Source organism: Hippoglossus stenolepis, chromosome 18 (genome assembly GCF_022539355.2).
Source record: "Hippoglossus stenolepis isolate QCI-W04-F060 chromosome 18, HSTE1.2, whole genome shotgun sequence".
NCBI lineage: Eukaryota > Metazoa > Chordata > Actinopteri > Pleuronectiformes > Pleuronectidae > Hippoglossus > Hippoglossus stenolepis.
Genome location: NC_061500.1, coordinates 20,464,008 through 20,585,903, shown reverse-complemented (window position 1 = coordinate 20,585,903; position 121,896 = coordinate 20,464,008). Strand labels below are relative to the sequence as shown.

General features: G+C 41.2%; 2 protein-coding genes across 6 annotated transcripts; both read right to left on the bottom strand.

Moving 5' to 3' along the window:
* Window positions 1-344: 344 nt before the first annotated feature.
* Window positions 345-75,310, bottom strand: dennd1a (DENN/MADD domain containing 1A). Of its 4 annotated transcripts, XM_035141721.2 has the most exons (24): window positions 75,174-75,310; window positions 67,915-67,979; window positions 57,602-57,645; window positions 56,255-56,304; window positions 42,831-42,950; window positions 41,210-41,279; window positions 40,679-40,759; window positions 39,383-39,436; window positions 34,620-34,730; window positions 33,310-33,410; window positions 25,605-25,650; window positions 25,414-25,515; window positions 25,167-25,292; window positions 23,698-23,799; window positions 22,113-22,200; window positions 17,542-17,582; window positions 13,648-13,719; window positions 13,493-13,549; window positions 13,078-13,230; window positions 11,743-11,807; window positions 6,891-7,028; window positions 5,103-5,349; window positions 3,512-4,566; window positions 345-2,927 (listed from the first exon to the last, which is right to left on the bottom strand). In XM_035141721.2, exons 1-24 carry the CDS (start codon window positions 75,188-75,190, stop codon window positions 2,918-2,920), a joined length of 3,015 nt encoding a protein of 1,004 aa, XP_034997612.1. In that variant the 5' UTR covers window positions 75,191-75,310; the 3' UTR covers window positions 345-2,917. The 4 variants fall into 4 exon arrangements, with proteins under 4 accessions (XP_034997612.1, XP_034997611.1, XP_034997614.1 ...); XM_035141720.2 differs by having other exon boundaries at window positions 345-4,566; XM_035141723.2 differs by lacking the exon at window positions 6,891-7,028 and having other exon boundaries at window positions 345-4,566.
* Window positions 75,311-99,290: 23,980 nt separating this feature from the next.
* On the bottom strand, window positions 99,291-114,398 carry LOC118098208 (nuclear receptor subfamily 5 group A member 2). 2 transcript variants are annotated; one of them, XM_035141826.2, is made up of 7 exons: window positions 114,254-114,398; window positions 114,037-114,149; window positions 112,931-113,072; window positions 107,514-108,142; window positions 103,823-103,942; window positions 100,769-100,907; window positions 99,291-100,051 (listed from the first exon to the last, which is right to left on the bottom strand). In XM_035141826.2, exons 2-7 carry the CDS (start codon window positions 114,136-114,138, stop codon window positions 99,798-99,800), a joined length of 1,386 nt encoding a protein of 461 aa, XP_034997717.2. In that variant the 5' UTR covers window positions 114,139-114,149; window positions 114,254-114,398; the 3' UTR covers window positions 99,291-99,797. The 2 variants fall into 2 exon arrangements, with proteins under 2 accessions (XP_034997717.2, XP_034997716.2); XM_035141825.2 differs by having other exon boundaries at window positions 114,249-114,393.
* Window positions 114,399-121,896: the final 7,498 nt, after the last annotated feature.

Below are 121,896 nucleotides of genomic sequence, written 5' to 3'. Positions count from 1 at the left end.
CTCTTCCATTTGAGAATGAAGGGCGGCTACCGTGCTCTTGGGCACTTTCAATGCTGCCGAAATTTCCCTGTAATTTTCCAAAGATGTGTCTTGACACAATTCTGTCTTGCAGGTCTACAGACAATTCTCTTGACCTCATGGCTTGGCTTTCACTCTGACATATACCATCAACTGTGAGACTTTATATAGACAGTTGTGTTCCTTTCCTAATTATGTCCAATGAATTCAATTAGGGACAGGAGGACTCCAATCAAGATGTAGAAGCATCTCAAGAACCATTGATAGAAGTAGGATGCACCGGAGCTCAGTTGCAAGTGCAATAACAAAGGGTCTGAATACTTATGTAAATAGAATATTTCACTCTTTTATTTTTAATAAATTTACAAAACACTCCAAAAAACAGTTTTTGCGTTGTCATTGTGGAATCACAGTTGTAGATTGATGAGACAAAAAATTAAGTGAATCCATTTGAAGACGAGTCTGAACAACAAAATGAGGGGAAATTTGTAAAGGGTTTGAAAACTTTCCGGATGCACTTCCATCTCAGGACTCAAACTTATGGGCATTGTCATTACAAGAATTAAGTATAGCAGGGAAATGATAGGCACTGTGTCAAGTCGGTTGTAAAATTTAAGCTGATATATTATGATAAAGATTTCTATTTTAAGCAACTTAGGTCTAATAGGATAGTAGTCATCACTCTTTAATCAGTCTTAGAATAGATGTCATCTGTACACTGATACAACAGCAAGTATACCTGTACAGAACCTTATAAGTGATTAAGACTTTTTGGCATTCACCACACATAGACGTCCCAAGATCATCTGGAAACCAGTAAAGGTTGACAAGGTGTGACAGCTACATGATTTCTCTTGTTAAAGTCAAAATGAGCTGAACTAGAAACTGGTGGCAAAATTGTGAGAACCGCTAATTCTACTCTATGTACAATGGACATCACAATGTGTAAGAAGTCTGTAACTCATTAACCATCATTATCAGCAAACAGAGTAAGAATTGACTAAGGCAGATATGTGCATATATTAGCAGCAACATAGGTGAAAGCATCCTTAAAGATAACACAATATACATACAAGTGTTTTGAAGTCCCCATGTATTTAATTAGAAGTAAATATTTTTTTTTTATAATTTGGCAGACATTACAGTCAATTGTAGGTTTGAAGATCTTCTTAAAATGTTTCTTTGTAAAAATGTAGGGAGGCCAAAAAACAACAGAATTGTGCATAAACTTACCAAAACATCAAAAGGTGATTAAATGCATAAGATGAGATGTACCACATTTTGAACCGGTATCCTAATGCCATTAAGAAGTAAAATGACTACAGCAGATTACTAAGACATGGTAATTGTACAACATCAATAAGACAAATGTTGTTGTGAGTGTATCTCAGTAGGTAATGTGTGCTATTTTGATTCACAAATCTATACTGATACTATATTAAGCACTATGCGAAAGTGGTTGCATTAAAGACAGAAGACATGGGAGGGTGCTGTGCAATGAATTGTGTTGGCATCTGAACATCTTAAAGCAAGGTTATCTTTGTGTGCAAGTTCCTTGGTAGGATGCCTGGAAAGTGAAACTACACAAAATGTCCAAATTCAGCAGTGTTCAGCAGACACACATTTCTTTTTTTTCTGTTAATGTTAGTGGAGCGGAAAGCTGTGTGTGTGTGTGTGTGTGTTGTGTTTTATCTAAGATTTTATCTATTTTAAGATTTTGGAAGAGTTTGTCAAGAATCTGATTCTGTGAATTTTCTAGATGTAAAGGTTGATTTAATGGCAAGATGTTTTAATAGTGGGGCGTATTAATCAGGGGGCAGCTGTGGCTCAGGGGGTAGAGCAAGTTATCCACTAACCAGAAGGTCAGCAGTTTGATCCCTGTCTCCCCCATTCCAAATGTCCTTGGGTAAAATATTCTACCCCAAAATGCCACTGACAGCTGTGCCAGCAGTGTACAAGTGATGGGTGATAAAGAGAGCTGCACATAGATGCATTGTGTAAATTTGTGTGTGAAAAGGTGGGAAAACTGTACTGTAAATTGCTTTGAGTTCAGCAAAACTAGAAAAGAACTAAATAAATACAGACCACTTACCATAATATAGGACAAAGAGGTCTGTATGAGATTATGCCTTTATTATTCATTGGGGGCAAATTAATGTACATTATGCAACGACGGTGCTAAGACATTTCATTTTGGTATGCTATATTTAGTCATTTAACAAAGTCATTTTACATGGTAAAACTGCACTAATGAGCAACTGTTGTCATTTGCATCATGTCCAGTGGATCTATAGTTTCCCTTGAATCCCTTTTTTGTTGGTACAATATTAATTTCACATAGGTAAAGGCAGACTTCCCAATAATAAGTAAAACTTCTACATTAAGAGATAATTAAAGAATCCAAATTCAAAGGCTGTTGCTTAAATATTGCTGATATACTTCAGATGGATTGCACCAAGGTGTTGCTCTGACACAGCATCTACTGACTGACTGCAAACAGAGATCGCATTTAGACCTGGAATTAACATCTGTCCTGAGTGATCTGATCACAATGGAGAGCTCTAAGTACAGGCAAACATACCCAAGATGTACTGAGGACAAGTATATGCTCACATACACAACGGAAACAAGATCCTATCATTCAGACCATTTTGAGGTGGACTGGGACATAAGTGTCCACATTTCTTTAGCAGTGTCAACGTGAACGTGTCTTGGACGACATTGAATGACCATGTATTGACCGTGTTTGACCCGCTACAGTTTCATTATGAACCCTGAGAATTTTTACACTTCTTCAGTAACTCAGATATTAAAATTAACATAGTTTTCCTGTGTTGCTTCTCTGGTTGCCATGGCCAAATGGACAGCATCAGAAGAAAGATGTTCAGGCACCATCAACTCAGATTGCACTGGAAAAAAAACATACATGTTCATAAGAGCCATATACACCCTGTCTCCCCTTGCCACAGCAGTCTAATAAAGTTGGCAACAGCAACTACTTACTACCTGAATTTCCCTTCAATGTTACAGTTACCTTAATTAATCCTGACTAGTTTCATATAGCTTTTGATGCCTATAAGTATTGTATTTACCATCTCTGGTAGACACTACTTTACAATTCATAAACAATGTTTTCTGACTTGCTGAAGTACATAAATTGTGAATTAACCTGAAGTTAAACTGGCATAACGCACATATGATGTCATCTACTCTTTTTTTCTTTACCCAGCATGAGTTCACATTGAATACAAAACAAACATTTAAGAATTGAGGATTAGGACAATTCTTACAGAACTTTAAAGTTGCATTCCACAGCAAGTGTTACATGCCAGGTAAAGCTATAACTCTTCTATGATAGTGAGTTGCGTAAGCAGAACAGAGTGTATTATGGCTAATGTGTCAGTAAATGCAATAGAAGGTCTGGATCCAATAGTGAGGGAAGTTTGTGTAGTGACAGAGAGGGCACCTTAAACATTAGTCAAACGTTTCCCACCTCCTCCGAAGGTCCTCCACCTTCTTTTTTGGGGGTGTAGCTGGCTTGACCATAGTCATCAGGTCTCCAAAAGGATCCTGAGTCTTCTGGCTGTCTGCCTCTGCAGAAAGAGGCTTTACCACCAAGTTCCTAGCTGTACTGGGGACAGACATTGAGTCTGCCAGGCTGGAAAGGGCATGATTGCTGGCAGAGGAGTGAAGCAGTGAGGTTTCTGAGGAGGAGAAGGTTGACTGGAGCGGTCCATAGCTGTGTGGCAGAGTTGAACTGCCTGGTGAATGCTGTCTGTAAAGCCCTGATAGTGAGGAAATGGACTGTGGCTGGGTTGGAGAGTGTAAGTAAGAGCCTACTGGAGGCCCACACACTGTACTGAAGGGATTCCTTCTTGCAGTCAGTGAATAATGCATTTGAGGGGAGGTAGGTTGCAGAGACTGGACAAAAGGGTTAAGTGACATGTGAGGATGCATTGGGAAAATAGGTAAGCCCTGTGGGTAAGTGTACCTTGGTGGAAGTGTTGGTTTGCAGGAAGATGGCGAAATGCCAATGCATCCCCCATCATTTAGTGAAGTGGAGTCAATATTTGCTGAGCTATTAAGGGGGTCGAGCAGGCTTATCAGATCTATACTGCCCTCAGCTATGTTGGTGGATTTCAGCAGTTCTCCATCTGTGGTCATGCTCAGAGCTTGCCTAAACTCTTTCCCCCCAAATGCAGTCCTTCCTTCACCAGTTTCTGCTGCTTTAGAGCGTGACTGGGCCATGGGGGGTGCAAGGACAGTACCAAGCTCCGGTGTCTTTCTTCCATGGGGACGTGGGATGGTAATGTTGCCAGGGGTGGAAGGCGTGAAAGGGTCAGAACCCAGGGCAGAGCTTTCATGGCTTGGGGAGTGGGCTTCTGTCTGCACAGGAAGTTGTATAAATGCACCTGCATCACAGGTAGGAGGTGCACAAATGGGCAAGGCCGATTCATACGGCCCTATACTCCATAGCTTATTATAAGGCTTAGAGAGCTTGAGGCCTGGAAATGTTTGAGAGTTTTCATCGACACACAGGTCCATCCGCTGCAAACAGACAATGTGATTCAGACAATAATTGCTAATGAAGGAAAAGTAAAACTTGCAGAAATAAAGTGGCAAAGCACACTACTAATGCTGATTGATGAAAACCGAATTTCAGAATTCATTCAGATTTCAAGATCATACTTGGTTATAAATTTACATTGCAGTGATGTTGGATGAACGCTTTTTGGTCAACAACAAACATAAGGAATCATCCTCTCTGGACCATGAAACATCCAACACAAATTGTATAGACATCCAGGAGGAGGTGGAATAGATGACAAGGTTCATGGTTTGATTCTAGCCATGGACCTTTGTTATCATACCCCTTCTCTATACTCCTATCTCGCCACGTTTCCTGTCTGCCTTATCACTGTTGAGAAAAATGCCCCAAGAATTGACATGTGGACATTAGTTGGTATTTTGCTCTTGGCAATAAGAAATATGTTTTATCTGAAAGCTCTCATTATTCTTTTAGGAAATAACATAACAAAATTATGTTAAGCCATTCTTCGCTGCAGAACACACTGGCCACTGACCTGGTAAGTAAATGTAGCTTGTAGCTCCCCAGGGTCTTTGGGAGTCCTCAGGTCCTCAAGACTTTTAGCCAAGGTAATTGGTTGGATGTCAGGCTCATCTTGGCAGCTGAAAATATCCCCAAGCAAGTTGACATTGGAGAACTTCTCATTGACTGGGCTGGGAGGAGCAGTGTGACTCTCTGCCCCAATACTAGGATCACCACCTTCTCTCAACTCTACGTCCTTCAGGGAGTGGTATGGCTGTGGCCTGCAGGGACAGTGTTTGAATTATGGTTACACACACTAGAGGCTTCATGGGTCGAAAAACTCAAGCCAAAAAAGATCAGAGAACCATTGATCGTTTTCTAGGAATAACCAGGCCCTAATTTTGGCAAAATATGATATCCTCCGCACACACTACACACACTGCACAAAAGCTCTTGCCCAAGGGTATGTGCATGGTGCGAGGTAGCATCGTTAATTTAGCTAGCATTGCTACTTCGGGTAGCAGACATTTGGGCTAAAAACATGGTGTAAATGATGTTGCTTCTAGTCAAATTTGAATGTAAGGGCTTACGGACACTTGGATGACACCAAAGGAGCAGTATGAAGGCATTACATTTTTTTTTTCTGTTTGTTTTTTTCTATCTATATACCTTTAAAGGCATAGCTAGACAAAACAATTTATGTCTTTATCAATCTCTAGTGTTTAACAGAGCTAAATAATCTCATGGTATATGTGTTTCCTCATTCACACAACTCTACTGTCAGTTCCATACAAAAGACACTGGCTTTCATGCACAATTGAGAGATCGACTGTCAGGTTGAGATATCAACTACACAAGGCGAAAAATGTGCTTTGTGAGGTCACCTTGACCTTGACCTTTGATCACCACAATTCGAATCAGTTCATCCTAGAGTACAAGTGAATATTTGTGTGAGACCCTAAGCGTCCGGAGGTTAGTCTGGTTTCCGTGGTCGACCGAGGTCGAGCGGCTGTACCGGTAATGATCCTTCCGCAGGTTCACCTACGGAAACCTTGTCACGATTTTTACTTCCTATAGAATAAGTTTGATCGTCTTCTCGGCGCTCCGCAGGGCCGTTACCGACTCCAGTGGAGCCGATCCGAGGACCTCACTAAACCATCCAATCGGTAGTAGCTAGCGGCGGTGTATAAAAAGGGCAGGGACTTAATCAAAGCGAGGACATTCCCCATCCATTTATTCCCTTCAAAAATTATCCAGGTGCTCATGCAGGACCTCGGTACAGTTCCGCCTATATTATTCTGTCTGAAATTTGACTTGCAGCCAAACTAGACTTTTTCTCTGTACCATCACTGTGCAGGTTGTTAAAATGTTTTTGTTTTGCCAAGTTATCAAATGAGGCATCGTGTATCATTGAAGTTGAAAATATTTTTTTACTTTTGAGTTGAATCAGTATTTCTACTTTTACCAGTCTTTTTTTTAGACAAGGATCTGTGCTTCTACTTAAGTAAATAATGTGAGTACTTCTGCCACCTCTGGCCTTCATACACAATTGAGAGATTGACTGTCAGGTTGGGTTTTTGACCTTATTAAGACCTTTATCATAATCACACAAATTAACAAAAAATAACAGATATGAATGAGTTCTACTCTTAACCCTATAATCAAAACCTGATGCAAGGTTTTCCCAAAACCATGATCATAATACCTCCTTGTGAAGCTTTTAAACACATACATACATGCACATATCAATAGAAAAGAGAGATTATTTGAGAAAAGCTTATTCATCAGATAACAGTGCAAAGCCAAACAGAAAGATGCGTACAGAGGTGACCACTCAAAAGGGACAGAGAAGAGAAAGCTGTCAGGAAACCCAGAGATGGAGTCATTGTCGTACTGGAGCTCATCTCCAGATGAATCTTCAGAGAGAAACACTGTGTAGTGACGAGTAGGACGGATAGAGCTATGGTGAGAAGAGGAAAGAAAACAGGAAAGTCATATTTCATTAAATGTATATTAATTAAATACATAAAAAAAGAACACTTAAGAAGAGGAAAATTAGGACTAGAAATACCACACTGTGGTAGGATGCCTCCACCAACCAGTTCAGTTTTTTTTTTCCAGATTCATATAAGGTCACTGTAATCTTTGACCACAGAAATCTAATCAATTTCTCTTTGAGTCTAAGCGACACCTGATCAAAAGTTGAAGAAACTCCCTCGAGGCGGTCTTGAGATATCACATTTAAGCGGCTAAAAACGTATTTTGTGACGCCAAATTTCAAGACGTTCCTTCAACCTGAGCTTAAGATATCATGTTAAAGAAAAACATAAACAAACTTTGTAAGGCCACTGTGACCTTGATGTGTGAAATGTGAAAAGATTCCGTCGAGGTATTTTCAAGCTATCGTGTTCATGATAATGGGACGAACGGACAATCCCAAAACATAACGTTTCTGACCACTGGCTGTAGCCAAGCTAGAATTGTGGTTGTACGCCTCAGTAAATCTTTGAGTCTAAGTTTGTGCCACATTTAAAATGATTCTCTTGAGGCATTCTTAAAATAACAATGTTCATAAGGCAAAAAGGGGTTTTGACCTTTGGCCACCCAAATTCTAATCAAGTTATCCTTGAGTTGCACTGAATGTTTGTGCCAAATGTAATGAAATTCCCTATGGATGTTTCTAATATATTGCGCTCACAAAAACAGTGTGAGTGTAACTGATGTGTTAGACCAGGGGTCGGCAACCCCCGGCTCTGGAGCCGCATGCAGCTCTTCAGCCCCTCTGCAGTGGCTCTGTACAGTGTTGTGCATGTTGCGCATATTTTTCGCGAACGGTGAACTTAACAAATCAGTTTTCATATGATGAACGTGAATGTGAGTGAACGTCACGATAAACGTGAGTGAACGTCATGTTCACGTTTATTTTTTAAATCATCATCCTATCAGGCCATCATGAAATACCAGGAGCGGGCGAATGTGTGTGTGCGCTCCCAGACAGCGGGGACACACACACACACAGGCCCCGGAGCTCCGCCCTCCACCCCCGCTCACTCACTCACTCAGAGAGACACACAGTGAGATTAGAGCTCGTTCACGTGAAGCATCCGGTCAGCGACTTACCGGCTGCTTCTTAACAGTGGAAACCGTGAAAACACAGAGTTTCTCTGGTCACAGCTGCTCAGAGATCAGTGCCGCAGTTTCTTGATCAGAGCAGAAGCTGCAGTTGGTTTGTACCGAGCTTCAGTTTCTGTGTCCGCTTCCAGTCTGACCTGCTCTCACTTTTTGTTTTAATATTTCATCAACTAAAATATGCGTCACATCCTATTAGCCGACGGTTGATTGCTGTACGTGGGAAAAAACAGAAGAGGATGACAGCACACTGAAACGGACTTTAGTCATAATTGAATACAAACTGGCCTATTTTTTATGTTTACTCTTTTTAAGCTATTAGGCTGCAGCTATATATTGCGGCTCCAAAAATATTATTTGGGGGAAAGAGGGGACAAAATGGCTCTTTTGATAGTAAAGTTTGCCTACCCCTGTGTTAGACTAATGGTTTTATATTTCACCAAAAGTCAGTTTTTGTTCACATTTAGTTATTTTTCTGTTATGTGAATGTTTGTTTGGGGAGCTATGATTTTTTTAATGGATTCTTGTTTGACATTTTGGTGATGTCACTACCTTTGACTTCAAGGAGTTTTCCTCAGGTGGCTTGGCTATAATGAGGAGAGGTACGAATATACAGATGCTCTTGGTAAAGTGTTGTCTACTGGTAAAAAAAGTGGTCAAACCGTTAGATGGCACCACAAATGTTACACTGTACAGGTGACAAATACTGTTTCTTGTTGCTATGATGATAATTTCAGTCGGTATATATGATTTTTTTTTCTGTACAGCATTGTATTATAGTGACGCAAAAGTGATCAAAAAGAGATGTATCATATTGAATGTGATACATGTAAATGGTCTGTATTTAAATAGCACTTTTCTAGTCTTGATGACCACTCAGAGGCTTTACAGTACAGTTGGGATTCGTTTGCCGGTCGTTGAAGTTTGTATTGTACAGTTGACTTTCATCCCCAGGAAGTTTCACTACAAATGGGTCCAGACTCGCAGGTAACTTCAAAGACTTCTAACAACCCTACAGGTTAAATACCTTGGACTCCCAGCAGTCAGTTAGAACTGAAGAAACCTCTTGGATGAGAGGTGAAACGTCTTCAAGAAACTCAACCATGTCCAGTTGACCTGTTTTTTAGCACTTGGATATACCATGACCTGGATGACTGAGAATCTCCACAGACACAATCGGCAGCATGTTTCCTATGAGGCAATTTGGGGTTTAGTATCTTGCCCACTTGAAATGAAGATTAAGTCAGCCCGGCTATATGAGCTACAAAAGTATTTTTTGAGCATTTCAAGGTTACATTTATCAATGGCATGTTTTACACTGAATATTTTAAACAGTAAAAAATAGTTTAATCCAAGCATAAAAAAAGAAACAGGCAAAGGCAGCACTCCAGCATTTTAAAATTGTGGGCCACATTCAACAAGGAGGAGGGGGCTAGGCGTAGGTCAGAGCCGAACTTTGTGGAACAAGGCAACCCTATCATAACAGTAGAAATTTGGTAGTCCTGGAAATCTGGTGTCAGGAGGAGGCAGCAAGATGTTCTAAAGCTGTCACTTGGGCAAAACAGGGGCAGTAGATGAAATGAGAGAGCATAGAGAGAAGGAAGTTTAACAGGAAGGTCCTGTGGAAAATGGAAGCAAGCAGAATTAGCTACCTGATTAGAGCAACCTACTACATCCTTCCTTCACCCAAAACCTCCAGCTGTGGCTGAATGACGATCCATACTGTCCACTATGCTCAACTCCAGCTACCCTCAGACACATCCTTACTGGTTGTAAAGTAAGTCTCTCCCAAGGTAGGTCATGTAGAGACACAACCAAGTACTAAAATGCTTGGCAGCAACAATTGAAACAAAGAGAACCACTATCAATGCCTTGCCATCCAAAACAGGGGAGCAGGGACAGAGAGGGCCTTCTTCACTGACCAGGAGTGGTCACTCGGTGCAAGCCCAAGACTTGGAAATGCTGTCAGGGGCTTATAGTCCTATCACACATTGTCACCACCACCCTAAGACCAGCCCTGGTACTCTGTTTTAACACCCTGCGCAAGTTTACTGCATAGAATCAACAGTGCCCTAGGAGGATGCTGTTTATGAAGTAAATGAGAGGAAGAGGAGAGTATGCAGAGATGGCACCTGAAGCAGAACAATGTTGCTGGAAAATAATAGTTTGCCCTGTGGAAGTTGGCTGCAAGGGTTTGATTGCAACATCCACCATCAGGTTGCTCAGAGTTCAAGGAATCCACGGGCAAGCCCTGCACCAGACCTAAAAAAACATCATGGACTGCAGAATGGAGGAAAGATCCCAACTGGGCCCCAAGATTTTAGGGACATACACCCAATCTAATCAGCCTCTGCTGGGCCTGCCTCAGAGGAGAGTGTCCAGTAGGTACACACGGAAGACATGTCGCTAACATCCGCTGCTGGTCGCTTATATCTGCTAACATCTACTAGCAGTTGGGAACTTAAATAGTGCGGAAGACCTTCAACATACAAGGGATATCCATCATCTTGTCCTATGTACAAAAGATCTTATAAGGAACAAGTATAAAAAAAACTTAAATTGAAAATAAAAAGACCACAAAAGTGTGAATATTGAATCAGCATTCAAAAAAGTTATTGATCCTCAGTAAACCAAGCTTAAATTAAGCAACTACAGATATTCCATAAAAATGTGAACATCCGTGGTGAATTTTCATACGAGGCTTACTTACCTCTGGTTACCAGAACGTGATGCAATGACTATGACTTTCTTGGGGCTGATATGCCATGCCACGCCACTGACATTCAACGAAAACTCTGTTTTCACAAGACTTCATCATCAATGTCTTGAGGACCTTCTCACAAAAATCTGACTTGGTTATGGTCAACCGAATAGGAGGACTAAATCAAAGTGTAAGACATGTAAAAAACAAGACTTTTCCTGTTGCCGCTAGGGGGGACTGTGATTGTAAGTCAAGATTTATGTGTAGTCAGGCGGGGAATCTTGTCACGTGAATTTTGGAGTAGATTGGACCTTGTATGTATGAGATACAAAAACTTCCTGTTTTCATGGAAAGTCATTAAACTTTGATGCATACAGGTTTTTAAAGTTCAAGAGCTAGCGAACCCCAAAAATTTGCCAGGTTGCGAAATTAACAATGTAAACCAAACACTGGATAGAGATCATTTTCATAAAATCAAAGAATCTTAAAATCAACGTCTAGGTGCAATGAAGCTGTTCTGGTGGCACATGGCTGCTCAACACCTTCTACTTTGTCACATTTCTGTATTTCTTCACGGTCTTTGGGACTATAGATTTACTGGCATTTAGGTAAACATATTTGCTTGATAACACATTTCTCTCTCATTAAACTGAAGACAACCTTTTACATTTTTTTTCTTGGTATGTGTTTGTATAAAAGCTCAATATAATATACCATCATATATTTATATTTTGCATAATAAAAGTAGTTTTTTTTTCAAAATCTATGCACTGGCTTTCCAAATATGTAAATGTGATTTCTTAGCTACATCATGATCAGGGGGACAATATGGATGTAGGCTTACTGTTCAAGGCTGGTTTCCAGACTCAGATTGCTTTTTGGTCTTTTCAACAACACAGGTGGTCGAGCCTGTGGAGGCAAATAAATGATGTAAAAAACAGGGAGCAAAGAACAGTACACATACTAACTCATCAGAGAGACCCATTTATATATTAATACTGTAACAATGTGAAAGTGTTTATGCATTATTTCAACATCTGACAAATCAGGAAAGATCCTCATTCATACAAAAACCTCTTTTCAATATTGAAATTTTGGTGGGAGAGACATGAGGTCAAAGATTCAGGTGCATGCTGGTTTTACAGAACAACAAGTTTTTAGTTTATTTTTTCTAATTTTAGTTTGGCTGTTTATTCTGCCAACATATCTACATAGTCAGCATTTAGAGCAGTGGCTCTAAGATCATGGAGGTATAGATTATTTATTTGTGTAATGTAGTTATATTTTAGGAAAAAAGAGAAACTCAAACTAAAATCAAACTTTAAGATGCCTTTTTCAAAAGCTCTTTAATTTGTTTTTAAATGCAAACCTTATTTTACTTGAAACGAGAAAAGAACATTTATTTAATTATTATTTTATTATTAGAGCACCCTCCAGTTCAGTTTGAAAATTAATAATAAACATTGTTGAAATACTATAGAATTTGACTTACTTCATTTTATTTGACAGTCAGTTTTTGACTTCATACAGACATTGATACAACTGCTAGGCTACTTCAAGAATTTTTTTTTGATAGACTGCTAAACATAAATTTACACAGTGTTTTGATATTCCACCAGAAAGTTACAGCTTAATGTAGATTTATATATTCATTTTACTTTAATGTAACAAGCTCTTGCACTAGTTGTATTTTGGAGAGATTGTGTATGGGACTTTAAAAGGCTGATTAGCAGTTCAGACTGGGCTATTTTTTGTTGTGGAATAATGCCTTACAGTGCATACTTTGTTTGTTGTCAGATTTGTTTGTTTTTAAGAGAAGATGATTAAATCAATTTAAATGCAAATTCATTATTAGATTTAACAAGTACTAAAAAATAATCGTTAGATTAATCAATAAAAAATTAATCAATAAATGCAGCCCTATTGTAATACATTGACAGGTCAATCCCTGTCAGATTTTGAATACTCCTGGTCTATAATACCACTATAGTTGTTAAAGGGTGTTTTAATGGTACAGATAAACTGGAGAAAACTTGGTATTAGGTATTATAGGTATCATGGTATTATACTGATTATATTCCCAAACTTTGTTCAAACAACTGATTCATATATTGCAGCTCTTTGAAATTCTTTCTCTCCAGATTTTCACTTTACCACATTCCTCCTAAATTCTGCCAACCTGTCCAAAGTGCACAGTGATTTCTCTCTGGTCATCCCAGGTTCGCTGTGCACCCTCCGTCCTGACTCCACTGGGGGAGGAGACAATGCTTGTTGAGCTTTCATCATTGATGACTGATGGCACTCCTGTAGAGAACCCATTTTCTGCCTGCTCCTAAAGAGGGGGAACACAGGGAGGTGGAAGTTGAAATGGGTGAAAGTAGTGATGGCAATGCAAGAGATGGAGGAGGGAGGCGGCACGCTGTGGCTTGGGTGATGAGATTCAGTTAAGGTAGTTAAGGTGAGTTAGGGTGGTGATAAAAGTTATTTTTTGTGAGGCAAAGATCAAGCACTGTCACCACCTTTGCTGCTGTCAAACCAATGTTACAGTGTATACAAAAACAAAACGTGATCTAGAGTAGTGCAAAGCTACTTACTTTCTGCTTTAGCCGGCTCTTGACTTCTTTAATACGCATTTTTGCATGGTCTTTGGCCTGTCAAACAAACATAAATAAAGCCAGATCACTGCCATTTGTATTTCTACCAAACAACACATTTTTAGGCTTTAAACAGAATCCAGGGATATGCTTACAAACTTGTAAACAGTCCTCATGGCTGGGTTTGCCTTTGTCTTCACTGTATTGAAGATAGCACCACCCCCTCTCTGTAAGAAAAACATTCACCAAAAATGTAATGACTAAGACATAATAAATGATATGCCTGATATTACATTGTGACTGAGTATGATGAAAAGTCTGTTTTCAAATGGCAAATAGACATACTGTATGAGAGCAATAGTAAAGGTCTTAAGATCAACAAGCAGCAGCTAGAGTCTGTGGTATTCCTTATAGACAAAACAACACTTGAATGGAATGAACTACATCTACAATAGGTTGCCAGAGTATTTAGGTACATCTAGCTAAAACTAAAGAAGTCTAATACAACAGTTATCTGAACTTCATGAGGTTTTAATGTTAAATTTTATGTTAACTGTTGTTGGAGAGAAGTTTAAAATGTATAATCATTCTGAACGATGTAGTTTGTTTTGCTGTTGAATTCTATTCCATTTTACAGCTTTTACTATTATTTGAACTACCTTCATTGAGATCTGGTGGACAAAATAATAGAAACATCTGCCTGAATACATTCAATTAACTTCTTTGTTTAAAGACTGGAGTGCTGTTCAGCAGTGGTACACTCTTAAAAAAGGAGAATATTACATGTATTAGTAGTATTACAACAAGAATACTCTAATGACCTATTTCATAGGTACAACTGTAAAATGTGATTGAAAATCCCAGAGAGGTATTCATTTATTATTATGGTTCATAATGGCGGATCCTGTATCGTGCTGGCATCTGATAGTGGTGGTGGACCACGATCGAGGTGGCTGCTGACCATGGACTATGATTACAAAAAGACTGCTTGATATATAATATTTCTACTCAGATACTCGACCATTACTGACAATAATCCATCAATTATTTTACCTTCCAGTATGCTACAAAGTGTTATTCTAATCAATGCTGCTAATACCCTTATCTTTCTAATGTTCTCCTTTACACTTGACATCTATTGCACTCCATCCTGGGAGAGGGATCCCTCACATGTGTCTCTCTCTGAGGTTTCTACCTTCTTTTTACCCAATTGTGAGGGTTAAGGGCAGAGGATGTCACACCTTGTTAAAGCCCTATGAGACAAATTGTGATTTGTGAATACATATCAAATTTGATTGATTGATTGATTCGAGGCCCAAAGGGCCACAACCCTATTGTTTTTACTACGGTTTGTTGTTTTTTTCCTATTACTCTGTGTTAAGGCCTGAAGGGCCAGAACCATAGTATTTTTACTCCAGTTTGTTATTATTATAGTTTGAGGCCTGAAGGGCCAGAACCCTATTGTTTTTATTCCGATTTGTTAAGGTTTGGAATTGATGTGCATCAACTTTCTGTAAAACATGAGCTCAATCAACCCCATGGTGGCACTGTAATTCGGCCTCAAAAAGACAAATTTTGACAAGCCACGCCCTCACACCCTTAGTCTGATTAAGTTAAAATATACACAAGTCCAGCTTGATGTGATCTACAAAAAAGCCTCTTGGACCATAAAAGGTCGCAGTGATACATTTTTTGCCAATTTGCATAAATTGAAAAACAGTAATGTTTTGTAAATAATTATTTTTGGTATTTAATCCTTTCAACACCAAATTAAGTACACAGCATTGTAAGACTGAGATACACATTTCTATTATAAATGAGCAGGATCGGTAAAATAATATTATCGCATTTACGAAAAAGTGCGGAGCTTAACAAGACATTGGTCATAACCTATCAACATCTGGTCCAATCATCATCAAACTTGGTATATAAGTTTGATGAAAGCATGTAGAGTTTTGCTCATAGGGGCTCTAAAATCTCCCTTAATCTATAGCGAAGTAACCACTGAACCAAATTTCACAGAATTGTGTGAGAATGCTATAGGGGCAACTAAGAACTAAATCCTAAAGTGCCAAATTGATTGGTGGAAGTGGGCGTGGCCTATCAAACTTTTGCATATTTTGCGGGATTTCTGAAAAATATTTTAAGCTAGAAACATAAAAAATGGTACATCCATTGGGAATGCTGTAAAAGTAATGCCCAAGAAATTTGAGCCCAATTCTCCGCATGGTGGCGCTATTACATTTGACAGGTCACGCCCCTCACACAATTTGTCCGATTGACTTAAAATTTAAAAAAAATAAAAAGTCCAGCTCAATGTGTTTTAGAAAAAAAGCCTCTTGGAACATAACTGTCCGCTATGATGGATTTTTGCTAATCTATTAGCATACATTTTAAACAGTAATGTCTCATCTACTTTTTGATTTCTTTTATCCAATCAACACCAAATTCCGTATAAAGCATTGTGAGACTGAGATACACATTTCTATTGTAAATCATCAGGATTGGTCAGAAACACGGCCGTTATTAACCATAAACTTTTGTCAAGGGCGGAGGCTTAGAGGGAAATTGGCCATAACTCTTAAAATATTTGTCAAATCATCATGAAACTTCTCAAATATGTTTATATCGTATTGTAAAATAGGGCTGCTAAAGCATTTTGCATTTCACATAAAGGGTGCACCAAAAATACCCAAAACATTCCTTTTGAACTGCTTCCTCTTATTGATCTGCTACCTCTTTTTGAGCAGCTTCCTTCCTATTGAACCGCTTCCTCCTATTGAGCGAATTAAGGCTGGAACCCGCTCATTGCCACTTGCGGCTATATTTGAATTTGTCATTTGCAGAGTGCGTTAAACTGCACTGCATTATAGCGTGAGGTGTATCTAATGTTTTGCCCAATCCAATTACAAACATGAAAGGGGGATTATTTGAAACACAGATCAATCAATCAAACAATCAAATTTTATTTGTATAGCCCATATTCACAAATCAAAATTTGCCTCATAGGGCTTTAACAAGGTGTGACATCCTCTGCCCTTAACCCTCAACAAGAGTAAGGAAAAAATACTTTAAAAATAATAGAGTAAGAGGCAGAGTTATTATATTGGAATTCATTAGATTAAATGGGTGTACGCAATTAAGTAGACAGAGAGTGACGGTTCCAGGCCACTGTTCTTACTGTATATGTTGATTTTTTTTTTTATACTTAACACTCCCATGACTTTGTGTTTGCCTGTAAAGTCACAAAGACCATCTACTTTCAAACAATTTGTATTTCTAACATTAAACCTGCAACAAAATTATGAAACGCCAGAGTGAAGGTTGCATCGTAGTACAGTTTTGACCCAATAATTATATTTAGTGTGCCTTTCTGAAACCTATGATCATGATATAATCAATTAAGGTAATCCTTTTAATTTTTTTTATAAATGGTAAATAAGATTAAAAAAAAGGTTTACATTTCAATGACAAATCCTGCAAATTGGGTTGACAGGTTTGGAATTAGAAATCGAAAAAAGAGAATCAGTTTGGTAACAACACAGTTATTCTAGGAGAGGAAAGTAAGTTTTTCTTTCTTTTGACTATTTTTGGGTTCAATACATTGTAAGTGATTAAACTGAGAAAGGATCTCGTGATTATTTCTTTTAAATATATGAGTCCCCAACGACCTTTATAATATGCAACTAAAGAGATGGAAAAAAAGTCAAGATGCCACTATAACAGACTCATAGTAGTAATAATATCATGTGGATGAAAACGGAGTTAAAAGTCCACTTAGTGATAGTGGTCAAGGTCAGTAAGTCAACAAAATCATGAGGAATAATTTCCTGAGGAGCAAACAAATATGTCCATTGTGAAATTTGTGGGAATCTGACCAGTAGATGTTGGCATTGTTTTTCTGGAAATAAGTGTTGGGTAGATAGATGACTGACATACAGTATGCCCTCACATCCTTATTCCTTGCTTTCACAAAGGGCAAACTAAATGGCAGAAATGGGTGTAATGATGTGCTGTCTGTGTGGGTAAAAGCTATCAGACTAGCTCACCTTTACAGTGAACAGCCACTGGTGGTAGGTCTTGTCACTTCCTGTGGGAGAAAGAAGAAACAACTTAACATTAACTAGTGAGCATGCTGGGCACAAACTGAGAAGGTCTAGCAATCAAAACAGGAATCTGTTGGAAAGCCACTGCCATACTAGCAGTCAGCCACTGAGTTGGTTGCAGTTTTGTTCTTTTGATCTTACTAGTGCAGTGCCTGTTCTAAACCTGTCTATTTGGAATGTGTTGTTTTCTTGGCCATTCCTGCTTTCTGGGAAATTCTCATAGCCCTTGTTTGAAGTGTGGGTCTGAAAAATCTCTGTTTCGAGGGCTGCACAGCCCTAACACATGGCCTTCCCCCTCCATCCCAACAAGGATCAGGACAGCCTTTCCCTACACACGAGTTGTTGTTGCTGCTGTTGTGAACGCACCTGAGATTTCTGAGATGATTTCTAATCTCCATTTTATCTCCTTTTTCCATATTGTGAATAATATATGTGTATTATAATTTTAAGAATGACTGTTTCCTTGATATGCTACATAACCTTCTTCAGAATTATTTCGTCATTAGTGAGCGAAACAGGCCAACAATATACTGTCACTTTTTTATTGTTTGTGTGGTGGAAGTTGACATATCTGGTGTTTTTTTTTTCCTCCATTGCAAATTTTATTAATATTAAACATATTGCATGTTCAAACTGCCCCAAATTCCACACTGCATTTCCTTGGGTCCTTTACAATGTGTATTCTATAAATATGCGTTCCACAGACAGAAAGACAAACAGAGATTCCTGAGGCCCTTAGTTAATAGGTGTGTTTCAGCAACAGAGAAGTGCTGTAACACTTGTGAATGTGTGAAAGAAAATAAGACTTTTTCAGCAGTCTTCATTGCACATTCATATTTTGTCATATTTTCCGTCAACATACTGCCCTTTCTCTCTAATGGCTCCTACTCACTTGCAGATTCACTCTGTCAAAGTTCCCCAACCAATAGAATGCCAAATATGAAGTTGACAAAATCCATTTTTGTACTGTAAACTAGGTATAGCAGATCACTGCTACTGATCAGTAGATATATTGTATTCTATTTTAATGCTGTTATTACTGTTTTCAGACTTAAGTGGTTAAAGTTGCAGTGTGTAGAATTTAGTGACAAAGTGGTGAAGTTGTATGTTGCAGCTGAATACCCCTCACCTCATCTTCCCCTTCCAAACATGAAAGAGAATCTGTGGTAACCTTCAGTTTTCATAAAAACTCAAAGGGTGTTTAGTTTGTCCAGTCTGGGCTACTACAAGAAACATGGCGGTCTATAAAAGGGCCCATTCTGGGGTAAAGAAAACAACAATTTGTATAATTTAGATGAAACACACTAGTGAAAACATCACTAGGATTATTTTATATAAAATTTCTGTCAATAGATCCCTTTCACCTAAATCTTACACACTGAACCTTTAAGTCATATTTTCAACATGGGAATGCATCAATGATAATATACTTTGAAGTGTTAATTACACAAGATTGCATACACAGGCTAGGCAACATAAAACAAACTGAATGCAGACGTATTTCTATTTTCCCAAATTTCAGGGTTCTTGAATAGAAAACGTACCAACAACACTAACTACCTAATACACTAAGACAGAAGAAGTCAAAAGTAACTTGTATGAGCTACTACATTTTAAACGAATGCAGCTGGTGAGGGGGCGGACTTCTCTGCATATGTACAGAATGAGCAGTAAATGCTACTGTGAGTTTACTGCAGATTACAATTCATAATCGGCTTTTCACATTTGTACTGGAATTGTTTAAATTTAAGGAATAAAATGTGATATATTTTAACACACAGCTTCAAGTTATTTATGAGCTACAATTTTTACATAACTTATTTAACATGAAAAGTAGCTATATTCATAACCTATTTTACCTACAGAACCTGCTCAGATGTTACCTTTCAGACTCAGATTTCGAATACCTTAACTTCATGTTCACTCATGAATGAATCCTGACTGGCACTGGCAGAGCAGATAGAGTTGACAGTGAATGTACACTGCTCAAAAATGAAGGGAACACTTAATCGTCACAGTATAACACCAAATCAGTTAAACTATCAATCTGTTCATTTAGGAAGCACAAGTGATTGTGAATCAATTTCACCTGCTTTGGTGCAAATGAAAGTGACAACAGGTGCAATAGAGAGGCAAATGCAAGACCACCCCCAAAAAGGGAATGTTATTTCAAGAGGTGGCAACAGACAATTGCTCTCTCCTTATCCTTCCTGACTGATTCTTCTCTAATTTTGTGTTCTGATAGTGTCCTGGTAGCATGAGGCGGTACCTGCAGCCTTATCAAGTTGCACAGGTAGTCCAGGTCCTCCAGGAAGGCACATCCATACATACGGTCGCAAAAAGGTTTGCTGTGTGTCCTAGCACAGTTTTAAGAGCATGGAGGAGACACCAGGAGACCGGCTGTTACACAAGGAGAGCTGGACAGGGCCGTAGAAGGGCATCAACCCAGCAGCAGGACATCTGCTCCTTTGTGTGAGGAGGAACAGGAGGAGCACTGCCAGAGCACTACATAATGACCTCCAGCATGCTACTGGTGTGCATGTTTCAGACCAAACCGTCAGAAACAGATTCCAGCACCGTTCAGCTCGATTGGCATTTGCCAGAGAACACCAGAATTGGCAGGGCCGCCACCAGCACCCCATTCTCTTCACAGATGAGAGCAGGTCCACACTGAGCACATATGACATGTGTGAAAGAGTCTGGAGATGACGTGGTAAACGTTATGCTGCCTGTAACATTATCCAGCATGACCGGTTTGGAGGTGGGTCATTGATGGTCTGGGGAGGCATATCCTTGGAGGATCGCATAGACCTTAATGTCATAGCTAAGGGTACCCTGACTGCTGATTTTACTTAGATTTTTGGTGTGGTCATTGGATGTAATTTTGTTCTCAACAAATTATACAATGTACATCAGTAAAGACTTTCAACTTGAATAATTTGTTCATCAAGACCTGATTGTCATTTAAGTTTCCCTTAATTATTTTTGAGCAGTCCAATTCCTCTCCCTTGGCCATACCCCTACATATGAAGTGCCCTTCAATGGGAGTGTCCCCCTCCAAAAGGGGCTAGAATGTTTACTTAGGTGGAAAGGTGGTATCCCCTCTTTCATTTGTTAAAATGGTAAATTGTTTGTATTTATATAGCGCTTTTCTAGTCATGATGACCCCTCAACGCACTTTGCAGTACAGTTTGCCATTCACCCATTCACACACACATTCATACAGTGCATCTATTAACGCCACCTTTTTTCTATGAGGGGCAATTTGGGGTTCAGCATCTTGCCCAAGGACACTTCGGCATGCAGATGGGGGAGACTGGGATCGAACTGCTGACCTTCTGATTGAAGGACGACCGATCCATCCCTCAGCCACAGACATTTTTCTCTCCCACCTATCGACCACTGTGAATTCTATTATTCTAGCCAACAATCTGAAAATGTCCATGTGGATGCAGTTTCTTCTTTTGTCACATGTGAGCAGTGTTTTCAGATGTCTCTCATTATTTAACCCCTTTCCACCTAAGTGAACTGAGTGCTAGTGTAGGGCTGCTGCTAGTGCTTTTTTCGGTGCTGGTTCAAATTGCAAATCTTTTAGGAACCAGTTTGCTTTTCCATGGGCTAGAGCTGTCTTAGAGCCACGTCATTATGTCACCATATACGTCACTGTATATGTCTCTATGCCTCAGATCTAAGCGATATCCTTGAAAAGATAAAGGGCACAGTTGAGATGAAGATTGAGAGGATGGGTAACATGTACAACTACGGAGCGTAACATTTTGGAGTGACGCAGAAAGAAGGGATAACACCCACAATGGAAACCAAGTCCAGAAGGCAGCTGGAAATAGAATGCTTGGGAAAAGAGAAAAAGCAGGGGAATCTTTGATTACAAAGCCAAACCAGTTGTTGACGCTAGGACGCATAACCGAGGTTATGTCCCTAAGATCCACTGGTGGCCGCTAACACCTGCTAACATCTATGGTAGTTGGTAACATAAATTGTGCAGAAGACCCTCAAACGTAGAAGGGACATTCACCAACTTGTCCTATATTCTCAAATATATTGGTCAATTATTATCCATTTTTCATAACAGAAACATCGACTTAAACATATATTAAGCTGGCTGAGCTAGTTAACGATGTACATAATTTTGCTTCAAACAAGGTATTTTTAATCTGATAGTAGATAGTGGTTGTGGTGGTATCAGGTCACATTAGCTCATAAACTTTGAGTGTACAGACTTTGTGAATTGATCAGGATAGATATTTTACTTATATTTACTCTTGCCAATAAGAATTACCAGTGGTTAAAAGATGACCCGAAAATGGATGGATTTGCATGGTCTGTTAGTTTTAATGCCAAAAATCTCATTAACAAATAACAAGTATTAATCATGTCTCTGTCATTTAAGTGCTCCTTCCTTAAATTAATAAACACAAATTATGGGTGCACTCAGTGCTCTATTGTCAGTAGGCCTGTTTGAGACGTTTCACACAAACACTTCATAACTGGCTCACCTGCATATTCGCCCAAGTTGATCTCCTCCTCAAAGATGTCACTGAAACCCTCTCCTGAGTTCAACAAGTCTAGACGCCCATCAATGAACTGCAGAGGAACAATAACATTGAAGGGTGTAAAACAAATGGTGAAATAAAAGTGTTTGTGTGTGTGTCTTTATGATGATTGATTTTAGGTTTAACTCAGTTTTATATAGTGAGAATATTTCTGTACTTTAAGGAGATTTTGCCTGGACCTGAATTCATCTAAAACAAAGTCTTAGCCTTCTAACTGTCCTGATAAGGACAGTTAGAAGGCTAAGACTTTGTTTTAGGGTTTAGGTTAGGGTAAGATTTGGATTGGGCAAGTTGTGCACATCTTCAAAGATAAAAAATGCAAGATAATAACTGCAAGATCCAATTGAGCACATGTTCAAGTTATCAGCAGTTTTAGATTACTGGAACAATAGAGATAAGTTTTGGGTAACACTTTATATTAGGGAACACATTAACCATTAACTAGTTGCTTATTATGATGCATATTAGTAGCATATTGGTTCTTTATTAGTCATTATAAAGCACTTATTAATGCCTTATTCTGCATGATCTTATTCTACAACTACTAGGCCATTAACTAACAGTTTCCCCTCAATAACCTCATAATTACTGCTTAATGATGGTAAGTAAAGAGGTTGTTGTACATGATATTGTTCATAACACTTAATAAATATGTTCTATTCACATGTAACAAAACACAAAACTGCAAGTGTTAATAGTGGGAATATAACTCTAAGTTAAGTCTTTCTTACTCAGAACATGTTCCCCCATTCTAAAGTGAGGTTTTGTAACAAATATATAGAGAAATGGTTGAAAAACTGTGTGCTCATTTACACACCAAAAAGCTCTGTCAGCTGAAATGTATACAGGAAGTTTAGGCAGTACATTTGTTCTTAGCCTTGAAAAAACGTTAAAAAAGGGAGAATGACAATTCTTGTGGTACTACCACCCTATAAGGCTCATACTGAGCAAAGAATATTAAGATTGTAATTCATGTAATTCAACAACTTCCTTACTTACTATAAATAAGCAGTAATTAGGAGGTTAGAGGGAAAACTGTTAGTTAATGGCCTAGTAGTTGTAGAATAAGGTCATGCAGAAAAATGCATTAATAAGCGCTTTATAGTTACTAAAAAAGAGCCAATTTGCTAATAATATGCATGATAATAAGCGACTAGTTAATGGTTAATATGTGTTCCCTAATATAAAGTGTTACCAAGTTTTGAATAGGAACTAGTGGATACCAAGGTGCAATCACTGATGTTTCCTTTGCCAAGATAGGCAATATTGTAATGTCTTCATAGGTCACCATGGCTTCTGTTTACATAGTACATAAGCTTCACAAGGAACATTTGAAACCAGAGAACCTGGTACAGAATACATGCTAAGTAAACCAACAAGTATGTGAACAATGATGCTGGTATTGCACCCATTGTATATGCATAGATATTGGTATCAATTCAATTTCACTAGTGACCTTAGAGAATGGGGAATGTATTACATCAATGAAGGCCCTCATGAGTATAAAAGATGACAGGTGTGTGTATACCTGTTTGAAGAGCTGCAGCTGAATAGCGTTCTGAAGGAACTGTCTCATGGCACTGGTACGATGATTCACAAATGTTTCTTCATTGAAAGTTATTGGCTCTCCCTAAAAATAAACAAAGTCACATCTCTGGAGAGGAGGACAATGAACAAACATATCATGGATGAACCCAACCACCCTCTTTACCAAATACTGGACAGACAGTGGAGCACCTTCTCCAAGAGACTCCTCAGCTTTACTGTCACAAAGACAGTTACAGGAAATCTTTCTTGCCATAAGCCATTGGATTGTACAACACTTCTCCTCTGTCTGTCACAGAACATTCTGAAATCTACGTTCAACTTTAATTCTTTCTCCCAATACCAGCACTTTGACATCATCACTCAAAATATTTCATCACAGATAATGAAACAGCACTAGGACGGTTTAAGTCATACTTATCAGACAATTGTTAATGTTAACAGAGACTCTTCCATGCACATAAGCCAGTCATGGAGGTTGTCAAGGTTCTGTACTTGGACAGATACTTTTCATTATAATGTATATATGCTTATAAGCAATGTTATCAGAATACACCACATGCATGTCCATTGGCATGCAGATGACAGACTGCTATATTCAACTCTGGAGCCAGATAAAACTCTTTAGGACTTCAGGAATGTTTTTAAGTAACACTAAGTCGCTTTATACCTTCACATTACATCTTCAAAATCACTTTGATGGTAAATAAACTTATAATAGGTAAAAAGGCATGTCTGTCATTGCTGCATTGCTCCCTGGATGCCTGGAACTGCACTTTGTGAATTTAAGAAGCATACATCACATACCAAAAATCAGAGCAGGAATTGCATTACCTTGGCCTCTAGTTCCACTGTAACAAACATTGGGGTTTTTCATTTTTGACCAGGACACATTGCTCCTGTGTTAGCTTCTTCACAACGCTCAATCCAGAATATAATTGAAAACAATTATCCTTATATAAAAAGCTCAATGGTATATTCAAGAACTCAGAGAATAGAATATTAGGAATAGCCATCAGCTACCAGGCCCCTCTCCTGTGGAATCAAATCCCAGTTTGGATTGAGAAAGCCTCTCTTCATTTAGGTTTTGATCTAAATGTTTCCTCTTTGATAAAACTTATAGTTAGTGGTGGCTCTGGTGAGCCTTAAACCATCCCTTTGTTATGCTGCTACAAATCTAGACTGCTCTCTGATGATCTGCTGAATGATCTAGATCAGAATAATCAACTATTATTATTATTATCATTTGCCTATAATCAGCAGTTATTGCGCCTGTAATACATTAGATAATGTATATTATGATTTTATATTATACAAATAAAGCTGAATTGAATTAGGCATGTCAATTTGGCATAAAGTTTCCCGTTATACCCAAACCCACATGAAAGAACCAATGTCATCATGACTATGAACATGCATCACTCATGTTACTTGTTTACACCATGTACCGACCAACTCAATGTGCAGAGCGTTTCTGTAGCTGCCAAACAGAGCTGCCTGACTCTTGAGGAAGGCTAGAGCCACTCCATCCCCTGTTGTTGTTGAAACCTTCTTCAAACGACTTTTTAAAGACACAACCTGTGGGGCAATAACTCACAGACATTAGAATACAGTATTATATGAGAAAGTTTATATCCCCATTGAAAAACCTTGTTTCTTATTTTTGAAATAAGTTGTGTACTTTGCAGCAGTTCCTCACCACATCATTGGGCAGGCTTTCCAGGTCATTATAGGGAGTTTCCAATGTGTTTGTGTCTACATTTAGGATCACCACATCATCCAGAGCCAACCCTCGAACTCTCTATAAGAAGGCAGGACATATTTCGTATTGACAGATTCAACTGAAGATTTGTCATTTTCCTTGTAATACAGATGGATAGATGCAGTTACCTCCATCATGCTGGAATGCACTCCAATGAGGTATGGCATTGGGGCACTAAAAAAAGAGCCAGAGACATTGTTACAACATGAATGACAAATATAACAAATGGAAGTCCTACAAAGTGTGTCATGATTTGCCTGGTTGATATTAAATCAAGCATTGATGTTCGTTCCCTTTAAATGCTCCCTGAAATCTCCCAGATCTGTCTGATCACCTCCCATGCCTAAACTGAAAGCCCGAAATCCATAATGTAAAATAGTTTTTTTCATTATTGTTTATTGGCAATGGACCAACTAATTATTCTTGAGTCATAGCCAAACATGTGTTTTTGAGTTCATAGTGACTGTGACTAGCAAATGCTAATCTTCATCAGTTCATCCTTGAGTCCAAGTGAACATTGGTGCCAAATTTGAATAAATACCTCAAGGATGAACTAATTTAACAGTCAGAGTTTTAAAGACCTTTTGTCAGGTCACAGAAAAATATAGAAAAAGGAATATAAATGAATAAACAGAATAGGAACTTCTCTGTCATACCATTCTCAGAGCACTCAAATTCACCACCCACCGGGGGCCAGGCGGCCCCGGAAGTAAATGGTCTACAGGTGCATCTCAATAAATTAGAATATCATGGAAAAGTTTGTTTATTTCGATAATTAAATTCAAAAAGTGAAACTCATATATTAAATAGATTCATTACACACAGAGTGAAATATTTCAAGCATTTACTTCTTTTAATTTTGATGATTATGGCTTACAGCTTATGAAAACCCAAAATTCAGTATCTCAGAAAATTGGAATATTGTGAAAAAGTTCAATATTGTAGACTCACGATGTCCCACTCCAATCAGATAATTAACTCAAAACACCTGCAAAGGTTTCCTGAGCCTTTAAATGGCCTCTAAGGCTGGTTCAGTAGGATACACAATCATGGGGAAGACTGATGACTTGACAGTTGTCCAGAACACAGTCATTGACACCCTCCACAAGGAGGGTAAGCCACAAAAGGTCATTGCTAAAGACGCTGGCTGTTCACGGAGTGCTGTATCCAGGCATATTCATAGAAAGTTGAGTGGAAGGAAAAAGTGTGGTAGAAAAAGGTGCACAAGCAACAGGGATAACCGCAGCCTTGAGAGGATTGTGAAGCAACGGCCATTCAAGAATTTGGGGGAGATTCACAAGGAGTGGACTGAGGCTGCAGTCAGTGCATCAAGAGCCACCACGCACAGACGTATCCAGAACATGGGGTACAACTGTCGCATTCCTCGTGTCAAGCCACTCCTGAACCAGAGACAACGTCAGAAGCGTGTTACCTGGGCTAAGGAGAAAAAGGACTGGACTGTTGCTCAGTAGTCCAAAGTCCTCTTTTCAGATGAAAGTCAATTTTGCATTTCATTTGGAAATCAAGGTCCCAGAGTCTGGAGGAAGAGTGGAGAGGCACAGAATCCAAGTTGCTTGAAGTCCAGTGTGAAGTTTCCACAGTCAGTGATGATTTGGGGAGCCATGTCATCTGCTGGTGTTGGTCCACTGTGTGTTATCAAGTCCAAAGTCAACGCAGCCGTCTACCAGGAAATTTTAGAGCACTTCATGCTTCCCTCCGCTGACAAAGTTTATGGAGATGCTGATTTCATTTTCCAGCAGGACTTGGCACCTGCCCACACTGCCAAAAGTACCAATACCTGGTTTAATGACCATGGTATCACTGTGCTTGATTGGCCAGCAAACTCGCCTGACCAATGACAATATCTATGGGGTATTGTCAAGAGGAAGATGAGAGACACCAGACCCAACAATGCAGACGAGCTGAAGGCCGCTATCAAAGCAACCTGGGCTTCCATAACACCTCAGCAGTGCCACAGGCTGATCGCCTCCATGCCACACTGCATTGATGCAGTAATTCATGCAAAAGGAGCCCCGACCAAGTATTGAGTGCATATATATATGAACATACTTTTCATTAGGCTGACATTTCTGTATTAAAAATCCTTTGTTTTATTGGTCTTATGTAATATTCTAATTTTCGAAGATACTGAATTTGGGGTTTTCATTAGCTGTAAGTCATAATCATCAAAATTAAAAGAAATAAACACTTGAAATATTTCACTCCGTGTGTAATGAATCTATATAATATATGAGTTTCACTTTTTGAATTGAATTATCGAAATAAATGGACTTTTCCATGATATTCTAATTCATTGAGATGCACCTGTATATACAGTATATAAAGCGCTTACCACTCAAAGTGCTTTACAGTACAGGTTATTACCATTCACCCACTCACACATTCATACAGTGCATCTATAGGCAGCACTTTTTTCTATAAGGGGCAATTCAGGGTTCAGTATCTTGCCCAAGGACACTTTGACATGCAGATGGGGAAGACTGGAATTGAACCGCTGACCTTCTCGAGGACAACCGCTGTACCCCCTCAGCCACAGCCAGAAGTTAACAAACTTGCTGACAGGCAAACAACACTAGTCAGAGAAGTCATGTAAAGTTGACAAAACGATCATCTTTGGAGAGGCAGCCGTGAAGATCATGACATGAAATGACCCCGGACATTTTCCTCTGTTTGCAGCTCACTAAAGACAGTGTTAATGCTGGAGGATCAACTGGGTTATGCCACAAGGTCTGGATGCCTGTTTACATTTAGCTAGTCGACAGTTTTTGTTTGTTTTTTAGGTCTCAAATATGACCATGCCTATCTAAAAGCGTATGAATGGTGTTGAACTGTTAGTTGATTAGTTATTGTTGCATGTGGTTCAGTGTAATATATAGCGCAGTAACCACTGAACCAAATTTCACCAAATTTGGTAAGAATGCTCTGGGGCAACTAAAAACTAACATTTAGAGTGCCGAATTAATTGGCGGAAGTGGGCGTGGCCTATAAAACTTTTGCATATTTTGCGGGATTTCTTCCACATATTTTAAGCTACAAACATAAAAATTTGTACATTCATTGGGAATGATGTAAAGTAATGCCCAAGAAACTTGAACCCAATCTGCCACATGGTGGCGCATTTGACAAGCCATGCCCCTCACATAGTGAAATTTCACACACAAGTCCAGCTCAATGTAAAGCCTCTTGGACCATAACTGTCCGCCATGATGGATTTTTGCTAATTTTCATAAATTAAAAAAACAGTAATATCACATCTACTTTTTGATTTTGATTACTAACACTAACCCAAATAGTGCCCCCTAAAGTGCAGCCCCGGCACCCCGATTGACCGAAATGTACAAAAATCGGTAGGGACATGTGTCTTTTTATAACAAATAAAGCACCCTCAAGGATCAATATGCTAGACCTAACAGGAAGTTGGCCATTTTGAATTAAGTGGCCATTTTTGACCATTTGCCCATGTTGTATTCGAACAAACTCCTCCTAGAGCTTTCATCTGATCAACTTTAAATACAGTGAGTGTCATCTCAACAACATGGAGATTAAAACTACTTCTATTTTTTAGTGTAAGTCACACGGTGTGACCGTGGCGTGGCGTAGAATTTTGATGAATCACCAAAAAAGAGGGATTTATTATAACTCATTGTCAGTCAGCCTCAAAACTGTATCACACGATCACAGTCCCGGGCCGCTCAAGCTAGACGCAAGGCTAGTCAAAGGTTTTAGGTGGCACCCCAACCCAGGCCACTGACAACTGGGCCACCAGATCTGTTGGGGGACCATAGACAATACCTACCACTGAGAGGCATGCAAAAAACAATTTCTCATAGGGAGAGGGTGCAACCACATTCGGTTGGTAGAACCAGCTGAATGTAGATGAAGTTGACCAAGTCACACCTGTGCAGATCTCTGCAAGAGGGGCCTCAGTATGATCGCACTACCAGTGACACTGATACCTCTTTGCTGTCGTATATCTGCAGGATCACCTCTGTCTACCTAGACACTCCAGTTTGTAGCATATGTGAAGTTGGTTGTTTATCTTGTGGGCTTGTGTTGCTCTGATGTACAACTGCAGAGCCTGACGGTGCAAAGTGGGGACCGACTGTCTCTCCTCTGCTTGTCTGGAAAAGAGGGTATAAAGCTTGATCACCTGACCAAGTTGTGACTCTAAGAGAACTTTGGGGAGGAAAGCCGGGTTGGGATGCAGCACAACTCTCCCATCATGCGGCCTAAAGTTGCCGAGCTTGCATGTCTCCAACTCTCCTAGCAGATGTCACTGCCAACAGAAATGGCTGTCTTGAGGGACAGCCATTTCAGGCTTGAGGGGAGGTCAAGAAGGTTCTGCTGCAGAGTCTGCAGGATCAATGCCAGATTGCAGTGTGGACCTGCTGGGGTTCTAACCCAAGCTCTTGAGTTACTGGGCGCACCTCAGAAATTCTGCACCACTCCACACAGGCTGGTTCGATGAGAGCCACAATGCCTTTAAGGGTCAGTAAAGCCTTCCCCATGTTCAGCTACACCTGCAGGAACATAAGGATCTACTGAGACCCACATGTGAGCAGATCTGCCTGGTTTTTAAACCACACCACCACTCAAAACATTCTCCAATAGTAGGAGTATGCTGCCCTAGTGGATGGAGCCTGTTCTTCCTGGAAGGTCTGCACCACAGCCTGTGGCAGATCCATTCCGATGAGACTGGTTGTTTCAGTGGCCAAGCACAAAACCGAAGCCCCTGAGGAAACGAGTGCAACAGAGCCCCCTGGGACTGTGAAAGTAGATCTCTCCATAATCAGAGCTCCCATGGCACCATGCATCAATGGGGGGATATCTGAGAACCAGACCATCTAAGCCCAGTTTGGGGCTATCAGGACTAGCGGCTGTCCCTCTACCCAAACCCTCTTCAGGAGGAGAGGGAGGAGACCGAAGGGGGTAAACACATACTGATGGGCCATGGCGTCTGCAGGATCGTCTTTCCTCAGGATGAAGAATAGAGCACAGTGAGTCAACTCCCTGGAGGCGAAAAGATCTACAACTGCTGTGGTTGCAGATGCCGGACCTCTGCCACCACTTCTGGGTGGGGCCATTCTCCGAGCTTGGGCCTCATCTGGAGAAGCGATCCGATGCCTGATTTTAGATGCCAGGCACTTGTAGTGCTTGGGGGATAGGAAGCATGGTGATGCCCATACCCCCAGCTTGTGCGCCAGTCTGCAAAGGCGAGGGAATCCTAACCATAAGAAAGAAAAGGGGGGTTCCAACAAACTGTAGTCGGCAGCCCCTGGTCATGGTTGAAATCACCCATGGGTTCGCGCCCAGCTCTGTCCAGGCCAAGCAATGGGCTTCATGTCAGCAAATGCCCCGCCTAGATGTCTCCCAGGACGACCTCGGCCAAAGCTACCGGACACTACCAAAGTGCAACGATGGGCCTCCTGCGCACACTGTAGTAAGGCCCCAGCCTCCTGGCCAAACATTGCGGATGGCTCTATAGGTAGCTTCATTAGACAGGCTTGGTCCTCCTGCTGCAGACTGGACTGGCACAACCACAAATAGCGTCTCACCAGCCACAGTACAGCCATAGCCTTGCCAGCTTCTGTATCAGCCTAGGGAGCAGGTAAGCAATTTGCCTCAGCTCCTCGCTACGCTGGGGGCTGTAGCCTTCACCCATGTCCTGCATCAGCTAACACTGATACAGTGAGAGGATCTTGCCTGTGTTTTCTAGCAGCACCTGGACAGCCAAGACCCTGTGCATTTTGGCTGGCAGGGAAGTCATCATCCTGCATTCATCTTTCTTTTATTTATTTGGTTTTAAATTACAGGGACACGGTTCATTAATAAACAATTGTGTGAGCCAGTTTAGCAATCTTGGCATATTTTCAACTGTAGTCCCTGGGCAGGTGTGAAAAAATTAACAGAGGACAAAGTCAGTGCTGCTTTTGCCTGATCCACCTGAGGCAGCTGACCACAGCAGATGGTCTACCGATTTCTAGTGTCGGAAAGCATCCTGCCATCTTGCGTGAGGCGAGTGGCCTGGGAGGGATTTTGTAGCCGTCCCTGGACCACCTTCTCAAAATCAGGGAGGAGGGGCACGGAAAGGGGGGCTGGTCCAAGCTCCCCAGCCTCATAAAAAATGGGCGAATGTGCAGACACAGCACGCCCCGCTGCATCACACCGACCACGCTGGTTTCCACAACGGAGATACAGTGCGTAAGCGGGCAGAGCCACGCGATACAACTGTATGGTGCGCTTGCTGTACTTTTCTACTTTTTCCCGCCAATGACCCACACCCGAGAGGTGACAGCAGCCCTGAGAGGAGCCGAAGTCCAGCTCTCATCCGCACCAGGCAGCGGATTTAGATGCTTCTCTGTCTTGTGATTGGTCTCTAAATTGTATCTTCAATCTCTGCTGAAACCCAAGTCTGAACTGCTCAGTGGAGATTGGGAAATTAGATTGATCACACACACACCTGGGGCTTATATACTGGTGCTTTCCAGTACTACTGGTGTGTCTTGAATAATTAACCAGGTCATCTGGGGTCATTAACCATACATATGGAATATGTATCTGGGTGGAGAGATATGATAGAGAACTGATGGGGCTCACTGACAATGAAACCAAAGACCTGAACAGCCTCCTACAGAGCTATCCGCTACCACAACAATTAAAATTGTATTTTATAGGTGTATAATGTCACCTTACAGGCTACCATAAAATGTTATATTTTTCATAAAGCCATTGATGGAGGAAGTGTCTGATTGGTAGTAGATGGTGGATATAGAATGAGGTACACAAAAATCACGGTTCGCTACTTACCTCGGTTTTGAGGGTTCGTTTTGGGTACGGTACAGAAAATGAACTGTACTTAAACTGCACCCATTATTGTATTGTATGATTATCATTATTAAATATATGTATTTCCATTTTTATGGATTTAAAGATCCACACTGTTTGGAGAGAGGGTTCTATGCCCTGCTGGCACTAACAGTGTCTCCCGCTGAGAACACTCTCACTCTTGGGACAGAGAAGCTGGGTTTGCACTAAACTCGTTGTTTCCTTGTCCCACTAATGCAGGTGTTATTCCCAATGTTAGTGGGACATCACTCTGGTGATGCCGTTTCAAACAAGTCGGCATGTGTCTTGTTACATTACATGTTACATTACAGTACATGTCATTTGGCTTTTATCCAAAGCGACTTACAATTAGTGCACTCAACATCTATGAGGGGCCATTTAGGGGTTCAGTATCTTGCCCAAGGACACTTCGGCATGCAGTTGGGGATTGAACCGCCAACCTTCTTGTTGGAGGACGACCACTCTACCCCTAAGCCACAGCTGCCCATTTTTGCCCATCTTGTCTTTGTCTGTCGTCATTAAAGTGACTGTGAGGGTGAAGTGTTTCCACACAGCGGAATAAGATGATGAGGGAGGGTCTTCACTCTCCTGTATGTCTGAGCCTACAGCCTACAGCACATCCGGTCCTTTGCTTAAGTTGTCCCTGGGAATTTGAGACCCGCACACACACACACACATAAGTTCCCAGGTGCGTACCAAACCGAGAGGCCTGTACCTTTTCAGTTTTGATACATGTACCGTTACACCCCTAATTTACACAGAAGAAGAGTTGACTTCACATTAACAGCAAAAAAATAAACAAATCATAAAACAAGAAGATGTCTTACCATCTGTGTAAGAAAGAGGCTTTATTGGTGTGTGTGCTGATGAGTCTTGTTTTTGTTGACAATGTGAGTTCATCTTTGAAAGTACACTACGGTAAACACACTCCAACAGTTTTGGAGAGATGATAAGCAGTATACTCACCAGCAGTAGTCTAAGAGATGTTGAGGCAGGACAGGAATGTAAACATGTTGCCAGTGCATGGGATATAGCATGGCTGCAGACCCATGGACACAAGCTGTTAACTGTAGCCAAGAACAGATTAAATTTATGATAGGTTACGTTAAATTGCTGCTCTATATATACAGTTATTTTACAGTGAACTGTTTAAATAAAATGGTCAAAATAATAAAAACTAAATTAAAATTGATTATATCAGCCTTAATGTAATGTAGTGTCAACACTACTTGCCAGCTTTTTCTGCTATTAAGTGCACATGGACCAACATGCAGACATAGCGTGAAAATCCAACATTCACTTATGTTTCTATGTCTGAGTAGGATCTGAATAAATTATTATGAGAGCAGGGACATTGAACCACAACAGTAGGGTTGCGGTAGGGATAGATGCCCAATGAGCTCAGCATCAGTACGATCATACTGTTGTTTTAATCACTGCGATATATAAAAATATAAAGTATAGCTACTGTACTTGTCTTAAATCAATAGCACTGGGATAAATCCCACCACATCACTGGGCCAGTGGATTGTAAAGACATCAGCCCATCTCCTATTTCTTTACTCATTATTTCCTATGAACTGTCAGAATGGTAAAATACTATCCTATTTTGTACTGAGCATGACCATTGGTTGTGGTGATAGAGAAATTGTAATGTCATATCACATAATCACAATTTGTCTTTGTTGTTTGTTGCAGAATTACGCAAAAACTATGTTAGATTTCCACAGAGCTTGTTGGAAGGATGGGACATTGGCCAAGAAAACTAAGGGGCAGTTTGAGGATGTCTTTGTTAAAATTTCTTTTACACTGCAAGCATTCTTTTTTACATTTTCGCCAATTTCCCAGGAAATAATGCATGGATCCTGATAGAAAAAGCACATTTAGTGGACTGATATCTAAGACAAGAGGCAGAAACATGAATTTTACATCACTTTCCCTAACATTGTGAGGTAGGTTACTAGTTAGTAATGAAACATTAAAATCTGCACTAATTTTGGGGAATATTTGTCTTAGGTATCAACTGATGTACTGTATGGAAAGGCTTGATTTCAACAGCTAACCAAAGTGGTTGCTGCCAACTTGCTTTGAATAAGGATCACATTTCCAACCCCATACCCTGACCTAACAGTCTCAAAATCCCAGTTCAAGTAAATCTTGAAGCCCTTTCAGAAAGGTAACAATGTAAATGCAATCTATAGATTCTAATAGACCTTAGAAATAGAAATAGTCAAAGTTGTAAAAGAGAGAGGAAACAGGAAGTTGACTCTACTTACAGTGCTTAGTTTGCTACAGCAGATGAGGATTCGACGTTCATAAAGCATACTAGCGTACAGATGAAGCATGTTATTGACATCTACTGCTACAAAGTACTCAGTTAGGTTTCTCTGCAAGGAGAGAAAAACAAACATATTGATAGTTAGTTATGAAGGTAAAGACCAACAAATTGATGATTCAGTATGTACAGTATGAACTGTGTTCAAGTCCTAAAACTCAACATTGCACAAAAAGTATCCAGTAACTATTTTAATTGACGCAGTGATGACTAATTTGTTATAACTAATTATGGCTTAAAGTTAAGAAAAGTGAAATTATAGTTGTTTTTCCAAATAACTATAGCAAAAGTGTCAAATGTTATAAGTCTTATCATCTCATTATTAACATTAAACAGTTCCACAATGAAAACTTTATGGATCAGATGTATCATTGTAAAAAGTCACTGTTGTTTGAATTAATTTAAAGGGATAGTTCATCCAAAAACAAAAATTCACTCATCTACTCAACACTATGCTGACAAAACACTTTTGGAGTTTCAGGGGTAAACAGCGTTCTAGCCAAATACAATACAATTGAAGTAAATGGTGGCATTTAAATTCGACTTGAAACGGTGTCATTTATACCATGTTTTTAGCCTGAATGTCCACTGTGATCCACGCACGAACGCAGCTCCAGACGATATCAGAAGACATTTAGGCTAAAAACATGGTGTAAATGACACAGTTTCGATTGAATTTGAATGTCGGGGCTTACGGACACTTGGATGACACCAAAGGAGCAGTATGGAAGCATTTTAAGTATTTTTTACGTTTGGTCACGTTTATTGTTTTACTGTTCTTTATCTGACTCTCCACTGACTTTTGCAAGGTTGTAAGCTGTCGTGGTCATACTAACCATCGATCAGATTATCCGGTGTGTGCGTTTGGGCTGCCATTACCTGTTGCGTGTCGGCTCCCACTCCAAACCTGGCTGCTTCCGCCGCCCAGGGCCCCCCTCCGGTCTATCTCCGGCAATAATGAGGATTAATAAAATGTTTGTATGGTTTTTGCTCGCCTGGACTGCCCTGTCTCATACTCATCCATCGACAGTAGTACTCCAATTAGGGCTGGGCGATAAAACGATAGCAATAATTATCGCGATATAACTTTTCCTCGATAAATATAAGACATGTTCGATATAACATCGATAGAACTCATTCCATCCATGTTTGACAGACAACAGGAACAGCGCCGCGAATAGCTTACCTTTTTTAATTTATTTGCTGCTTCTAACCCATTTATGCTGACTCTCCCCCAACATAATATTGCTGGGAGATTTTAATATACATATGGACAATATCAACAAAGCTCTAACTAGGGACTTTACATTTTGCCTTGACAGCTTTTGTTGTCACTCAGCTTTTGTTTTCCCCACTCAGTCCAAAGGACATATTCTGGACTTGATTTGCTGTTCAGATCTCCCCATCTCTGATCATATGTTGATATATTTTAATGTCAACCAATTAATATCCAAAACAAATCTCTTGTGTGATTCACAATTATTAAGGAAATAAATTCAAATTCTTTCTCCAGTGGAATTGATAGCCTCCCCAGCACAAACTGTTGATCCACCACTGATGAATTTGTCTCTCACTACAATGGTGGTCTTCATGGTCTTTTAAATACCCTGGCTCCTTTAAAAACCCTGTCTGTCTCCTTCTCCCATTCTGCCCCATGGTTTACACCTGTACTACGCCAACTCAACACGAAAGGCTGTCGCTTGGAATGCCTCTACAAGAAAACTGGAGTTGTTCTGCACAAAGAAATGTACAATGATCATATTCTTCACAACAAGGATGCTCTATCTACAGCAAAATCCACTTATTACTCAGGTTAAATCAGCTCAAGTGGAGGGTACACAAGGGCCCTGTTATCCTTGGTTATATACTTCGACCACCACTCTCTTGCTCCTCAAATGTACTGGGTTCTCCTGCAACTTCCTCAACAGTGATAAAATCGAGGTTCTCCTCATCGGCACCAAATCCACCTTATCAAAACCAGACAATTTTTCCTTCACCATTGATAATTCCTTAGTTTCTCCCTCCCCTCAGGTTAAGAGTCTGGGTGTCATCCTTGACAGCACACTATCTTTCCAAGCTCACATCAATAATGTTACTTGATCCACATACTTCCATCTACGTAAGAATAAATGCCTCCGCCCGTCCCTTACACCCAACAGCGCCGCCATTCTTGTTCACACCCTGGTTACATCCCACATTAATTACTGTAACTCCCTTCTTTTTGGTCTCCCTCACAAATTCGTTCATGACCTTCAACTAGTTCAGAACTCTGCCGCATTGTTTTTAAGATTCTGCTCCATACCTTTCAGGCCATCCATAATCTCACTCCCCTTTACCTTTCCTAACTCCTGCAAATCGACACACACTCCCGCACTCTCAGCTCTTCTTCTTCCATCCACCTCACTGTACCACCTGTCCGCTTGAGCACCATTGGATGTAGAGCCTTTAGCCACTCTTCTCCCTGCGTCTGGAGCTCCCTCCCACGAGACATCGGTAACATTGACTCTCTCTCCATTTTCAAATCCCGTATCAAAAAACATCTTTTAAAACTGGCATATTCAGTCTGATTGTTTTCCATTTGGCCAACCTACATAATGTTTCATTCACTGTTTATTTCATTGATCTTTTTAATACATTGTTTTTTTTTTGTTCTGTTTTTATCTCTGACCTTTAAAGAGACCCTGAGTGCTATGAAAGGCGTCTATAAATAAAATAAATTATTGTTATTATTACTTCAATTGTATTGGATTCGGCTGCAACACTGTTTACCCCTTAAACTCAAAAAGGGTTTTGTGGACTCAAACACTTCACCCACCACTCCATTGGCATAGTGGTGAGTAGATAATGGGTAAATTAAAAATTTTGGGTGAACTATCCCTTTAATGTAATATTGTCATGGATTTTCACAGTGGGAATGGGCTTCCAAAAATGTATGTGTCAGTTTTATTAATATTCATTTTAATAATTAATATTGTATTTGTTCATCATACAGGTTTATTGACAATCTACACTATATCATGGTATACTACCATTCCAACAGGATGAAGACCAACACTGTGCCATTTGACATTTGTCACATCCATTCCTCTTCCTCCAACATGTCCTAGAATGTGGGTTTTATGTAGAAAATATTTAGTTGTATTTGATCTTAAAAGGGCAGTGGTATTTGATGTAGCACAGCACTAATTACTCTTTAAAATATCTAAAATATAAAAAATGAATTAAAAAAAATTTGTTTTATCTTGTCTGTGTGTAACCACCACATAGGCATGTGAAAGCATCACAACCATGGATGGTAAAGCCATGAAACTTTACAGGTGTGTAATTTATATAGAAATGATGGGTGTGTGCCAACCTGCAAATAAGATTCATCCCATGGTCAGATAGTGTAAGGCTATATTATCCGGCACAATAACATTTTCTAGGAATGATTCAACAAGCAGAGATCTGGACATCGTAAATGGCTACCAATTATCTTCAGAAGTTGTACAAGTGTACATAGGCAACTGGACTCTAACTGACTAATGGAAGGTTTCAGGCATTTAGGTCTGTGCCTGTGTTGAGTCGTTATGTTAAACAGGCAGGTCATCTGTGCAATCCTAGTTGTATTGGACTGCATGAACCACATTGTTCTGTTAGTGCCTGGGTGTTTTGTCCTTAGGGTGAACATGCGTTTGTTGCTGGGCTTGAAATGTACACATTAGTGGTGATGTTCTACTAATGTACTCCTCTTCCAATTGTTTTGTTGTTGTAATTATAAAAATACTTATTTTGAAATGGTAATTTATGTTGACATGAGATTTTAATTTTGAGCTATTATTAATTTGCAATAAATAAGTGTGTGAGTAATTCATGAGCCTTTGTTTGACTAGTTTTAAGTGAACTCGCACATCACACACTGCACTACACGATCCCCCACCACAAGTAAAATCTCAACCTGTTGGATACACTGCACAGAAACAAATCAATGAGTTTATCTTTCATCAAATGTAAGGTAGCTTAGAGGTTTGATTGTGATGTCCCTAAGGATCTAATGAATGACCTGAAATTAGTTAGGCTAAATCCATACTACTATGTATTATTTTGAAAACTAAAATATTATCTGTCCACCAAAGCGTTTGGCTCCATATTAGTTTTAATGCCCGTCCATACACGCCTGAAAATACATATTATGTGACGATTCACGTACACTGGGCATGCACATGCCGGTGTTAAGAGAGAAGCATTTAGTTGTTGGTTGTGGATTGCTAAATGATAGCTCATCTCCAAGTTTTGTAAGCAGTCGTGTCATTATAAAATGCAGAATTTAACTGCACAACAATTCTGGCAATTGATTATCCAAAACTGGTAGCCAAGGCTTTAGCCGGTTGTTTTCTTCCAGAAATGGATCATGTGATAGGAACCTGAATCAGCAAAGGATACGCAGTGACTGAAAAGACCCAATCTGTTGGAAGTTGTAAGTGTATACGTTATCGTTTCCAAACATCTCTGTTTCTGTCCGTCTAGACAAACTTAGCCCAGGAGTTTTCGGGGTCAGCAGCACTTCCAAACTTGTCAGTTTTAGCAGCTCTAAAACTCCACAGGAGTGTGGATGCCAGGGTTATCCACAGCAGCATTGATGTTTTTTTAAATGAAAATGTAATCGTATGGATTTAGCCTCACAAAGAAACAAAAAGAAAACAAAAAGAAAACAACAACACTTACATTCTCAGGTATGCTGGGGAGTTCCCTCGTGTCAGGCACAGTAAAGAAGGAATGCTGGAGAAAAATTAATACAAGTGTAAACAGTATTAATACCTTCCAGTAGAAACTGTCTGGAAATATGCAGGTATACACTCCACCTTAAAATCTGGCCATCTATCTACTTATTGTCTGTCTGTGGAAGTCATATCTCAAGAATCGCTCATCTTTTCTGCTTCACACTTGACATGTGTATTGCTAAGGGTCCAAGGAAGTGCAGTGTTGAATTTGGTGATTTGGAGACATGATACGTTCATGATTCATAATCTTTGAATAAACAGGCAAATAGGACACTGGCTTAGGTTGAGCCGTGGAATGTGTTTGTCGTGGTTGTCTGTTGTTCACACTGGCAGCTGCTGTGGTTCTGCTTCTGTCAGCGCTATGTTTTTCATAGGGTTTGCATTGAAAATGGCTATTAAGTACCAAAGGCTGTAGTTATTTTAAAAGTTAAGTTAAAAACTTTATGTGATGGGCAGTATGCAGGCAGGCAGGCAGTCTCTCTCTGCTAGATTTGAAGTCAAGTCCAACATCTTCTTTAGTGTTGTTCTCTTTACTGCTCCAAATGTTGGTGATTTAATAAAACCCCAGAATTTGATGTTTTTAGAGATGTAAACAGGAAGCATAATATAGAAATATTATGTGCAGACCCACCTATGCACAGCTGGCGAGGAGTAAATGGTCTGTATTTATAAAGCACTTTTCTAGTCTCAACGCGCTTTATAGTACAGTTTTTATAGCCCTTTCTCTATCATACATCAGGCACATGCTGCTAGCATAGCTGCGGAGACGGGGATCGAACAGCCAACCTTCAGGTTACCGCTGAGTTTTACCTAACAGTTAATTAAAACTCTTCTATGTAAAGTGTCAACTAGGGGGTGCGCAATATCCAATATACTCGATGTATCGCGGCTTTTACCACTTGCTATGTATAAAATGACTATATCGTGACCATCGAGTATAAATTGTCACGTGAATGTTTTAAGTAGCAAAAAATTCTCTTTGAGTTTGAGCTTAATGTCCGCTGATATCTTCCGACGAGGTGCATTCAGGGACCATCGAAAATTCTAATGTCCGCTAGCTTAGCCACTTCCTGTGGACTTTTAATGAATTTCAAAATATCGAGATATATCGTGTACCGCGATATTTGTTTTAGGCCATCCCTGAAGGTTCTTAAGCCGAAGTATTAGTAGAATTGTTTTTCTTTGGGAAAATTAAGAGAAATACCTGCAGTGTTTGTAGTTTTAAATGAGCCAGACTCACCACACCGAGATGAACAGGGACCCCTGGCTCAGGAATGGGTAGCACATGAAGTGATACCAGGAGCTCTTGCCATTGGCTTTCCTGAAACATATTGTAGATCCACAATCCATGCATGGTCACATTCTCATTCAAGACACAATAACCCAACTTCAACATCAAGTAAATAACTAAGAACACAAGTTACAAAGTATGCACAGAAAAAGTTGTGCAAATTCTTTTAAGAAATCCACATTATAATTCATACCAAATCTCTTGGTCATGCTATCATCAGACAAAAGTGTGATTGATTATAATGCTGGGTCACTTTATTATGTTGACTTCCATAGATACATTCAAAGACTGATAGGAGTTAGTGTTGTTTGTTCAAAGTTATAGAAAATCTATTATCAGGCTTTCCATATCTTAAGCCAACATGACAAATCAGGGCAAATACTGGAGCTAATCAGAATAACGAAACAGACTAGAAAAACTGTTCAGAACTGACCTGTTCACAATCACATGTTCTGCAATGAGTCACCTGTCACAATTTACCTGGCCTTTGATTGTGTAATCTGCAAGGATATTCAGTAGTTTGTAGAACACTTCAAACCAGGGCAGGTAGCTGAGAGAACAAAAAATGTTTTGTACATGTTACAAAGCTGATTATTACACTTCTACACTTGACTAATCACAAATCTTACAGTTTTTTAATTAGTAAATCTTAAAACTTTAAGACTCACAATCTATTTTCAAGATTAACTCAGTGAGGCAACTTCAGAATTCACCTGTTTAATCTGGTTTTAATAGAGAAGGGTTTCACTGGGTTATATTTAACAACTTAAATGTAGTTACTATTTTACTTTTTAAGATCCCTGAGCTGTAATGGCTACATTTGCTAAATATAATCAACACTATGCTTGAGATGAGTTATAGCAAATCATTAACTCCGACACAATATAATGTTGATACAGTCAGTTTTCTGCATCATTCTTTTTTTTTTTACTTAATTTTATGTATTATAAGCAAACCAGTGCAGTTCCCATTTAAAACAACTTTGTGATCTCATGAATGTTATGTCCCAAAACTTGTTCTTTGCCATGTTTTCCAGCCAACCTGGAGCTCCTCCTTCCCTTGTCTGCCCTTGTTACCTGCTGACTGGCCTTTAAAAAGCCTGACAAGCTTCCAGCTCTCTCTCGCTCTCTCTCTGTGTAGCCAGGATCAGCAGCATTGCTATCAGCCACCACTCTATGCTTGTTGTTAACTTTAAATTACAATAAATTAGTTTTTGCATAACTTGGTTGTTGTTTGACTCCTGTATGTTGCTTCCCTTGAGCCGGGTCATAACAATGAATAAATCAGTGTTTTCAAAATTTCCATCATCTCCATGTCACTGCTTATGATATACATTATAATATTAACAATAATAGACCATATTTGTAAGATACCTGATCAGAAAATCCTGGACCGCAAATTCAAAAGGATTGCAGTGACACATATACTAACATGCCTTCTTTCTTAGGCACACCTACATAAAACTAATGCAGTCTTGCCATAATTACTCCTTCATTTGGATTAAAATGTTAGTTTTTATTGTGGCTTTTTAATGGTAATTTGTTGTTGAACTGTTGAACTTCACATACTGAGTGACGTTTTAAATATTTTGTCAACCAAAAATACTACAATCCAGTTCAGTTCAACAGCTCCACAATTTATATCCTCCAAAATAACCACCGAATTGAAATAACATCCTCTTAAAGAGTTTTATTGCGTGTCTGTTGTATTACACTGCTGTTCAAGAATCTTAAGCCCAAATGTCTATTCTATGAGACTTGGAATGGGCGGCGAAAATTACCTGTCAGAGGGGAGGAGACTAGAGAAGGGGAGGCTATATAAGGGCTGGGTTTGTCCTCTTCAAATCCCTTTGTTTGAGACCATGCTGCCACACCAGTATTTTTGTCTGTTTGTCTTATATGATTTGAGAATGTTTAAACACATAGAACAATAAAGTACTGCTAATAGATGCACTGTATGCATGTGTGTGTGAATGGGTGAATGAATGGCAAACTGTACTGTAAAGCACTTTGAGTGGTCGTCAAGACTAGAAACATGCTATATAAACACACAATACACAAACCATTTACACTGACAAATGGACACACAGACACGCACTCACCTGAGAATGCAGTAGCAGGTGTGTGCACCTGAGGACAGTCGACAGAAGCCAAATCTCTGTTTGCTCTCAATGTCAGTCAACACAAATGTGAAGTTCTGGCCAACCTGGGTGACTGTTGGGCTGCAGAGTGAGAGAGATTCAGTCGGCGGACAGAGGGAGAAAGAGAGTAAAAAAACATTTAATTAAATCAATGTAGTTGGGAGATAGTTGTGCTGTAAAACTGAATTCTTCACTCATAGATTTCATGTTTTTATAAAGGAGAACTTGCTGTTCAGTTCGATCATTGTGGTGGTCCTGGCCTCTCCCTCCAAGATATATAGGTGAAGTCTAACTATTAGAAATAAAATCAACCATCTCCTGCCCTCAATTGGCACTAATACCCTATCAAGAACAGAAATCTCAGTAACTGCTGAGAATCTTACCAATTATTTAGACAGCTTCTCTCTGATCACCCTTGATCAGCTGACCAAAATAATCTTATGTTCTAAACCAACAACTTCTATCTTAGATCCCATCCCTAAAAAATTACTTAAAGAAATTCTGCCCCTAATTAATAGTACGTTACTGTACACAATCAATCTCTCATTATCATCTGGATATGTACCACAGTCCTTTAAACTAGCTGTAATCAAACCCCTTCTGAAAAAATCCACCCTGGACCCGGAGGTTTTAGCCAATTACAGACCAATATCCAACCTCCCCTTCCTGTCTAAAATCCTTGAAAAAGTTGTAGCCAATCAGCTGTGTGAGTTTCTCCAGGAAAGTAATGTATATGAAGACTTTCAGTCGGGGTTTAGAGCCAATCACAGCACAGAGACAGCCTTGGCAAAAGTCACTAATGACCTTCTAATAGCTTCAGATCAGGGGTTTGTGTCTGTCCTCGTTCTGTTAGATCTTAGTGCAGCATTCGACACAATTGACCATCAAATTTGATTACAGAGACTAGAACAGTTAATTAGCATTAAAGGAACCGCCCTAAACTGTTTTAAATCATATTTTTCAGATCGATTCCAATTCGTGCAAATTAATGATGAGTCATCTGTGCGCACCAATGTTAACCACGGTGTTCCACAGGGCTCTGTGCTCGGCCCAATTTTATTCTCATTATATATGCTTCCACTAGGAAACATTATCAGGACACACTCCACTGCTATGCGGATGACACCCAGTTATACTTGTCAATAAAACCTGAACAATGTAATCAATTAACTAAACTCCAAGCATGTCTCAAGGACATAAAAACCTGGATGACCTGCAATTTTCTCTTATTAAACTCAGATAAAACAGAGGTTCTAATACTTGGCCCTAAACACCTTAGAGATACATTATCTAATGATATAGCTGCGCTAGACGACATTGCCCTTGCTTCCAATGAAACAGTCAGGAACTTGGGAGTGATCTTCGATTCTGATTTGTCCTTTAATTCTCACTTAAAACTAATTTCTAGGACCGCCTTCTTCCACTCAGACAAAATCAGACATGTCCTTTCTCAAAAAAGATGCAGAAAAACTAGTCCACGCCTTTGTTACATCCAGACTTGATTATTGTAATTCCTTATTATCAGGCTCCAGCAGTAAGTCGTTAAAGACTCTGCAGCTTGTCCAAAATGCTGCAGCACGTGTCCTGACAAGAACCAAGAAAAGAGGCCACATTTCTCCTGTATTAGCTTCGCTACACTGGCTTCCGGTTAAATCTAGAATAGAATTTAAAATTCTCCTCCTCACCTACAAGGCCCTTAATAATATGGCACCATTATACCTCAAAGAGCTGATAGTACCTTATCAACCCACTAGAGGACTGCGCTCCCAGAATTCAGGCTTACTTGTCGTCCCTAAAGTCTCTAAAAGTAGAGTAGGAGCCAGAGCTTTCAGCTATCAAGCTCCTCTCCTATGGAATCATCTCCCACTTTCAGTTCGGGAGGCAGACACCATCTGTACGTTTAAGAGTAGGCTTAAAACCTTCCTTTACGATAAAGCTTATAGTTAGAGCCGGTCCAAGCTTGTCATAGATGCTGCTATAGGTCTAGAACAGGGCTATTCAACTTCAGTAGCAAGTGGGCCAAATAAGAAAATCACGGGGGGTGTGAGGGCCGCACAGAATATTGATCAATTAATGGCTAAAAATGAAAAACAGTAATGTATATTTCCACAGGTAAACAGTCACACACGCATCTCTTTTCTTTCACTTTATATAATCAGTTACAGACTGTCATTCCATTCCAAAACACAGGAAGGCTATCAAGCTTTGATACAGAAGTGCAAAAGTTACATAAAAAACATAAACAAAAAATGACAGTGTTTTTCTGACATGTCCATATCCACAAATGTAGAAAACTATTTGAAAATAGTATAATAGTATTCAGATATCAGATTGACAATAAATGAGCCTATTCAGGAAACTATCAAAATCAATTCCAAGCAGAAATTAGGTAGTTACAGCAGGTCCATATCCCAAAATGCATAATGTAAACTGAACATCTTGAAACAGTATCCATCACAATAATAGTAAATAAGCCTTCAACAACATTTCCAAGCAGAAATAAGGTGCTTTGCAGGTTCATATCCATAAACACAAACAGCCAGATGAATCTGGTAAAACAGCATCCACCAGATTAACAAAAAATGGGCCGACTCATGATATTGTCATAAACAAGTCCAGACAAACCAAAAGGGAGCCTGCTGAACCTTAAAACAGATTTGTAGTCTGTGCATTTTCAGTTTGATAGCATCACATGCCTCAGTCAGGGTATTTTACTACTACACAACTACCTTACTTATCAGACCTCTGTTGTTTTGAGCATGTTTAACTCAGTGAGAGAAATTACATTGCCTTGATTTGGCAATTTCAACATAGTTTGGCTCATAAGTAGTAAGGGCAACCTTGAGACACTCGTGTAGCTTTTCATTGGTCATGGAGCAACGTGCCCTTGTTTTAATTGCATTCATGTGAGAAACGCTAGACTCACACGTGTAGGTGGATCCAAACATTGTTAGTATTAGCAGTGCCACTTTCCTGATTGTGGGGTACTGGTATTGGCTAACATGGTTACACCAAAAGTTCACTGCACCCTCAGACAGCAAGTGCTGCTTTAAAGCAAATGAGGACTGGACATCAACCATTTCCATCTGAAGGATGCTCTCATCAATGCAAGACATTACCTCTTTTGCTTTTACACAGAAGTCTGCCTCAGGCTTTTCCCGCCCCTGAACTTCCAGATTCAAAGTGTTCAAGTGTCCAAAAATGTCACACAGAAAGGGGACTTCTGCCATAAACTGTTCATCCAACATGCGCTCCAAGAAGTGGTGCTGCCCATTTGTGTTTACACGTGCGAAGGAAAGACAAAATCTCCTGGCGGAGTTCACAGAAACAGTCCAAAACCTTTCCTTTGCTGAGCCACCTGACATCACTATGAACCAGCAAGTCAGTGGGCTCTGCAGATGCGTCAGCAAGCAACATACGGAAGAGGCGATGTTGAAGGCTGGAGGTTGAGCAGATGAAATTCACAATGTTAATAACAGTGTCCATGGTGTTTTTCAGATCGTCGCTGAGCTTTGCGCACAGTACAGCCTGATGAATGATGCAGTGTAAAAACTGCATATGCGGGGCTACGGCTGCCAACCTGGCCACCAGCCCTTTCACTCTACCGGTCATAGCCGGAGCTCCATCCGTAACCAACAAGCAGACTTTTTGTAAATCCAGTTCATGCTCATTAAAAAACGTGACAATCTTTTGAAAAATCACTTCACCTGTAGTGTGTCCCTCCAGCGGAACGAGCCCCAGTAGTTCCTCCCGAAAGCGCACTCCATCATAAAACCTCACATATATGCACAGCTGGGCCATGTCGGTGCAGTCAGTCGATTCATCCACAGCGATAGACATAAACTCTGATTTTTGAAGGTTTTCCAAAAGCTTCCCTGCGACATCCGTTGCCAGTAGCTCCACTCTGCGGAGAGTTGATGTGTCCGAGAGAGGCACTTTTTTAATGGATGAAGTGACGCTTTCCTTAACTTCCTTAACAATCATTTCATCAATAACTTCAAGCATGCAGTCTTTAACAGTCTCCGACTCAGTAAAGGGCCTCTTCTGTCTGGTTAGTGTCCAGGCTACGCGTAGAGACGCTATCATGCCTCTTTCTTGTTCCGTGCAAAAGCGACTAAGGGCACACTGACCTCGTTGAAAAGATGCTAACAGTCCGTTTACTTTCCTCCGTTCATCCGAGCCCTCGGAAAAACTGTTCGAAAATGAGCCATGATTCGACTTGTAGTGCCTCTTCACATTGTATTCTTTCATCACAGCAATGGATTCGCTGCACAATAAACACATTGGTTTATTGCTTATTACTAGGGATGCACCGATATGGAAATTCTTGGCCGATACCGATATTTAAAACAACAATCTAGCCGATAGCCGATACCGATATTTGTTTATTACTTGCATGTGGCCTTCTTGGTATGTAACGCCGGGTTTACACCGGGCGCTGAAGCGCCGCCCCACGCCGCGCAGCGTTATTCTCAAGCGCGCAGCCGCCTGGCTGTTCACACCGGACCCGCATTTCTCCGCGTTGGTCAGCCCGTGATTCTCCGCTTGTTGTTGTATGTAACCCGTGGGCAGACCAGAGCGCAAGTGAGGAGTGGGTTGCGGCAACCACACAGGTGTGTAACATAAAGACTAACCATACAGGTTTGGTTGAGGCAACAGTGAAACTCAATGGCTCTGGGTTAGATGTCTCGAAGTATATAAGAGGCATGTCCGTTAGTTTTATTTTTTCTTACCAAGCTATACTGATTTGCAGGCAGTCTTGCGGGCCATAGTTAAATTTAAACGGGGCGCTAGTTGAATAGGCCTGGTCTAGAATGTCTGGGGACACATGACACACGGAGCTTCTCTTTCCAGCTTCTCCTTCCTCTTCTCCATCCTTATCACATCAAAGAAATTAATATCTCATCAATACATGTTACTGACTTCACTTCTTCCCCGGAGTGCCTTTGCCTTATCGTCCGCAGATCCAGGGCCGCGGCTGCAGCCACATCGTGGATTATGATGGTGGATCGCGTATCAGAGATCGTGATCGTAATGGTGGATCCTGTATGGCGGATTCTGTATCGTGCTGGCTGATCGTGATAATAATGGCGGATCCTGTATCGTGTTGGCATCTGATAATGGTGGTGGACCACGATCGAGGTGGCAGCTGATGGTGGATCCTGATGGCGGCAGTGGATCATGACTGTGGACTATAGTGGCATCCGATCTTGATGGTGGATCATGATCGTGGTGGCTGCTGACCATGGACTATGATTACAACAAGACTGCTTGATATATAATATTTCTCCTCAGATACTCGACCATTACTGACAATAATCCATCAATTCATTGACATTCAGTTATGCTTCAAAATGTTTATTCTAATCAATGCTGCAAATACTCTTATCTTGCTGATGTTCTCCTTTACACTTGACATCTATTGCACTTCTGTCCGTCCTGGGAGAGGGATCCCTCACATGTGGCTCTCTCTGAGGTTTCTACCTTCTTTTTACCCTGTTAAAAGGGTTTTTTAATAGTTTTTCCTTACTCTTGTTGAGGGTTAAGGGCAGAGGATGTCACACCTTGTTAAAGCCCTATGAAACAAATTGTGATTTGTGAATATGGGCTATACAAATAAAATTTGATTGATTGATTGAAATCTCTGTTATATTTTCATGATCTTGTTCTACTTTTTCCTTCCTTCTGAACTAGGAAGTAGGTGACAGCTGAACGTAGAAACATACTGAGTGGCACCTCATTTTCAAAACAGTGCTAAGGATTAATATTTAAAGTGTCATTGCACAGAAAAGCCAAAAATGGAGTAGGCCAAAAAAACAATCAGATTTCTAAAACTGTGCGCACGCATACCTGAAGGTGAAGTTCACTTTATAAATAACAGTCAAACTGGGAATGTGGGTACATGGATTTATGTACCACCCTCACCAGTCTGGTTTCAAGGCAGGCCACTCAACTGAGACTGCCCTCCTTGCTGTCTCTGAGCAACTTCAAAGTGCTAGAGCAGCCTCTCTCTCCTCTGTCCTTCTAGACCTTTCTGCTGCATTGGACACAGTGAACCACCAGATCCTTATTTCCTCCCTTTAGGACCTGGGTGTCTCCGGCTCTGCTCTCTCCCTGCTCTCATCCTGCCTCAACGACCGCACTTATCGGATAACTTGGAGATGATCTTTGTCTGAACCTTGTCCTCTCACTACTGGGGTCCCTCAAGGTGCCTTCCTGGGTCCCCTCCTCTTCTCTCTGTACACCAACTCTCTTGACTCTGTCATTCACTCACATGGCTTTTCCTACCATAGCTATGCTGATGACATCCAACTAATCCTCTCTTTTCCCCAATCTGAAACACAGGTAACAGCACGAATCTCTGCCTGTCTGACATCTCTCAGTGGATGTCTGCACACCACCTGAAAATCAACCTTGACAAGTCTGAACTACTTTTCCTTCCAGGGAAAGGCTGTCCCACCCACGACCTGACTATTACCTTTGACAACTCCGTGTTAGCCCCCACCCAGACTGCTAGGAACCTGGGTGTGACACTCGACAGTCAACTCGACATTATTGCAACAACACGTTCCTGTAGATACATGCTGCATAACATCAGGAGAGTACTTCCCCTTCTCACTCAGAAGGCGGCGCAGGTTCTGGTCCAGGCCCTGGTCATCTCACGCCTAGACTATTGTAACTCCCTCCTGGCAGGTCTACCTGCTAGTGCCATCCGACCTCTGCAGCTCATCCAGAATGCAGCAGCTCGACTGGTCTTTAACCTACCTAAATTCACTCACACTACTCCGCTCCTCCGCTCCCTTCACTGGTTACCAGTGGCTGCCCGCATCCGTTTCAAAACATTAGTACTTGCGTACCGTGCTGCGAACGGATCGGGTCCAGTCTACATCCAGGACATGGTCAAACCTTACACCCCAGCGCGTTCACTCTGTTCTGCATCTGCCAATCGGCTTGTTGCTCCCTCACTGCGAGCTAAACACTCAACAAAGTCACGATTATTTGCTGTCCTGGCTCCTAAATGGTGGAACGAGCTCCCCAAGGACATCAGGACAGCCGAAAGTCTACATATCTTCCGCCGCAAACTAAAAACATCTCTCTTCCAACTAAACCTTGAATTGAACCTTGAAAAATACAAAATAAAATGTAGCTTTTTAGTAGCACTTATATGGCACTTCCCTATAGAACTTTGTAGTTTGGCTTTCTTGAAGAAAATTGTACTTTCTTGATTCTTGTTGATCTGGGTTTGTACCCTCATGGTTGAATGCACTTATTCTAAGTCGCTTTGGATCACAATGTATGTGCTAAATTAAAGTATTTGCATCTACTCCTCCCAATATTTTGCGCACTCGGGTAGAAACGCCCATTATTGTATATTCATTAAGGCAAACGTACTAAATGAACAGCGCGTCTTATTCTGCACGCAATCCTCAGTGCACACCATTAGTAGATCAGGCCCTTAGAGTTTTCTCCCTTTGAGAGCCAACATTGTGTGAAATGTTTCCTTGGTAATTCACTTTCTGTACTGCACCTTGATCTGTTCAATTTGCATTGATTTTGAGTTCCACCTCGAGGTCGAGGCAGATGGCCCCCCACATTGAGTCTGGTTCTGCTAGACGTTTCTTCCAGTTAATGAGGGAGTTTTTTTTCTCTCCAGTCGCCAAAGTGCTTACTCATTGTGGGAACTGTTGGGTTTCTCTATAAAACATTTTAAGGTCTTGACTTTCAATGTAAAGTGCCTTGAGATAATGTATATTATGATTGGGCGCTATACAAATAAAATTGAATTGAACAGGGGGGTTCCAATTTTGACACAGTAGCGTGGGTTTTTAACTGTTCAACTGTGTTGGCTCCCTCTGTTGGCTATGATAATCACGCATGTTAAATAAGAACAAAATAAATTCAGCTTTCTCATAGCCTTGCTAAATAAGCGAAGAAAAACATATTTAACCACACAGGTCTCATACAGTTGTCCACAGAACAACTTAAGAGTCAGACAGAAATAATAAAATACTTGTTTGCTATTTTCTTCTGGCAAAAGACAAGACAGTGAGATGAAAAACTCTCAGTATAAATCTAACAAAAACGGAGGTAAGTATAAAACATCTGGCTTTACCCCAAAATTCCTCGAACCTATAAGGTGCCTCATTAAAGAGATGACTGAACCCGATAACAACAAAGCAGATTTTCTGCCAATGACCTCAAGAGCACCTGAAGTCTTCAATAAGGGAAGCTGAAAAGTCATGCATATCCAAGGTCATTCCATATAAGAGCCTGACTTTAGCTGGCCCCAATGACACAATAAGGGGGTAAGAAATCAGTTCCTCCGAATGAAGTCTTAATGGTGAAACTAAACTAAAATGACAGGTCACCCAGCAAGGACGCTACCATCACTCAGATTACACCACCCAACCAACAATTCCTATGTCACCTTAAGGAAAAGGGTGCTTCACATAAATTCTATATTCCCCTGATGATTGAGGGTGCACTTACATATGATGCACTCCTTGACACGGCCTTTGACATCACCTTGATGTCATCAGCACTTTTCAATAAGTTGCAAGCGACATTACATCAGAAAAACAAAGACTTGAATCTCAAATCCTCTTCTCTTTAGATCCAAACATATGCTCCTTCAGGTCACACTTTGAGTACAATGTTCCTGATGCAGTTGATGATTAGACCCATGACAGTGATCCACCTAGTGAATGTGTCCTTTCGATGTTATTCTCATTGGCAAAGACTTCCTTAATTGATTTGAACCCCTGAAAAATATTTTGTCAACAGTAGCAAGCCTGACATCCTGATTCCCAGTTCTCCAACCAGACATAACGAGGGTTGGCGACAGCCCTGAGTTGACATCTCTATAAGACAGCTGTTGTCGCCAAAAGAACTCACTGAGATGACTAATGCATTGGCAAAACTCCAGCCGGACTTTGAGTCTTTTCCCACAAAGCTCACCCACGCTTTCCATGCTATCACTCCATGTCAAGCTGCGACTATGACCCCAGAGTACCAGGCAGAATCGCCTGGCCCATCAGTCGTGCCTGCTTTCTCAGATTTTGTAACTTTTGTCCCTTCGACCACCTGATACAGCCAGTCAAAATATGATAATTTCTCTGGCAGACCCTTCAGTGAATACCGTATCTGACTCTGGTTTGGTCTCTGGCTTCAACCACTGTTGTGTCAGTCAAATTTAATGCTTTTTAAGACCTTTTATAGGCCTCAATAAATGTAATTTAAGAACCCCAAAATTTCGAAGATAATTCATTTAAACCTATAAATTAGCTTAATAAGGTATCAGAATAATAACATTGAGTGAGGGTTACAGTTATTTGTTTTCTTAAGTGTCTAATAGTTAACATTTGTTCTTTTAGTTTTTAGTTTTGTTTAACATAACTTGTTAGATTATGTATTTAGAAAAATAATAATACACCAAAAACAATATTGTGTCATATTGTTTTAGTTGTTTTTAGTTAGGCACCGGGGAGAGTTCACGATTTTTTACCACGGCAAGAGAGACAGCAGAGATTCAAGATTCAAGAGTTTATTGTCATGTGCACACCAATTACATTTAGCAGTCGCTGCCAATGAAATGCTTGGGTCACAGGCTCTCTTCTAGCAATGCTCAAAATATTACACAAGCAAAAAAACGAGAATAAAAATAAATATATATATATATATATATTAAAAAAATATACACCTAAAAAAAGTAGTGCAATATGGTAAGGCAAATATGGTAAGGTGCAGAGTTTAGAGAACTTTATGGCAAATTGGAGGAGTTTAAAAGTCTTATGTCCTTGGGGATGAAACTGTCTCTGAGCCTGGTGGTGCGGGCCCGGATGCCGCGGTAGCGTCAGCCAGATGGCAGCAGGCTGAACAGTGTATGGCTGATGGACATGATATGGGTCTTTAATGATCAGGTTGTTCTTTTTACACCGCTGGTTGTAGAGGTCCTCCATGGATGGCAACTCCGTCCTCATGATGTGCTGGGCAGACTTCACCACCCTCTGTAAAGCCTTACGGTTCAGGGCGGTGCAGCTGCCATACCAGGCTGTGATGCAGCCAGTCAGGATACTCTCTATGGTGCACCTGTAGAAGTTGCAGAGAATCCTGGCATCCATATTGAGCCTTCTCAGCCTGCGGAGGAAGAAGAGCCGCTGTCTTGCCGTCTTCGTGATGGAGTCTGTGTGGTGATCAGGTCATCACTGATGTGAACCCAGAGGAACCTGAAGCTGCTGACTCTCTCCACCGTAGTCCCATTGATGGAGAGGGGGGCGTGTTCTACTCCTTGTCTCTTCCTGTAGTCCACGATCAGCTCCTTCGTTTTGCTGATGTTGAGATGGACGTTGTTGTCCTGACACCAAGATGTCAGGGCTCTGACCTCCTCTCTTTAGGCCATCTCATCGTCGCCAGTGATCAGGCCTATGACGATGGTGTTGGAGCTGGGGGTGGCCACGCAGTCATGCTTGAACAGGGAGTACAGGAGAGGACTGAGCACGCAGCCCTGGGGGGCACCGGTGTTTAGAGTCAGGGTGGAGGATGTGGTGTTGCCTAACGGCACAGCCTGGGGTCTGCCTGTCAGGAAGTTCAGGATCCAATCACAGAGGGCGATGTTGAGCCCAAAGTCTCTGAGCTTGGTAACGAGCTTCAGGGGCACGATGGTATTGAACGCTGAACTGTAGTCAATGAACAGCATTCTCACATATGTGTCCATCTGGTCCAGGTGGGAGAGGGCAGTGTGTAGGGTGAGGGAGATGGCATCTGCAGTCAACCTATTTGGCCTGTAGGCAAACTGAAGTGGGTCCAGTGAGTCAGGGAGGGAGGAGGTGATGAAGGATTTGACTAACCGCTCAAAACACTTCATGATGGTGGAGGTGAGTGTTACTGGGCGGTAGTCGTTCAGGCAGAGGGTTTTCGTTTTCTTAGGAACAGGGACAATGATGGTCTCCTTGAAGCATGCAGGGACTACAGACTGGAGCAGTGACAGGTTGAAAATGTCTGTGAACAAATCTGTCAGCTGTTCTGCACACACCTTGAGAGCTTGGCTAGGGATGCCATCAGGTCCAGGTGCCTTGCGTGTGTTAATCCACTTAAGTGATCTCCACACATCTGCCCTGGATATTACAGGGGGGCAGCGGTCCTCCTGGGCCTCTTGTATCTCCACAGCCGGGGAGTTGCTCTCAAAGCGAGCATAAAAGGTGTTCAGTTCATCTGGGAAAAATGCAGACACCACCTCAGCACTGCTGGTCTTTCTTTTGCAGTCTGTGATGGTTTTTAGTCCAGCCCACATGTTCCTCATGTTGGAGCCCTGGTAGTGAGACTCCACTTTGTCCCTGCACTGCTAATAGCACTCGGGAGCGCGTACCTGGACTTCCTGTACGCTTCCAGATCACCTGAGTTGTAGGCATTGGTCCGTGCTTGAAGTTTGGCATGGACGTTACCATTATTCCAGGGCTTCTGGTTTGGGAATGTTCGTACAGTATCCTCGGTACGACGTCATCGATGCATTTGCTGATGTAGCAGATGACCATGTCTGTGTATATGTTGATGTTGTTGTCCTGGAACACACACCACTCTGTAGTGCTGAAGCAGTCCCGTAGAGCCAGGTCTGATTGGTCAGACCCACGCTGAATGGTCCGAGTCACCGGTCTGTCACGTTTGAGTTTCTGCCTATAGGAAGGCAACAGCAGAACTGAGACATGATCTGATTTGCCGAATGGGGGGCGAGGGAGGGCCTTATATGCATCCCGGAAGGGAGTGTAAACATGTTCGAGTGTGTTGTCACCACGCGTAGGACAGCTGATGTGTTGAAGGTATCTCGGCAGGACTTTCCTAATCTTGGCGTTGTTAAAATCCCCGGCCACAATGAACGCAGCCTCCGGCCATGAGGTCTCTGTCCTGTCGATAACCGCATGCAGCTCATCCAGGGCCTGATTTTTGTCGGCATGTGACGGAATTTACACCGCTGTTAAAACGACCGATGTAAACTCCCTCGGGATGTAATAAGGTCGGCATCTGATCATGAGGTGCTCCAGGCTCGGAGAACAGCCCGAAGAAATAATCTCAACATCTGAGCACCACAGATTGTTCACCATGCAGCAGACACCTCCTCCCTTGCTCTTCCCTAAGTTTATTGTCCGGTCCTGGCGGTGAATAGAGACCCCTCGAGAACAATGGTGGAGTCCAGGATCGAGGGGTCGAGCCAAGTCTCCATGAAAACCATAACTTTACAAAACTCATTGTCCCGTTGAAAAACCATCCTGCTCCGAAGTTCGTCCAGCTTATTACCCAGAGACTGAACATTAGCCAGAAGAATAGTCGGTAGTGGAGGCCGGTTCTCACGTTTCCTCAGCCGGACTAGGACGCCGGCCAGTGACCCTCATTTCCTTCGCCGCCTCCGTGCTCCAGGTGCAACAGGTAAACAGCGCCATGGGTATTCCCCTTTGTTTGCTGGTGGCGGTGAAAAAGTGTTTTCCACCGTCGACCTGATGTGAAGAAGTTGTCATTGTGCACAATGCAGAATAAATAACAAAAAAACTGAAAAAAGAGCAGAGCTGTGGGGGAGCTTGAGACACGGCAGCTGTCGTCGGCGCCATCATATGCCATTGCCTTCTGTTTGTTTACAAACATTTTAAAAAGAACGTGACGCCTGCCTGGACAATGGATTTATTCCCTGCGTAAGATTTAATTCTCTTTCATTGTGTTAAGATAAGATAAGAGTGTGGGCATGGAGGTGGCTCAGAGAGAACTTCCACCTATCAGAAGATTAATCAGCGCAGCTGAGGGTTGTTAGCTAATCCAGGTGGCATCATCGATTGCCACAATAAGATAATCCTTTAATAGTCCCACAATGGGGAAATTTGCAACTACGCTGTTTAATGGTACACACTTTCCGACATTACAGGCCTCATTACAGTTCCAAAGCTGACCACTGATTTGCAAGACTGGGAATTGTGTGGCGCTGTCTCGTCCTCTTCCCACAGGAATACTTAACATTCAGCTTAGAAGAAATCAACACCTATCGATGCTATGCTATTAAAAACATAAAACTGGCAGTGTCTCAGTACTATAGTTTTAAAGACATGTATCAGCATGTCAGCTGCTCAGAAACCGAAAGTAAACAAGGATTTCTCCTATCGCGGTGATGTTCTCCAGTGGAGTTTTTTGGCCAGCATTGGTGGAAATAGAGGCAGGACACCATAGTAAGATATTGTAGTTTTAACAATTCTTACAGTTATGAAATCGTGATGTTATGAAATTGCAGTTATGGTAAAATTGGTTAACACCCAACTGTCTTACAAAATTTGGCTTACAATATTGGACAGTATAATCCTGACTGTTTTGCTGTATGGTCATGGGGTGTGTGTTTGTATGTGTGTGCATACCTGTCCATGCTGAAGGGGAAGCAGAACTTGGGCAAGGTCTGAAGAGTTTCCTGTGACATACAGATGAAAGAAGTTAAATGTATTTATTACTAATGTAAGATTTTTTTCAAAATTCATATAAGGTCACTGTGACCTTTTCTTTTTACCACTGACATGTAATCATTTCATCTTTGAGTCCAAGTGACAACTGATGTAAAGTTGAAGAAATTCCCACAAGTCGGTGTTTCAAGAACGTGTTTTTGAGGCCACCATGACATTGACCTTTGACCACCGAAATCTAATCTGCATGAGTCCAAGTGAATTGTGTCAGATTTAATGAAATCCCTTATGGGCAGTCTTGATATATCAATTTCACAGAAACAAACGTGAGGTCAGTGTGAGCTTGATCCTTGACCCCCAGGCACCTAAATCCAATCCAGGTTCAAGTGAATGTTTGTGACAAATGTGAAAGGTATATATATCAGGTGAGATATCAGCTTCAGTAGGCAAAAATGTGCTATGTGAGCCTAATTTGTGAGGCTACCATGACCTTGAGTTCATCCTTGAGTCCAAGTGAATATTTGTACAAAATTTGAAGAAATTCCCTGGTGGCATTCTTGAGATATCGCATTCACGACAATGGGACAGAAACAATCCAAAAACATAATGGCTCTGGCCACTGGCTGTCCCCGGTGTGGAGGCATACACTTACAGGGTGAAAGGTAAATGGTGTGTGTGAGGCTTTACAGTAAAGCTTTTGCCATTCACCTATTCACACACACATTCATTCGGTCATCCTCCAACCAGAAGGTCACCGTTTGATCCCAGTCTTCCCCATCTGCATGAGGAAGGGTCCTTGGGCAAGATGCTTAACCCCTCATAGAAAAAGAAAAGTGCTGCCCATAGATGCACTGTATGAGTGTGTGTGATGAGATAATGGCAAACTGTATTGTAAAGTGCTTTGAGTGGTCATCAAGACTAGAAAAGCGATATATATTTACAGACCATTTACCATTTACTTATGAGAAGGGGCAATTTTGGAGTTCAGTATCCTGCAAAGGACATTCGGCATGCGGAATGGGGTAGACTGGGACCCTCTGGTTAGAGGACAACCACTCTTCCCCCTCAGCCACAGCTGCCCCAGGTATCAGCTATTGTAATAACTGTTGTGATGTAGATTGAAGTTATGGATAAGACAAACAAAGAAAAAATTATATATATAATTTAATGGAATCACATCCAGGTTGCTTAGGTTTTCCATATGTGTAAATCAAACACTGCAAACAACAGTGCTTTGGTGTACATAGAAATAACTACAGTAGGGAAAGATAGTTGTGAAGAGGGCAAGAAAAATAACTTCTTTCAAACCTGGTCTGTGTAGACCTCAGGGAACTGCCTTCGCACTTTTGGCCCTGTTGTAAAAACATGAAAAGGTTATGTAGCAGTGATCAGCACAGAATGGAGCACATTTATTTAAACTTTGACAAATAGATACAAAATTCATATCTAGACAAGCAGGTTGGAAGTTCTAACCATTAATAAACGAGCCTGATATAGCCTCAATTCACTATCAGGCTGTAATGCTCTGGGAAACATCTGTGGACAAATCAGGACTACCTGGCAATTTAAATGAAATATATTATGCCCCTTTTCCACATTTTGACATTGTTTCTTGAGGTCCTAATAAAACATCTGTGACATACAAGATACCAAAAAGATGAAGTACTACAACATCTTACTACAACTTCACTTCTCGCGTGTTTTTCATGATAAAATGTTGTTTGTAGACCAGACATACTAGTCAGGGGTTTATCCTGCTGAAAAGGTGTGTAGTGTGGGACCCTGTGACGACGGGATCGCCGTTACTAAATACTTGTTTACCTATATTAAAACATTTCTCTTGATATGCATACTTAGATAAATTGGTGAACAGTAAATTAACACACACACAGTAATTAGGAAAGGAATATATATTTATTGTTTGTTTAATCATTTACTGCAGGTCGCGGACTTTTGAAGAGTTCCTTTTGTATGATATGTAATAGTATTTAATCGGGATGGTTTGGTGGATAGATATTTATTAATTGTATATGTATATTTTGGTAATGGTTTTATGTAAATATTTATTATACATTTAAACTGGGGGTTATGTGCGGGGTTCTTGGAGATGGTATGTGCTGGCTGAATTAATTGACAGCCATCTGTATATAAGGCAGTCAGTCTGAGGATGTGTGTCGATGCTGTATCACCTGTGCACCAGGGTGAATAAAATAGCTTCAAGCCTGAAATGAACCTGTATCGTGTGTTTTTCCTCTCTGGACCCCCCGGCCGCTTGGGCATTCTAACAGACCCCATTTGCCTGTCAGTCATGTTGTATGAACTCTACCTATGGCACAAAATAAGGCATTCACGCATGTTGGGGTTTTTCACTTATGATTAGTAAAACCATGTGACAGATAATCCTGAAAAATAAGACAAAGTGAATACATACATACAGTGCAACGAATAAAAAAGCATAATAGATAATGTTGATGTTTTTTGTTTTTCCTTTTCCCTCCTTCCCTTTTTTGTGGAGTAGTTATAAGTTTTGTGAAGGTCTTGCTATGTTGGAGGGTTCTGTCTGCTGAGGTCATTCTTTCCTTATATATTAGGGCTGGGTATTGCCACTGATTTCCCAAATCGATTCGATTCCGATTCGAAAGGTTTTGATTCTATTGTAGATTCTTAAAGGGGACATAGCATGCCCATTTTACCACAAGTTGATATGGTTCCTTGGGGTCTTAATGAAATGTCTGTAACATACTTTGGTCAAAATACCACAAGGATCATTTCAAACAGCACCCTTTTTACCCTGTATAAAACAGCCCTCCACAGAGTGACCTGTTTTGAGTGCCTGTTCCTTTAAATGCTAATGAGCCAGCTCCCCCCTCCCCCCTCATGATTTTAAATGATATAAATTACATATTTTATATGATATAAATTATCAAATATGCATCCCATACTTTGTATTCCCCTTCTGTTGTCCTGGAGTTTTAATTTTCCCAATCACATAATGAAATGTCCCCCTCTGCCCATCCACTACCAGCACACAAGCAGACAGACAGAGAGAGAAAGAGAGGGGTGGGGGCTATGAAGACCATCATTTACCCCCGAACCCCGACATTCAACGGGTACAACAACAAGCGGAGAAAGCAGAATCGCGGGCTGACCTTATATATACAGTCTATGGGGCTGACCAGCGGAGAAATGCTCGTCCCGTGTGAACAGCCAGGCGGCTGTGTGCTTGGGAACGGCGCTGCGCTGCCTCGCAGCCTCCGGTGTAAACCCGGCGTGACGGGGGCCAAGACCATGTAAGGAGACTTCCAGTACCTTGTTACGACACAAAACCCAGGAAGCTCAATCGAGTCGCTCAAGCATGACGTTTCTGACTTAGAGGAACTATAACAAAACGCGCGAGTGTTTTTTTCCCAGAGTTTTTGGGTTGGTAGACATGCCAGATACCCACATTAACGTGTAGAAGCACTAACAAAGTGGAATTTGCATGCTATGTCCCCTTTAAGCATATTTTGTAGTCTAACCAGGAGGACACCATTTATGTGTGTATTGGTTTTGGTGACCTACCCTCCACATGGGTGGAGTTATTAATTATTATTAATATATTTTTTTTTTAAATCCTCAAAATTATGCATGAATATATTTTTCTAAAACGAGGGTTGTAGTCTGCCCATTATCAATCAATCAATCAAATTTTATTTATCAAGCAGTCTTGTTGTAATCATAGTCCATGGTCAGCAGCCACCACGATCATGATCCACCATCAAGATCGGATGCCACTATAGTCCACAGTCATTGTCCACTGCCGCTATCAGGATCCACCATCAGCTGCCACCTCGATCGTGGTCCACCACCATTATCAGATGCCAACACGATACAGGATCCGCCGTTATTATCACGATCAGCCAGCACGAAGCAGGATCCACCATTATTATCACGATCAGCCAGCACGATACAAAATCCGCATAAAGACCATTTATATGTGAAGGGATTTTGGTGACTCTACATCAGTGGTCACCACCCTTTTCAAACCAAAGATCACTTTTACATTCTAATATAAATGACTATTTCCTTGTATAAAAGTAGTCTGTGTACTATAAACACAAGTACTATACAGTATGAAGCTGTGCATCTTCCGCTCCTGCAAATATTTCACAATTAAACACCTTTTTGTTACCACATTACTTTTAAACAGGGAGTGTTGCAACCATTTATGTTTGTGACATAAATTCAACAGATATACATTAAAACTGAGGTGAAAGATCACTTTCTTTGTTTATTCTGCGGTGACCCACAATTGTATCTGTCTATGTCACAAACATACGTATTTCCAACACTTCCTGAACCCGTTTCAAAGTAAAAGCACACAAGTGTTTCACTTTCTGAATCCATTCATCTGTTCTAACGGGGCTTTGATTGTTATCGCAAGACCGGAAGATGCAGGTCTTCATACCGTTGAGTGCTGGGGCCTCATTTATAAAACACTGCATGGGATTCATACTAAAAGTGTACGTGCGCACAAAAGCCGCAATGTTCAGTTTATAAATCACAGTCCACCTGGAAAACTTCGTACTTGGATCTGCCTCATATTTTGCCCTCTACACACCTACATTCAACCATAAATGGTCAGTGCAAAGCACCTCATGAATATTAAATTATGCTGCTGACCAATGTGTTTCCACGGTGAGTCATGACAGAGTCAAGGCATCAAGCGATGAGAAGCAGAAGCAAAACTTTCTGACACTGACATCGAGGTGATGTTACTGAGGTGGAGGTGAAAAGCGATTTTATGGGACAGCAGTGATGTCATTAATAAAGAAAATAAAGAGGCGCTGCTGTTAATACAGTGAGTGAAAGTAAGTGCGATAGAGAGAATGGAGCCTGAAATAAAAAAAAATCCAATTGAAAGGTGGAGGCTTCACACTGTATAATCCCTTCACACTGTCTGAATGTGAGGTAACTTGTTCTATCACTTGTTCGTATTTTAATCCTCCAAACTGCAGGATTATTAAATTCAGAGCAGCTGTAATGTCCCCGATCTATAAAATTTAACAGAATTAAATTGAAATGCTTGTGTTTGTACTGGGATTGTTCAGTTCCGTCGGTCAATCTGTGTGATACTGGACTCAGAATCTATATCAGCTGATCAGTCATCGTCATAGGACAAAAAATCTTTGTGATCGCTGAATCCTCCTTTCCTCCTCATCCTTCCATTGGCGTGCATCCATCACACAGCATTATGCACGAGTGTCACGGCAGAATTTAGCGATAGGACAGATTACTTCACACGTCGGGGGATCTTAACCTCCACCCACAGGGCGAAGGCCCTATTGCTTTTCGTTTGATTATTTCGGAAAACTAATCGAGTCAGGCCTGGTGAAAATTTGCGTATTCTGAAAAGATTTGAAATGGGCGTGGTAAAATGGCTTAACAGCGCCTCTTAAAACGCAATTCCATCTGGTTTAACCGATCTTCACGAAATTTGGTACACACGTGTATTATGACCGGACAATACTGTTTACGATAGAACAAGAGTCCCGGCGTGATGACATCTACACAGAAATCATGACCTAAAATCACAGCGCCCCCTGGTGGCAACAGTAAATGTCTTTTTTTTTTCACGTCTTACACTTTTGAGGTACTCCTCCTCGTCCATTGACCACCACCATGTCAAACTTTGCCAGAAGGGCCTCAAGACATTGATGATGAAGTCTTATCGAAACTGTGTTTTCATCGAACACCATGTTAGTGGTGTAGCATAAATTTTCAACGTGTCGCCATTACACACAAAATTGCTGTAACTTCAATGTATTTTGTTCAATGTCCCTCAAACAATATGTTTGTAACATTGAGTGTCATCTGTACTCCATGGAGATTAAAACTAACTCAAAGTTTTAATGTACGTCAGCTGGTATGACCGTGGCGTGGCATCTAAGTTTGATGATTTGCCAAAAAAGAGGGATTTATTATCACTCTTCTGTGCATTGTCCAATCAGCCTCAAAACTCTTTCACACGATCACATTCCTGTCCTGAACAGATCCATATGTAAATATTGACTCATTACAGCGCCACCTGCTGGCAAAAGGAAGTTACATGTTTTATACTTTGATGCTCTGCTCCTGGCTGCTTTACAATATACAACTCAAATGAGCTCAGACAAGTCATATGACCATGGTCAGAATTGTGACCTTTCCTCAGACCATGTAAACATTGAGGTGCAGCTAAGGTTGATCCATCACCAAAGGAGACAAGGTTGTCATAACTCCATAACAGCTCCATTTGTCAATATTGAGTCAGGGTCATAGCGCCATCTACTGATTCAATGTGAAAAGGAGTTTTTTTTTAACGCCACTGTGCATTGTCCAATGACATACTGAAGACAATCTGCACCCAGAAGCAAGCAGAGGAAAATAAAGAAAACAGCAAAAAGTACAAATGGGTTGAGCTTGAAGTTGAGGAATTGCACAAAGTCTAGAGATGCACGATATAGATTTTTTACGGCAGGTAACGATAACCGATAATTACATGCTTCACATAGCGGATACCAATAATAATTTCACATTTCTTAAAAACAAGTTCATAGCCTGTAGTTTATGCACAGCTGAGGGTAAAATTGCTAAATATAGTAAGCAAATATGGATGAATTAATATTCCATTGTCAATGTATTAAAACAGTTATTCAGATAAAATAATGTGCATTCAAAAATAAAGGCTATTATAGATGTGAAAGCCTGATAAAAACTGGTGTTTGAGGTCCATATGTCCGTGGATAAGCTTACGTCGGCATCGATCAGACTATGAATGTGTGCGGCGATCATATAGGGCAGCCAGGGACAGATCTGAAAAGTAGTAGCGACTTGGCAGAGTGTAGCAGGGCTCGAAATGTGCCATTAGCCGGCGAAATCCTTGTCTTCTATCACAGAAAACGGCTGGTCATCAAGAGCGATAAATTCCGTGATTCTGCTATTAATTGCTTTAGCCTGTGGACTGTATCTAGCAAACTTCCTGCACTTCTCAGATGCCTGCTGATAGGCACTGCTGCACCAGCACTCGCTAATATTTAATTGCACTCCTCAGATTTTAGTTGCACAGTGCAGCCATTTTAGTCGCACTGTGCGACTCTGGAGCCTTGGAATGGATTGGGGTGGCTGTGGCTGAGGGGTAGAGTGGTCATCCTCCAAACAGAAGGTCGGCAGTCTTCCCATCTGCATGCCCAAGTGTCCTTGGGCAAGATTGTGAAAAAATGCTGCCCATAGATGCACTGAATGAATGTGTGTGTCAATGGTTGAATTGCAAACTAAACCGCTGGAGTGCCTATATTTTCAAACGGGTAGATTACAGGAAGTGTTGAAACCATTTATGCTTATGACATATTCGACAGTTAAACATTGAAACTGTGCTGAAAGAACATTTTCTCGGTCTGTTCTGTTGTGAGCCGTGTGCGAAACGCAGAAAACAATGGCGAGATCTCAAATCTCTACAAAAGCAGCACCACTTCTGCAGCCAGTGGGCCAGCTCTAATCTGTTAACATGGGCGCGAAAATCAAAAGTAAGCTGTTCCACACTCGGTTTGCCCCGAGCTTAACGTCGTGCATATGGTGAGCTTGAGGCATATTATAGGTTTGGGGTACTGATAATTACCACATAATATATTTTATCATATTAATGGGGTTTGCTATATGTTCGATTATGCACTCACTCCACTCCGGTGTAAGTCCCGCCCACTTCAAAGTACGGATACAGATAATTTAGTTGTTTGAACAGATACAGATAATGGTGTACTCACTCATCCCTACTGGAAACACAACCACATCTTTTCTTTGCAGTTTCCAGCCACAGTCATTTCAAGTAGGGCTGCTCAATTATGGCAAAAATCATAATGACAGCTATTTTAGTCAATATTGTTATCACAATTGTTTAACACGATTACTCATTGACTTTGGAAACATTACGCATTTATTGATACACCGATGTCTTGGCTGTGCGTGTCACGTTACGTCTCGTGTTGTCTGTAGTAGGTGAACTGCGTGCGTGCAAACTGTTGGACTTTTTTTCAATGTGATTAAAGAGGTGCCTTATAAACTCTTATAAATCAAACAAACACAAAGTAAACTTCAGTACTCTTCAGATCCTAATAACTTAGTATTAGTTTTGGTGTTTTTATGGTTCAAAGTGTAAATTGAGCACAGGTCAGCAAGGAAGTGAGGAGGGAGGACATGCGGAAGTGTAATACAGCATGGTACATTGATACCATGCATATAATGTGCGTCTGCTGCAATCCTGAATCAGCAGGGGCGCCAATAATTTTGCAATGACTTTGAGGTGGATCAGTGCGGGTCCTCTGGTCTTTGTGAAGTGGATGGACATGCAGGAGTTGTCAATGTGCTCCACAATCCATCCAGCAATTTGTGCGGAGGCAGTGAAAAGGAGAATGAAGGATGTGAATGGAAACTGGGTAATGAAAGACATCCCCTGTCCCCCCGACCTCCAACATTGCCTTCAACAAACAAATGGGTGGGGTCGACCCATCAGACCAACAAATTGGATACCATTCAACCCACCGCAGTACAGCTCACTTGTACCGCTGTTCCTTCATTTTGTGGACATTGCCACAACAAATATCTACATACTGCAGTCTGAAATCTGCAAAACACAAAAGGTACAGCACATGACAAACAAGGACTTCTCAGCTTGTGTGCTAACTGTGTAGAGTGAATGAGACAGGTGTCCCCACCAACAGGAGCACTGGCCATCTCCCTGCCCATGGCTACCGCCACAGTTAGAAGTGTGAGAGGCCACAAAAGACTAGAAGATGTGCCAATACTGCCATCAAGTGGAAAAAAAGAGAAACCTCACACCATAAAAATGTAAATCCTGTGATTTTCAGCCCTCTGCCTCACTGTAGTCGGAAACTGTTTTGAGAAGTGGCATTGCTAAAAAAAAAAAAAAAAAAACACGGCCATTTTAGATTTTATCATAAATAGTTTTAGTTTGAATTTGTGTCAGTTTGCACTTGCTTGGGTATATAAAGCCAGAAATATAGCACTTTGGGCATTATCTACAAAGATCCCAAATAAAGAGTGCTAAATTGCATGTGCATTATAAGAGATTTCACTTTTGGTTGATGGGCGTTTTGCGGGTGGTCTAGTAAAAATAATTGCGTAAATGATAACAGGTGCAAACATGGTAGAGGCAGTAGTATTTAAATGAGTGTTTTGCAAGAGTTACTGGTTTCCGCCATAGAGCATTACGGAGAGCAGAGTGACCGCAAGCACAAAGCGGAATTTAATGTTATAGAATTGGAGGTGTTAGTGGTAGAGGCAAACAAACATGTTGTTGAGCTACAGCAAAGAAGTATTAATATAACTCAAAGAAACGCGATATGAGAGAGTATCCGCGAGAAACTAAATGCTGTGGGTAAAACAAAAAGAACAACCGATGAAATTAAGAGGAGATGGCAGTACATAAGAAAAACAAATGAAAAAATTGATCATAATAAAACTGGGGGGGCCGGTGGAAGAGATGTCTCTGACCAATATTGAGCAGCAGGTGCAGTTCACTTTCTGAAAAAAAACGTTCTCTCAGTCTTCTTCCATACCCTCTCCTCCTAATCACAATAACTGCAGCCATCTGTGCGCAACGCTGTGCTGATTAGCACCTAGCTTTCAAACATATTAAATATAGACGCAGTCACAACCACCGCAATTATGTTCAGGCTTTGTAAATCACATTGCGTGTGCCACATTAAAGTATTTGCATCTACGCCTCCTAATATTTTTTGCACTCGGGAAACGCCCGATATTGCATATTCATTAAGGCAAACATACTAAATAGACAGTGCATGTTATTCTGCACACAATCCTCAGTGCGCAGTTAGTAGATCAGCTTGCATGTTTTGTTGCGGGTGAAATCAAGTTTACAAACGTTTTTACAGGCATAAACCTTTAGTAGATCAGGCCCTGAGAGTAATAAACTTTTATGAAGTACTTTGAAACGTTTGTGGCCTGAAAATGCCTGTGGCCATACTTTTTTCTATTGTCAATTCAGTAGTTTTACATAGTTTTACTAGGTCTCAGTGTGACCTTTTTATGTTGCATTTGCACTATTTGGGAGTTCACATGAGCTTTTCTGAATAGTTTCACGGCTGCAAATTAAAAAAACACCCCTGATAACAGCTACATTTAATTTCTTTACAATTGAGTCTTCCCATTTGCAACCTGTATTTTCATTTTGACCTTTGAAAAAAATGCTATGTTAAGCATGTTTGTGTTTTTTAAATAAAAAATACTACTTTCTATTTAATGATCTCGTGTTTTTTGTGTAGTTTTGGGTCCAATATGCTGATATACTATGTCAAAGTGAAAAATGTATTGTGAATGTAGGCAATAGGCAATGTTGTACAGGAATTAATATTTTTTAAGGAAAAATCTAAAACATAAAAAAATTGCTAAATTGCCCAGGACTTCTAAAAGGTTTAAGATAATATAGGCAAGAGAAAACGATTTGAAACTAACCAAATTTAGTTAAATTATACCTTTGTGGTATGTTTTTTGCATGTACATAAACAAACACGTCATGTAAATACGTTTGTATATTAACTGATGGACAGACTAAATGCCAGTCATTAATATACAAGCTGAACAAGAGAGAGCCCAGTTTTGACCCTTGAGGGACATCACTATTGGAGTTAAGACTTGTTGAGTATTGCTAAACTTACTTTCCTGTTTGTAAGATGGCGTTCAACTACTTGGTGGAGTGGCTTGGCCATTGGTTGGAAGTTGTATGCTGACTCCATTTAGGAGTATTTAAGAGTGGTAGATTATTTAAAATCTTCATTGTTGGTTTGATTTGTATAAGAGCATTGCACAGTGAGTCAGGGTAATGCAAACACATGGTAATGTACTCCAGCAGCACCTGCGTGACTGGAGGTGACTAAGGGGTTAATTTATACATATGCTTATAGTAGCATAAAATATAGAATATGAGGTTTCACACGTCATCATAGCTGCTGTGAACAAAATAAAATCGGCCTACATAGTCTCAGTTGTCCCACCAGTTTAATATTTTACACATCTTTTTGTGTTTTATGCAAATGCCTAATTATAGAACTGTGTGCAGCACATAGGATTTTACTTAATTACTAATAATCTGTATCAGCCCTGAAAAAAAAACTAAGATTGGATTTCTTCAAGAGTCTGGATGTGTGTGCGCGTGCGTGCGTGTGTGTGTGTGTGAGAGAGAAGTGTATATTTGATGGTGCTTGCTCATTGTGGGAACTGTGGGGTTTCTCTATACATTTTAGGTCTTGTCTTTAATTTGTAACTTTTTTTTTTGCCATGTATTTTGTGAAGCACTTTGTAACCTTGTCTAGATAAGTGCTATACAAATAAAGTTATTATTATGGTCGGCCATCACAGACAAGGTTTTTAATGGCAAACACTGATCATCAGGTACACAAACCTACTGTCAACTTACATCATTGTTCAATTGTTTTTTATGGTACATAAAGACTGAAAGTTGAAATGTGGCATGATACATAAACTAATCCTTGACTGTATTTTGAGACTTGTTTAAAATATGCATATGTTTCAGGATTAGCTGAGGCTCAAGCCTTAATAAAACTTACCTGAGCTGTGTGAGCCTGGATGGGCTACCTCTAGATACACCTCAAAGGTGGACTCTGGGCTCTCCCTGGAATAGAGGAACACATTTCATCAATATGTTGTTTGCAAATTATAGACAAATTTATTGTTTAGTAAAGTCTTCCATTTAAAAAAATATTTTTGTGATTTTATTTAGCCGATTTCTTTAATGGGCAACAGGAACTCTACACAACCAGTTCGTTGTCAGGTGTCCTAATATATGGCAGCCAGATTTCAACCCGATGCTGCCTTCTGCCAATCAATGACCAGTTTTGGGTGCATGCCGAAGTGTCCTTGGGCAAGATACTGAACCCCAAAGTTACCCCTTCTCATAGAGAAAGTGATGTACTTAATGTGTGAATGGCAAAAACTGTACTGTAAAGCTTTGAGTGGTCATCAAGACTTGAAAAGCGCTATATTAATACAGACCATTTACCATTAGCATCAGTTTTACAAACATCTGTTATTAAAGTGATTTTATGTTCCCAGTTCTTGAGTCACTTAATCTGCAAAGAACCTTCAACATCTGTTGAATTAAATCTGACTCAATTAATTTCCAAACAGAATGAAGGCTCACATCAGGCCAGGTGAATATTTGACACAGTTCAAAGCTTGTTTTACTCCACACTTGCTGATTTAGACTTAGATTTTTTTACTTGTGCACACTATAGCCTTACATTGCTTTGATCTGTCATAAATTATAGAAATATACCTAAACTTCTGGCACTTAATGATATTTCTCTATTCTCTTCTTATTCTCTTACTCCGACAATGATTCACTGACGAAAAAACCTGTCAATGATCTGAGGATCTTTAGTTTATTATCTAGGGCTGCAGGGCTCATCCAGAGCATTAATGTGTGGCGCATGGAACACCATTTATAGCAGTCAAACAATCAAACATAAACATAACCTTACAGCATTTCCAACAGAATGAATCCAATCTATGATGGTAGCCGAGGTACATGCACACGCCCTCACACAACAGTTTCCAAGTGACAGGTACACACAGATTGAAGAATGAGGGCACGGTCACACATATGCAAATACAAAGAGAATATCAAAGTTAATTTAAGTTGAACCTTGACAGTCTGCGTGCACGGTAACAACTTAATATATTAAAATATATTATGTGGTAATTATCAGTACCCCAAACCTATAATATGCCTCCAGCTCACCTTTTGCACCACGTTACGCTCGGGGCAAACAGAGTGCGCTTTTTAAGAGGTCTCCTTCAATGCGGGAAAGCTGAAGAATAGGTCCTAATTTCATCCTGGAATATGCTAATTGACAAGTTTGTTAACAGCATTGGGGACAGGTTTAAGGATGCGAGTACTGGTGCTCTGCTGGCTGCAAAGTTAGCCTGCTTCAAAAATTGACAACAATCAGCACAGGAGCGAGCAGGTCAGTACAGATTCAGAAGAAGCTCAATGTGTATGTTATATTCCATAAGGATATAACAAGTGCTGAGACATGTCCAATGCAGTAGGCTGTACAGTAAATAAATGAATAAATATGCTGTTAAATTGAAATGTCTAGCTGGATGACATGCATTGGTAATATAATGGGCAACAAATGTGAAACAACATCATCCATGATGTCCTGTGCTGCTCGATTCACATCTGAATTAATAAATCTGAGGAAATTTTCAGAAAACTCTAAACTGCGAAATAAACAAAAATCACGGTTCGGTACGTAACTCGGTTTTTAAGTTCACGGTTTGGTACGTTTTTGCTACAGTAGACACAAGGAACTAGAGCTTTCATGCTGAAGGCTTAAAACATTCACGTGACAATTTATACTTGATGGTCGCGATAGTCATTTTATAGATTGCCGTGATACATCAAGTATATTTGATATAACGCCCACTAGGGATGAGCGAGTACACTATTATCAGTATCTGTTCAACCAACTAAATTATCTGTATCCGTACTCAGAAGTGGGTATGGGTTGATCAAAAGTTGCTATATTTATTGTTTATTAGAAAACTATTTACAGAACAGCCTTTGAATCAATGTTGAATCAATGTTTTTGATCACAAGAGTAAGAGAACTGTTTAGAACAAGTTTTTTTTACTTCAATGAATAAACTTCACTGAATCTATGAATACAACACATGCAGAATTAAGAAGTATAAAGTAAAACGCAGGTTTTCATACTAAACATTTTCTTTTTTATTGATTTTATTTAATTTTTTTTACTTATTAAAAATTACATTTAAACAGTGTGATGTTTGTATTTGTGATTGATCACAGGGCTTTTTTACTACCTGTTGTTGATTTTTGTTTTTGAGGGGGGTGCTGTATTTTATATTTCTACACAATGTAAAACACAGTGTTAATTATGTTGTGTAGGTGTTTGTGAGTGAGGGAGAGAGACGAGCGTTCGCACGTCGGCGTCTAGCCAGGCATGGCGCACTCTGACTCGGCCAGTGGAACTCGTGCGAGCCGCCTGGCTGTCACTCACTCACTCACTCGGCTGGTGGAGAGGAGTGCTCGCTCCGTGTGCGTCTAGCCGGGCTGGGTGCACTCGGCCAGTGGCCGCTGAGAATATATCATCATAGATAACAATGTTACACCTTAGTATCCCTGTGGACAGAGTGGCTGATTGTGTTTCGTGGCACTGCTGGCCCAGCAGCAATGAACTTTTTATAGGCTCTGTGTAGGGGAAGAGCTCTGTGTGTGGCTGGCCTATAAAGGAATGATGTGGAAACAGCTATCCAATGAGGATTTTCATTCATCACGAATACAGATATTGACACATTTTACGTGGATGGTACTTGTGCTCGTAAAAGTACATTATCCGTACCGGATGCTCATTTCATCCGAGTATTCGGCTCAACCCTACCGCCCACCCCTACAAGGAAGAGAAAACATTAAACAGATTTTTTCTTTTTTTTTTATTCAACCATGGTTAATTATGGCTGTCATTTACCGAAGTAAATTTCACATAAGAAAAATAACAAAATAAACATTCTCTCTAATAACTAAATAAATAGAAATAGTCAAATAAATATCCTGGTGAAGCAATTCAATTAACTGTACTTAAACTACACCATTATTGTATTGTATGCTTATCATTATTAAATATATGTATTTTCAATTTTTCTTTTCTTAAAAAAAATATTGACTTGTCCACATTGTTTGCCAAGAGGGTTTGATGCCCTGCTGGTACTAACATGTCTCTGCTGTGGAGAACACTCTCACTCGAGGGACAGAGGTTTCTAAAGGGCTGGTGTGACTTAAAGGCTGAAATGCAGATGAGAGTAAACTTTGTAACGGGGTTCGATTACTTTCAGTGTGTGTTTGAACCCTGTGTTCTCAACAACAGAAAGCGGTCGCATGTCTGCTGTTATAAAAACACCTATATCGCTCGTTATTGCTTTGGCACAGTCAGAATTATTTGCAAGCGGCAGCTTTAATGTCGCGTGGAGCTGGGTTTGCAGGGAACTCGTTTTTTCCTTGTCCAACTAATGTTATTGTTATTCCCAATGTTAGTGGACATCACTCTGGTGATGCTGTTTCAAACGAGTCGGGATGTTTGATATGCTACCAGCTACATATCCGATAGAAGTTGCGCAATGTCGTCTTTTGTACGATCCGCTTGTCTTTGTCCGTCGTTATTACAGTGGCTGTGAAACTGAAGTGGTCCCACACAGTGGACGTTAATGATGAGGGAGGGTCTTCACACTCCTGTTTGTCTGCGGCCTCCATAACCAAGAGCCTTCAGCACATCCGGTCCTTTCGTAAAGTTATCCCTCGGAATTAGAGACACACACAAATAAATTCCGCACGTGGACTCGCTGCATGCGTGAAACATGTGTAACGAACCGAAAGGCCCGTACCGGAAATCTGCGGTTCAGTTACACCCCTACAAGGCCCTGATACATTACAAACAATTTCCTGCTCCATTCTTGATATGTCTATTGGTCCATCAAAGCCCACACCCCAAAATTCAGTTGCCTCTAGTTTTTCACTAAATTCTGAGCTGATTGTGCGATGATATGTGGCCCTGACATTAACTCCAAAACTCTTTAATAGCATAATATTTGGGCGGCTTTGGCTGGGGGTAGAGCTGTCATCCTCTTTTTCCTTTACATGACCCTGGCTGCACTTGTTATCACTTTGCACTATGGTCATGTGGTGTTTACTCTTGTACTTTACAAAAGCTGAATGACGGTCTTCGTATAAAATGCGCTGCTTTTATCCATGAGATTGGGATTTTCACGACATATTTTGCACCACATCTGTCCAGTCATCTGGAGCCATGTTATCTACTGCAGCCACTTTTCTGCAAATGCACAATTTTCACTTAGGGGTTCAGTCTGGTATTTCTTTGTAAGTGGTTAAAACCAAATTAATGAACCTGGACCTGATGGTGCTGCGGCCAGGCTGTGCGCCTTCTCCCAGCTGTGGAGCTGTCCGTGGTCTCTGCGTATCGAATGATACAGGGATTAGTCAGTAGCTTCCGGGTCAAACAAATCATACAAATTAAATATCAAAATCAAATTCGGCCCGCAATACATTTATCATTCGCTCTTTTCATATTCAATTAGAAAACCAATTAGAAAACCAATTATTTCGTTATTCATTTTGAATCTGATACCAAAAAAAGAATAATGACTTTGAATTATGAATTTTCCGATTTTGGTTTTCTCATTGAATATGAAAAGAATGAATGATACACAGATTTTTCAAACTTCCATTTCAGAATAATATCCCTGGGTAGAGGTTAGGACCCACTGATGTGTGAAGTAATCGGTTGGATTGCTCTAAAAATGTTACTGCGGTGACACTCGTGCGTAATGCTGCGTGATGGATGCACTGGCCCTGAGAGGAGTGCGTGAATGGAAGGATTAGGAGGTAACAAGTGTTCAGTGATCACAAAGATTTCCTGTCCCATGATGATGACTTATAGATTCTATAGATCTGTGATCTTGGATCTTTTTGCTGAACAGAGTCCAGTATTAAACAGATTTACCCGATGGAACCTTATCATCGCATAGTGTGTGGTATGATTAACACTGTATAATACTTACCTTTCTATGTAAAGTCTCTTTTAATCATTTTAAAAATATTCTGTAAAATGTTATAGATTTCAGGCACAGTTCTATCGTACTCACTCTCACTCACTGTAGCAGCAGGAGTAGTGTACACTGTAAACACAGGCGTGCTGTGTTTATCGGACGTTGTATTGGATATAATTTCCGATTCCGATAAATAGAAAAAATAAAAAATTTCCATTATTGAGCCGATAATATATCTGACTGATATATCATGCATCCCTAGCTGCTACTATGGCAAACACTGCTTGCAATGGATAAGGTTTAGACTTGACAGGTCATCATTTTGTCTGAATCCAAATAACATCCATTAATAGTTCAAAGTTGCTGACGTGTTACTGTGAGCGTGTTGCATCATTTCCTGTTTTCCTGCCACTTCTGGTGGTTATTGTCTCTGTAATTGCTCTTTTAGCATTTTCTGCTCATTCTGATAAACTTTGAATTTAAGACAGATAAAGTTACTATTGAAGGCGATATTTTTGTGGACATTGATAATGATAGCCTTTGTGCTGCATGCATTTCAATATTAGACTCAATTGGTTGCAGTCAGTATTTATCAACCCACTCCTTATGTTAATCACACCCTTGACTTTAACCTAACTTATGGCGTCAAAATTTTACATTTAATCGTGCTTCCACATAATCCTCTCCTATCAGACCATAATTAAATAACATCTGATGTCCTATTTTCAGACTACATGCTGACCTGTGCTCACTTTAGTAGTTAACAATAAACACCATCACTGATCAGAAGTTATTAGCACACGTACAGTACTGATGTTTACTTTGTGTTTGTTTGATCTAAATACATGTGATTATCAGTTCGTATGTGAATAGGGACAGAGATGAGCGTGCACACGCACGCGCACACGCACACACGCACACACACACGCACACGCACACACACACACACACACATATCGACTGATATTAAAAGATAAGATACGATTTTTTCCATATCGCCCACCCTACTTTGTATGTTATATTTATAACTCAAGGACCTTGGTTTTTACTTAACCCGTTCTTTACCCTGATCTTGGAAGCAATCATAGGTCTCAGCAGTGGATACAAATGGTTTCTTACAGAAAAAGATCTCTGTATTTGGTAACTGTTAATAATTAACCTACTATTGATTGTGAACATTGAAATTCCTTTGTTTGACCATCAACAAATGTGGTTTGATGAAACACATTTTTAATGATCAAAATGTCTCACACAAATTTGGGACTCTTACAGCAGGCACTCCAATATAACTGGGAAAACGTGCTGACTCTGAAAACATGTCATTGTCTTAAGTGTGTGTACATTCTTTAACTCAGTTCAGTCAGTTCTTGTGCAGTGCTTCTATCCCTCAGCAGTGAAATGAAGGAGCCAAATTCACAGCCTCATAAAGACAGAAGAATCTTTTCTGTATTATATTACTGTGGTGGTACACAGGTGACATTGAAGCGGCGTAGGGGTGGCTGTGGTTGAGTGGGTAGAGCGGTCATCATCTAACCAAAAGGTTGGCAGTTCGCTTTCCGAAGTGTCCTTGGACAAGATATTGAACCCCAAATTGTCCCTCATTCTTACATACAGTGCTTCCCATAGATGCACTGTATGAATGTGTGTGAATGGCAAAAAACTGTACTGTAAAGCACTTTGAGTGGTCATCAAGACTAGAAAAGCGCTATAGAAATATAAACCATTCACCATTTAATTTAATTTGAAAAACTCATAACGCATCGCCCATGAACAGGTACTGACTGTTAAGCCAGGGCCCTTTCATATCAACAGTCAATCAGTGGACTGACATTCGGCTACAGGCAAGCACAGATACATATAGATACATCTGTTCTGCACTTCAGCCCTGAGAAATATTAGGAGGTTCAGTATTAAAACGTGACTGTTTCCATGTTTACCCGAGCTGAATGGTCCTAACTCACGACTATCTTAACGCGTTTCTCCCTGACACGGCTCCGTTATAAATGACTAGCGGAGCTCAAACCAACGGGGACATTTCACATGCATTGTTTTTCTGATCTAGACAGGATAGGATAGTGGCACCAGCGTTTTTAGAGGGTGTCGCAACAAGTCAAGGCCTTGCATTGGACTGCATCTTCCCCACTGACGTACGACAACAAAGCTAACATAGCAGAAGGATGCTGACAACCTCGTGGAGAGTAACGGATGAACGTTCTTACTTTATTCGGGACCCCATCTTTCTGAGTCGCCCTGCAGTCGCTAGCAGCAGATATCAGTGCGCAGACGCGTCTGTCCGGAGATATTTTCTGATGCTAGCCTGTCACAGAACTGTACTACACTGTGGTTTGCCTACACGCGTAGATCACGCTCTGCTTCGCGCGGAACTCTGGGATTTGTAGTTCTATTGTAGAGTACATATGAATTTGCAATACAGTGTAAAACAATGCGAGAAACTACATATTCCACAATACATGTGACAGATGACGATCGGGTCACTTGATGGTGCGTTCGACTTGGTCTGGTGTCTGACTTTATCCGCCGACGTGATCTGCCGGCGGTTGCAGGGGTGGAAACTGGTCACGTCGAGATAAATAGTGAGAACTTTTTTCTTTTCTCTTAATCGCCACAGTAGAAATACAAAATAAGGTACACATGAAATAACATAACAGAAACAAAGAGAAACCAACTGTTATGAACTTCAGTGGTTATATATTAAGTGCCTATTATATATTCACACAAACATATATGTGTATATAAAATTACATATTAAATATATAGTTTTAAAAGATAGTTATAAAAAGATAGTTATATAAAGAGGCTTTGGTTTTTAACACCTTACATTTATGGATAAATATCCATCTGACCAGGTCACGTGACCTTAAACCACTGAGGGAGCATATAGATCTATGATTGTGTAATATATAACCACTAGCAGTTATCTGTTGGTGTCTTTTATGTTATTTCATATGTGCCTTATTTTTTATTTATAATGTGGTGATTACAGTGTTTACCCATTGCTTACACATGTGTTGCAGAATTTGGCTCATTTTGTTCGAAACTACACACATGCCAAATAAGTCACTTGAAGCTAAACCTCTCACGTTTATGTCAAAATTAAAGTCTGCAATCAAAACCTAACAATCCTTTTTCAAAATGGTATTTGTGCAACAAAATCATACACACATGCACCATTTGAATTAATCATTACTCATACAGGCTTCTGTGACAGATTATTCCAGTGCAATAAATCTACTCAAATAGAAAGGCTTCAGACAAAAATATATGCAGCTTTATTTTTGCCATTACAGTTTTTACACAAACATTAACATTATATTGTAGAGATGGGTGGTGGTTGAGGGATCCCACCATGTGTTTGTGTCTGGCCACATCACCTTATCCACGTCACAAGCAATAACTTACCTTGCCAGGCAACGGGAAATATCACCTTGTATCCAACCCTGGAAAGTAAAGGCAAGCTCAAATCGTGGCAGTGGCAGCTCGTAGAGGCACTTCCAGTGGCCACAGAAACTGACACTGATTTGTTAAGGCAGCTGCCGCGATCTGTTGCCACACTGTTTGGAGGCAGCTGCCCCTGTTGCCACACTGTTTGGAGACAAATGCCTCTATTACCACACTGTTTGGAGGCAGCTGCCTCTGTTGCCACTCATTTATATCATATATAATATATCATTTATATCATTTAAAATCAGTTTTCAGTGTGTTTTCTGGCGCGATACGCTCGCGGCGAGTGGACAAAATAGACCAGACGCCGAAACCATCATGACCGTCACCATGGTCTTTACCTTTAATGATGCCCTCAAGGTCGCGAGGAACAGAGGAGTCCACCGCCTCACATCCTCGCCCATCAGCTGAGAGCAGCACCGCGGAACCCAATGGTGTGGGGGATGCCACGTTGATCCTGTAGAACCTAGAGAACATACAGGGAGCACTCCATGTTGCTGCTGCACAGATTTCTGAAAGAGGAACCCCCCTGAAAGCAGCCCAGGAAGTGTCCACACTCCTGGTCGAATGAGCTACCAAGGTATCTGGGACTGGTAGGTTCTGTCCAGAATAGGCCTCAGCTATAGTGTTAACAATCCAATGGGACAAACACTGTTTAGACACAGGATGGCCGACTTTTTTACCACCAAAACAGACAAATAACTGAGAGTGTGAGCCCCTCAGAGACTATGTGCATGCAATATAAGCCCTCAGTGCCCTTACTTGGCAAAAAGTAGGCAGGCCGTCTTCCTCCTGCAGCAGAGCTGGATCAGGTTGAAAAGTGCTGATCTCAACCACCTGATTTACCGTCTGAGGGTTTATGACTTTAGGCAAAAACGAGGGGTTTGGCCAGAGAGACACGCCTGAGTCACCTGCCCTCCATCTTAAACAATCGTCACTTACAGACAGAGCATGCAACTCACTCACCCTCTTGGCAGAGCATATAGCCAGGAGGTAAGCTGCTTTCCTGAATAGTTTCACGTCTAGAATCCTCCTCACCCTCTAAGAGGTGAGGGATGCAGACATCATGAGGGAATTCAAACAAAGTCCCACAAAAGTCACCTACTGCCTTGGCTCGAGGTTGCTTTTCATCACATTCACCTTGAAACCCAAGGCCTGTACATGCGAGATCACCCTCTGGGTATCCTCTACAACTTGGCCAAGAGATGGAGCACAAATCAGCCAGTCGTCCAGGTAGGGAAGGATTTTTATTCCTGACATCTGGAGAGGAGACAAGGCAGCCCCAACCACTCTAGTGAACACCCGTGGTGAGAGGGAAAGGCCAAATGGCAGGACCTTGAACTGATAGGCTTGCCCCTGGAATGAAAACCGAAGAAAGGGTCTGTGGTTTGGACAGATGGGCACATGGCAGTACGCATCTTCCAGATCTATCGAGGTGAACCACTCCCCTTTTTCGATAGATTCTAAGATCTGACCCATGGTCAGCATCTTGAAAGGAAGTACCTTTATGTAGGCGTTTAATCGCCTTAGGTCCAAGATGGGACGTATTCCACCATCTTTTTTCAGCACGAGGAAATACGTGGAGTAGAAGCCAGCGAGCTGTTCGTCTGGATCTACTTTCATAATCGCATCCTTCTGCAGAAGGGTTAACATTTTGTGTGTCAGGATTTGTGCCTGGACTGGGTCCCTGACCATCGTCATGCGGAGCCCAGAGTAAGGGGGGAGCCACCACCGAAACTGAATTCTGTACCCCTTTGATACTGTAGCAAGTGTAGCCAGATGCGCGCTCCCTCCCTGCCGCTGCAGGGCGCTTTACCTGTCGTGATGGCGCACTGGTCGTTGGGCGACGTCATTCGCCCCGTATTTAAGGAGGCGGCCATGCTTGGCTCGCCCTCCTTCCGTTTCCGCTCCTCTCCGGTGGGTCTTTGGGTTAAGCGTGGAAGAGGTACTTTTGTTGCCGCGGCGGAGTTTGGCATTGTGTTGCAACAGCCAGCGCCTCCCTCAAATATCCCCCTCATACGCAGTGCGACTGACCGCTGGCGTGGGATCGCTCCGCCGGGGACCTTCGGGGTGCAGTTGCGGGTCTGCTGGGTAAGTAACGTAAGTAAGTAATTTTGTCCTTTGAATTACTAAATTTGTTTATTTGCCTTCCTAGAGGCCCTGCTCCTTCGTCGGCCGTCATTGGCCACCACGCCTCAGATGGACCTGCTGTTTTGGCTTTCCTGAAACTGTGTTTTGGCTTTCTGAAACTGTGTTTTGGCTTTCTGAAACTGTGTTTTGGCTTTACTGGAAATTGCACTGGCTTAAACGACACTTTTATGAACTTTTGCGGCTGATAAAGGCACGGTTCGAACAGTTAAAGACTGCCTGGCTCGGACCAAGGAAGTGTGTCATTATTAAAAGTATTGTCTCGTTCACTGTGGCTCTCCACGCTACACCTTCACGGCGCATGGAGTGACCACCTCGGAGGGACGCCCTGATTTTAGTAATATTTAATCCCATTTACATTGTGTTTATATTTGTTTGTATTTGGTTTATTTTGTTGCTTTGTTTTGTTGTTTTGTTTTGTTGTTTTGTTTTGTTTTGTTGTTTTCAACCCTGACATGTTTTAATTATCTTTTTATTGTTGGTCAGGTGCTGTGGGCCTGAGGCGGCGACCCAATTCCTGGTAGTGGTGTTTTCTTCACAACCCGTTTTGTTGGTTTGCAGTGTCACGGGTGGTTAGTTTATTAATCCTTCCCCTTTTTCTTTGGTTCTCGTCGCTGTGGTAAGTCCCAGCCCTGTCCCTGTGTGATCTTGTCAGAAGTGTTTTATTTCATATGTTAAGTGGTATTCTGTTTGTTTGTTTCATTGTGCTTTTGTTTGCATTTATTCTGTTATATTAAAGTTATTTTCCATTAGTACTATACGTCTCTTGCCCTGTGATTCAAACAAACCTGTGCTGTTGCACTTACAATATTTTAGTTATTTCCTGGAGGTGAAACTCCCCAGGTGGCGTTGTGGCAACTTTTCACTATCCCCGCTTTCCCCCACGCTACACAAGCACCCATGGGTCTGACACGGTTTCTTCCCAGCTGCCCAGGCATAGCTTGGAATGAAATTCGTCCCCCCACCCCTAGGCAGCACAGCCCTGAGGTCCTGAACCTCTGGGGGGGGCGCTTCCTCTGGGGTGCATCAAACTCTGTTCGGAGTCACCAGAGGCTGTGAATCCTGTAGCCTGTTGCCTGCCATACACCCATGGCTCCTTACGAGCCCAGGATGATGATTGGTGGGGAGGCTGGGAGCCCCTAGGTTTATACCTGGTAGTCACAGCCCATCTGAACGTGCGCTGTACACACTCTCTGGTACGCCGAGACTGTTCAGCCTTATCTAACACACCCTGGGAGTCAGGATGAAACACGTGTGCTGGCACGATTGGCATATTGGTCAGTCCTTTCCTGATATTCTCGGGCAGAGTTGTCTGTGCCAACCAAATCTACCTCCGTGACATCATGGCAAATGACATAGCTGCACCAATGTCCCTTGTAAGTTGGGAATGAGTGACAAGGGCAGAGTCTATCAGACTGATGGTGTCCTGGTCCTCTGGGTTGGCTGTTCACCTAAGAGCTGCCAATAAAATGGCGAGTGCATTGCCCGAACAGGCTGCTCGTGTGGCTGCATTATAAGTCCGACACACCAGTCGGTCCGACTTATCACACTCTTTCAGTGGACAGCGTGGATTGGCGGTTACCCGCCCAGAGATGTTAAGGCTGCCATCTCCCACTCAACTGGAGGCATATCCCCCATTCCTGTTTCGGGAGCATACTGGATCTTAGCCAGTCTCTGGCAACCTGCATTAAACGGAGGTGCGCCACTAGGGATGTTCCATGCCTTCCTGAGCATGTGCAAATAGTCACCAGCCACAGGTACAGTAACTGATTGCTGTTACTGAGTGATGCCGGCCCAAATCCCATCCACTGGAGCAGGAGCCTCAGTTGGAACATTGAGCCCCACAATTTTTGCCGCACTTGAAACCTTTGAGATAACGTCCGTGGGTGAAGGCTCACTGTCAACCATGTTGCTGAGGTTGGACACCCCCTCAAATTGTGTGGATTTTGGCTGCTCTAGACCAGATGCCATCAGACTGCTCATCACTTTCAAAAAGGGAATTTTGAGCATAGAGAGAGAGAATGTCAGGCTGAACCACATTCTCCTCCTGATAGGAGGGTAACCTGTCCGAGGAGGATTCTTTTGAGTGCCCATGCCCCGATGCCTTAGCTGTTGTGGCCGGGTACTGGGCCTCAACTCTACCCAACCTCTCAGACCACGTATGGCATCTAGGATTTGCAGCGGATTGTCATCCTGCTGACCAGCTGGGTTCTGTGAAGATTGGGGAGCCTGTTTCTTGCCTGAGCTCCGCCTGCGAACAGGGGTGTGCTCATGCCTACGTTTTCGGGGGCCTTTCCTTGAGGTGTGTCCCCTTTCACTTAATTGGGCTGGTAGAGGCTGCACTGCCCCATCATGAACAGACTGCTCAACCCATCTGGCTCTTTGAACATGCTCCTCCACAGGCAGTTCCACAGCTGCCACACAGGGGTTCTCAATATCATCCATCAAATATGCCATGCCCAAACAAGTAGGGCATTCACGGGGGCCATCACAGGGGTCCCTGATACCCCGGCAATAACGGCACAAATGTGAGGACATTTCTGTGTCACTTTTGTGATTTAAGAATAAATAAATAAATAGATAAACAACGAAAGTCCGGCTACTGCGAACAGGGCTTAAGGGAAATAAAATTAGCACCTAACAAAAGGTGATAACTAAGAACCAACTGTTTTATATACAGGGAAAACAAGTAAACAATCCCACCTGCTGCACACAGAGGTGAAAAGGGGAAACTACCCAGCCTCAAATACTGTTTATTTATTTATTTTTAAAAGGCAGATTTAAGTGAAAGGTTAACTTAAAACTCACCTCCACTCCTCACTGTGCGCGAACGCACGACAGGGGGGTTAAAGAAACCCCACTCACTGCGAACAGCGAGTTACGGGGTGGGGGTAGGGGGCAACCCCCGATCGAAATCAACTTGCCTTTAGGAAGAGATAATTTAGTGATCACGTTTCCAAACTCTCTTTCTACTCACTCCTGTAAGAGAAAAACTGCATGGAAACAAACAGCGTGAGATAAACAACACTTACCCAAAGCTGCAAGCAAGAGTAGTTAGTGCCAGGTGCAATTAAGCTGCCTGAAACAAAGAGCAGAGTTTAACACATGCAGTGTAACCCTCTGCCTCGCTATTAGAAAAGGGGGAAACCACATACAATCCTCAGGGACACAAGGCGCCTGCACAAAAGTGGCGGATTGATAAAAGTCCCAAAATATACAACACTTACCTGCCGGTCTCGGATGAGGCGAGTGAAGCAAGGAGGAGGCGGCATGCTCACCAGGGAGCTATATGGCGGGCGAGCCCAGCCCCCTAAGGTCAGTCACATGACTTTGTTGATATATGGTCTCGGGGATAGGGAGATGAGGGCATCATTCAAGGTAAAGACCGTGGTGACGGTCTGAGTGAGGTCGAAATAGAACCAATCACAGCTTTCAGAGTGCAGCATGAACCTCCGCCGCACCGCGTAGTGGAAAGCCCTGTACGCCTGTGCACTGAACCCAGCTGAGATCTCAGCGCGAGCCGCATTCTGAAAGTGACGTCAGTCAAAATGGACCGCAGTCAGCAGTTTCGGACATGTTCGCCAGTAAGGGACCAGCAAGTCAGTCAAAAACACTTAAAGGGGACATATGCAAATTCCACTTTGTTAGTGCTTCTACAGGTTAATGTGGGTATCTGGCATGTCTACCAACCCAAAAACTCTGGGAAAAAAACACTCGCGCGTTTTGTTATGGTTCCTCTAAGTCAGAAACGTCATGCTTGAGCGACTCGATTGCGCTTCCTGGGTTTTGTGTCGTAACAAGGAACTGGAAGTCTCCCTACATGGCCTTGGCCCAGAATATGAGAATTTAAATAATTTAAGAAAAAAACCCTGTGCTTTTATTTTGAAGGGGATTTTTTATGCAGCGGAGTGCCGTCTATTCACACTCCTTAACAGTATTTGTTAAGGAGTGTGAATAGGATCAGTTTTGTTGGTTGTCATAGATTCAGTGAGTGAGTTTTCTCAGCTAAAGCTACATAATTTGAGTCTTTTTGAAACTACTTCTCAGTAGTTGGCCTTTTTTATTTCATGTTTGTGCATGAAATCACTGTTGAGTCTGTTAAAAATGGCTGAAGTTACTGAATTGTTATGTATGTTGTATTACCTTGTGTCCTTAAGATGCACTTTTTGGTTTTTAATTCAAATGCAGCTAATTGAGTGTAAAAGGGAATATTTCCCTCTCTAGCATCGCCACCTGCTGGTCATTTTGGTTTATCATTAAACTTGTTTTTTTTTGTGTTGGCATACTGTGATATTCTGTACTATCTCAGGCTCAAAGTGCACCATCTTTTCATTAAATAAATTTGAGAAGTTGAAAATTTTCCTCGATTTGGGTCACGGCTTGTCATTAAGGGGTGATGGTGTGTCCCGAAGCCAGACCAGTTGAGAACCACTGATCTAGTGTTTGTAGTCTTGATGATTTGACTGAACATAAGTAAAAGGCCATGGAAAGCAGTACACCTTGTACTTCATAGAAAACACATTGTGCTATATATTGAAAGGGTGGTCTATGTAGTTTTTTTCTGTTCTAGTAAAAGACTACTGATTATTAAGAGAGTAAAATACATAGCGCAGGCTATCACATCATCATTTCTGATGAGTAAAGGCTCATAGGAGTGAGGTAAAGACTATAGAAATAACATTGTCAGTCCAAATCAGGGGTTAAAAATGGTTTAGATTGTAAAGAAACTAAATAATAAAAAAAAAAAATCTAACTGGATTTGTGCTTATGAGTGTAATGCCACCAATAAGCATTGTGGCAGAATTTTAAACAAGTCATGGGTAGTGTAGTCTTTTCTACAGGCTAAAATGTCTGAATCCTTAAACGGGGAAATATGGACACGGCACGATTATTATTGTTGTAGTCTACGACGAAAGACACTTGCTAGCAAATACATTGTTTATCGGTTTGCTTAAACCACCTGCCTTAACTTTATGTGAATAAGCTTAGAGAAGAGTCATAAGGAAAAAGAGATGATAATACTATTTTTAAATAATATATTAAGTATTTTTAACTGATATGAGAGACTGGCGGCCAAATGTTTTATGTAGTTCATTCATGTTTTATTCAATTTTCCCATTTATATTTTAAATAAATGGGAAGCCCCACACACTTTGTTAATGTCTAGTTGCACTGCTGTCAAACCCACCAACATAAATGCGCACTTGTTACTCTGTAAAACTGTTGTGTGACTACATGTCACGTACATGTCATGCTGTATAGTAAGAAGACAGTATATACCAACATAATTCATTACCATTACAATTTGCCTTTTAAAAAAGCAAAATTATATTTATCAAACTTAAATAGTGACATATTGATAACAAATTCAATGATTTTGCCATCTCAAAAGTGTGTTTTTGACAACTTGGGTTACGTTCACAAGTCAACTCTGATGCTATTAGCCATCTGAAATAACTAATGTGGATAATTTATCCATTTGTCTGCATTTACTGTATATGGTCTTGTTTTGAAGGCACATTGTATATTAACAAATTGTAAACCATTATAACACTTAATACACATAAATAGTTCTGGTAATAGGCCCGGAAGATTTGTTTAAAAATGTTGAAAAATCCGTTGTGCCATTGAATGCACCCCTTTCAGTTGACAAAACAGTGCAGTAGCAATAAAGTGTGAAAAAGCATTGATAAACATAAATGTGTTTGTGTTTTAATAATATATGTTTTCTCAAGATTTTAACATCTATGCTATGGTTAAGCTTATTTGGTTACATAAACGCAAATATGTTTTCTAAACCCTACTTTTACATCCCTAATCTCAACCCGAAGAACGATACAAAGAACTACAAATTGAACGGGGTTCCCGGACATAAGTGTATGGTGCTCTAATTTTTTGTAGTTCCAATGTGTTTTCACTATTATGTGAAATTGCAAACGGAAACCTTGCATGCTTCTTTCGGGTTTTTAGGTGTGAGAAAACCCCCTGTTTGGTCAGATTTAGTCTTTCTTATTGATTAAAGGGTAAAATCAAGTTTTTTCAAGGTTTTGGCCCTACTCAGTGGCGCCACCCATTGTTTTGCATTGGGTTATGGTAGTGGCGATCAAGACATTTCCAAAACACTTCATCCCATGTCTGTTGCACATTTTGTTTCCATCCTGTAAGCCGTCAAAACTGACTCAGGTTCAAGGTTCAAAGGTCATCCCTGAGGAGCAGGAGCTATTCACAATTCTCACACTGATATATGTTACTCCCGAGGTCAAGACCTTTACGATGATGTCTTCGCTTTTGTCCGACGACAAAGTTAAAATTTCATCTTGCTCCAAGCACAGGTATACTTTCTGAGACCCATTTTAGGTCCAAGCTGGATCAAATCTGTCAAAAATGTTTTAAGTGATAATTAATGGCCAGACATGGTCAAAATATGTTTGCTTTATACAGAATCATATGTTTCCAAGTTACAGCCAATTTTTGACCTGTACTTGATATGACTGTTTATAGCCACTGTTTCACCTTCCCCAGGCTGACAGGGTGGTCATGTATGACCAAGATTAAAGTGTGTAATGTTCCATTAAATATCTGAGGAAAAAGTTTATTTTGCACACATATCCTTAGAAATGACCATAGCATGGCCTTTTTAAAAAAGCTTGGTAGACTTTTGCCATACAAAAAATGCTGTGCCTGGAGGTAATCTCATGACAAAGCTTTTGCACAACAGGAAATGGGGGAAACACCTGTACCTCACAGTAAGCAATTGAGATTACTGATTTGCACAATGCATATTAAGGGCAATCGGCGTGTCTCTGATTATGCCATTGGATTTCGCACATTGGCGACCGATAGTGGCTGGAATGAGGAATCCTTGTTTGACGCGTTCCTGTATGGGTTAGCGGAGCCCATAAAGGATCAGTTAATCAATCGCGAATTGCCAGAAGATGTTGACTCTTTCATAGCACTGGTCGTCAAGATTGATAAACGTCTCCAGGATCGTGGGAAATCCAGGCCTCTGCACCTTTCCAGAGGGGACAGTCGACTACCACTCAACAGTCCTGGCGAGCTCCGGCTCGGTTCACACCCGCGGCCTTCGCACCAGCGCCCTCTGCGGGTACGGAGGAGCCAATGCAGCTGGGTCGAACCAAGCTCAGTCCAGAGGAGCGTCAACGTCGAGTCCGTGAGGGAAGATGCATCTATTGTGGGCAGATGGGCCACTACCTCTCAGGCTGTCCAGTGAAGGACCAGGCAACTGCAAGATATACACTGGTGAGCCACACTACTGTTTCCTCGGTTCGACCTCTCATGCAAGCAGTGCTTATCACACCACCTCAGACTGTCATTTATCCTTTCTTAGTTGACTCCGGGGCTGACGAGAGCTTTATGGACTGGAGGTTAGCTAAGAAATTAAATTTAAAATGAATTCCTCTTCCCAAGCCATTAGAGGCTCACGCTCTAGATGGACGCTTACTGTGTAAAATAACTCACCGGACTGATCTGATTCAAATGACTATCTCCAAAGAACATACTGAATCTCTGAGCTTTCACCTTTTCAACTCTCCATCACACCCTCTCATTCTGGGTTTTCCATGGCTCTCCAAACATAACCCCCACATGAACTGGGTCACAGGGGAAGTAACAGGTTGGGACAGGAAATGTTCTGTCACCTGCATTCGCGCCGTTTCTATCTCCAAAGTATCCCACTCCGCTGATGTTTCATCTCCCAGTTGTCTTGAACTTCCTGTTTCTCGTTCTGCTGTCACCTCGCCTCGCACAGCTTCTTTGGACTCCGATTTCCTAGACCTCTCCAGAGTGCCTCCATGGTACCTAGACCTCAAGGAAGTCTTCAACAAGACTCGGGCTATCTCTCCACCGCCTCATCGACCTTATGACTGTGCCATTGACCTGCTACCAGGTAGTTCACCCCCTAGGGGGCGCCTCTATTCTTTGTCTTCCCCGGAGGTAAAGACTATGACCGAATATATTGACTCTTCCCTGGCGGCGGGACTTATTCGGCCGTCCTCCTCTCCTGCCGGAGCTGGGTTCTTCTTTGTTGCCAAGAAAGATAAGACGCTCCGCCCCTGTATTGATTATCGGGGATTGAATGAGATAACCATCAAGAATCGGTATCCTCTTCCCCTCATCTCCTCTGCGTTTGAGCTACTAAAGAACACTAAGGTCTTCACCAAGCTGGACCTGAGGAACGCCTATCACTTGGTGAGGATAAGAGAAGGGGATGAATGGAAGACGGCCTTTAATACCCCCAGTACCTCGTGATGCCATTCGGTTTATCTAATGCGCCAGTGGTATTTCAGGCGTTGGTTAACGACGTACTCCGCGACATGTTGAATAAATATGTCTTTGTTTATTTGGATGATATCCTCATCTTCTCCCCAGATGAGGACACTCATGTCCAGCATGTTCACCAGGTTCTCCAGCGTCTTCTCACCCACCAACTCTTTGTGAAGGCAGAGAAGTGTGAATTTCATGTGTCCTCCGTCGCTTTCCTAGGGTTCATCGTCTCTCAAGACAACATCCAGATGGATCCGGCAAAGGTTAGCGCTGTGACTGAGTGGTCTACTCCTACTTCTCGCAAACATCTCCAACGCTTTCTGGGTTTTGCTAATTTTTACAGACGTTTCATTAGAAACTTCAGCACTATTGCTTCCCCATTGCATAACCTGACCTCCTCCAACATGAAGTTTCAGTGGTCACTACCGGCTGAGAGAGCTTTTCAAAGATTGAAGGAGACATTTACTACTGCCCCGGTCCTCACACTCCCGGACCCTAGTCTTCAGTTCATGGTTGAGGTTGATGCCTCTGACGTAGGAGTTGGGGCGATCCTCTCTCAAAGATCACAAGTGGACAAGAAACTCCATCCCTGCGCCTTTCTCTCTCGGAAACTCTCTCCCGCTGAACGAAATTACGATGTGGGGAATAGGGAGTTGCTGGCTATTAAAGTGGCCCTGGAGGAATGGCGTCATTGGTTGGAGGGAGCAGAGCAGCCGTTCTTGGTTTGGACTGATCACAAAAACCTTGAGTACATCCGGTCCGCCAAACGACTCAATTCCAGACAGGCCAGGTGGGCTTTGTTTTTTAATCGATTTAATTTCTTCTTGTCATATCGCCCTGGTTCCAAGAATGCTAAAGCAGATGCACTATCTCGTCTGTTTGACTAAATCTTGCCTCCATCCTGTGTGGTAGGGGCCGTTACCTGGGGAATTGAACAAAAGGTCAGACAGGCAAATATTAAATGTCAGGTGCCGGACGGCTGTCCCCCGAACCGGTTGTTTGTGTTCGTTCCACTTCGTTCCCAGGTCATCCATTGGGCTCATACCTCCCGGGTTTCTTGTCACCCTGGGATACGGCGGACTCTCTTTGTGGTCAGACAATGCTTCTGGTGGCCATCCATGGAGGGAGAGGTCAGGGAATACGTGACTGCCTGTGCCGTGTGTGCTCAGAACAAGAGCTCGCGACGTTCACCCTCTGGGCTTCTGCAGCCACTTCCTGTGCCCCATCGCCCCTGGTCTGACATCTCTTTGGACTTTGTTACCGGGTTGCCTCCCTCGAAAGGTAACACCACTATTTTAACAGTTGTTGATCGATTCTCTAAGATGGTTCATTTCATTCCCATGCCCAAGCTGCCTTCTGCCAAAGGAACTGCGGAGGCTGTCCTGTTGCATGTTTTTCACATCCATGGGTTCCCGAAGGATGTGGTGTCAGACCGGGGTCCACAGTTTGTTTCCCAGTTCTGGAAGGCGTTCTGTTCCCTCCTCGGCGCCACAGTCAGTCTCTCCTCCGGATACCATCCCCAGTCCAACGGCCAGGCGGAGCGGATGAACCAGGAACTGGAGACCGGACTGCGATGCCTTGTCTCCCAAAACCCGGCTACCTGGAGTAATCATCTCATCTGGGTAGAGTATGCACACAATACTTTACCCAGTTCATCTACCGGCCTTTCTCCATTTCAGTGTGCCTATGGCTACCAACCACCACTGTTCCCCGACCTAGAAAAGGAAGTCAACGTCCCCTCTGCCCAGAGGTTCATCCATCAGTGCCGTCGGGTCTGGAGTGGGGTCCGTGAAGTCCTCCTAAGAAGCTCAGTCCGTGCAAGAAAGATGGCGGACCGACGACGGACTCCTGCACCCACGTACCAACCTGGCAATAGAGTTTGGCTGTCCACCCATGACATTCCCCTACGTGTGGAGTCCCGCAAGTTGGCCCCCCGGTTTATTGGTCCATTCCCCATCTCCAGGATCATCAACCCCGCTGCAGTGCGACTCAAGCTTCCCAGGTCAATGAGGGTGCATCCCACCTTCCACGTGTCCTGGATCAAGCCTGCATTGGAGAGCCCATTGGTCCCTCCCACCAAGCCCCCTCCTCCTCCCAGGATCGTCGATGGAGGTCCGGTGTACACGGTCAAACGCCTCTTGGCAGTTCGCCACCGCGGTCGCGGTCGCCAATACTTGGTAGACTGGGAGGGGTACGGTCCTGAGGAGAGGGCGTGGATGTCAACGAAGAACATTGTTGACCCGGCCCTCATTCAAGACTCTAACCGCCTTCATCCTGACCAGCCTGGGACGTCCAGTGCCGTCCCTGGGGGTACTGTTACGTCCGGTCCTGCTTACTAGTTAAGTTGGCCTGATATTAATCGTTTATTCTTCTGTTCTGTGTTGTGATTGTTTACTCATCTCTCCTCTCGTTTCAGACTCCTCACTCCCTGCCTTGTGTGTGTGCTCCACCTTGTTGATTGTCTGCTCCTCCCCGATTGTTTGCACCTGTTCCTCATCACCTAGTGTATTTAGTCTGTGTGTTCCTGTGTCGCGTTGCCAGTTCGTCTTTGTTTCCCCGTGTCTCAAGCGTCCCAGCGATTTCAATGATAATTAAGTTTCTAGTGATTCCGACCCCGGCCTGTGTAATCGACTCCGCTTTTGCTTCTTCCCTGTCCTCTGTCTGTTCAACAATTGTCTACCCGTGTACCGAACCTGGACTGGATCTTCACCGAACCCTGCTACTGCCTGACACTCATTGGAATTGTGTGTTTGTTATTGGACTGCCTCACCTGTGTATCGAACCTGGACTGGATCTCCTTCGACTTCTGCTGCTGCCCGACACTTATTGGAAAATTGTGTTTGTTACTGGACTGCCACTCCGTGTACCGAAACCATTCAGTAAAAGTTATTCTTTATCATCTCTGTCTCCGAGTCGAGCATTTGAGTCCAACACATCTCAGTACATTACATATTTTTGTTAGGGTTGAATAACATGGAATTCTTTAATGGATGAAAAACACTTTTCCTCCAGGCTGGGACTGAATGTTGTTTTGAGCAACAAATATCTGTCTCGTTAGGCCATATATGATCATCTCTGACCTATGTCTGACAAGGGAAAAGTCAATCATACCACTGTATATTATAGTAAGTTAAAACCTTCCTTCTCCTTCCCCTCAACCGCTGATCAAGACAGGCTTAGATGCAACTGCTTAAATATGACAGTCTAAGACAGGGGTGTCAAACTCATTTTAGTTAAGGGGCCACATACTGCCCACTTTGATCTCAAGTGGGCCAGACCAGTAAAATCATAGCATAATAACGCATACATAACGACAATATTTCTCTATATTTAAATCATTGGTGAAGGTTTTTGGATGATAAACCCTATTTTAAGGTCTTTCTACGATAAACTAGAAACATAAAGACCAAAAACTCAGACGTCAGCACACTGTAGCAGACATCGCATTTACGCTGTTTTTGAAGCAATTACTGGATCGAAAAATTACAAAACGTTTGTACTCATAAACCTCCATATTCTTAAGAGACATGCTGATTCACTGCTGTTTAGTTCTGGTTCTCAGTGTAAATCGCTACTCTTACTCTTTACTTGTTTTACAGTCTATGGCATGCTCTTACTGATACAGTGCGACCCCCAGTGGACTGATTAGGAATAGCAGCTACTTTTATAGAAATGCAATTTATGTCTTTCTGTAATTTTCACACTTAGCAAAGTCATCCGGCGGGCCGAGCTGGACCCCCTGGCGGGCCGGATCCGGCCCGCGGGCCGTATGTTTGACACCCCTGGTCTAAGACAACGATTTTTTTATATGCAGGTTAATTTATATTACCAAGTTGGTTCATTTCAGTAACATAGCCATAATAATAGTATATAATAATAGTTTCATAAGAATAATCTTAAACACATTTTATTTCACCATATTCATTTCCTTAATTGAAGTATGGAGTATTTTTTTATAGAAAACTGGTAAATCACATCCTGCCCAGTCCCAACTGTGCCTGTAACACTGCATTTAATCATGCTGCCATGTTTTGTCCTTGAACAGGACAGATGTCAGCTTGATGCCAGCTGGATGTCAAGGTCAGGTAGGAAATGGGCTCCAGTGAGGTGGACAAGATCAGATAGGGCACCTCCACCACATGATGGGTGCATTATGTTGATTAAGCCTTTTACTAAAGCAGAGAGGGCAAAAAGGGTGATTGAAGGTGTAATCGTTGGGATCTCAGTGACTGATAACAAAGGTTTAATGTGCTCTGACTTTAACCTGCTGGAAGTGGGCCTGCTTTCCCATCATCCACTGTCTTCATGCTCCATTTTAGACTGTGGAGGATGTGCAGGATGAGTCACCAAATAGTTAAAACCATTGAGCAGGAAGAAAAAAAATAACGATTTTTATGTAAATATACTGTAACATTGTTTTTATAATAAGACAAATGAACATGTCACAGGATTGAACCTGGGAATCACAAAAATATCCAGAGGAGAGATGCATAATTTATCCCAAAGGCACAGGCTGCAATACCACAACTGTGTATGTCAGCAGCTTCCACCCCCTTCACCTTATTAAAATCATTATTTTTGGAAAATTCAAGCACCTTCAACAAAGATGCAGAAATTAAGCTGACGTTTGTGAAATAAGGGAATAATTATCGGGATTTGAAGATATCACAACTAGGACCTAGAGTATTATAGCACCACTTAAATAAAAAAAATTATAATAAAGTCATTATTTTACAAGAATAAAGTCATAGTATATAGAGCATAAAACCTTACTTTTAGGCTGTGTCATTTTAGAGGGGGGATATGATATCAGAAGAGCATGCCTTTCCTGCATCAAAATGGAGATGTGGAGCATCTTTTTAACTTATACTTAAGAATAGGTTTAACAAATAAGTAAATACTTATATTCATAGAAATACTTTGGCACATCTGCATCACATTATCAGAAGTATCAGAAAGAGCCACACAGACCACAAGGGCCCAACAAAAAAGTCATAGTACATATACATTTTTTTTTTACCAATGATGTCTTGTCACCTTAGGTAGTTCTTATCACACTGATGTTAATTTTGCTTGGTTTTAATAAAGTCGTTTTCAGACATGACCTGCGCGTAAAGTCCGGAGAGTCGTGTCCAGATTTAACACACAGTTTGCGGTTCACACGAGCACAACGCAGCAGGAGGTTCTCTGAACAAACGTGTTCACTACAACAACAAATGGTGGTTAAGCCAGGTGCAGCAGGCATAGGCAGGATCTGACATCTTAATTCCACTGTGAAGATCACATGATTTATTTTACAAAACACAGACAGCGGCGTCGGATCTTCAATCAATCAATCAAATTTTATTTGTATAGCCCATATTCACAAATCACAATTTGTCTCATAGGGCTTTAACAAGGTGTGACATCCTCTACCCTTAAGGCAAAGGGACTCCGGGGAAGAAGTCAAGTCAGTAACATGTATTGATGAGATATTAATTTCTTTGAGGTGATAAGGATGGAGAAGAGGAAGGAGAAGCTGGAAAGAGAAGCTCTGTGTGTCATGTGTCCCCCGACATTCTAGACCTATAGCAGCATAACTAAGAGCAGATCTAAGACCACTAACTCTCTTGACATCTTCGTCTGTGTCTTCTACGTGTGTAGGTCAGCTTTACACCAGGAGATACTTATTTTCTTTTAGTTTTTTACATTTTGCGTCTGTTGTGTGATAGCGTCAAGCGTCATCAACCCCCCCACTCACTCGTGGTGAATCGAGCGGGGGATCGCCTGCTGTATTTACAAAGCAGAGAAAGTCTGTAGAAACTGCGGAGGCTCTCACTCTGACATTTGCATTCACACATGCACCTTCTCCAAAGACAATACTGAGGATCTACAGCATTTGGTTAATCTTTTTTTTAAAGTGCCCTTTTCTCTTTCTACAGCCTTTCTAGGTGATAGGCACAGTGTTTTTTTAGATGGGTGGGCTGCTTGATGTATAAGTTGCCCTCGACCTGTACTGTACAAGCATATGATGTGCTATAGGTTTACCTGTTGATGTTATAAACGTTATGTTTCCATACAGTGCCAAAATCGTGCCCAACTCCAAACGCATACCTACTGTAAGTATAGATGTTAAAAAATGTGGCTTTAGTTAATTTGCATGCTTCAGTTAATGCTACTTATGTAAGTTATGACTATAACTATGGATTTATGAGACCGTCACCACGGTCTTTACCTTCAATGATGCCCTCATCTCCTTATCCTCGAGACCATATATCAACAAAGTCATGCTGACTGAACTTAGGAGGCGTGCTTGCTGCCCATAAAGTTCCCGGTGAGCACGCCTTCTCTTCTTGCCTGAATGCCTCAGCCTGTTCTAAGGGACAAGAGATGGTGACGGTCATCATTTGGTCTCATAGATCCATAGTTATAGTCATAAATTAAGATCTATTTCGACCTCCCTCCACTGCCTTACATCCTTGCCCAGCAGCTGAGAGTAGTACCGGGGAACCCAATGGTGTGGGGGATGCCATTTTGACTCTGTAGAACCTGGAGAATGTACAGGGAGCTATCCAAGTGGGTGCTCCACAGATTTCTGTAAGAGGAACCCCCCTTAACCTGGCTCAGGAAGTGGTCACACTTCCAAGGTATCTGGGACTGGAAGGTTCTGTCCGGAATAGGCCTCAGTGATAGTGTTAACAATCCAATGGGACAAACATTGTATAGACACAGGGAGGCCGACTTTTTCACAACCAAAACAGACACATAACTGAGAGTGTGAGCACCTTAGAGACTGTGTGTGTGCAATAGTAGCCCTCGGTGCCCTTACTGGGCACAAAGTAGGCAGGCCTGCTTTCTTAACACTTCAAAATCAACAAAAATCTTCACACTGAAAAAGGCTATTCTCTACATAAATAAGCAAACCAACCTACCTTCCAAAATACAAAGTAGGCCTGTGTTTAGTTGCAACAATTAGGCTTAGTAAATTCTGCTCTCCTCTGCCCTTAACCCTCAACAAGAGTAAGGAAAAACTACAAAAAAAAACCTTTAACAGGGTAAAAAGAACGTAGAAACCTCAGAGAGAGCCACATGTGAGGGATCTCTCTCGCAGGACGGACAAAAGTGCAATAGATGCCACGTGTAATGGAGAACATCAGAAAGATGTTGTAATCATAGTCCATGGTCAGCAACCACCATGATCAGGATCCACCATCACGATCGGATGCCACTATAGTCCACAATCATGATCCACTGCCGCCAACAGGATCCACCATCAGCTGCCACCTCGATCGTGGTCCACCACCACTATCAGATGCCAACACGATACAGGATCCGCCATTATTATCACCATCAACCAGCAAAATACAGGATCCGCCATTACGATCACGATCTCTGATTCGCGATCCACCATCATAATCCACGATGTGGCCGCAGCCGCTGCCCTGGATCTGCGGACGATAAGGCAAAGGGACTCCGGGGAAGAAGTTAAGTCAGTAACATGTACTCTACTTTTAGAGACTTTAGGGACGACAAGTAAGCCTGAATTCTGGGAGCGCAGTGCTCTAGTGGGTTGATAAGGTACTATCAGCTCTTTAAGGTATAATGGTGCCATATTATTAAGGGCCTTGAAGGTGAGGAGGATAATTTTTAATTATATTCTTGATGTAACCGGAAGCCAGTGTAGTGAAGCTAATACAGGAGAAATGTGGTCTCTTTTCTTGGTTCTTGTCACGACACGTGCTGCAGCATTTTGGACAAGCTGCAGAGTCTTTAACGACTTACTGCTGGAGCCTGATAATAAGGAATTACAATAAACAAGTCTGGATGTAACAAAGGCGTGGACTAGTTTTTCTGCATTTTTTTGAGAGAGGACATCATTTTTGAGATATTACGCAAGTGGAGGAAGGCGGTCCTAGAAATTAGTTTTAAGTGAGAATTAAAGGACAAATCAGGATCGAAGATCACTCCCAAGTTCCTGACTGTTTCATTGGAAGCAAGGGCAATGTCGTCTAGCGCAGCTATATCATTAGATAATGTATCTCTAAGTAGTTTAGGGCCAAGTATTAGAACCTCTGTTTTATCTGAGTTTAATAAGAGAAAATTGCAGGTCATCCAGGTTTTTATGTCCTTGAGACATGCTTGGAGATTAGTTAATTGATTACACTGTTCTGGTTTTATTGACAAGTATAACTGGGTGTCATCCGCATAGCAGTGGAAATTTACTGGGTGTGTCCTGATAATGTTACCTAGTGGAAGCATATATAATAAGAATAAAATTGGGCTGAGCACAGAGCCCTGTGGAACACCATGGTTAACTTTGGTGCGCACAGATGACTCATCATTAATTTGCACAAATTGGAATTGATCTAAAAAATTGTATTTAAACCAGTTTAGGGCGGTTCCTTTAACTGTTCTGGTCTCTGTAATAAAATTTGATGGTCAATTGTGTCGAATGCTGCACTAAGATCTAACAGAACGAGGACAGACACAAATCCCTGATCTGAAGCTATTAGAAGGTCATTAGTGACGTTTGCCAAGGCTGTCTCCGTGCTGTGATTGGCTCTAAACCCCGACTGAAAGTCTTCATAGACATTACTTTCCTGGAGAAACTCACACAGCTGATTGGCTACAACTTTTTCAAGGATTTTAGACAGGAAGGGGAGGTTGGATATTGGTCTGTAGTTGGCTAAAACCTCTGAAAAGTAATAACCTTTTTGTAAGAGCCACCATGCAGCCTGCGTGTGTGTAGTTAAATATTAATGTTGGTTTGATATTTTCTTATATTATCCAAGTTTGTAGTTTTAGTTTTATACAGTTGAAATATATTTTGTATAGTGTGTCTGCTATATTCAATTATATTCAAATTATATATAAAATGACAACCCAGAGTTGGGACCAGGAAGCAGAGCTGCAGTGCTAAACACTTCTCTGTACTCCCTCTGGATCAGTCACACAACCACAGACCCATAGAGATTGTCTCTGTCCACCGTCCCATTAAATTATGTAAATCAAACAATAACAGAGGGAGAATTCTACACAAAAAACTAATACAAATTAACACAACCTCTGCAACAACTCAAGTAACAAAGACTTTTAAATGTGGACTTTTAAACATAAGATCATGATCATCAAAGGCTGTTTAAGTCAATGAACTAGTCTCAGATCAAAAAATGGATTTATTGTCCCTCACTGAGACCTGGCTACATCCCGATGAATATGTCAGCCTAAATGAATCTACTCCCCTCAGTCATGTAAATTCAAACGTTCCCCGAGAATTTGGCTGAGGAGGTGGAGTTGCTGCTATTTTTAACTCCAGTTTATCAATTAATCCTAAACCTAAACTAAGCTACAACTCATTTGAAAGTCTTGTTCTTAGTCTTCCACACCCATCCAAGAAATACCAACAGCCAATCATATTTGCTGTAGTTTACCTAGTCCTAAAAAACGATAAAATTATTATTGTCGGTGACCTTAATATTCATGTTGACAATAATAATGATAGCCTTAGCATATCATTTATTTCAGTATTAGAATCATTACATTTAAACCCGTATTATCCGTCGATATAACCAACAAATTCTTTAAAAACCCTACCTCCTCTGAGATTGACCATCTTGTCGATAGCTCTGTAAAGTCATTATGATTAACATTAGACTCAATAGCGCCTCTAAAAAAGAAACGTGTAAAACATAGTAAATTAGCTCCGTGGTATAATTCAAAGACACATGAGTTAAAACAAGTGTCAAGAAAACTAGAAAGGAAGTGGCGCTCCAGCAACTGTGTTGAAAATCTCCTAGCCTGGAAGAATAGTGTTAAAGCATATAAGAAGGCCTGTTCCTGGAGGCCACTACGCCGACCCCTGTAATTGGATCCATTGGCATCTCTGGCAAAGCTTCAGAAAGATCCCGAACCTCAGGCATCTTTGTAGATTTCTGCATCAAAAGGTGTCAGAGGAAATAGCACGGTTTCACTGGTTTTACATTACGGATACTATAGAAGGAAAAAGACACACAACACGCAAAATATAGCAAATATAATACCCTAATGAACAAAAATAAAATAATTAAAACAAGTGTCAAGAAAACCAGAAAGGAAGTGGCGCTCCAACAACTGTGCTGAAAATCACTTAGCCTGGAAAGATAGTGTTAAAGCATATAAGAAGGCCCTCCACAAAGCAAGAGCTGCCTACTACTCCACATTAATAGAAGAAAATAAAAACAACCCCAGGTTTCTCTTCAGCTCTGTAGCCAGGCTGACAGAGTCACACCTCCACCGAACCCAGTATTCCTCGATCCCTAAATAGCAATATCTTTATGACCTTCTTTAATGATAAAATTCTAACTATTAGAAATAAAATCAACCATCTCCTGCCCTCAGTTGACACTAATACACCATCAAGAACAAAAATCTCAGAAACTGCTGAGAATCTTATCAATTATTTAGACAGCTTCTCTCTGATCACCCTTGATCAGCTGACCAAAATAATCTCATGTTCTAAACCAACAACTTGTATCTGAGATCCCATCCCTACAAAATTACTTAAAGAAATTCTGCCCCTAATTAATAGTACGTTACTGAACACAATCAATCTGTCATTATCATCAGGATATGTACCACAGTCCTTTAAACTAGCTGTAATCAAACCCCTTCTGAAAAAATCCACCCTAGACCCGGAGGTTTTAGCCAACTACAGACCAATATCCAACCTCCCCTTCCTGTCTAAAATCCTTGAAAAAGTTGTAGCCAATCAGCTGTGTGAGTTTCTCCAGGAAAGTAATGTATATGAAGACTTTCAGTCGGGGTTTAGAGCCAATCACAGCACGGAGACAGCCTTGGCAAAAGTCACTAATGACCTTCTAATAGCTTCAGATCAGGGATTTGTGTCTGTCCTCATTCTGTTAGATCTTAGTGCAGCATTCAACACTATTGACCATCAAATTTGATTACAGAGACTAGAACAGTTAATTAGCATTAAAGGAACCGCCCTGAACTGGTTTAAATCATATTTTTCAGATCGCTTCCAATTTGTGCAAATTAATAATGAGTCGTCTATGCGCACCAAAGTTAACCACGGTGTTCCACAGGGCTCTGTGCTCGGCCCAATTTTATTCTTATTATATATGTTTCCACTAGGAAACATTATCAGGACACACTCGGTAAATTTCCACTGCTATGCAGATGACACCCAGTTATACTTGTCAATAAAACCTGAACAGTGTAATCAATTAACTAAACTCCAAGCATGTCTCAAGGACATAAAAACCTGGATGACCTGCAATTTTGTCTTATTAAACTCAGATAAAACAGAGGTTCTAATACTTGGCCCTAAACACCTTAGAGATACATTATCTAATGATATAGCTGCGCTAGACGACATTGCCCTTGCTTCCAATGAAACACCCCACTAGAGCACTGCGCTCCCAGAATTCAGGCTTACTTGTCGTCCCTAAAGTCTCTAAAAGTAGAGTAGGAGCCAGAGCTTTCAGCTATCAAGCTCCTCTCCTGTGGAATCATCTCCCACTTTCAGTTCGGGAGGCAGACACCATCTGTACGTTTAAGAGTAGGCTTAAAACCTTCCTTTACGATCAAGCTTATAGTTAGAGCCGGTCCAGGCTTGTCTTAGACCTGCTCTTAGTTATGCTGCTATAGGTCTAGAATGTCGGGGGACACATGACACACGGAGCTTCTCTTCCCAGCTTCTCCTTCCTCGTCTCCCTCCTTATCACATCAAAGAAATCCCTCACATGTGGCTCTCTCTGAGGTTTCTACGTTCTTTTTACCCTGTTAAAAGGTTTTTTAGTAGGTTTTCCTTACTCTTGTTGAAGTTTAAGGGCAGAGGATGTCACACCTTGTTAAAGCCCTATGAGACAAATTGTGATTTGTGAATATGGGCTATACAAATAAAATTTGATTGATTGATTGATTGATAACTGGGGAAGTTCTGAAATCCTATTCACCTGCAGTGAGATGTAGTTAACGATCAATTTGCATTATTTTAATGTTTTTATTCAATTAATATATTTGTTTGACAGGGAAGCTGTGCACAAACAGGAATATAATATTCATTCATGTTAAAAAAGCACCTTAGAAAAAGGACACTTTCTCTCGAGGAAGAAAAGGGGCAGGGGCTCCAGTCCCTTTGGATTTGTCTAAAATTTTGAGTGGTTAGACAATCAGGGCCTATATCTGTCTTTTAGTGTAAAGAACAACAACAAAGTCTCTAGGTTTCTTAGTGTTCATAAATGGTTCTAGTCTAATAAGTTATTAACTGATCATTTTGGTATTTCGCTAATATCAGTGGATAAGGTAATTTGTAACAAGAATTTTAGAATTTGACAACTTTACAAAGAAAATGTATCACACCTGAAGCATGGCAGGCTATAATATGGTAACCAGTTTTGTGTGTGAGCATAGACTGGTGGGAATTCATGAGAAGTGAAATAACTTAGAGTGGTGAGAAAAACTTGTCTTTGTAAGTTTTATTTAAAGTAACACTAAGAGTTGCAGAGGAAATCTTAATTCAGCTGAAGGACAGAGCTCATACACATAGGTGTATTCAGGAGATCTGACAAAGGACATCACAAGATGATACATATTTATACCCAGATGCAGCTGTTTGTGTCTTGTGTCCCTAAAAGGTCCCTTGAAATTAGCAACTACAGCTTTCTTAAATGGAAACAGGAAATGAAATCAGACATAGGGGATAAACACGTCTTGCACCTTAAGTAACTGAAACCACACAAAGTAGAATGTTAATGGTTTAAGATTATAAGTCACATTTTCCCCTTTATAACCAATTTATGGTCCTTTATTGGTCCATATATGGTCCTCTATTTATGTCCTTTATATTATTTTTTATTGTATTGTTTATATCATTGCTAATATTCTGTCATAAGCACTGACGAATATGAAGGATAACTCATTGTACAAGACATTCATCACAACTTAATAGTAACATGTGCAGACAGTCTTCATGCCAAGCTGTGCCTCACACGGAGCATCTCGGTGAGCAGGTTGTTGCAGGGCACTTCACCAATAAGATGTCTGCAGTACAGGTAGTCTTCGGCAAGAATGCTGAGAGCGCGTAACTCAGAGAGACACAGTAGCAGATTAGTAAAGCGTCCAAGGTGCTGAGAAGAGGTGCATAGGGTATATTCCAGGAGGGCTCCTTCAGCCTGCTCCTGCACACTCTCGATGAGCTGATGTTCTTCAAGTTCTTTCACATCTGGTTAATGAGGAAAAAGGAAAAAAAGAACCAATGAATATACTGTAAACATCAACCCTTGTGTGATCAACTGGAGAATTGTAGAAGCACATCTTTTTTACATTCTTTATATTACATTTACCATTTTATAACAATATATTTGAGCTCTCTAGTAAGCTCCTTTTTGGCTCCATAATTCCAGGAATTAAAGAGCTGCTAAATTTATCTCTGACCTTAGGAACTCTACATATTAGGAAAATTAGATAGAAAAGAAAACAACGGCAATGTTTCAGATGTGTATGAATGTAATGATTTTATGTGTCCTTTTGTTGAATGTTTTATTTACCAGGATGAAACAAATGGTATGTTCTCTTTTTAAGTTATGTCTCTCTAACACTAGGTGCCACCACTCATGGTAAATGAGCTGTACACAATAACTACAAATTCCACCTTGACAATTCCTGGGCCACTGAAATTTACTACCCAAAGAGCAGGGATTGTTTAGCCTATTAACAATGATTGATAACCTATAACTAGACTTTGATTGCTTTGGACCAGATTCAGGTACAGTCCCTGAAATAGTTCCTGTGGACCTGGAAAAGTAAATTTGGAAAGTGGCTTTAATTGTGGAGATGTCTGCATTATTAGACATTAAAAGGCATTTTGGTTAAAAGTACAATTTACCAATTCAAGTGATCAAATTTGTGTGGAACACAAAAAGTCCAATCTGTCACTAACCTGGGTTAAAGAGGATGAGGAACTTAATACAGGCAAACTCTTGGCGGTCCACCTTTAGGGTATGGAGCTTCTCAATCAGCTCTTGTCCACTCTGGAGCAGGTTGGCTAAGGTAGGAGACGCTATGTCTGACAGCTGCACCTGAAACGAAGAATACACATTTTGACTTCCTTATTGAAGTGTAATCCTTCAAGTTAAAGATGAAATTAATGTTTGGACTTGCTTGGTTAGGCTTTAGACACAAGCTTGGACTCCATCTCTTCGCATGTTTTATTTATTTATTATTTTATATACTAAAGACAGGTTTCTCTGGTTTCATCACCTGTCATATCGAAAGATGCTCGGTTTCTGTCAGCTGCTGGCTGAACTTTCAAAATCTGTGTCAAGATCCATCCATTCGGTCTCAGATCTTAAGATGTATAGACTTTCTGCTGTCCTGATGTCGTTGGGGAGCTCATTCCACCATTTAGGAGCCAGGACAGCAAACAGTCATGATTTTGTTGAGTGTTTAGCTCGTAGTGAGGGAGCAACAAGCCGATTGGCAGATGCAGAGTGGAGTGAACGGGCTGGGGTGTAACATTTGACCATGTCCTGGATGTAGACTGGACCCGATCCGTTTGCAGCACGGTACGCAAGTACTAAGCGATGATGTTGGATCATGACTTCGGATCGTTGCGGTCACTTTAACCCTGATGTCCTGACTGTGGGCGTCACGTTACGACACACCACGAAGCTTCAATTCCTGTGCGAGCAGCCGCCTGGCTGTTCACACCTGAAGCACATTTATCCGTGCCAGTCAGCCCGCGATTCTGATTGGTTGTTTTATGCTAAATGATGATGGTCTTCACAAGTGACTGACCTATGCAAGCCTATAGAAAATACAGAGTTTCTTTCTGGTCCACATCTGCTCAATGATCAGCGCTGCTGCTTCATAATCAGAGCAGAAGCTGCAGTTGGTTTGTACCGAGCTGGAGTTTCTGTTTCCTCTTCCGCTCTCCTGCTGACCTGCTCGCACTTTAACTAAACTAAACACTCATCAGTTATTATCAGGGCTACTGGGCGTCATTTAGACAGGCGGCAGGTGTGGTTTTCTTTGGTAAAGGAACAATAATAGGCCTTTTGAAGCATGTGGGGATTACTGCCTGTGAGAGGGAGAGGTTTAATATCTCTGTGAACACTGGCGCTAACTGGTCGGCAAAGGCTTTGAGGACCTGTCCTGGAATGCCATCTGGTCCCACTGCCACTGTGTTTACTCTCCCGAAAGCCTTCCTTACGTTGTGCTCTGTGATGATGAAGGTGCTGTGCTGTGGTCTTCTCTGCATGCATGCTGCTATTGACACTGTTAGCGCTGAGGGCCCCGATAGCACTCAAGTGCTCTGTAAGAAATTTCCACCTCGAAATCTCAGCTCAAAATCCAGTGTTCTCTTCTCTTTATCATCCTTAATGTGGCAGGTATATCATTTGTATATAAAATTTGTATAAAATGTTATGTTAAAAAATGTATTGATTAATTAAATAAATAAATTCCTTCAAGCTTTTCTTTGTTCTATGCCTCTGCTGACATTGCCATGAGTTGTTGGGAAAGGCACAACAGTCTTGGTCTTGGGTGATTCTACATTAATGTCTGGCCAACTAAACCCAATGGCCTTAATCATCAGTGGTTCTCAACCTTTTTTCAGTGATGTACCCCCTGTGAAATATTTGGTTAAGTACCCCCTAACCAGCGCAAAGCATTTTTGGTTGAAAAAAAGATGTAATACACAGCGCTGTGCCATCAGTGTCTGATTTATTAAACTTTATAACTAGACACTTTCAAATTTCAAACATTTGAAAAAGCATCAACAAAACATTAAAAATTCCATCAATGTGCATAACATTGCTCATTTGTAGTGGTCTAACTTGAAATATTTGTTTGGCTAATCTCTCCCCACAGAAAAAACACAAAGCCTTGGGTGGGTTGCAACTCGTGGACGTAAATCCCATTAAAACATATTCTTCTGAATACTGACGGAATTTTGCCGGCTCTGGTTTCGCCTTCTTTGGCACTTCTCCCTCCGTGTTTTCAGCAGCATTGCTGCTACACTTCAACCATGACTCCATTGTTTGAGTTTTCAAGGCAGCAGTGATTGACAGGTGATGACAGGTGGCGTGTGTCAGGTTGGGTCAAACCATCCTGGTATGGGGGAGACTCAGGGTTTTTAGGATAATGAAATTGAATAGCCTACTGAGTATAAAATTCAGTTTATGAACTTACACTTATATTTTATTGAATATTTATTAAATGACAATTTTTAAAGGATTTGTGAATGGATGCTAATTTTAAATATATTTAAAAAAAATCTCACGTACCCCCTGGAGTGCCTTCACGTACCCCCAGGGGTACACGTACCCCCATTTGAGAACCACTGCTCTACATGACCTTACCTTCTCTAACCTTAGAAGAACACATGTACACAACATTCTAAGCACTCAAAGACTGATAGATCTTATCAAGACATTCAAATTATCATTGCTAAGAATAATACTTCTTTCTGTTCTTTCTCCTCTATGATGAAACACCTGCATTGCGCCCCAACCCATCTGTTGGCAACCCCGCTCACCAAGAATGGTTGAAAGCCCATGACGAGATCTCCTCAAAATTTGCAATCTATACCAGAGTTGCGGTCTAACACCTGAACGCTATTCACCTCACTCTTGTTGAGGTTTAAGGACAGAGAATGTCGCACCTCATTAAGCCTTATGAGATGAAATGTGTTTTGTAAATATGGGCTATACAAGCGGGGGCTCACAAGAGTGCTCATCACTCCCATCATATCATATAGGGGGGAGTGATTAAGTCGGAGCCTAGATGCCAAACAGTTACATGTTCTACTGTTGCAATAAATATAATCTATAATCTTTAAAAAAAATCATTGCAGATGCTGAGTTTGTCAAAGGATGTTGCATGAAGATGAAAGCCTGAGGAATCCCACTTTGCCCCTTTCCTTTTTTGTTATTTGTAATCTCTTTTTTTGATGCTGTTACAGATAAGATGTGACAAAAATGACAAATCTAACCTCCAGCCCAGTGACCAGAAGCAAGCTTCCCTCCCTGTTGTAAAGGACATGTCCGGAAATGATGTCCAGGATCAACAGTTCACTCCAGCAGTTGTGCAGTAACTTCATCTGATCACACACCTTGGATCAGAAAAAGAACAAATATTGTTTGAATACAGTTTGTATCAGTGTCATCACATATTTGAGCAGAACAGGAACACATTCTAATAAGATAATTATTCCAAGGAGTAATCCTTTAAGTTAAAAATAAAATTAATATTTGGACTTGCTATTAGTCGGTAAGGCTGTAGACACAAGCTTAGACTCGGTTTCTGTTAGCTGCTGGTATTCTGTCTCTCAAAATGCATCCAGGATCGGCCACATTGCAAATCATAGGTGTTGCTTTACCCTTTAATTGTTTAATACACATACTTTCCCTATATAGTATTCATATGATTAATCAGTGGTGTCACTGACGTTTTACAGGCAACGACTGAAGTGTATATACAAATTACACTGGCGCGTTAAGTCTGGTGAAAATTAACGTATTTTTAATGTGCTCGGCAACGTGCATCTAAAAATGCCTCAATAGCGCCCCCTACAAATTTTCAATGAATGTCTTCCTATTCATTATCTTTCGCCAAGCGTAATGAAAATTGGCACACATGACTCCATACTACTTGTGTGGTGTCATCCAAGTGTCTGCAACCCACGACATTCATATTCGACTAGAAACAAGGTCATTCACACCCTGTTTTAAACCTAGAAAAGTCCACTACTGGAAGTGACGATGCTAGCGAATGTAGCAACACGATGGTGTCCCCGAAGGTACGTGAACACACCACCAAGGAGAATAACAGTGGACATTTAGGCTAAAAACTTGATGTAAATGACCTCATTTCCAGTCGAATTTAAATGTCGGGGCTTCCGGACAATTAGATGACAAGGAGTATGGAGGCATGGAGGTTTTTTCTTTTGTTTTATTAAGTCTTGTTACGACCCAGCTCGCTATGAAAAAGGTGGCAACATAAAACCAGATGTTTTTGGTATGTGAAAGTTGTTTAGTTTATTTTTAAACCTGGTTTTAAGATTGAAGGAAAATGCATGTAATATAAATTAACCAAAAAACAAGCAACAAGGTGCTATTTCAAATATGAAAACAAATATAACAAAAAGAGGACTCTTAAAAAGAGCTATCTTAAGTAAACCAAAACAAAAAACAATACTCATTAACAACACAACGGTTTTAAATCAAAAGTCATAAATTCTCTAGTAACACTTCTAGTCTGACTCTCGGACAACATCAATTCTTAATTCAAACACGATCTTAGGAGCTAGTTTGGTGAGCTGTTCACACAGGACATACAGCTGCCCCGACTGACACAGCTGGGCATAATTTATACTGTCAGCCCAAAGTGCTTCATGCTGATTGGATGCTTGGGGAGGATGCCGCTCCAATCAGGATCTCCGTCTTTGTCTCCACCACCGGCCAGGAAGAAGGAGGAGCATCTGGGGACTCCAAAGAATACAGAAACACACAGACAGGCTACAGCCATAACAGTCTGAAGAAGTGGTCGCAATTGACTTGAATTGTATTAGATTTGGTTGAAACGCTGTTTACCCCTGAAACTCCAGAAGTGTTTTGTTGACTTAAACACTTCACCCACCCCTCCATCGGCATAGTGGTGAGTGTATTTTTATTTTTCGGTGAACTATCCCTTTAAAGTAGCAATTATTAAACATCTGCTTAAAAAGCCTTCTCTTGATCAAGATGTTTTAGCTAATAGTAGACCGATATCAAACCTTCCCTTCAATTCCAAAATAGCTGAAAAAGCTGTGATTACTTAGATAGTAATGGTTTGTTAAGACTTTCAGTCAAGATTTAGCATCCATCACAGCACAGAAACAGCACTGTTAAAAGTTACTAATGACCTTTTCATGGCCTCAGATAACAGACTTGTCTCTATACTTGTCCTGTTGGATCTTAGTGCTACATTTGATACCATAGATCATGAGATTCTGTTACAGAGACTGGAACATGTAGGGATTAAAGGAACAGCATTAGGCTGGTTTAAATCGTATTTATCAGATAGATTCATTTGTAATTTGAATTCAGACAAAACTGAGGTCATTGTAATGGCCCTAAACATCTCAGAGAAACACTGTCTGACCAGATAGTCACCTTGGATGGTATTAGTTTGGCCCCTAGCTCCACTGTGAGGAACCTTGGAGTTATGTTTGACCAGGACATGTCATTTGACCCACACATAAACAAGTCTCTAGGACAGCTTTCTTCCACCTGCGCAATAATATGAAAATTAGGGAACATCCTGTCTCAGAAGGAAGCTGAGAAACTAGTCCATGCATTTGTATTGTCAGGATGTCCCAGTAAGTCTGTGAAAAGCCTCCAGCTGGTACAAAATGCTGCTGCACAAGGGCTGACAGGAACTAGAGGAAGAGATCATATTACTCCTATCTTCTCTGCATTGGCTCCCTGTAAAATTCAATGTTAATAATAATAATATTTCAAGATCCTGCTCCTCACATACAAAGCCCTTAACAATCATGCCCCTTCATATATCAAATAGCTCATAACCCCATATTATCCAAATAGATCACTTCGCTCCCAAAACACAGGCTCCTCTCCTGTGGTTCCTAGAATCTGTAAGAGTAGGATGGGAGGTAGAGCCTTCAGCTACCAGGCTCGGCTCCTCTCCTGTGGAACCAGCTCCCACTCTGGGTTCTGGAGGCAGACACCATCTCTACATTTAAGGTGAGACCGAAGATGTTCCTTTTTGAGAAAGCCTATAGTTAGGGCTGGATCAGGTGAGCTTTCTGTCTCTCTACCCCCATATTTATTTATCACTAACTTTGTGTTTTTTCCATTCCATCGTCTCTCTCTCTTCCTCTCTCTCTCTTTCTTTCTCTCTCTCTTTCGCTTTGTCTCTCTCCCGCTCTCTCTCTCTCTGCATGTGTCTCTGACTCGATGAATCCGGTTCTGCCAGTGGTTTCATCCAGTTAATGAGGGAGTTTTTTCTCTCCAAAGTGCTTGCTCGTTGTGGAGAACTGTTGGGTTTCTCTATAATGTTTAAGGATCCAGTCATATCACAATCTCCTTGCCAGAGAGTCGGCTTAACTTGTGGAACATCTTCATCGGTCTCAATGAGATCCCCTGGACACACCCCATTGACTCTTACCCCTGTACTTAGGTTCAGTAGTTTGGGGCTGCTGTTGCTTTGCACTAATTTCTGTATGTACACTGTTCATATTGTAAATAAACCTAGTTGTGCTTAACAGTTCGTGTTTGTGTTCTACTCCTGCACATTGAGTCCAATACTGGTGGAACAATCCAAATTGTAGTAGGGGTGCAAGTTGCAGAAAATGGCAACATTCACTTAAGTTAAAATATGTAACGTAAAGTAAAAATATCCGTAAATTCATACCACAATTCAGTTAATGCACTTTTCACCACTGGTAAATTAGAAAAATGTGGCACTACTGTAAAATAAAGAAAATCAAAGTAATACCAAAGTTAGTCTATTGTGGGGCAACAAAAATACATGGACATAAACAAACATATAATATCCATACATATGAATCTATTAGCTTGAAAGGGAAATTAAAGCAGGATGATATGGACTGAGCAAAAAGTTTTTTTAAATTAGCTTTGTGTGTATGTATATAACTGCAGAGACATAAGGTCGGACCTTACCTTGAGATGTTTAAAGAAGATGGATGTGCGAGCCCACTCCACAATACAGACCACCATCTGGTCAGCCATGAGGCACATCAGGGTAAAAGTAGTGGGGTTCCTGTGTTTCCTCCAGCTAGCCATCTCCTGCTGAAGAGAAGTAGTGACCTTTTTCTGGAGTTGTAGCTGATCGAGATCACAGAGCAAAAACTCTATCACGAGCTGAGGCATCCTGGGACCTTGTGGAGAGCTTGAGTATAGATTGTCTGAGTCCGTGTGGATTCCTGCAGCAGAGCCCTGTGAACTTGTACAGTTCTCTGTGTGCTCTGGTGTGATTGTCGAGTTCGAAAAGGTGAAGCACTGATACTTTGTGGCACAAGGTGAGCTGGAGGGCAGAAGTGGTGGAGACAGGTAGCTGATACAGTCATTCTGTGCTTTGGTCACCAGGGTGCTGTGAAGGACTGATTCTGGTTGGAGGCCACCAGTAAAGTTAGAGACACGCTGGGATTTTGAGAAGATCAGAGGTGCTCTGCTCTCACTTCTGAATCCACAAGCTTGGATCAAAGCCTTTCTCTGCTTGAGGGCACGATCTTGCTTGTATATAGGGCCAAACTTGTTTCTGCCACCTCGCATACGATCTGCACGAACAGCTGTTGAGAAAAGTTGATTTGTTTAGTGTAAATGTATGTATTACATTTTATTTGTAAAGCTCATATTAATAAATCTGTCACAATTCTGTCCTCTGAACTCTTGTGAACATTGAAGAACTATTAAAAGGCGTATCTGTTGTCTCTGCTGTATGGACTTTTTACATTTTGGACATTTACCTTGTTTTCCTTTTGTATGGATTAGAGGTCTGTATTTGGTTGTTTGCACTCTTAGTTCTCTGTTTCATGTTTTATTTTAAAATTAGTTTTTTGTTTGTCTCTTCTGCTTAACTTCTTGTCTCTCTCCTGTTTTCCACTTTTGTTATTGACTGCACCTGTTTTAATGTGTTTCACCTGTGTTCAAATTATCCCTGCCTACCATGTTGTGTATTTCACACCTCTAGAGGCCTTCACTGCTAACCTCCCGCAATTAAACCATACTGAATGTAACCACCCCATATTCACAGTGACAGTAACCTTTATCGAGTGGAATAAAGTGATTTAACACGAGGCTCCCCATCTTTGAGATGCTGCATCACAGATAGACATCTCATAACCCAAATCAATGTCATTACCAAAGAAACAAGAACAAACTCACAACAACTAGTCACATCTACTCATAAGACCACCCTTTCTGTGCTATGGTTCTGAAACTAAGCGATAGTCACATGGATCTCGGCCAATCATTTCATTGCTTTTGCTATTTTTCTATAGATACACAAAGCTTAAAAAGAGCGGGCAAAACATACAACCAAATACAAAAATACAAGACCCCTTGTGGCGCTGGGCCCTCTTAGTAAAGATACATCAAAATCCATCTTACCAAAGCTGCTCATCATTTGAAGACAAAGTCCATTCACCTTTCTTACTTTTTAAAGAGTTCAATGACACAATTGTACAGTAAATCGGTGCGATTCAGTTTCAAAAGTCGAGCATGCCCAGTTTTATTTCTTGAATATGTTTTAATGCGCTTTAGAGCTGAAAATGTCAACTTGACAGAGGCAGTAGATACTGGGATGTCATTCAAATTCTCCTGCATCGATCTTTCTGCTGAAGGAAAGTGAGAAGGTCAGCAGGGCTTTTTCCTTCAAAATCAGTCACGGTCATCACTTCTTTTTTAAGCCTGGGTCAAAGAGAGTTCCGTGGCTCTGAGTTAAGCTGGAGAAGGCCACATCTGGGATTTCTTTTCCAGTACGTCTGAAACTGCTGAGGGACTTGAGAAGTAAGGAGGGATCACGAAAAATGTTGACAGGTAGGCCAGCTAGAAGGCCCCGGCGTGTCAAAAAATACACCCAACATGGCAAACTCGAAATCTGATTGGTCAAAGAACAATCTAATCCTGACAATCGCTAGGCCAAGCAGAGAAGGCCTTGCTGGCCCTGACAGCGCGCCTCTGCTGCCTCCCTTGTGACAAGCTTCCATGCTTGCATTTGGGTCCTCTCAGCCAAAACCCTGACTCCACCTACTCCAGTCAATAGCCGAGCCAATATCTGCAACTGCACATGTCCCCGGTGTCCAGTCAGCGGCCTGGCCAACACTTGTACCTGCACTTTCTGGACTCCAGCTGCCTCCTGTCCTCCACCTCAGCCCCCCCAAGAGGCCCAGCCATGCTCCCTGGCTTCACCAGTGTCTTCCTCCTCAGCCCTCTGTGTGGACTCGTCTTCACCACCATTGTCCTGCTCGACCATTGCAGAAACCCAGCTTTCACTTGTCCGCCGGGTCCCCCGTCCTCCTGAGGGCTCAGCTTATCTGCCTGGCCACTAAACCACCTTCTTGATCAACTCCAGACAGATGGGTGGAGCCATGTCCTATTTCCCACCCTTGTAATCCTATGCACCTGTCCAAATGTGTTTCATTCCTGTTCATTATTCCCGCCTCCATTGTGTAATATCTTTGTGTTGCCCTTTGTCTATGTCAGTTTTTGCATGTTTACCTAATGTTTCAGTTTCATTTGTTAGTGTGCTGATTGCCTGCCACCATAATACCATAAGACTGTGTCATGTGTAATGCCCAGGTTACACCGGCTGCCGAAACGGCTGCAAAACGGCTTGCTTTTAATTTCCTAACATAACCAACCTGCCAAGTAGAAGCAATGTGCTCACAGTGACACAAACTGTCTGCATCATCCTACGTTTCTTTGCTTGTGTTACTTATATTGATGTAGTGGGTGTGTTAGCAGCAGGATAACCAGACATAGTTTTATACTTTTGTCCTTCCCTTTAAGTAGGTTTATCCTATAAAATGAAGTATTTATTTGGAATGAGGGATGGTTTACAGATTTATCTTGTGACAGCTCCCATCCCTACCTCGCCTCTCTCTCTCTGAAACTAGTGCACTGAGCCCTCATCAAAATACACATTAAAGGGAAGGATAAGTATAAAAAAATGTCTGGTTGGCTAAGTTGATCCCCACCACTAACACACCCGGGACACCCATGGCGCATGAAAAATAGGTCTAATAGGCTTTTACTGACGAGTAAATTCAAAGGTTTTCACCACAGTGTGGCCTCAGAGTCAGTGCAGACACTGTGTGTCAAACTAAAGCTCATTATATAGACTACATCAAGTGATTAAGTTAAACGTTTCATTTCTTATCTAAGAGGCTTTTTCAGAACAGCTCGACAGGTCTTGTTAGTAACAGATGACAGATGAACTGATTCATATCTTGTGGCCTCGAGTTATTTATCTCGTTCCGACCAGTCTTTACGTCCCAAATGTTACCAGGGGGGCTCCGAATTTTTACCAGCTGTTCTTCCTGCATTTAGTTTTTTAGGGGAGGCAACTTTGTCTTCAGCACTTACTATCACACATGGGCCCAAAAAGATACACAACTCCACCATGTTTTTCCACAACAATCAATTCATAGACTTCAAAGACCTTACACAAAATTATTCACAGAACACATATCACTAACTAAGAATTACTTTTTCTCATCTTCATATACTGTAATTATAATGATCACATCAGATGATAGCAGTTGGGTGTGTTGGCACGCTAGGCTGGCAGGGTGGGTGGGCGGTGGCTCCCTGCCTGTCCCTTCTGGTGGTATGGCACAGGGCTCTAGTGGTGGCATGGCGAGGATTGGGATTGGTGGGTTCTACCTCCCTGTGTTTTATATTCAGAGAAAAAACACAACCAAAAAATGCACAAAACCTAAATTGTCTGAGTATGTCCCTCCTCAATGATGATACTCCCTCCCAAGGAGTCTGGGAGTGGTATATATAGCACTCTTGGTTGCCCAAGATCCAGGATGGATCCTGTTTGGGGAGTAAAATCACACTGCACCTCTTTCTTGTCTTTCATGTCCAAAAGGGGAGGTAAGTTTTGTCCACAGCACCTATGCATGTTGTGAGTTGGTCAAAATTTTGATAGTGGCCAACATTGTTCCAGAAGAACATTACAAGAAAAACAAACAAAAGCCATGGGACATGATGAACACCACCCATGGGTCCACCTACAAAGCTGGCCAGAATGCCTGGCAACAGGGGAGGCAACTTTGCCATGCCTGTTGCAACCACTTAATCTAGGCCAAGGGTCCAATGGCAATGGCAGTAAACAGTCCTGGGGCCTCATTGCGTACGTACAAAACAGGGCCTGAAACTTGCGTAACTCACTTCTCATGCTAAATTGGGATTTATAAGAACAAACTTGTCGGGAGAATGTGCGCACTTCCACGCTAACTCTGACCCATGCGTACAAACATTTTGGAGTCGGCGAAGGCGAGGCAGATGTGAGGTGGTGAACTGAAGCAGATTATTGATCCACTACATCATTAACATTAAAACCAACAGCGCTATCTGTGCTTGCACGACATGTTCTATAGGAACCTTCATTTGAAAAAGAGATAAAACTAGACTTTGGACCAGTTGTTAAGACTTTGAGTTCATTAATTCATTAATGTTTTACTTTGAAATTATTGTTTTTGTTTCACTTGTACCCTATAATTCCTTTGTGTATTTATTCTCTGTGCTCCCCAGACTCCTTTGTCAGTTTGTCTGTTCACATCCCTGGTTTTGTTAGCACTGTTTCCGTTCTTCTGTTCTACTCTCTGTTATTGCCTTTGTTTGTTTATTTGGAGATTCGGTCTTTATATTTGCCCACTGACCTGCTAATCTGCCTTCTGAAAAGTGTAAGACTACCTTTTTATTAAACTCTTCTTACATATAATCTGTTTTCTGCAATGTGGTGTCAAGACCCAATATTTTTAACACCTGAGGATGAGGCACATATATGTTTGTGCCTTCATCTGGAGCCTATTACATGAGAATCATTTTCTCGTAAATGTGAAATGTTTTAATAGGGTTTTTTGGGGTAGTTTTTCCTTACTCTTGTTGAGAGTAAAAGACAGAGGATGTCACACATTGTAAAGCCCTATGAGACAAATTGTGATTTGTGAATATGAGCTATACAAATAAGATTTGATTTATTGATTTAAGCCACAGTCAGATATTTGGAATATTAATGTGACTTTAAGAAACCCTATGTGTTACACGAGCAGTATGGAGGCATGTTATGTTTTTTCTGTTGTTTTATTACGTGTGAAGATAGGTCACTAATTACTTCCATTGTATTGGATTTGGCTGCAACACTGTTTACCCCTTAAACTCCAGAAGGGTTTTGTGGACTCAAACACTTCACCCACCCCTCCATCGGCACAGTGGTGAGTAGATGATGAGTGAATATTCACTTCTGGGTGAACTATCCCTTTAATGCACGATTTTCCAGATAACTGGAGTTCTGTTTCACCAAGCCTAACTGGAATAATAACATCTATGAAAAATGTCCTCCTTACCTTCCAGTCGCATGCCAACTTGAAGACACTTTTGAAATCTGCAGAATGGACACCGTTTCCTCTGAGTTTTATCAATGCTGCACGCCTGGTTTTCTGCACAGATGTACGTCTTGTTGTTTTGGACCGTTCTTTTGAAAAAACCCTGCAAGTATTTATGAAAAAGAAGGATCTCTTTCAGCATTTTATAACCTTGACTTTTTTTTCATAGAAACAATTTTCTTACTTTTGTCACATTCTATTTTTGTGTTAATATCTTTCATAAATTACGTTGAACTTAAATCAGTTTTTTGTTCACAGCAATATTTAAACTCATACATACAAAACATGAAACCAGGTTTTTATTTATTTTTCTAGTCATAGCACATCCTATACTAGGCTACTTTAAAAGTAAATATAGGTTCTTCTTGTTTTTCATACTGAGATGTGGGTACTGGTGTGGATCCAGTCCCCAACTAATTCCAATACAGCAAACATTTGAGCCAAAAGGAAACAAATACTTTTTTGTAGCATGTTAGTTATTCATGTTTAAGATTAAATATATTAAAAGACTGATGCAAATACAGTCAGACTTTGAAAAGCCAGAACCAAGCGGAAAAATCCTTGTAATAACAACTTGACAGGATAGAAAAAATATTAAATAAAAAAATAAAAAATTGGACTGGAGCTTCTTAACTGAAATTCAGCGTGAAAGCAGATCTGTCTGAACTGCATAATGTCAGGTAGGATCGTTAGGTCTGGACTGATCCTCGCTCTATGTCGGCGATCATTTATGGTTACAAATAATGAATGAATTATCAGCTATTGAGCCTCGTGCGTAAATGCGCACAGAAACTCTCTTTGAAGACGTTGACACAGCTGCTTATGAAAGCAAAAGATATTTAATAAATGTTTTACTACCAACAATAATTAAGTCAGTTCGGCCGAATCTATCATCCACTTAACGGCAAAAAGAGCAAACAATGCTCTCAATTAATTTTCTGAAATGATATATATTTATATTTTAAACGTAGAACTCAGCATATCCAGTTATTTTAACTTAAAACATTAACTTATAAACAACTTCTCCTAATTCAACATCCAATTGCGTCATGAAAAATATAAACTACCTTGCAGCTTTCGCAGGTCAGCAGACCGTAGTGGTATCCAGAAACTTTATCTCCACAGATTGGACAATGCTCCTCTAAATGGACAAAATGTCTAAATTCCATTCTGGAAAACTCTGAAAAGAATGCAACATTAGATTAGTGACAAAAATCTAAATAAACTTGACAAGCATCCAGCAGATGAAATTAACTGTGAAAAGCAATAAGCATATTACCGCACCACCACACCGAAGAGATTGGGCTATCAACCACCTTAACTGAAGCGCTGAGTGTTGAGTGTGATCTGAGCAACAACATCAACCTTTGTAGGAGGGGCGCTCTCCATGGTGCTGGGGTCTGCCCTAAGGGTTGTACCACGAAGCAAGCTTCAGGGGTAACTTTGTGTTGTCAGGTGTAACTTCATGATTAACGATTGACCAGATAAGCTGCCATGGCCATTTACGTTGTCAACTTGAAACTGCTTCAGGCAGGATATGTTCATGGTTAACTTGATATAACTCTATATAAGCACCGCCCTATTTGCACACCATGGGAACATTTTTGGTCTTGTTTTTTTAAATTTGGGATGTTTTAAGGCATAAACCTCGCAAAAGGTGTGTATTTTTGTGAAATTTTAAAATGTCATCCTCTGTTCCTATAATGTGGCTATTTTAAACAGTGTAAACACAAATGTCCCCATTGAAACCCATGAAACAGATTTTTTGGATCCCACTGTCCTTAGAACAGGAAATGCAATGTAACCCATAAACCTTATATTTGCATCTGAAATAATGTGTTGTGTCGATAGACATCCGAGATTTGGGTAGATAAAACTGTGTGTGTGTGTGTCTGTTTGTTACAATTTCTCTCTCTCTCTCTCTCTCTCTCTCTCTCTCTCTCTCTCTCTCTCTCTCTCTCTCTCTCTCTCTCATTCACTCTTAAGGGCTACTATGAAGTAAAAACTTTGAAAGGTAATAGGAATGCAACTATATTGAGTGCATACTAACACATAATAATAAATTTGTATTTAAACCATGCTTTTCCATAAGATACGATGTTACCATCATGTGAACAAACTGACATTTAAAGGGCTGAAAAACTGAAAATTATTGAAAATTTGGTATTTCAGAAAGAAATTAATATTTTAATTAATTAATTAATATATATCATTTTCATAGCAGTTTTAAGGGGGGCATTTCTTTGACACTATACAAAAACAAATGATTCAAAAACATGATCATTAATTTTTGTATTCTTTTTATACAAAAACTGGGTTCCTAAAGGTGCTAAGAGGGAAGTATTTTTAAATGTGACACTACACAATAATATGAAGGCATAAAGCTCTTATTAATGCTACTATAGGTCTAGAATGTCTAGGGACACATGACACATGTAGCTTTTCTTTTCTCTTCTCCCTCATGATTTATGACATTAATATCTCATCAATTCATGTTCTTCCCACCAGTCCTTGTTCTTTATCGTTTGCATATCCAGTACCGTCGCTTCTGCCACACCATGGACCACGATGGTAGATCGCGAATCAGAGATCAGTGACCTCCAGAGAGTGTTAAATTTAGTCAATTTACTGTCTTAGGTACGATATGGGGGCAGCTGTGACTCATGATCCAAGGCTTCTCCAGTCTGCAGTTTGCCCCCTGACGGCTGTGTGTGATAGAAAAAGTGAGGCATATAGGTTCGCTGTATGAAGGTGTATGTGAATGAGTGAATGTAGCTTGTACTGAAAAGCGGTTTAAGTGGTTAATAAGATTAGAAAAATGCTATATAAATGCAGTTTATTTACCATTTATCAATAATATTGTAGTGTTAAAAGATGTCAGTTATAATTTCAATTAGACTATAGCAAAGAGCTCAAGTTGCTTGATTTTCAAGGTGAAATTACAGTGAATTATTTTAATACAATCTGAATTTTTTTGTATTGGTTCACTTCACAATAAATAAATAAATAAATAAATAAATAAAACGATTGTTTTTGCGTTCACTTCCTACCTGAAGTCTGGAAGCCATTTCACCAAATGTGGAGTTTTCTCTCTTGAGGAAAATACTTTATCTGTGCTCATTGAATACACCAGCCATGATCGTTCTTCTCACCATCTTAAGTGCCAAATCACAACATACATTATCTCAAGGAACCTTACATAGTAAGGTCTCAGTCTTGTAAAATTATTGAGAAACCCAACAGCACAGGCATCAGTGGAGAGAACAAAAGATGAAACCTCAAGCAAAACCAGACTCAATATGGGCAGCCATCTGCCTTGACTGGTTGGGGTAAGCAGGAGAGAGAGCGCACAAACTATGAGAGGGAAAAAACTAAGTTAGTGGTATGTACTAAAATAAATGGGGCGACACAGAGAGAGGGAGACTCAGTGTATGAGGGGAGTTCCTCCAGCAGTGTAGACTAAGGGATGATTCAAAACACACTTGAGCCAGCTCTAACTATATGCTTTATCGAAAAGGGAGTGGTAGCTGGTCCCATTCTACTCTTACAGACTCTAGGAACAACAAGTGAGCTTGTATTAAGGGAGATAAGTGATATTGGGATAATACAGTGCTATGAGCACTTAAATATATAATGGGGCATGATTATTATTAACAATAAAAATATATTGCGGAAAGTAAACCAAATACACATTTGGCATCTTATATATTATTTTCCAAAATGGTTGCGTGCATGAAAAGGAAAAAAAGGAATATTGGGCAGAAGAAGCAAGTTTGCAACAGTTAAGAGAAGGACAAAGGGAGAAGGGAAGGGGAGTAAAACATTTAGTTTTTTCTGTAAAAGACCAAAAGCTCAGTTATGGGGTAGGAGGTTGTAAGTGTAAGATGTGTAACCTTCTTGATGGGTCTAAAAGTGTACAAACAAGTTTGATTTTGGCTTATAGTGCCATTTGCTAACAGATGTGTCCAGATGCCATATATGAGTGAAAGATTCAAGCATTCAAAAACTGAAGGATCAGATTAACATTTTTACAAGGATTTTATCAACATGTCAACAATGTTCAAATTTAAGTGTTTTCTAAGACAGATGCAGTTATTTTTTGATTTCTATGAATTCCAGCTCATTAACCAGTGATAGATTTTTATGGTTTGTTTTGTGAGTTTTTGTGGTGTAGTTATAAGTTTATAGGTTTGTGAAGGTCTTGTTGTGGGCTGCCAGCCATGAGGTAGGTGTTGACTCACTGCTGGTAACAGGTACAGGAGGACATATGCTTATATGCTTCAGTTACAAGAGTGCTGTTGTTTTAAATGTGCTATATAAATAAATTGACTTGACTTGACTTGCAATGGTGTAATTTGTCCACCAGAGAGCACTGTGACAACACGCTTAAACCCTGTAAGATCAAAACACAAATGCTTAAAATAAATGTTGAATACTTCCTGTATCTTTTGTTGTTTGAGTCAAAATAAAAGAGTATTGGTAAATGGATAAATCAGATGAATGAATAACTTCACTGAAATCAGTCAATGTGGCAGACTTGTTGACAGGTTATTTTAACTCTAAAAAATGTAAGTTTAATCCAATACCTACTACACTATTGTTTTCATGTAAAAAGGAAAACTATTTATCAGCTAAATAATAAACAAAAACGTATATATTTTGTTTTGTTCCACACAACTTAAATACATTTGTCTTCATGTCATGATGGAGTGAAAGCCTGGAGAATGCCATTGAGATCATTTTTAGGTCAGCAATGACTAACTAACTATAGTAACTAGACGGAAAACACGTTTATAAGTGACCTCTTTGAGAAGAAATCTTAGTGTTGCAGAAAATATATGTCAAGAAAACTAGAAAGGAAGTGGCGCTCCAGCAACCGTGTTGAAAATCTCCTAGCCTGGAAGAATAGTGTTAAAGCATATAAGAAGGTCCTCCACAAAGCAAGAGCTGCCTACTACTCCACATTAATAGAAGAAAATAAAAACAACCCCAGGTTTCTCTTCAGCTCTGTAGCCAGGCTGACAGAGTCACACCTCCACCGAACCCAGTATTCCTCGATCCCTGAATAGCAATATCTTTATGAACTTCTTTAATGATAAAATTCTAACTATTAGAAATAAAATCAACCATCTCCTGCCCTCAGTTGACACTAATACATCAAGAACAGAAATCTCAGAAACTGCTGAGAATCTTACAGATTATTTAGACAGCTTCTCTCTGATCACCCTTGATCAGCTGAACAAAATAATATCATGTTGTAAACCCACAACTTGTATCTGAGATCCCATCCCTACCAAATTACTTAAAGAAATTCTGCCCCTAATTAATAGTACGTTACTGAGCACAATCAATCTGTCATTATCATCAGGATATGTACCACAGTCCTTTAAACTAGCTGTAATCAAACCCCTTCTGAAAAAATCCACCTGGACCCGGAGGTTTTAGCCAACTACAGACCGATATCCAACCTCCCTTCCTGTCTAAAATCCTTGAAAAAGTTGTAGCCAATCAGCTGTGTGAGTTTCTCCAGGAAAGTAATGTATATGAAGACTTTCAGTCGGGGTTTAGAGCCAATCACAGCACGGAGACAGCCTTGGCAAAAGTCACTAATGATCTTCTAATAGCTTCAGATCAGGGATTTGTGTCTGTCCTCGTTCTGTTAGATCTTAGTGCAGCATTCAACACTATTGATCATCAAATTTTATTACAGAGACTAGAACAATTAGCATTAAAGGAACCGCCCTAAACTGGTTTAAATCCTATTTTTCAGATCGATTCCAATTCGTGCAAATTAATGATGAGTCATCTGTGCGCACCAAAGTTAACCACGGTGTTCCACAGGGCTCTGTGCTCGGCCCAATTTTATTCTCATTATCAGAATCAGAATCAGAATCAGAATCAGAAAGTATTTATTGCCAAGTAGGTTTACACCTACCTGGAATTTGCCTTGGTATATAGGTGCATACAATGAACATAAAACATAAAAACACAATAAGTACTACACATAAGAAAAAAACAATATATAAAATAAAAAGATATAAAAGATATAAAAAGTAAAGTAAAAAGTAAAAAGTAAAAAGTAAAATGCAAAATGCAAAACAGGAGTGCAATATGAATGTGCAATATGCAATTTGCAATGTGCAATGTAATGTAATGTGTGTTAATGTAACACAGACTTGAGGCGTGGGGGCGGGATAAGAGTCCAAGTCAGGTGGGGTCCCGGCCTTGTTGATAAGGCCAACTGCAGCCGGGAAGAAGCTGGTCTTGTGGCGTGAGGTTTTGGTCCTGATGGGCCGCAGCCTCCTGCCGGAGGAAGTACCTGCAGGTGGTTTGTGACCCGGGTGGGAAGGATCGGCCACAATCTTACCTGCACGCCTCAGGGTCCTAGAGGCAAACAGGTCCTGTAGAGATGGCAGATTGCAGCCAATCACCTTCTCAGCAGAACGGATGATACGCTGCAGTCTGTCTTTGTCATTGGCAGTGGCAGCAGCGCATCAGATGGTGATGGAGGAGGTGAGGATGGACTCGATGATGCAGGTGTAGAATTGCACCATCATTGTCTTTGGCAGGTTGAACTTCTTCAGCTGCCGCAGGAAGTACATCCTCTGTTGAGCTCTTTTGGTGAGGGAGCTGATGTTCAGCTCCCACTTGAGGTCCTGGGAGATGATGGTGCCCAGGAAGTGGAAGGACTCCGCAGTGTCGACTGGGGAGTCTCTCAGGGTGATGGGGGTGGGTGGGGCTGGGTTCCTTCTAAAGTCTACAACCACCGTTGTTCTGACCACACCAGGTCACCAGACGGTCAATCTCCCACCTGTAGGCGGACTCATCCCCACCAGAGATGAGCCCAATGAGGGTGGTGTCGTCCGCGAACTTAAGGAGTTTGACGGACTGGTGACTGGAGGTGCAGCTGTTGGTATACAGGGAGAAGAGTAGAGGGGAAAGAACACAGCCTTGAGGGGAACCGGTGCTTATGGTCCTGGAATCAGAGACATGCTTCCCCAGCCTCACGTGTTGCCTCCTGTCAGACAGGAAGTCTGTGATCCACCTGCAGGTGGAGTCAGGCACACTCAGCTGGGAGAGCTTGTCCTGAAGCAGAGCCGGAATGATGGTGTTGAAGGCAGAGCTGAAGTCCACAAACAGGATCCTGGCGTAGGTTCCTGAGGAGTCCAGGTGCTGGAGGATGAAGTGAAGGGCCATGTTTACTGCATCGTCTACAGACCTGTTGGCTCTGTAGGCAAACTGCAGAGGGTCCAGGAGAGGGTCAGTGATGGCTTTGAGGTGGAACAGCACAAGGCGCTCAAATGCCTTCATCACCACAGAGGTCAGGACGACGGGTCTGTAATCATTGAGTTCAGTGATCTTTGTTTTTTTGGGGACAGGGATGATGGTGGAGGTCTTGACGCAGGCTGGTACGTGGCATGTCTCCAGTGAGGTGTTAAAAATGGCTGCGAACACCGGAGACAGCTGATCAGCACAGTGTTTCAGGATTGATGGAGAGACAGAGTCTGGCCCGGCTGCTTTGCGGGGGTTCTGTCTCCTGAAGAGTCTGTTGACGTCCCTCTCCAGGATGGAGAGAGTCGTCACTGTGGTAGGGGAGGAGGGAGGGGGCTCTGAGGTGGGCAGTTGTGGAAAGGCGCAGGCCTTTGCTATGGTGGGGGAGGTGCAGTTGATGGGCTGGAGGGTGGTGTCACGGGGATGGTGTCAGGACTGTCCCATTGTCTTTCAAAGCGACAGTAAAACTCATTCAAGTCGTTGGCCAGGCGTGGGTCGTTAGTGGAGTGGGGGGCTCTAGGCTTACAATTTGTAATCTGCCTAAGCCCTTTCCAGACAGAGGCAGAGTCATTGGCTGAGAACTGGTGTTGGAGTTTCTCGAACCACACAGCCACGTCTCCGTGAAGCACAGAACGGAAGATGAGGAGAAGTCTCTGTTCTTACCAACTAGTAGCTGGAGTTCGTCCAGCTTGTTGCACAGTGAACGCACGTTGGAGAGGAATATACCTGGTAGCGGTGTGCGAAGTCCCCGCCGGCGGAGACGCACAAGCGAACCGGCACGTTTACCTCTCCTCCGTCGCTTCACTGTATGTACGAATGTGAGGGCACCTTTGACCAGAATATCCAAAATTTCGACAGATGAGGCAATGAAAGTCGGAAATAAATTCTCAGGAGTTGTGACCCTGATGTTCCTGAGCATTTCTCTGGTGAAAGAGCTCCCGGTTCTTAGGCAAAACACTGAATTAACTAACAAAACAAGACAAAACATCGCGCACCAACACACCGAGGCAGCCGTCCGCGGCACCATCTTTGTGTGATCCATTATATATGCTTCCACTAGGAAACATTATCAGGACACACTCTGTAAATTTCCACTGCAATGCGGATGACACCCAGTTATACTTGTCAATAAAACCTGAACAATGTAATCAATTAACTAAACTCCAAGCATGTCTCAAGGACATAAAAACCTGGATGACCCGCAATTGTGTCCGTCCTGGGAGAGGGATCCCTCACATGTGGCTCTCTCTGAGGTTTCTACGTTCTTTTTACCCTGTTAAAAGGGTTTTTAGTAGTTTTTCCTTACTCTTGTTGAGGGTTAAGGGCAGAGGATGTCACACCTTGTTAAAGCCCTATGAGACAAATTGTGATTTGTGAATATGGGCATTACAAATAAAATTTGATTGATTGATGTCTGTGGCTTTCAAGTTTTTTTTTTGTTTTGGGTTAGCTTTCCCATCATACTAGTACTATGCAGCTTCTACTGATTTTGAGGATTCTGCTGTGGCATAATCAATCCTTGTTGCTGAGCCTAAAAAATCTACTGCATGGATTTAAGCACCAGATGTCAAATATAGTCTTCTTTCTCATCAGAACTATCTGTTTTTGGTCCTGTGATGTTTTTTTCAAGTTGTCTTAATCTTTTTAGTATTGTC

What these genes read in the sequence shown, in the direction of transcription:
- dennd1a (XM_035141720.2), bottom strand. An exon ending in CTGAGGTCTACACAGACCAG is followed by an intron (nt 56,305 to 57,601) that starts GTTTGAAAGAAG and finishes TGTATGTCACAG; the next exon opens with GAAACTCTTCAGACCTTGCC. An exon ending in CTGGAAACCAGCCTTGAACA is followed by an intron (nt 7,029 to 11,742) that starts GTAAGCCTACAT and finishes TTCTCACCATAG; the next exon opens with CTCTATCCGTCCTACTCGTC.
- LOC118098208 (XM_035141825.2), bottom strand. Translation starts at nt 114,330, where the DNA reads ATGTTGTTGCTCAGATCACACTCAACACTCAGCGCTTCAGTTAAGGTG. An exon ending in TGACCTGCGAAAGCTGCAAG is followed by an intron (nt 113,073 to 114,036) that starts GTAGTTTATATT and finishes AAATACTTGCAG; the next exon opens with GGTTTTTTCAAAAGAACGGT. An exon ending in CCTCATCCTCTTTAACCCAG is followed by an intron (nt 100,052 to 100,768) that starts GTTAGTGACAGA and finishes CTCATTAACCAG; the next exon opens with ATGTGAAAGAACTTGAAGAA.